We start from the raw sequence: 144,179 nt of genomic DNA on the forward strand, positions 1-144,179 counted from the left end.
ACATGCGAAATTTTCTTAATATAGGACAAATGTACAGAATATAAAATTTAGAAATCTGGAATGAAATAGTTCTCTTGCTAACAGTTTATTTTGTTATTCAACTATACGAGATTCTACCTAACAATGCTTAATTGCCTGACCTACTGCATTGGGCGCATACATGTTTTACAATCAACTATTGAAATAGATAAGATATTTATAAGCTATATATATTATGTACTTATAAATTTCTTCACCATTTCAAATTGGTTATTTTAACTGTCAGTTACAGTTTGACTTAGTTCTGGTGTATGTATATCTATTAATTAAAGACATTCTAACGGTGTACCTGAGACGCACACATGAGTGAACTCATAAGTATCATTTTTGTTTGTATACTGGTCAGAGACCACCAATTCAAAAATTTACAGGGAACTTATTGGGAATGAGGTAAGTGTATACCTGGGAATAGGGTAACGTCTGTGCGAGGGGGTCATCTCATTCACACGAAAATTACTTAAATAAAGTATCACTATTCGTATGTTTTTCGTCCGATATTTTGGTAGAACTAAGATAGTTCTTGAAAAACTTGTAATTAGATATACATGTTTCGATGTATGGAAGGCCGTACACGCCATAATGTTACAATGTAGGTCTATGGGAAAACAAATGGTGGTCTCGAACCTACTATTTACATTTACATCACAGTCAAATCAGACAGCAGTACAAATTAAACAACGGCAATATCTTTCTTATTTCTAAACGAAACATATAGAAATAAGAACACGTTTTTGTTTTTATTTATTTAAATAATTTTATGTCCATGTTTGAGAGTATTTGGTTCATTGTTTTTTTTACTAAAAAAAATGTTGTGTTCTAATTTTTTGATGCAGAGAACAACATCATTAAAACAAGAAATCTCGGTGTGGAAACAGGTTTATTTGGAATAATAAGGATTACATCATTTTTATCTGGATTTTTTTTTCATTTGCAAACACATTCTGTAAGCGTGCACAATTATCACAAAGCCCTTTCAAGGCATTATTCTATGTGTGCTTTTTCGGCAAAGTTTACATATTGATTAACACCAGAAAAAGTTTATTCCTATAGAAGTTATTAATGAAATAAGACTATTAGCTATTAAATTTTCGTATCTTGCAATTGATATGTTAGCAGTATTTACAACAACTGATATTCATACTTCCCTTTTCTTTTGATCAGTTTGGAGAGAAAAGTGTGTAATATTTGCTATCTAAGTAATTTCATTTTCCTACTTATCGTACTTAATTCTGACACAGTAACGTTGCAATTTCGTCCAATTATTACTAAGTCTACATAAAGAAACGTGTATAAGAAGTTTACTTCTAGTATGATCCTTATTGTAATGAAATAGAAAAAATGGAAACTCCACAGGTCGTTCAACACGACAAAAACGAAAACTGTCTGGTTTCAGAACTCTGCACATCGTCTCATCACCACATACCCACATGCCAAGTTTGAAGTCGATACCTTAAATGGTAAATACATTTTTTTTCCGGACATGAAATTAAACTTACAAAGTTCATCTTTGAGCTCAATTTGTGATCTTGACCTATGATCTTCAGAGCCGGTTTAAGTGCTCTGTACATTGTCGCCACCTAAGAACATGCCAAGTTTGAAGTCAAAACCTTGCATGGTTATTTAGCTATGCTCCGAACACGAAATGTAATGGTCAGTTTTGACCTTTTAGCGCTGTTTTTGACCTACAGAGCCGTTACAAGTACTGTGCACATCATCTCATCGCCATCTTCCTATATGCCAAGTCTAAAGTCAATACCTTTAATGTTTATAAAGTTATGCTCCGGAAATTAATTATGACGGACGGACGAAAAAACGGACGGACGGACGGACGCAACATCACATAATACCTCCGTTTTTTTTTTTCGAAACTGGCGTATTAATAAAATGCGCCGCAATTGGCCGCAAAATAGCAATTTACCCAGAATTCTTTCGGACAATTATTTTAAGGAGATAGAATAAATATTTATGTTATTATTACCAAATTTTTAATAAATATTTTGTAATATGCAATAAATATTTTTGTTTTATTGAACAAATATTTTTTTTTTCGCAATAGATTACATATTTTGTCGCATTACAGATGTTTTTCAATTTTACAATAAATATTTCAAAAGACAGAAAAAATATATGAAAACATTGAAAAAATATTTCAGTTTTGCAATAAATATTCTATGACATTGAGTAAGTATATAAAGATAGGTAATAATTATAGAAGATACAATATTGCAACACATTACACGCATTATCCTTCGCAAGCACCGAAAACAAGGCAAACAGTGAAAATTGCAGACTCGGTTTGATTGAGTCTGATCATGAGCAGAAACGGAAAATGCAACACTGCCCACGCCCCGTAGCACCGGCTTAAGCAGTATTCAATCTTCAAATCTAAACGAGTTATAATCAAATCCCGAAGGACTTGAAAAAAAAAGCACTGAGATGAAATCGGGGTGACTTTTTACAGCCTCTACACAGCACTTAACAGCAGCTGTTGTGAAGTAAATAAAATCTGAAAAGGAAATCCCCCGAAAGCACCGAGAACAAGGCAAACAGTGGAAATTAAAGACTCAGTTTAAGCAACCAAAAACAAAATAAAATAAAATATCTATTGCAAAATAAAACCATACTTAGTTGCGCAAGGTCTGTTATTAAAACGTAATGCAAATTACAACGCCTTTTACACTTAAAGATATAAAACCTGAGACAAATATTTCATATCGTTTATGTTTAACATTAAATAAACAAGTTTATATGTGTATTAACAGTGCTATATATTAGGTCTGTAAATATGTACAGATGAATTCAGTTAAAATGTGTATTACCACTAAAAAACTTGACTTGCTATTTTTATAACAATCAACTGTTGCTGATTGACATTTGATCAATATGAATGAAACTCTAGATGCAAACTTAAATTATATATAAAGTTAAGTTACATTTGATGAGGATTTTATATATGTGTCAATGAGATGAAATATTTAAGTAAAGATGTCCTTTAAGGTAGTTCGATACATTTTGTGCGCATGCGCGAATGCTCTCGGTTTACGTAAAGTCGAAAAATTTAAGTGTGTTGAATTTTACTTATTTCTTGCTTGCTTTCCAAGAGAATCTTCAATAATCGGCGTCTTAACGGAAAAGGTAGAAGGAAACTATTCGTTGAGGCTTTAAATCTAAGTTTATCGCGGGATTTTTAACGACATTCACCGGTTTCGTAAAGCGGTCGTTTGTTTTGGCGCAATGCGGAAGTGACGTCTTGATGCAGTTTTTTGGCTAAAAAGTTGACGAATCTTCGTCTCACTACGTCTGCCATTTGTTTTACGTTTGCCATCAGTTTTAGGCAGTAACTGTTAGCTGTCGAGAGTACCGGAACAGACTGTGAAGTATTTCTATAGATCTAAATATGGTTCGTAAAAAATGACACTTTGTCTGGCATTCGGAATTCCTACACTAGCGATCCATGAGGACTTTATCCAGTTTCCAGAATGGCAGGAAGGAAGGACTTATTGAATTGGACCACTTGTCAAGGCAGCTTACAAAAGTCAGAAATTTAAAAGCAGCCACTCGGCGACAGTAAGCTTGTTTACATTTTCCATAAAATTTCCAAAATAAATACTGGGAAAAAAAACATGGAAATACATACGACATCAACACAAAATAGCACAGCACCAGAATGAATGCGGAAGTTGTCACGAGTGGTGTGGCATTGTTCCTGTTCATTTATGGTTTACAGATTCCAAAAGTCTGGTGAGGCATGTAAAATATATTGTATTGTCATTTGATTGTAGATCATACTGTACTGTAATTGTTTATTAATTATCTTAGTTCATTCTAAAGCCCTCAACAGACGGTAGGTTTTTGTTGTACAACACCAATTAAATTTAAGATGTACAGCCAAATGTTATCGTGTGTTCGATGCTATTCCTTGATTTCGTAAATCTTTCTTGACCTACAGATTAGGACATGTTCTATTTTGTAAGATTTGAGCCGCGTCATGAGAAAACCAACATATTGCCTTTCCGACCAGCATCAGCACAGTCTTGTCCATACTGTTTGCTATGAAATGGTTTCTCTAATTGCAATAGACTTTGAAAGCAAACATCATTGATCCTGATCAGACTGCGTGGATGCACAGGCTGGTCTTGATCCATGCTGGTCGCAAAGTCACTATGTGAAAAGTTAAATGATTTGAGCCGCGTCATCAGACAACCAACATATCGCTTTTCCGACTAGCATCTGCGCAGTCTTGTCCATGCTGTTCACTAACGGTTTCTCTAATTGCAATAGACTTTGAAAGAAAACATCATTGATCCTGATCAGACTGCGTGGATGCACAGGCTAGTCTTGATCCATGCTGGTCGCAAAGCCACTATGTTGGTTTTCTTATGGCGTGACTCATTTGTGTCATGCATTTATAATCATATTCATTGGATATTATTTTTTATTAAGAATGGTTACATTCTTTTCAGTACCTAATGCACTATGTTTACTAGGTAAAGCTCTGTTATTTAAATGGAAGTGGAATACTGTCTAAATTTTAAAATTGTACATCTTTGAGATAATTAGTGTTGTACAACTAGAACTTAACGTCTGTTGAGGCCTTAAGGTTCTTTTATCTTTTCTGGAGTAATGGACCATTGTGCTTAAATATGTTTTATCATGATGATTTATGAATTAATTAATAAAGACCTAGTATACATAATTTTAAAATATTTAATTATAAGTAATCAAGTTAGTATTCTGTAACAATGCGAATTGTATTGATTGTCAATTTTCAGAACCAGATATGATTATGTCTATTTTCAGAACCAGATATGAATAGAGTACAGTTTGAGAAATGTCTTGGTAGAACAGATACTAAGGAAATAATAAAGAGCAGAACAGACCACATTTCTCCTTCTTATAACTGGTAAAGTTCCAAGTAAGGGCGAGTACAATAATGCAGCCCCAGTGAGAGTTCGTGATGAGGTGTCAACTGTAAATGTGTGGTCGTTAAATGATGTGCAGTCAGACTGACAAGTATTTGAAGTAACATAAATTATAAATTATCAGTTCTGAGAGAAATTTTTGATGAGCTTTGTGCAGGATACTCACTAATTTTATATTATAAGTACAATGTCAGATGTACTCCGACTTCACACATATGTTGATGTTTATACATATGTGATGATTAATTTGTCAAGTGAAGAAATTTTATGAATAATGTTAGTGGGTGACAGAACAGAAGTACAAAGTCAATTACAGAGGTCGACAACACTGAGTTTAGGATACAGAAAAAATCCGGTGATTCTGACGAAACAATATACATAGAAAGATTATACTAGTAAAATGAAAACTTTTAGTGTATGGAAAAGTTTGGAAACAGGTTTATCGTTGACAGAAGAGACAGTATTTACAGACTGGTCTACACTTATTTTGATTTGACTTTTACACGGTGATTCCTCCAGTAAACAGCTAGTGATCTGAGAGAATTATGTTCATTATATCATACAGGTTTAGAGTGGATGTAAAATTAATGTGTATTTAAATCAATCAAAATTTGATTTTGAAACTTTACAACTGTTCAGTATTTCAGTAATCAGTTAGGAATTTTGAGTGATTTCAATAAAGTACAAATGAAAAAAAAATCACTATCAGCCAAGATGATGTGCTATTGTAAAAGATAGAAAGAAAATTCACAAGTCACATTAACTTGGTAAAAGGGATTTTAACAGAATTAAACTATAATTGCTGAAGGATTCTGCATGTTGTATCAAATAGCTATAATGTATTTTATAGTTCTTTGGATGTATCTTCTATCTATCTCTTTTCAAACTAACATTTATCTCTTAAATCTATTGAAATCTATTGAAATTGCCATCAAAATAAAAATTTATTTTAAAAACAATATATTTAACAATTAAAAGGTATATTCACCAAGCAAATTCGATGAACTGGTATCCCCCGCCGAAAGGGTTTGTTGTGAGGAATGGCAAAAAGATATATCCGGCAAATAAGAAGCAAATAATTTCATTAGTCAAAATCAATTTAACAGAAAACAAATGTTTAATTAAAGAGTACATAATAAATGTATGATACTTTGATCCTGACTAAAGAATTTATTTTGAATGGGATATGCTTACTGTAATAAGCTTAGCTTTTAAAATTAAATGCAGTTAATTGAAATGTGAGCTTGAAGTTTAACTGGAATGAAATATTGTCTTTGAGTGGTTTGGCACCAGGTGTTGCTGTTTTACAAGTCCATGTACATTTGGACTTAAAAGATCAGATGTCCTTAAGAGAACACAGGTAAGATATCTTGAACATGGCTGAGGGGAAAATTTGTGCAGTCACAACTTAACATGTTGGAGGTTTGAACATTTAAAAAAAAAAAAGGAATGGAAATATATATATCTATATATAGATATATGTATATACTTATTTTTTTAGGGGGTGGGGGTGCAGGGGAACGGGAGAGGAAACAAAATTTCACATGTTGATTATAAATATTGATTGAAAATTAAAAATGAAAAAAAAAAAAAAGGTAAAAGGGTGAAGTTGGGGTGGGGGGGGGGGGGGCAGAGGATGCATGATCAGTGGTGGGCATGACTGGGTGGAGAAGTGAGGTGGGGGAATGGTACAGCTTGGAAGGTTTGAAAAAAATTTAAAATAAGAAATGAAAAAAAAAATTTTTTTTGGGAGGCGGGGGGAGGGAGGGGGAGGGGGTGTGACCAAGGCAAGTGGGTGACCAGGTGTGGGTGCGCAACTTCACATGTTTATAATAAATGTTCACAGAAAAGAATGAAAGACATTTAATGAAATTCTGCCAAATGGTAAGTTTGTTATGTACAAATATGTGGATTTTTAGACAATTAAAGGGCAATAACTCTGAAGTTACAAAAAGAAATCCATACAAAATTGTCTGTGCACAACCACATTATAGTGCTCTAAATTCTGTTAAGGTTTCATAGTTCTAGGTCAAATATATCAAAAGTTATGATGCAGAAATTGGCATATCTATAGATCTATAGTACCCTATTTGTTAACACTAGAAACTTCTAAGGGCCATAACTCTGGTGCTACTTGGGCAATCTGTCTGAAACTTGATGGGCCCCATAACCTCATTATGGTGAACATGTATATGAAGTTTGTTTGAAAAAATCTAAAATAAGGAATGAATCTTTTTTTTTTTTTTTTTTTTTTTTTGGGGGGGGGGGGGGTGGGGGGGGAGGGGGGGGAGGTGTGTGATCAAGGTAAGGGGGTGACCAGGTGTGGGTACACAACTTCACATGTTTACAATAAATGTTCATGGAAAAGAATGAAAGAAATTTAATGAAATTCTACCAAATGGTAAGTTTGCTATGTACAAATATGTGGATTTTTATACAATTAAAGGGCAATAACTCTTAATTTACAAATAAATCCAAATGAAATTGTGTGTACACAACCACATTATGGTGATCTAAATTCTGTTTAAGTTTCATAGTTCTAGGTCAAATATATCAAAAGTTATGATGCAGAAATTGCCATATTTATAGTACCCTATATAGTTAACACTAGAAATTTCTAAGGGCCATAACTCTGGTGTTACTTGGGCAATCTGACTGAAACTTGACGGGCCGCAAGAACTCATTGTGGTGAACATGTATATGAAGTTTTAAATAAATATTCCCAACCATTTCCTAGATATGGCTCCGGACGGACGGACGGACGGAAAGACGGAAGGACGGACGGAAGGACGGACGGACGGACGGACAACGCCAAAACTATATCCCTCCGACTTTCGTCGGGGGATAACAAGCCAGTACTTTGTTACTAATCTTAGTCAGTGGAATTTATTTTTAGACTTGTCCTATTTATTATTCAGTTTCTGGATCCCCATTTATTAGTTACAGTACACATTTTGGGATTCCAGCAATTTTCCACATACTCATTACAAGGTAGTATTGATTTTTCATTGGTCCAGTGGTTAACTAATTTTAGCATAAATTAAAACTGTTCTATTAATAAATTTTCAGAAAATCTGTTTGAGTATTTATACCCAGTATACAAATTCATGTACTTTTATTTGATTTGAACATTACTGTTTAATATTATCCTGAACAAATTACAGGTTTTCTTTGCTTTATATTAGAGAATTTTGGTAAATTTCATTGATGAAAGGTCCAAGGTACTTTTCTCAAATAGTCAATTAATAGAAATTTTCAAATATAATATCTTGTGCAGTGAATTAAAAAGAAATTTATTTATTTCAGTTCTAGTCAGTTCTGAACTTGAAAGATACTTTGATAGGTTTTTGGTCTACTACACACTTTATATATTTCTATGGCCTGATTAGAAGTAGCTTGTTGGTTTAATTCAGTAACTTACTACAGGAAGAATTATTTAAGGTAGCTCAACACAACTTCTGGACATTAAGGTGATTTATTATCATATATGATATAAGATAATTTTCATTGAGAGTCCTACATACCAGAACATTTTTGAGTGACAATTAGAAATATTTTAGATTACTTGGGGTGGTTCACTACCTGTTAGAAATATTTAAGGTGGTTAACCATCTGTTAGAAAATGATAATACGGTACAGTACTGGGACTTGTTTTTGTAGGCAATTATCACAACATGATATTTTATAGGTGCTGAATTGAAGGTATTGTTGTGGTGTTTATAACTCCCCCGCCACAAGTGGTGCGGGTTATAGGAATGGTCTCTGTCCATCCTTCCCTACTTCCGTCCTTCCATCTTCCGTCCTTCCGTAACATTTTATGTCCACTCTGTATCTCCTAATCCCCTTGAACATGTTGAAGGATTAATATGAAACTTGGTTCAAATGATCACCTCATCAAGACAATGTGCAGAACCCATGAGTCATCCATGTCGGTTCAAAGTCAATGTCACAACTCAAAGCCTTCAATTTTGTGTCTGCTCTGTATCGCCTAAACCCCTTCAAGTGTGCTGTTAACAGACAGCTTTTGTGATATACCAGGAGCACATAATTCCGGACAAGCTGGTCTGATCATACCCAAAATCGAGTTATTCCAAGAGCTTGTGCTCGTATACATTGCCATTAAATCTGATCAAAATTGTTTTGAAAATGTTCAAACTAGAGCGTTAAAATTGTCAAATATTGCAACTTTTTATATAACAGGGAAAGATAACTCTGGACTTGCTAGTCTGAAAATGCCTGAAATCTAGGTCTTGCAAGACCCTACGGCCGTACTAATTATCTATTTTAGACAATCTTCTAAGTTTATTAGAGATTTCTTTAAATAAAAATGATACAGTTGTAAAAAATGGGTACATATTGCTATTTTTTACTATATCAGGGGCACATTACTCTTGATATACTGGTCGGATCATCCCCATAATGCAACACATTCCAGATTATGTAGCCATGAATATTATTTTTTTACTTTGGTGAAGATTGTTATAGTAATATTCATGCTGGAGTGTTAACAATGCTATATAATTCATACTTAACTTTAAAAAAGTGGGTGGGGTAATATTACATCTGTTTTTTTTATGCTGAAATGTCGATGTAAATGGTTTGGAACTATTTTGTTATTTAAAATTATGTTTTGCACACATGTTCATATTGTTTAGGCGTTGTTTTTTTTCATGAAAGTATTTGTTGTTACAGCTTATTTGCCAGCAGACCCCAATATTCTAAAATTTTGGTTCTTTCATGATAAAATACAGAATATCTCTCTTATATGTTCGGTGACCCACAATTTTTTTACCCTTATTTTGAAGCAATTTTGAGACACAATATATACAAAAAGTATTTCAAAAATCTTAATTGTAGAAATAATGTTATGCTATCTTTAGACTGATACAAGTACTGGTCCCATTGGAAAAAAGTGGGTGGGGTAATTATATTGTCATGTGAAAATGAGTAACAGTATTATGTGAAAATCATTAAAATTTCATACTGACTTCATAGCATATTCAAACTGAATTGTTAGAAATACAATTATTTTACAATTGATAAAGATTGTTTGTGTTTTGAAATATACCCCCAATTTTTCCAGGTTTTTCAAATTTCACTTTTGTCTTGACAGTGTGTGTAGAAAATGGCCGATATAATGAAAAGGAGTTCGGTGACCTACCGTTTTTTTGCTTTTATATGAAATAGATACTAAAGATCTTCAAACATGCAAAGTATGAAAAAATTCTTAATTGTAGAACAAATTGGCCTGAAACGTATCCAACATCCTTAAATGGATCTTTACGATCCCAACGACGATAAAATATACAGTCAAACCTGTGAACAAAGACCACTCCTCGGAACAAGCAAAAGTGGTCTTTGTTCACAGGTGGTCTTTATTCGGGGGGAAGGGTCACTTCTGAGTTAGCCATTATCATGCTGATAAAAAGTATTTTTACAGCTTCTTGCTTTCTTTATGTTCTATGTATTAATTCGGCCGGTGCAAACTTGCAAATTTTCAATCAAGCAGTAATTATTATGTTTGCTATAATGTGAAAGTCGTGAAAATTCGGCGGATTTCAAATATTTTCATGCCGGAACGGTCCAGCTTGGATGTTATTGGGCGCAAATATGACCCTTGTGAATGAATTGGGCCGGTCGCTGGTCGCGGTCGCCAGGTGGTCGCTATTCACAGCCTTTTTATGAGCATTTTTCTACGGGGGGACCAGAGACCGGTCGTTGTTGACAGATGGTCGCTATTCACAGGTGGTCGCTAGCACAAGTTTGACTGTACCAACACCGAATACAAGTACCTTTAGACGTTTTTATGGCCACCGCACGTCAGTCAGTTGAAGAAGGTCAAAAATAAGTTAATAGTGGTTCGTCAGAATTGATTATTTATTTTGAAGAGTAATTTGATCTGCTATATATCCCCTTATCACCTATTATTGTATATGCTTCCAAACAAATTCAAGCTGATATGCTTTCTTTTGAAACATTCCGTATAATATTCAACCCTGTAGACCAACCTTTGACAACTTTTATTGAATATTAAAACAGCAGACTTTAGGTGGCATAAGGCGGTTGTGAAAGGTATACCCGTACTAGAAATCTGTATTATTATGTTTTCTGGTCCTTTTGGATTAAGGGGACCACTAAACTCTTGCCATAGAATTCTGCTAATTAAAAGCCGGTGCTAGGGGATGTACGGGGTTTTTCGTATTTCATTGACATTTTATTTTCATTTTATTTGGTTGTATTAAATTTTCTATTTTTATGCATCAAAACTAAACATGTTTCTTAAAACGTCAACAACCATAGATATTCGCCTCTTGAAAACAAAATCATACCTACTCCAACAAAACTGCTGTCAAATAGGGTGTTTTTTTTTCGCTGCCGCATACATATTCTATCAAACATCTTTACTCATTGGAATATCTTTTAAAAATCTTTCATCGTTTATCTGAAAAAAGTACTAGAGGGATGTCAAGCGTTTTTAATGTTTTTATTGTTAAGCAATATTTTTAAAAATCCATCTTTTCTTCGCTGGCAGGTAATCAATTGGGTATCGTAGTCTAGTATATATGTAAAAACTGAATTACATAGGTTATTAAAGAATTTTTGTACAAAGAAACCATTTTGATAGCAAAATTTATTTTCTTTTGAAGACAATATCTGACTGTGTGTTTAGTTTCAATGACAAGAGTACATAAGAGCGACTTTGACCTTTGACTAAACAGTCTCGATATCGAGAGGCGCCCATGGAGAAATTTTAGCCTTAGACCCAATGAAAGTCAGTATAGATCATTCACTGCAAATAAGCAATGTGCATGCATTTAGGTCGTTCTGAAAATATTCAGCTGAAAAAGGTTTTTGGGTTTCACTTGGCGGGGATAACTTTTATTTACACTGTCCTGTGACTTTGGAACATGGTTGGGGTAAGAGTGAGGTTAGTTGCACCATAAACCGGTTTAAGCTCGCCAGTGGTGGTTTTGCCACTGACCGTTCCAAGGCGGTGACCCACTGTGTTCCTTGATTTGTTTTGTTATTGTGTGTTTACGTTGAATGTGTGTGTATGTGTGTTGGTCGTGTGCGCATCTGCCTGCTGGGTTTGCGTTAGGGGAGGCTGCGTTTTCAGGACGTGGCTTTCCCTGTTGGATATTCATCCTTGCTTTTGGATATTCATCCTTGTATTCAGTACTAACAGTGACCCTGACCTTTAACACAATGATCTGAAAATCACATGAATTCATTTTTTTCCCACTCGCAAAATTACTGCAAAGCCTTTTGAGGATCGCAAGTAAATTTGCTCTAACAATATTGAGAGAAAACGGATTTTGTCCAATACTCTGTTACCATGACCACGACCTTTTATCCCATGGTTTGCCATCATAATCAAAAGGCCCGAAAAATGGTGCTATTCAATATAAATGAAAAATCTGCCGAGCAAGGACGAGGATCACAGGTAAGTATTTTGTAATTACAGGCACTGTGACCTTAACAGACTGACCCTCAAATCAATATGGATCATTCATTAAACATATGCAATGTACCGAAATAAGTGTGTTTTTGCCACTGACCGTTCCAAGGCGGTGCCCCACTGTGTTCCTTTGGTTGTTCGTTTTGTCCTAATGTGTTGGCTTTGTGTGTGCCCGTGTATGTGTGTGTGTGTGTGTTTGTGGTGTATTGGCTTTGTGTGTGCGCGTGCCCTCAAATCAATATGGATCATTCATTAAACATATGCAATGTACCGAAATAAGTGTTTTTGCCACCGACCGTTCCAAGGCGGTGCCCCACTGTGTTCCTTTGGTTGTTCGCTTTGTCCTAATGTGTTGGCTTTGTGTGTGCCCGTGTATGTGTGTGTGTGTGTTTGTGGTGTATTGGCTTTGTGTGTGCGCGTGTATGTGTGTGTGTGCGGGTGGTGTGCACGTCTGCGTGTTGTAGATTTCGTTTTGGGGAGGCTGCGTTTTTGGTGCGTGGCATTCCCTGTTTGAAATTTGCCTTTGTTTTTAGGATTATACATTAAGGCATTCTGAAAATATTATACAGAAACGGTTTTTGAAGTAACAGTTGCTATGACCTTGATCTCTGACCAAGATAAACAAAACGTCTATAAATACATATACATCACTTAACTGTTACTTTTACACGCCTGTTTTAGCATTATTTACCGTCCTAAATCCCATAAGCAATGAAGCAGTCGTTATACCACTTCATGTGTTCTAGTTCTTCACGTTATTTAACGTCCACTACAAAGTAGTGTCGATTCTTGTTTCTACACGGGACCGTCACCTTACTTATTTAAAAAGCTAGGCTATTAGAGTTTTGCGCAACGGTTGTACATTGACTTTTCCCTGGCACGCTTTTTTGTCAGCTGAATAGACTGTTTTCTCCAACGAACTCGTATAGAAATACATGTATATATGTATACTGAGATTTATAGTAAAGAAACTTGTATATAGTATCATTCAAGTTTAATTTCCATACGCTCTAACGCCAACGGCTTATACAATGTATATTCAAAAACAGTAAATACACGAAGTGGCTTTTTCTTGCATACCGATTGGGGGCGGAAAACCCCAGATGACTGTCTTGCTGTAAATAAATTGTGACGAACTACATCATCTATGCAGTAGAGTGATTAATATTTCATAACATAAAATCGGATAAATACCTTTTTACTTTCTTCTTGTTCCTTGTAATATTTTTCTCGATTCAAAAATGTGACTTTCCGAAAAAAAAAAACCTTTACGTTTCACTGTAGATGAAAAAAAATCTGATTTATTATGATCTTTTTATCATTGTAACATGATTATTTTATCTTTGTAACATCAAGACGTATTTCTTGTTTACTGACGTCACTTTCTGAGCATTGTTTAATGCGCTTTTGTAAGAAAAAAGTGATACAGGTCATTAGTTGATTTTTTTCCACCTTTTCTTGAATAAGGCATGCGCGAAGAGGATTTTGTAACTGGTTGTAAGTGCAGACGGGAATATCCAGCTATCAGGTAATTTTTTACGCCGTTCCTCTTCAAAACTTCGTTTCCGAATAAACAGCTATCATCTAGCGGGATAGAACATTAAAGGTCGGTCAAATTTCGCTTTTTGTTTAAAACTCAGGCTAGTAAGCAGTAAATATTATCTAAAACTCAAGTAAAACACTAACGTTACTCTAGTGTTCATTTTCTTTGAGGCTTTGTTAAAATGGTTTGACTGCTTTGACATTAGACGCTTACATTAGAAATAACAATCTTTAGATCATAGCTGTACAGTCTTTGAATTAATTTCCGTAAACATAACTATGGATGTGTTTCCCTACTTACATGTATCGGAAATGTGTAAACAATTTTAAGTAAGTGATACATATACCGTTAGGTAAGCGGAAGAAGAATTTACAATGTCTTAACGGCTTAAATAAGCACCTACTTTGATGCAGAATACTATCAAAATTCAGTATGTCAAACATATCAAATATTAAAACCACAAAACATTTCGAAACGACTACGAGTTTATTATTAATTTCACGATGTTTGTATTATTCTAAACTAGAAAAGGTTCTATAAGTTCAAAGCCCTTTAAATTTGAGAGTCGAATCTGTCATTGTAAGAACAGCAGGTCCCTCCCAACGTGTTTATAAGTATTCGTCACTCTCCATTCTGCTGATTATGTAAATACAGCTTTCATGCTTCTAATGAATATACAAATGTATATTGGGATTTTCCTCTTACGTGGTTTCCCAAAGTTTATTTTACGTACACGTAATATCTACGTTTACATTAAATATGAAAGCTTCATACATGTGTTTATGTTTGATAAGGCGCTTAAAAATTTAATCAGGTACTATATAATTCACGGCTATCGTTTCAATCGGTATTGCACAGAAAAATTGCACGTCTGTTTTAAAGACCAGCCAAACTAGGAATTTTAAGGATTGCTATTTTTAACTAGAGGTATAATATATATATTTTATTTTAATGTTACTGTTTTCTCATTTGATATATCATGAATATGATTTAAAGTAGAAACAAAGGATCATTTACGCTGTAAATGGTCCTAGTGAATTGTGTCAGAAAAGCGTGCTTTCATAGACCTTAATTGGTTCTGCTAGACTGGGCTAAAATATTCAAAACCCACCTTTAAATGATATCTTCTCTTGATCTTGCGAATAGACTTTGAATTTAATTTGATTTAGAATTAGGGCCATAGCCATCTGCTTTTTGTTACAGACTACCATGTATGAAAATGAAAAATACAAAATTGAAATAATAAAACAAATTGGTCATGGGTTGACTTGATTTTGTAATCTGTCAAATAATCACCATTTTATCCTCGCGTAAGAATTCCTTTGTTAGAAGTATGGTTAAAATAGATTTTCAAACGTATTTTGGTTGTTATGGGTAATCATTTACTCGACTGAGTATAATTCAGTACATAGCTCTTCCAAATGTGACATGAACTTAGACCAAGCTTTGTGAACACAGATTCGATTTCTGTCCTCAAAGTTGTTATCAAGTGCATACAAATGTGAAGGCGGTCGGGCATTGACTCACAAATTAAAAACATTCCCGCACGCAGTTATACAAGATCAAGGTTTGAATCAGCAGTAAGAACACAAACAAGATTTTCCTAATTCCCTAACAAAACGAGTCTTGTTAACTCTACTTTATGTTTATGTACTTTTTTTATGTATAGTCTGACTTTGACGCATGCAAGTTAGGGAAATCAGCATGATTTACTTTGCATTTTTATTATGTAAGAACCACTATCGTACTGAATAGCAATACCTGAATAACGGACCTTTCGATTATTTAAAGTACCATTTTATCGGTGACCTCAATATCAAACTATATGCTACTGTTTGATTATGTAAACAAACGATTAAGAAGACGGAACACTTTATCTTTTAATAAATAAGGGATTAAGAGATGTCGATAGACTGCTGAGTATTTGCTAGAAAACTAAAACGTCCGCACCTTGATTGATTGACTGAAACTTTGACGGAGCGAAAATTCGATCGTGTTATGGCTACAAGTTAACGAAAGAAGTGTTTCTTGATTCGGTACTAACAAGTTTTTCTCCTCAAGTAACTGATATAAGGTGGAACATTTTTAATCATTTTTGTACGAATTTTTGTATGAATCAAACGCTACGGAGGACACTAACTTTCTGTCTACAGTCCTCTTGTGTCCATAACGTCTGCTAAGGTCTCTGAATTATATTCTGGTACTTACAACATGTGTAAATGTTGAGTTCTGCTCAGTCCGGGGCGTGGACGGTTGCTTGCATTTCCACTGCCGTCCATTAACAGACCCAGTCAAATTTATGCCGTGTTGGGCAGCCTGTGGGTTTCACTTTTTTCTATTTTGTAAAATATCTCTATTTTGTTATGTCACGGGGTCTTACTGCATCCTATTAATATTGGCCCGTAACTTCTAAAATAGTTGTATACCATAAATCCAGCTATTTTTTTTGTTTCAGAAAAATATGGTTTGTTACCAATATAGAGACAACGTCGGCAACGGGGTTGCAGGTAGCTTTAAAGAATTGAACCTGGTCATTATAAATTTTGTCAAAGGTCTACTGTTGAATTTGGCATTTTCAAACAAGAAAATGTTACAAAAAAAGTTTATAGAAAACATGGACCAGGGGAGCTATACGCCTAGATTTACAGAACTTTCTTATGACATCAAACCAATATCAAACGCTGATACCAGTGACAAGGACTACGCAGTTATAGACAAAATTGTAAATGGAAGAGAAAATAACAAACATGTTACCAGTGCACTTCCGCTTGAAACAATTCTGTCATTGAGGAAAAAAAATCCATACTTATTATTTCCTGAAAAAATTCATTTTGATTTAGGCACAGACATATCGCCTAATGGGAAACACGGAATTATTTCAAACCGGCGTCTTATATTTTGTCCCAAACCTGTCCTTAAAGATTTTATTGATTATTTGTTAACCACTAGTGAAGATTCTAAGACTGCAATTTTACAAGACAATGATAGGAAATGCAAAGTTCTAGTTCTTATGCCAGAGTATACCAGTAAGAATGAAGATCACTTACGTCAGTTAGTGTCATTTCTTATTCATTCAAAAAATCAAACATTTCCTATCGACATAGGCTCCGGTCTAGAAATAAAACCTGGTAAATACGGTGGTCTAACTACCGTAATAAAACAGAAAAATAATGTTACAAAGAAGTTTACTTTACGCTTGAATGTTGTTACTTCAGAAATGTTTGAAGAGGCAATGAGGAACGCTCAACTATTTTCATTGGAACTTGCATACTCGAACATATTTCCGAGTGACTGTCGTATGTTTATATGCCTACCTGTATACAAAGATGGTTATATTAATAGAAAAGATAAAAAAGACAGGGGACAAAACATATAATTGGAATGCTTAAGGTGGCATCCAAGCTTGCTTAAAACTTCTTTTTATGAATAAATTGATTCCAATCACTAGCAAAAATATGTTGTTGCATTTAGAAAAAAAACGATAAATATTACACGTCTGTCGTTATGAATTAACTGCAATATTTGACAAATATGGTCTATGTATGGATAACAAAAAGTAATTGGAAATGTTATTTACTCGTATATGTCCTTTTTTACATTGACTTTGTACTTTTTGAAAAAATCTATATGATATTGATATTGCATGTACAAAGATTGTAAACATTACACGCATTACAGTGAGGGATAATTGTTACATATTGTGAACCTTGTTTGAATTCCTTTAGCTGATTGTAAGAATGTATTTATACTTGCATAATATTATACAAATGGACTGTCCAACATATGACTAGAGTGTGTAGACGTTAACATACATTTCCCCTACAGTCGATGGACAGGCGCAGTCAAATAGATCCTGCAATATTTATGTTTTGTCGTGTAGGGTGACACGTTGGTCTCTTTTTATCTGTTTGTATAAACTGGGCGACCCATGGATCTCCTCTTTTCTGTTTGTACAAAGTATTTCACATGTCTTCTTGTTGAGGTTCTGTTTATATAATAAGCTGTCTCACATTTACGCATAGCTGGTTTCTTCAGTTTTGTTTCGGACGGTTAATGGTCCAATCATAAGTTGATGACAATATCTACATAGTATACATGGTTCGTATTTCAAATGCACCCGACAAAAGTGTAGACAAACTAATGTAACATAAAGTTTTATTTCTCAAAGTAAATTCCACGACGTTATGCAAGCGTGGGATAATTCCAGTGCCCATGTTATTTCGCAATCCATAGTGACCTATCATTTTATATACTTGTATCTCGGAAAGCCCGCTGTCTTGACCGAAACATCTCTGTAGCTACTCGTCAAATTACATAAATGTAGTGCGTATCATCTTGCTATGGAACTCTTTATAATTCGTAGAGCTGAAAATAGAAAAACAAATTAAAACACTAGATGAATTTTCACTTGGGTGTATGGATCTTTCTCATGATTGTTTGAATGATTTAGTTTGACCACTTGGAAGGCTCGCAAAGATAAAATAGAAGAAAATCTTAAAATAAGTTCTAGTAGATTTGTTGATAGAACTTGAAAACTAGCATCTGTCTATGACCCCTTGAAAGACAGTCATTAAAAATAATCCAAAGGCAAAGGGTTCCATGCTGTCTTATGATTCTTGTGCTGCGCTGTAAATAGATGTTCTTCTCAATTTGTTTGAAATTTTATATGTGATATGACATTGATATAACATTGTTCGGATCTCTTTCAGAAATGAAAAATGAAAATGTTTGAAGAACAAAAGAAGGAAGTATGAATGATCTCGTATGTGAAATTGCATTATTTATCAATGTTGGTCATTCCTAAAATAAATAGCCTATCTAGGATACGTACAGAAAATCTTACATAGAATCAGTTTGTTATAAATAGTTTTGCATAATCACTGAATAATCTGCCGTGGCGTGGGTCTAGTGTGATTTTATAAATGGGCAGGGTGATATTTTTCTGAACAAACAGTTGTACAATTATACTATTTATGCGTTTTAAATACAGGCAATCAGTTAAACATTATATTTACTCTTTGATAATGTTGTGATGTTTAGTAAAGTAAACAAAGGTTCGATTAAATATTTCTCTGCTTGTAACGAAATCTTTTATAATTCCCCTCTTGTATTACCATAATGTACACTTTTAAGTATAATGTGTATATGATTTTTTTTTTATAGTTTTAAGCTTTCAAAATAAAAATATACACCGGATAACTTTTTTTTTATACAAAATGGCATTATCACAAAGAACGATAAGAATAAATATAATATTATACCGAAACGCATAAACACGTAAGAATCTAAATTTAACTTATAAAACTATTGACATACTAGTAAACAAAATGATAATCGATACTTCATGTCGATACCCGAACAGATCCGAGACATCCGACTACATGTTAGTAAATATTAATATTCGTAAATATTTACGTACGATTATGTGTTTTCGGATTAAACATGTAAGTTTAGTGTTTGTAAATAACTTACATGTACGATTTGTGGAAGAACATGTTTTGATTTATTTTTGCGTTACTTTCTATTTTAGACGAAATGACTAAGAATAACGTGAGGCATTATGTTAAGAATAGGAAAAAACGTCAAGGCAATGAAATTGCTATAAATCATATATCTAGTATGTTGTTATAGGCTTACGTTACACATTAATATCCTTTTAATTAAAAGTTAATGAACATTAATTTGTAGTAAATCGGCTTCGGGCCACGTCATGCGATCGAAATCGACAGTAATGCTGTTGAATAAACGCCACACCCAAAATGTTTGTCACCAGTTCGTTTACTTGTCTGTGTTTCTTAAGATAAAAGGCAAGTTAAATATTACTATACTACCTATACGTATGGTGCCAGTTCATGTAATGACACTGTAGTTTGTTATTCAACAATACACACTTTAGTTTTCGTTCATACTGTGTTAAAGCAAGTTTGTAATATATGTATACTTGATTTAGGGTATAAGTTAACAATGTTTTTAAGTGTATTTTTTATTACCACTAAGTTTGGGCTTATATTCATGAATATTACAATTTTGATAAGGATAATGTAACAATAAATTTAGTACCATGTCTAATCTGGAATCAATGTAGCTGTCTTACCCAAGCATCTTCATTTATATTGTTTGTCTTAAGTTTTAAATACACTTGAAATGCAATGCTTCGTTATTTTGTTTTTCTGTACACTTTTTATATATGATAGAGGTATTAAAGTATAATATCTACCAACTCATATCTATTTCATTTATCATTAATAAAAATTCGGTCAAAGCAACAGTTTATTTCCACGTTCAAAGTGCGTAATAAAAGAAGTTCAGACATGGACGGATTCTTCATTTATTTAGTTATTTTGTTGGGTTTAACGTCGCACCGACACATTTATAGGTCATATGGCGACTTTCCAGCTTTGATGGAGGAGGAAGACCCCAGATGTCCCTCCGTGCATTATGTCATCACGAGCGGGCACCTGGGTAGAACCACCGACCTTCCATTAGCCAGCTGGATGGCTTCCTCACGTGAAGAATTCAATGCTCCGAGTGAGGCTTGAACCCACATCGATGGGTAAGTGATTTGAAGACAGCGACCTTAACCACTCGGCCACGGAGACCCGCGGATTCTCCATTACCATAGTAGTCTCAAGAACAGGCACACTGAAATAGAGTATACTAGTAGTTTTTTTTTTTTTTTGTTTTGTTCTTTAGTATGCTTACAAATGACCATAATTATTAGTGTTGATATCCGCTTATAATTCAGGATTTGTCATGCTCAAATTGCAAAATGTTATGGGGAGGACCCCCACTCCCCTTTATAGAGAAATACCGGTATTACAGCACTCTCTCAAAATGAGATATCCATTTTATTGAAAACGGGACCAAAATTCATAAAAGAATACAAACTTTTCTTCAGGTAAATAAAGTAAAACATTATGAAACTTCAGTTAATGACAGAGATGACTTTCTGTTAAACCCCAGCAGAAAGCAGGATTTAGTGTTTGAAATGCTAAAATATTGCTGGAAGGGGTCCCCATCCAATAATTTCTCCCATTATCTTACACTCTGGTATACATACACACATATATCATATATCATACTATGTATACACGATCTGATTCAGAGTGCACCCATAATTGTTCATAAAACCTGCAAGCATACATTTTGTAAGCCTAGAAATTAGACCTCAGAACATTTTAAAACAAATTGTCTGCTTGCTACGCTCGCAAATCTAGTATCAGTAGTATTAAGAAATAGATCCTACCGATTTTCGTCGCAAAGCGAGAAAAACCGGGATCGATAGGTAACATGCGATATACCGAATGAGATATATACTATCGAATAAAAAATTTGTACTTTCGGCACGTGCACAGAGCGTCTGACTTCGGATTTTTTTTGGAAGAATACGCTTTTCCTTGTACCTGATAGCCTCCACATAACTTGTCCGAACCGCAATGTCTTGCACATCAGTACAAATACGGATATATTGTTTATATACACGTAGTGTATGGTTGTAAATAAAATCATACTAGTGAGCACAGTTCATATAAATAAATATACCTCTCCGGGGGGTGCGGAAATTCAAGAGGCGGAAATTACATGTAATACAATACAATATGGACAGTGTGTTTTTATTCCAAAATCAACCTTTAAATTGACAGGGAATCGCGATAATCGGCACCGATCCCTCTACGGTAACGTGTGATATACCGAATGAGATATTTACTATTTAATTAAAAATGTGTCCTTCCGTTCTGTCATTAGAGTTTTTTTTTCAAATTGAAGTCGGATCGATTCCCGACTGAGGCAGTGCCTTATTTCATATTATATTAAGCTGAAGTCTATGAGAAAGCAGAAAACAGACCTATTGTCTTCTAGGTATACACGATAGTTTGTTTTTTCTCCCTTTCTGCTTATACCTGGTATTAAGACTAGACAGATATCACATTTGTTTTATCTAAAAGCAATTGTTATCAAAACATAAGGCTGAAATGGATCAGATATTTTTGCTTAAATTTATATCAGATAAGCCACACAGGTGCAGAGTCCAGGGTATGCTCAATAAATTATGTTTATAATGATTTTGAAAAGTCCAAAAGTGGGGAGACTTTATCTCCAAATGTACATAAAAATGCACCAGAGCTTGTCTGCAATTCATTTATTTCGTAGGAGTATGTTCCCGAACCCCCTAATGTGGTTCGGTGAACATCCAATGTTGGCTGGTTTTGAGATATTTATCATATAATTTATATATATATGAATATTAAAAGCATTTTTGTTTTACAATGTTTGCTTAGAGAAGTAGATTTCTCTGCTCATAAGTAGGAACTGAAATTTGGATCAAACTGCTTCTTATATAAAGAATTAATCAAAGAAACTTTTAGCATTTAGCTATTTCATCTGCAAAATACTCAATACAGAATGTATGGCTTTACCGCGTAAGTTAGTTTTGAATAACATAAGTATGACAAAAAATATTTTGGGAAGAAAAAGAAGAAATTATCTTTGGTTGACTTAGAACAAAAATATTCTGGCTTTCAAGTTCTGAGAAAAAAATATTCTGACTTTCATAGAAGGCAAAACAAATCACCCCACCCATCCACACCAGAAACCGGCCAGACCCTAGGAATTAATCACGTGGGGTGGAAATTTGAACTAATACCATTAGATGTAGAAATGATTAGCAAAAATTCAAAGTTCAATTGATCTTGTAATTAAATATTTAAAACATATCATACATTTCATCCCTCGCAAAATTTTGATATATTTACATGTATACGTTTTACACTGCCACGGATATATATGCTATTGACTAACGCTAGAAAGTATGGACGCAGTATGAAAATAGTTTACATGTTTTGAACTTATGTAAGTTAACTCCAGAATAGCATTTGTTTTGCTTTTTCAGTAAGCATAACATTTTTATTGTACAAAACAACAGGACTAATTCTTTTTCATACAGTGATAATTAATGAGGTCGAATACCGCCAGCATAGAAATAAGACTTTGTTTGTTTTATAGTGTTGATACAATAGACACTCAAATACATATGCTAACAAAGTTCATACAAATAATACATTTAGATCTTTAAAAAGTTAAAATATAGAACAAATAAACAAGAACATCGAAAAATAAAGTGCCTTAAACAAAAACCTGTAATACATGGAGTTTCAAAATACCAGTAATTAAAGAACCGTAACGATAGTTCCACAATGTTTTATGTAGAAGAAACAGAGGTGTCAAACAAAATATCATACAGACATCGGAAAACATTCGAACTGAATCTGAAGGTGGAGTCATAACCAAAACACATTAGGAGACATATAAAAGTGAGAAAATAAAGAAACATCACACAAAGCTTAACATTTATCTTGTAAGGTGTTTAGTTCGTAGTTAGTTTAATATGCCGAATTCTCCACCTAATTTTATCAATTCTATCTTTCTATTTTTATCTACAAATTTGGTAAACCAGTTATAAGTTATAAATATTCATGTACTATTTATATCCGCATTTTGGTTAACCAGCTATTTATCATATTCATACTATATTAAGTAACAAGACCATGACAGTTATTGTAAATTTATATTTACACTTTAAATAGAACATTGTGTGCGCTTAATATTAAAGGTAGTTATTCAGACTTTGGTAATGGAATAGATTCGCTGGAATGGAAGCACTAATGATTTATCAGTTACACTTAATTATGTTCACTAAGTTCTTAATACGTGTTTATTTGATTTGCCGGTCCTGTTTGCCTCCACCAAAATAAAGTTATTTTAACTTAAATATGAATATGCCTAAGGAATGATATAAATATAAAAAAAAACTATTGTATTTTATTCACATTATGGGCCTTGACAATGGTATAATATTATTTAGTCGAAATGTATTAAAAATGAAAGTTTGTTGCGCAACCAGGATAGATGTGAAACACATTTATTAAGCTACATGCAATTTCAAATAATGTCTTGTCTTTTGATTATGGAATCCACTTTTTAAATATTGAAGGCGATTAGTTAATTATTGTGAACCGTAAGAAAACATATATATTTGATAGGGATCTAACTCTTTGTCAAAGGTCTGCTTTCCGTAAATATACTCTGCGAGTATATTCGAAAAGCGGAATACGTCATAAGATATTTTACTAAAATGAGACTGAAATCTTCTACTTTATTTCCATTATCTTTTATTACTGTGAAACTTCAGAAAGTGTACGCTCATTTTGAAATAAAAAAAATAACATGTCAAAATGAAGGGAATATCTTTGAATTTTGAAAGAGTCACAAATATGAATTTGATAGAATGCATTTATTTGAGTAACTCGCTCAAAATTTAATGCCTAAAACATTTTTATTTAGTGACATGCAGACTGCATATTCTTAACAAGTATTTATTACGGCTGATTTTAAAATGTTAGACATTGACATAGACATCATGGGCATCCGATGCGGAATGGTTAATGTAGCTGACTTAGCATCACTTGCGGGTTCGAAACCTCGTTTAGGGTGTAGAACACTTAATATGATATTACAATCCAGCTTATTTTTTAGAAGATAGAAGGTCTACCAGGGATCCGCTTATGTCTAAAACAATGCCCTAAGGGGCATCTCAGCTCTGTGTTCTACCAACAAAAGCTCGAAAGTCGCCATATGACAAATATTTGAGCCGGGATGACGTTAAACCCAACAAAACAGTAAAAAAAGAAAAGAAAAAGGCGCAAATGTGTAGATGTTTTCTTTTCTAAAAAGTCTAATAATATATAATAAAATGTTTTTCTAGCGTTGACAAAAGTATGGTATTATTGTGAGTTTAATCATTTGTGAATGTGTTAAAATCCAAATCAGTTGTTTGAGAAATCAATACCTGCATGTGTTTTTGCAAATAAGGTATACTCGTAAAATGTGAAAAAAACTATAAGATTACTTAGATTTATTTAACTGAAATTTCTGGCTGGCATTAATAAAAAATATGTGCCAAATTTTAAATTTTATAAAATAATGTACTTAATGTTCCTTTTAAATATTGGCAAATAACTCAGATTAGATGAGTTTAAAATGTAGCTTACCACATTATGGAAAACAGACCAAATTCTGACTTAAGGTACATGGAACATGTTGTCAGGAACAACTGTGGGTACACTCCCTTAAAACATTCTCCGCCGCCAGCGTGACAATTTAAGCACTGAATGACCTGCCCGAAATAAAATATACCATTTAAAAATGAGCAAAGCCGATCCATTTTATGCAGTTGTACTACTACTCTCTGTACTCGGTGCATTTCCTACAAGTAATCAATTACAATATATAGATCTATATCTCACGGTGTATACCCATATCGGATCCTTCTCTGTGAAAAATGAGAAAACGGATCACTCTCTGTTCGCGCACAGGACACTCTCTGTGCTAAACAATGTACTTCAACGTCAGTCAGCTCGGAAAAACAAATCTTTCGGTACAGACTTGTGTGCCCGGGCGGACGGGGTTTTGTTATGATAAGTACAGATGTGTCGCTGAACCTTTTCAGCCTAGCTATCATGCATGAATGGCCCCTCTTTGTATCAAATCAAATTAATATACAAATTCGCGTTTAAAAGTTATTTGTGTATCACTAAGATATCTTCGGAAGAGCATTAGTGCCAGGTGCGTTTTTTTTTTATTAACTCGAAATTTCGAGTTAGTAACTCGAAATTTCGAATTTCGAGTTACTATATTGCCCTTTTATCAGCAAAATTTGAACGTCCGTCCGTCAGTCGAAGGCCAAAAATGTAATGGACGACTTTTGACTCTTCAAAGTGGAATCATCTATATACACATCCATATATTGTACCGAACATGTAGGGACTTGAACATATACTACAATACATCAATGTATGACCTACTATAGCATCTAAAGCTACTCTAGATTTCAAACTGTATCCAGGATATATACCCTCATTTACATGCATAATATTGTTAGGCATGTCAGGGAATGTACTTTGGGTGTTTATATAACGGAATTAACGTCACTTTCTAGTTGAAGATATATTTATTTTTATAACAAAACGACTCAACGGAATTGACGGACAGTATGGATGAACTACAGTACACATCCAAAGATTACTATATAGGGTTATAATAAAATGTTCTTGAGAGTTCTTTGGGTATTTATATAACGGAATTAACGATACTTTCTAGTCGAAGATATATTTTCATAGCAAAACGACTCAACGAAATTGACGGACAGTATATATGAACTACAGTACACATTCAAACTTAACTATATAGGGTTGTACGTATTTACTGAAAATCCGTTAGAAGTTATAATAAAATGTTCTTGAGTGTAAACTACTTTGAGTAATGTTTATGTGTCTTAGATTTCTTACGGTTTTAGCGGATTTCTGGGTCCAGTGTCTTAGATTTTATTTTTGTTTGTGTTCCGTGTTTAACGGCTTGGAAGCTCGGGCCTGAATTTGTAGTTTCCCGCGTAGAAATCTTTGAAAGAAGGTGTGTTGCCGCTAGCCAATGATTCTGCAGTTCCTCTCCCGTTAGCCAATCGCTGGACGCCGTCAAATCAGTTACTCAGCAATTCATACGCCGTACAAGACAAAGACCCGTAAAATGCAAATATAGTTCCGTACAACGTCTCTGCGGATCCGTTGACTCCACAAAACGTCTTATTCTGCTTTAGTTAGGATAGCGAAAGTCTTAAGAAACCATAAAGCAAACATCACAGTTCTTCTCTTTATTTTCCGACCAGTTCAGGTGATTGAAACGGTTTTTATGATAGAAATAAGCATTTATCATATCTGATCGGAAGTTGTTTGTTCAATGTAAATCAGTTAGTAATATCTTGATTTTAGACGAAATGAAGTTACTTGTGATGCAAGTCATGGGTGTAATGCACGGAGATGTGTTGTTACAATACAGCAGTTTCATATTTTAGTAATAACAGTGCTGATAAAGGCATAAGAATTATGAATGTCATCTGTTTTCACGACCAGGAAGGAAAATAATGGTTAGAATTTTCCTTTATGTACTGCTTCTACCGTCTGTTTGTACGCGTTATGATAGTTACTATAATCATAAATTCAAGCCCATTGAATGTTTATGTCAATAAATAAAATAAGAATCTAGTGTGATTGTCATAGACACATAAATAAAGCAGGGTGGGGTATCTCATACTGCAATATATTCACGTGTTAGGGGCTCGAACTAGGTCGAAAACCTTCCAGACATGGTCAAAATAGTAAAATAGTCTAAGTTTGAAAACTTCCCGGTCACCTTCTATGCCCTCTCTTCGAAATCAAGGTCTGTAAAGGTACCCAATCTTGGTTAAACTCATAATAACACTTTCATTTATGTATGTCTATATTTCATTGACATATGGGCTCAAACTAGGTCGGAAACCTTCCAGACTTCAGGAAGGTTTAGGCACCTGAGGTCTTCCTCCAACATAAAAGCTGAGATGTCGCCTGTGTCGGTGCGAAGTTACACCCAACAAAATCAATAAATATAGAAACATTGTTTAAATAGAGATATTTTCTTTGAGCAAACGCTGCCATATGACCCTGTAGGGCTACCCAATGACTACACCAGGTACCTAATATTGGCCAGGAACTTTACATCAACGTCAACAATTGTGGTTATAGTAACTCGAAATTTCAAGACAGGTTACTCGAAATTTCGAGATAGTTACTCAAAATTTCGCCTTAGTTACTCGAAATCTCAACATATAATAACTCGATATTTCGACATACTAAGTCGAAATTTCGAGATAAGTACCTAGAAATTTCGACTAAGTAACTCGAAATTTTAACTTAAAAACTCGAAATTTCGAGTTGGTAACTAGAAATTTCGAGTTAATAAATGACATACACCTGGCACTAATGCTCTTCCGTAGGAATCAGTAAATTTGATAATAAAATTTAAATATGAATGTTATGTGAAATTGCTGATTTATTTTCAATTTAAAATTTTTCAATTTAAAAGCATATTAAGGGAAGTAAAAACACCATGATCTATACCCTTAGAAACAGATGTTGTTTTCAATAAGAATACCATCTCAAAATTCTGAAGTTGAGGGTGTCGGTACCGATAGAAAATTTTGTCGAAGAGGGTTCCCGTGCCGGGTGCAGAGAGTCAAGAGGGATCCTGTGAGGCAAAATTGCACCGACTGAGAGGGATCCCGTTATGAAAAACCTTAATCTTTATTTAATTAGCTAGCAAGGGTGATCTTTATGTCTCGAAATATCATAAAATAATAATCATTTGGTACTAAGTTTTGTTGATATGAAACTTATATTCTATAGCTGATTGATGTCACACCGCATTCCTAGTTGAATCCTTCACCAAGAGGCCGCCATGTGGGAAAAGTTGCGTAAATATATTCAATGGCGAAGACAAGAGTGAGCCTTGACAGTCATTTTAAATCTTCAGGTATTTATAGACTTTTCATTCCTGTCCTTGTTTTCTTAAAAGAAAATGTAGACGTAGTTTCCATCAACCATGCCTCTATACTGTAATTGGACTTTAAACCTCGTTTTTGTGGTGTGTGGTTCTCATAAGATTATATATACAATATTTGAGATCAAAGCCTCGGCATGGAATATAGCGCACTTCCTGCACGCAAAGAACCAATAATCGTAAAAAAGAAAAAAAAATCGCTTTAACTATCGGATGTTAGATATATTCACATTTTCATAAACATTCATATGGTCAGGTGGACTATTTGTATGTCTTATTTATTTTTTGTTCGTTTTATCTTTCTTGTCTAGACAAAAAACTGTAGTGTTCCTTTAGAGCTATAACTGTTTCAACCTGTAGATTGATTAGGGCGAGATTGCGATAAAATGATGCAAAGACGCAAAGATACGATTTATTTGCACGACAGTACGATGCGAAAACGCGAAAATTACTCTACGAATACGTGATATCACTGCAATATTTCGCATCATACTTTCGCATTTTGCCACCATTTCATCGCAGTTTCGTCCCTGTACCTAAAGATAAAGTTTTAATGCGTAGGTTCAATGTCAACGTCGCACTATTGTACTTTTGTAATACGCCCTATGGGCGAAGGGAAGATACTGCGACAATAGGATCTGAAAATGCAAATCTGACGCGAAGTGTGATAGTAACATCACAAGCATATAACCAGTAAAAATATGATTATTGCGTTTTAAAAAATAACCCTACCTTTTCAGATAAATGTTCTTTAGAATATTTGGAAGGAACCGTTTGTAGCACAGCAATCTGGTAGATAGTACTCCCTTTAAATAGATGTGTGACCTTAAACAGTTAAACCATCCACTGAAGAACACACGTATATTTATGATCAGCTGACTTATAGATTATAATTTGGTTAAATAAACATAAAAAAAGAAACAACAAAAACACTGAATTGTAGTGAAATTGGTGGCCTGAACGTACACAAAACGCTTTGGCAATAACATTTAAGTTTGAAATTTATTCAAAACAAACAATTCTTTCTACGACTTGTTTAAAAGTGTTTGCAGGCGTTTGACAATATCTTCCTCATGTTTTCAGGAATGCTAATAAGCATAAACTAACCGGTAACAGACTTTAACATGGTTTGCCATGGTTCGCCATCTTTTAAAAGTACATGTATTCATCTAAGATTGTCATTTCAATCCGGTAACACGTTGGCAACTAGACGTTTTGTAAGTATACTATTTAATATTTTTGAATAGTTCAATCATATCTTATGAGAACGTACATCATAAATGGGTGCTTATCGCATTTAAATTTTAATTCTAATCCAATTACCGGACTATAAAAAATGTCCCTTTTTACTTTTTTTGCCTTCGGCATAGTAGTTTCTTTTATTCAAGATTTCCAAAGGTTTGATTTGACGTTAACCGTTCCGTTTAACAGTACTATGTCAATTCAATTGAGAAAATTGCAACAAAGCAGTAGCCAACACTTAATGCCCATAACAGCAATACATCAGACGACGTTTAATTGATTGATGGCAATTGCGGTAATAATTTCAATGGTTTCAGTAATGAAGATAGATCAGGTGTTATTTTTATGATAACATTTAATAAAATTGACCAGTAACTATCTAAGGTGTGTTTTAAGTTCGGTGTGTATAAGTACGTTTTGGCTAAAGATATATATTTCTTATGTGCATTTTTCGACCATGGTTATTATAAAAAATTGACATTTTGTCAGAATATATAGAATAGCAAAAAGAAAATTGAGACAGACAAAAATAACACAAAGACAACAGAATCAGGTTTTAACAGAAATATAATATAAATTACTTTCTAAAAGGGAAAATTATGAAAAATCATCTATTTCCCTGAGTTTTGTTTATAGAGAATTCAATTCTACAGTAGTAGTTTTTTTTTCACGGAAATTCAACTGCTTGGTATGTTGATAATAATTAAGAATGTTATTTAAACTTTACTTTTCTAGTTCACGCACAAAGTATATTAAAAGTTATACCTGGAAGCTTTCGTCTGTGTACTTCAGACTTCATCAGCTCACTAATTTTATAATGTTTACTTACACCGCCCAGATAGGTTTCCCAAAGAGGAAAACAAGAAATAGAAGGTATGTGGCCCCATTTCCCATATCAATGTGATGGACATGAGAAACATCAGTGTAAGAAGGATTACATTGGGAAAACTGCAAGAATATTGAAAGCTCGTTTTAGCGAACATAGAAGACCTAGTTCAAGCAATAGTGAAGAATCACGTCATTATCCACCATGGTAACCCGTGACATTCAGTGACAGTTGACAACATCTAACAATCCTTGACCGGAACCCCTCCTGGGGTCACATTAACATCGCTCACCCTCTGGGTTGTGTTAGTCAACAATTGAAGATTAGTTGGCTGATGAAGTATGTAGTACACAGACGAAGGTACAATAACTTTCTGTTCTAAATTGTATAATAATATTTAAAACTGTTAAAATATACCAAATTAAGTATCTGCTTCATAATTCTTTCAGGTCGTCTTGATAATCGGAAAATGATTTTTCGTGACAATTTTAACAAGTATAGCCTCGAGTTCATGCGGATGAAAATCTGGTTTGACAAGGCTCGTTACAGAACGATGATACAGAAACAACTAGAAAAACAGCAGTATCATAGTAATATATATATTTGATGTGAAAGACCCGCACAAGTTACCAACAGTTAAAGTCGTAATATCATGAGTTGAATCAAGAAAACCAACTTAATCAATATACCTTGACGGTATGTCACAATCAACTATTAAAAAGTCTTCAGAACTATTATAATAATCGTATTTAAAAAGCTGCACTTACTGTTACTCAAACGTTCGTAAAATATTGATATTTCATCAGTCTGAGAATGTTTTAGTAAAGGTGATGCAGAACTAGAATAGCACGAAAAATTCAAGCTTGTATCAAGTATAAAGAAAACGAAATGTATCAATCTAAAACAAGTCAAAATCGACAAATCATCAGTTTAGATTTAGATAAAAGACGGAAGAATAAAAATGCAGCTTTCAGATATAGCAAGAAGTTAAAACTTTCTGATACATACTCCGAATTTTGCCATAGGTGTGAAGGTCACAATAGTGCAACAAAATCTGTTTATAACGTAGTATCGGAAAAAATCGAATCGAGCTCGGTGGTTAAATATAAAAATGCATGTTTGCGATATAGCAAATCACATCGGAAACATAGTCTAGATGTCAAAACTAGAACAACTCTCCGTAGTTCCGGACCACAGAGTGCATCAAAGATTGGAGTGCATAACGTATGTATGAGGAATAAAAATGAAGTTTTAAAATATAGTTGTAAAATGGTGAAGTCAAACCCGAAGCAGGATATCCTTTGTCCAATAAATGAACAATGTTCGACAGAATCCGCCAGTAAAAGATTCAATGGTTCATTAGGTCCAACATTAAATACAGCGATTCAGAAGAAAAGCAGTCAAATTGTTTCCAAAAACATTGAAAATGAAAATATTTGTTCACTGTATGCAAAACACAAACATCATAAAGATCACGATATGACCGGCCAGAAAAAATGAAATCCATTTAAAAGAACACTTTGGCCGCATCGATACTGAGATACAGCATGACTGCAGTCATAGCACGAATATTCAAACTGATTACAGGTGTGGCAGACAAAGCATTATTCCAGAAACAAATGCCGGACAATTACGAAATGATAGGCGTTTGAATGTCAATAATGGTAAAAAGAATAAAAACGAATGGTCACTGCTAGGTAATGAAAACGGTTTCAAGTCTTGGTCTGGCAATAAACAAGAGAACACCGACACACAGACGAATACAGTATTTCAAGAAGGTGGCTGCATTAGTTGGAACGCAAACAAGAAACAACCTGTGCCAATGCACAAACCATTTCCGAAAGACTGTATCTCAGGAATCCGTACGGGATGTGGATGGAGGACTGTTAGCTTAGGAAGCGGTATAGTAAAGGAGAAAACTGATAATATGTATACCGACGTTCCTTCAAATACTGACAGAAACGACCTGTGCCAGAAGAAGCAAAAAGAAACTGAAGTTTTCTACGAAAATATGCTTGTAAAAGAGAATAAATGCACGCCTGAACAAGATGCAAAACGTAAAGATGGTACATCTAATTGTAATAGTTTAAACAAAATCAAAGATGCTGTAAAAGATAATCCTACAGTGAAACGTCAAATGGTCTGTACCGAATATTTGTTGGTTGCTGTTACACGTTTCACTGTTGAAAAGCTGAGACAATCTCTCAGAGAAGTATATTCCAATCTATCCAATGAAAAAGAACTTTTCTGTGAAGATGATCGAAAAGGTTTGAAATTACGTATGTTGCATAAAAATCCACTGTATCCAGTATGATTGTTTGTAAATACTTGTTTTATTTATATTTTACTACACCATACCCTTATCTCTTCCAGAAGACTTTCTCTACACGTTGCTTTATATATTATTCTATTGAAACATCATGTACATAAATCACACACACACACATATATATATGCTATTTGTTGATACTGACACTGTGTTGTGATGCCACATGAATATTTTAAAGGTGGTCAATTGAATGATAGTTTGAAATTTTAAAATATACTGTACCTATTTTTAATTCTATGTTCTTAGGAGATAGAAACTGGAAGTACTTTTTATAATCTGTTTTATTTTCTAACACGGTTGCTTAAAGAGGTTATACACATATAAGTAGATATAGTTTGAAATATATAAAATGTTTATCATGTTTATAGGAGTTGTAATACATTTCTAGTAGAAGTTGCATTTACATCAGGTCAAAAGAAATACAATTCATGTAAATCTTGATTATCGTCCTTTTATCAATTTTGGTTGCCTATGTATAGAGATACAATACAACTATTCTTGAAGCTTTGATCTATTTATATCAATATACACAAATGCAGAAATAATTACTGTCAATTACAAAATTAAACCATTTACACTGCTGATTTCATTAAAACTGCACAGCTATTGTGACATATTCTTATAGTGTGTGCATTAATAAAAACGAACTCCTTGTTTCTAGGCACATGGCTTCGTCGAATGTTTTCTTTAAAGTTTGGTTCATGAATTGACAAAACCATGAAATCAATGATTGTTTGTATTTTTCCCCCCTTATACTTTCATCAACACCATGTTATCAATGTCTACAAGACATAAAACTTTGATAGAATTTCAGATCCCCGTTTTAGGCAATTCGTAGAATGAGTAGAAACTATAACAATTTGGTATCCTACAACGTAATTGACCATCTTAACTCAATGATTGTGAGCTGACAGACATTTTGTCAGACTTTTGTTAACGTATTTTGCATTGTTTGGTTTTAAGTAATAATTTACTGAAGTTTATATCGCAATTACAAAATAGTCGCATTGAAAAACACATGTGTAGCTGCTGAAAAAATGTTCAAATACAATATTTGTTTTTGCTCTTGTACGGGGAAACAATTTAGGGAATGCTGACCCGGTTGAAAACTGTTGACATTTATGGGGTCAGATTTTTTTGGTCGGAGAATGAACATATACACCAAATACTAAAAAGATAACAGATACTCTGCTTCAAAAGATAGGACTTTCAAGGGATTGCTGAAGAGGTAGATGTCTTTGTGTCTCAAATGAAAAGACATTTAGAGGTTTTGTTGAACAGATACATGTGCCTCAAATGACAGGACATTCAGAGGTGATATGGAAGAAGAAAACTATTCTGTGCCTCAAATTATAGGACATTTAGAGGTAATGTCAAATAGATAAATGTTATTTAATTATTATTATTTCTTAATAATAGATAATTGTGAAGTGTTTTGAAGAGACAAATATTGGTGTGACTCAAATGCTGACATTCAGATGAATTGTTAAGGACAAACGACAATTATGCCCCAACTGATCAGTCACCCTCAAGTGATTTTGAGTACATTTAGGAAAATAATTCCATGATAGGAAAGTACTCAGTTTTGTTGAAGAGAATGTTGCTTTGTGACTCGAATGATAGGACATTCAGAAGAGTTGTTGAAGAAAAAAATGAAAATTATTCAAGTGATCAAAAATTGTGATTTTGAATATATCAAGGAAAATAATTTAATAATAGGACAGTTGCAGAGGTGATGTTAAATGTTTGAAGAAAGTGTGTTGCTACTGATATTTAGATGAAAAAATACATAGTACTGCATAGTAGCCGTCGTTTATATGACAGAAAAATTGTTGAAAAAGACGTTAAACCCGAACACACACACACACACGCACGCACGCACGCACGCACGCACACACACACACAAACACTGCATAGTAGACTAAAGCGTTTCAGTTAAGATATAAAGCAATCTGTCTTTCACCGTAGGAAAGCTGTAATGAATATACTGTCTTCAAAAGAACATCTAGACCCAATACTTAAAAGATAATAGATATTGTTCTTCGAACGATAGAAATTTTTAGGGCGTTGTTAAGAGATAAATGTATTTGTGTCTCAAATGAAAGGATATTTAGAGGTAATGTCAAATAGATAAATGTTATTTAATTATTATTATTTCTTAATAATACATAATTGTGAAGTGTTTTGAAGCGACAAATATTGGTGTGACTCAAATGCTATGACATTCAGATGAATTGTTAAGGACAAACGACAATTATGCCCCAACTGATCAGTCACCCTCAAGTGATTTTGAGTACATTTAGGAAAATAATTCCATGATAGGAAAGTACTCAGTTTTGTTGAAGAGAATGTTGCTTTGTGACTCGAATGATAGGACATTCAGGAGAGTTGTTGAAGAAAAAAATGAAAATTATTCAAGTGATCAAAAAATGTGATTTTGAATATATCAAGGAAATAATTTAATAATAGGACAGTTGCAGAGGTGATGTTAAATGTTCGAAGAAAGTGTGTTGCTACTGATATTTAGATGAAGAAATACATAGTACTGCATAGTAGCCGTCGTTTATATGACAGAAAAATTGTTGAAAAAACGTTAAACCCGAACACACACACACACACACACACACACACACACACACACTGCATAGTAGACTAAAGCGTTTCAGTTAAGATATAAAGCAATCTGTCTTTCACCGTAGGAAAGCTGTAATGAATATGCTGTCTTCAAAAGAACATCTAGACCCAATACTTAAAAGATAACAGATATTGTTCTTCGAACGATAGAAATTTTTAGGGCGTTATTGAAGAGATAAATGTATTTGTGTCTCAAATGAAAGGATATTTAGAGGTTTAGTTGAACAGATACATATGTCTCAAATTATAGGACAATCAGAGGTGATATGGAAGAAGTCAATTATTTTGTGCCTCAAATTGTAGGACATTTGAAAGTAATGTAGAATAGATAAAGGTTATTTTGCCTCGAATGATATGTCATTTTGAAGAGACAAATATTGGTATGATTCGAATGCTATGGCATTCAGATATGTTGTTAAGGACAAACGATAATTATGCCTCAAATGATCAGTCACCCTCAAGTGATTTTGAGTACATTTAGGAAATTATTTCCATAATAGGAAATTACTCAGTTTTGTTGAAGAGAATGTTGCTTTGTGACTCGAATGATAGGACATTCAGAAGAGTTGTTGAAGAAAAAAATGACAATTATTCCTCAAGTGATCAGACAAGCTTATATGATTTGAAACCTATTAAGGAAAGTAGTTTCATAATAGATCAGCAGAGGTGATGCCTAACGTTCGAAGAAAGTGCGTTGTTATTGATATTTAGATGAAGAAATACACAGTACCACATAATACATGTAGACTTTGTGTTTCAGTTAAGATATAAGGCAGTCTGCCTTTAACGGTACGAAAGATGTAATGAATATACTGTCTTCAAAAGAATTCAGCGGAAGAGCTGATGCTTATGATAAAGAAACATGTGTCGATAATAAACGTTTTATACACAAGAAGCAATGGAAATGTACCTCAACTGACAAAATTAGACAAACAGAATGATTCGTCACAAAATGATGAATTAAACTTACTTCTACACAGATATTATGATGTGTGATCAATATTTTATGGGTATTGCTACTTTTATAGAACTCTAAAACTTTGCAGAAAAAAAAACAATTTAATCAAACTGTCACGGGAAATGTCTTGTCAAAGAAGTAAACTTTGCATTTCGTTGCAGCTCGTATTGTTACGTTCTCCGTATTTGGCTTTAATAATATCCCTTTTGGGCAGACCGGATGGAATTAACGACCAGGAGTCATTTTCTCTAGTGGTAGTGCAGCATGCTAGTAACCAAACTGTAGACCGAAACTTATCATTTTATGGACTTTTGTATCATGATATTTAAAAAAAAAATCTTAATTGTATAATTCATTGTAAAGATATGTAACCTTACTATGCTACACACTAACCGACTGATTGCATTTTAATAATATCATTGTATTTCTTTTACTTTTTGGTAAGTTTAAATGTTCTTATTATATTTTAAAATGTTCGTTTATGTAGCTTTTAGGTTTTTATACGCCCGTTTGAAAAACGGGACGTATTATGGGAACGCCCCTGGAGGGCGGGCGGGCGGCGTCCACAGACTTTATCCGGAGAATATCTTCTTCATGCATGGAGGGATTATGATAAAACTTTGCACAGTTGTTCACCACCACAAGGCGGAGTGTCATGTGCAAGAACCAGGTCCTTAGGTCTAAGGTCAAGGTCAAAATTAGAGGTCAAAGGTCAAATTCAATAATGACTTTGTTCGGAGCATATCTACTTTATGCATGGAGGGATTTTGATGTAACTTAGCAAAATTGGTTACCATTATGAGACAAAATGTCATGCGCCAGAACCAGGTCCCTTGGTCTAAGGTCAAGGTAACACTTAGAGGTCAAAGGATACAAGAATGAAAACTTTGTTCAGGCATTTCTTCTTCATGCATTCAGGTATTTTAATATAACTTAGCACAAATGTTCACCACCACAAGACGGAGCGTCATATCTTCTTCATGCATGGAGGGATTATGATAAAACTTTGCACAATTGTTCACCACCACAAGGCGGAGTGTCCTGTGCAAGAACCAGGTCCCTAGGTCTAAGGTCAAGGTCACACTTAGAGGTCAAGTTCAAATTCAAGAATGACTTTGTCCGGAGCATATCTTCTTCTTGCATGGGGGGATTTTGATGTAACTTGGCACAATTGTTCACCATAATAAGACGGAGTGTCATGCGCAAGAACCACGTCCCTAGGTCTAAGGTCAAGGTCACACTTAGAGGCCAAATGTCAGATACAAGAATGACTTTGTCCGGAGCATTTCTTCTTCATGCATGGAGGGACTTTAATGATACCTGGCACAGTTGAACACCATCATGAGACGGAGTGTCATGCGCAGGTCCCTTCTTTAGAATTACCTCCTTTTGTTGTTACTATAGATAGCTTATATTACTAGTCGTAGGGAAAAATCGAGACCACTTTTCTTTAGTACAACATGCATGTTACATCCAATTTTGAGGTGTATTTTGACCTATCTCTAACCGTTAAGGATTTTTGTGTGGACTTAACATTTTTTTTTAGTGGGGGGGGGGGGGGGGGGTGTTAACGATTAGCTTCCCTTAGCGCAGGTCCCTGCTTTAAAATTTCTTTCCTTTCTTGTTACTTTTAATAGCTTATATTGTAACTTTTTCATTACTAGTCGTAGGGAAAAATCGAGACCACTTTTCTGTAGTACAACATGCATGTTACATTCAATTTTGAGGTGTATTTTGACCTATCTCTACCTGGTAAAGATTTTTGTGTGGATTTACAATTTTTAGGGGGATTTTTTTAAGATTAACTTCCCTTAGTTGATACTATAAATAACTTATATTGTAACTTTTTTATAATTGACCGTAGGGAAAAACCAAGACCACTTTTCTGTTGTACAACATAGTTGATACTTTCAAATTATAGGTGTTTAAGGTATCTCTACCTGGTAAGGAGTTTTTTGTGGACTAAGTCTTAGAAAAGCACAATTATTACAATAAACCAAAAAATCAAAATTCCATTTGCAAATACATGTGGTAGTGTAAAGACATTTTCTGTGATGGGCGTATATTGTGACATTCTAGCACTCTTGATTTATCTGTCTGTCTATCATACATCATAAATACGAATGACTTTATATTAAGTTTTGATGATACCATGTATATAAAGAAATCGAACTTTATATTAAAACGTAAATAGGGGTACTTTTTTGTAGAAATCGAGATACGTATAACAATTAATAATTTGAATAATCAATTATATTACTTTCAACCAAATTTTGTCTCGAGTAGTATAATGAGAATTCTGTGTTTAAAGAAATACAATATTCGTAGAATATATATATTTTGTTGTTCAATCTTTATTGCACAGTACCTAAATATTTCATGACAATAGCACAACATAAATTAAATCATTTACATAAACGCAAAGCTAGTATCAGGTACGCACGATATATTTCATAGCATCCGTGTTTGGGAACCCGCGACTGCTCTTTGGTTTTGGATTGAACTGATATATCCGCATCTCGTCAGTGGTCACGATACGATCCAGAAAATTAGTGCCCTTGCGACAATTACTATTATTGTTACTATTAATATTGTTATTATTAATTATTATACCAGATTATAGCGCCCTTTTCATGATAAACACGTTCAAAGGCGCTTTGAGTTAAGCAAACCCAGCTTCACGGAGCGATCTGACAAGATAAAGAGCCTGTCAGAAATTTCCAATGCCTGGACCGGTAATCGAATCTCGGACCTTTTTATTTAACGTCAAGCGTGTCACACTAGACCACCGGCGAACCCTATATAGTGATGTAGAAATTTTCTAGATGCAGTGACCCGAATCGGCCTGTGATCGTCATTGAGTATTTGAGGTGTCCATCTGGCACTAATCTTCTCCATGTTCATTTCTTAACTTGATAACACGCTGAACTGTGCCGTAGCTGTACCCTATCACATCGCAGATGTCACGTAATTTTAACCGCCTGTCACTATCAACTATGTCTTTGACAGACGTCACTAACGTTGTATCCACGGTAGATTTATGAACCCTGCCCTAATCATAATTAAGGAAGACTCTTCCTTCACGGAACCTCCGATGCCATTCTGTATATTTTGTTCACTGTATAGTCTGTTTGAGTATTTCACACGTTTTTGTTTGTGAGTAACCAAGCTAACAAACAAAAACAAAACAAACAAAAAATAATAATAAAAAAAAAAAAATAATAATCGCATGCGTTTCTTGCTGATCCGATGACGCCAGAAAGATAAACCACTCAGATATCTTTTGGCGCTTGCAATTTAGTAACGGAGTTGTGAATAGCCTTCACATATTGTTGGGTGACGTAAGCGACATTACATTGCTGGCATGTTGTTTAGCGCCAGGATAACTTCAGCGTTATTTGCGCTATTCACCTACAAACATACAGTTTGTTGAAAATAAATGCGGTGGCCTTGCTTGCAAGTCGAACGGTTTCCACAGTAACCTACTTAGAAGCCTAATGAGGTGGGGAAAAAAGGTTAAAGTATAACATTGATTAAGCAAATAATGAAGTTACTCGAATTTAAACATGATGAAAATATATTGAATATTAAGAAAATTATAGGCATAATCCGGGTAATACTGGAACACCCCACGTACAATAGAATAGCGCAACTATTCCAATGAATGGCAAAATGAGTAATTTTGTATTCGAGTTAATTGTTACACCGAATTCCATAGTACCATATTTAAGCTATTATGGACTTGGGTTGGCCGTTTCGACTTATGAAGTCTGGTGAGATCAAGACATTAATTTTTAAGGTACAAAAGGCGTAATTAAGGGAAATTTCAAAACCAAGTTGCATTCTTGATAACATGTTTAAATAATAGCAAAGTTTTAAACCTGATCTTCACTCGATACACAATTATTTAAAAGGTCAAATGCACACTTTTTACACAAATAGCGTCGAAAAATCACGTTTTCGCCTAGCCCTAAATAGTTGTGACGTTTTCTTTTCTACGGCGATAAATTTAGTTTCGTGGCGTTCATTCTATTACAAAAGTAATTATTGTTCGTGTAATATAACATGCCCGTTGAAACTTATACGATGATGTAATTTCCAATATGTACTCCGACTATTCACCGAAGGAATGCTTACTTTATGCAAACATTCTGCCAAAATCTTTCTACGAACATTTTTTTTTTCGAGCAGACTGACCTAAGTAGTGTGTAAAAACTATCCCATAGATTAAAATACTAAAATTAAAATATTAATTTATGTTACTTTAAAATGAGCAAAAACAATACGGGGGTCTCAAACTTCGTTTTCGCTGTATTGTTTTAATTTTTCTCCTACCCCACTTTTCACGTGCATATTTTGAACATCAAATTTGCAGGAAGAACTGTTTGTATGTAGGGGAAAATAAGTTAATCACAAAAAAAAACTTTACAACAACATAGATTTCATTTTAAGCGTATTCTAATTTTGTAAGCAATTTTCTGATTTCTTTCCGATATTTATAGTCACACTTGCATAATTATCTGAATGCATGTTACACACACACACAAACGTAATAAAAAATTGATACTTCTTATTAAACATCTTACTGCTCGTTCTTTACTCCATAGAATTTTCTTTAATTTTCCGTTCCTGAAATGTTTTTGCATAAAACGCGATTACAAAAAAAAAAAAAAAAAACACAAAAAACATTGACTACCGGGTTCATTTAACGCTACGATGCTGTCTAAGTTGGGAAGTTTAAGCACAGTTAAAACGTATCGTCTTTTTTCCCGCGTTTTTCAAACAAGTCTATATCGTCTGCATGGCCAGCTTGTGATGAGAAATATCGAGTTTTCTCTCTCTTGATTATCAATTGTTTTTAAGCAGTTCCCGCCCCCCCCCCCCCCCCCCCCCCCACCCCTGATTGGATTGTCTCCCTTACTTTAGCTAAAGTCGTTTTTTTATATAGTTACCTATATAAATTCTGTAAAAAAAATTGGTTTTTATTTCACAATAAATATGAACAGGAACAAAAAAATCCGTATTGTGCCTTTTCACTTGCATATTTTTCCTTCCGTATTGTATGCTGCCGGACTACTTGCATTAATATGCATGACCTGACACAGTTCTATAAGTAGCGCACATAAAAACTTCACTTAGTTCAATTTTAACATCGATAAAGATTGAAGATTTAGTTCAAAAAGAAGACAACTAACAAAAAATGTATATAATAAAAGGTCATTTTAACAATACCTAGATCTGGGATTTTGTATTCGGCTCTCGTGGATTTTGCAAGGTTGGATAACACTCGGTGTTTGCCCCCTCGTGAGATCCGATCTGGCAAAAATCCACTCGAGCCAAATACAGCATCCCAGATCGAGCTACTGTTATAATAACCCTATTGTATTAATAAATCACTTTCATATATTTTGCATTGATCGTGGTATTGCTATGGGCAAAACATTGAAATAAAGCTATAACTTCTGTTACTTTATGGATTCATATATAAAGATTATCTCTGTAAAAAATAAATCATTTAGTAAAAACATAAAAAAAACATTATGTTAGCTTACGATGTTACGGAATTCGTGTTTTTATATAACAGAAAATAAATACATATACTATTAGATAAATTTATATCCTTTTGTTTTAAAACTTCAAAGTCCGCCATAAGAAAATGGCCACGTATTTCGAAAAAACAAGAACAACAAAGAAAAAAACAACATGTAAAGTAAGTTTCCTCCTTGATAAAAAACGAGACTAAAGCAAAGACACATGTTTTTGTTTGCATGCACTTGTCTTTATAATGGTATTTTAATGTAACTTCACATGCCTAGAGGTTTTCTCTTTAAAACATGAAAAAGGTCATAAACTAAGCAGTAAGGTATCTGACATAAATATAAATTTCAAGCTGTATAAAAAACTTGATTTAACAGGCATGTTAATAAAATACGCACAAATATTTGACTGATTTCCAAATTTAACTGGACTTGATCCTTTCTGTTGCCAGATAGCCCTTTCTGTTACCAGACAGCTGTAAACTGCAAGGTTTTACATGTCATTGAGAAAAAAAAAAGAGATAAAAAGGAAACTTTTCAATTAATGAATATATTGGTATATGATAATCATAAACCTTTAGAAAACGTCACTAAGTTACAAAATAGTTCTGCTTCATCTGTCTACTTTTTAATAGTGTGAAAAATTGACAAAAAGCAAATCTAAAGCGCCATTCCTGTTAACGCTTAGTTTACAGTTCAGTCATTAAATTATGACTATTATGGTGCCTGTGTTGCATTCTTTTCACAGACAAAACCGAGAAAAATGACAATCGCATTAAGGTCTAGATAATCCCACTGGAAAGTATGCTTTTATTTATTTCATTTTCAATCTTGGTTTTTCCTAGCTAAAAGGGGCATGGTATTGCTTATTGATATTTTCCCCCTAATTTGTACATCTTTTGAATTCACGTTGCATCTTTCATTTAAATAAATGTACCAATTCCTCTCCCCACTCATAAGTTGAAAATATGTCATTATAATGTTCATAAAGTTAGGAACACCTACATGTGTGCTAATAAGTTGCCATATTTGGAAAACGTATGATTTATTTGCCTCTAAAGTGAATGAAATTGTAAATGTTAGTGATTTTCACTATATGCTCAACGTAAGTGATAGTGATACTTTTAAAACAAAATTGGTAGCAAGAAGATATTCAGTTGGAATAAATATTTTCAAGATAATACAACCAACAAAGCACATATAATACACCGTCATGCCTCGTTTCATTCTTATCGGATTTTTTTTTGCAGTAACATCGGCATCGTAGGTTCGCTTGATAGATGATATTTTTTTAAAAAATGTGAAAAATATTGTTATGTATATCTTTGATGTTAGACAAAATTGCGTCATTTAAAAATCTAATTCTATTAGTCTTTTTTTTTGAAACAGTCAGAATGCTTGAATTTCACATTGGCCCTGCTTTTTCGTATTGGCCCTGCTTTTCTCATATTTGGCTCAGTTATTCGAATATTCGATCTAATACAGTGTGGAATACTGTAAAGTTGAATAATAAAAAGATATACAAACAATAAATAGGGACATGGCGCAAATAATTCTGAGTTTCCTATTTTCCCGACCCTTGGGGTATTCGTGGACGAGTGATTAAGGTCACTGATTTTGAATTACTAGTCCTTACCGATGCGGGTTCGAGCCGCACAGTTAGCTTACGGAAAGTTGATGGTTCTACTCAGGTGCCTAGGTAATAAAATAATGCACGAAGTTGAAAATTGACTTAGGACCTAAAATTGTGTCGGTGCAATGTTAAGCCAAACAAAGAAACAAACTTTTCCTTACATTATTTGTATTTTTGCTAAAACGTCTTTGCTAATTGATTTATGTTTGAAATAAAGGTAGCATTTTCATTAAATAATAGCATTAAAGAATTTGACAAGGACATACATCACTACTACAATTTCGGGTCTTATTTTAGCTGATTTCACAGTGTGTCCGTTTGATTGAATAATATACTTTTCTTACACCCAAATAGTGATCAAATATGACTCCGACTTTTCTTATGATTTTTATTCAGCAGTCACAACATTCTTCAAGAGAATGTAAGTTACAGATGTTTAATAAGGATCATGATGTGTGCTGCCGTCACTTGACGTTTCTAAATTTTATAAAGATTAAAGAAGACAAGCTGTTAAGTCTGATTATGCCTAAAGAGGATGTTAATATGGTAATTATTTTAAAAAGTGAAACACTCGACATTCGATTTATTACTGTTGCTGAACTGAACGTTCATATTGTGCATTTTGATGAAGATTGAATTTCAGTGATCATTAAAATTAAAGGGGTGATAAAATTACCTCCCTTGAGATATAAAGCCCTATCAGTGATTAACAAAGTACTCCCAATCGTTCAATTTACATATAACCAGGGATACCTAATATAATGAATGCTTTTATATTCGATAAATTGCAATTTAAAAATTCCAAATAGGCATTACACGATATTGCTGTCACTGTTTCATTGTGTGCCCCTTTCTCTTTCTCACATCTTCAAATCCTAAGCGTAGCGTAATAGGAAATGTACTTTAGCCAAATTGGCACATCTATAAAATGTAGTGAAACGTTGTGATAACTGTATATGTTTTTTTTTTCAAGAAAGATGTCTTATCTTGCGAAATTCGGTATACCCTTTAACTATTAACTACTTTTCAGGCAAAAAATGCCATGTTTGGTGGCGTAATTTGGAGATATTTTGATAGGCATATAAATGTTCTAAATGGATAAATGCTTCATTTGCGGCCAGATAAGATTAAAATTCAATCTGATGTATATTTTTCTTTCCTTGTTTACTTTTCGACTTCACATTTTCACCCAAAGTAAAATGTTTCTCTTTCACTAGCTATTTATCTCAGTGAAGAGTAACGGATGTTTTCTGTCAAGTTGAACACAAAATTTTATTACCTTGATTTAATTGTATTCAAACTAGCTGTATTAAACTAAAACGGGAACATGTGTGTGATATGAGGTGTGAAATGTGAAATATTATCTATTATAATACCCGAATGCTAACAAGTAAAGACTCCTAAATTCTGTCTTCATTTTGGTTAATAATTACTTTTTAATGTTAAATAAATCATTTAAATCGTTATGTTAAATTTCTAGTAAATGTTTTGACGATTATATCTTTTCGTTATAATAAAATAAATATTGCATTCCTGAGAGGGTGATATGAAAAATGTTCACCCCTTGAAATATGTATAGACCTCGGCTGGCGCCTTGGTCGATATTCATATATCTCGCGGTGAACATTTTTCATATCACCCTCTCAAGAATTCAATATTGATATAATATCATGGTTACATATTAAGAATATATACGTGTTATGTATTCAAGTTATTTCCGCTTTAAGTGAAATTTGGATAAAATTGCTACTTACATAAGGAAGATATCGCAACATCAAATCATACAACAAATTGTCTTAAGACAAATGTGTTGAAAACATAGTAAAATAAAAGAATGAATAGAGGATCAAAATTGTATTTCTTTTCAGTACCGCACTATGTTTAGTTAAATTAGTATTTAAGAGCGCTAGCCTTTATATTCAACACCTATATAAATACTCGTCAAGTATTGTATGCAAATACTTGATTTCTTATCAAGAATTCTAATTCTGTGTTCCCACGTCCACAAGTTCTTAAGATTTTGAAATTACTTTGAACTAAAATATATTAGTAATACGTTATACTAATTATAAAAGATAGTGTGTAATGTGTCATTTTAAGATGTTTGACAGGAGTAAATATTGCTGCCTTCTCATGCGCAGAAACATGTGAGGAACTAAATCTTCCCAGTGCACACAATACTCCTATCTTATTTACTTCCCCTTCATAATTTATTATGCTATCGCACTGAAACGATAAACTTACTGACTATCCTATACAATACACACATAGAAATTTAAGGATCAATAATTGTGTACTGCTGAAATAAACGTCTCTTGAATGTGGATATTTATGACTAAGTCAGGTATGTTTAGTAGCTCTATATATACATCGTGTTAGTATTAGCTTTTCTATAGTTCATTGTAACATGAATGCGTGTTTGAATGTGATCAATGTTACATCGTGAATGTATGCTTGATTTTGACATATGTAGAACATTGCAGTTATTATGCAAATACAACATTTAGGCGGATCTTCCTTATTTGTTGAACAGAATATATAAACGAGGTGAGTGATAAAAGTCAGGATCTGTTAAAATATTTGCACGAACGGCAACATTGTTCATCCTCACATCCTTGACTCGTGCTCATTGTCTTATTTAACAAGTGGACCGTTTTATTAGTTGTTTATAAAATAAATATCTAAAATGTTTCTCTTATTCAACGCAAACTTCAAAATACATTTGATTCAACAGTTGTGCGTGTGTCCATCAGTGAACACTCTCTGATAAAAATTATTCTGCAGAAATTATTCGTCAAGGTATATGAACAATGTTTGTCATGTTTGTATTGTTGTTGTTGTATTCTGAAATATATACAACACAGTTAAATATTGTTTTTCTACTACATTTACTATCAATGATACAATATTTTTTAATCGGTCGTTTTATATACTTGAATTCTTTTGAACTAGGATAAATAGTTTATTAAGTATTGCTAAATCTAGTAGTTTCAATGTTAATCTCATGATATAGAGATATCCCTTTTTTCAGCTCACCACAGCACAAAGTGCTCAAGGTGAGCTATTGTGACCAGTCATTGTCCGGCGTCCGTCGTCAGTCGTCCGTCAACATTTGCCTTGTGAACACGCTAGAGACCACAGTTTTGACCCAATCTTTATGAAACTTGGTTAGAATGTTTGTCTTGATTATCTCTAGGTCAAGTTCGAAACTGGATTATGTGGGGGGTCAAAAACTAGGTCAGTAGGTCAGATCAAAGGAAAAGCTTGTGAACACTCTAGAGACCACATTTTTGACCCAATCTTAATGATATTTGGTCAGAATGTTTGTCTTGATAATCTCTAGGGCAATTTTGAAACTGGGTCATGTGGGGTCAAAAACTAGGTCAGTAGGTCAGATCAGTGGAAAAGCTTGTGAACACTCTAGAGGCCACAGCTGTGACCTAATATTTACGAAACTTAGTCAGAAAGTGTGGCTTGATGATTTCTATGTCAAAGTTTCAATCTGGGTCATGTAGGATCAGAAAACTAGGTCACCTGGTCAAATCAAAGGAAAAGCTTGTGAACACTTTCGAGGCCACATTTGTGACTCAATTTTTATGAAACTGGGTCAGAATGTTTGTCTTAATCATTTCTAGGTCAAATTTGAATCTGGGTCATGTGGGGTCAAAAACTAGGTCACTAGGCCAGCCAGACCAAAGAAAATCTTTTCAACACTTTAGAGACCACAATTTAAGTTTGAAACTCATGGGAATTAGTCAGAATGTTTGTTTTGATAATCTATAGGTCAAGTTCAAATTTGGGTCATGTGGGGTCAAAAACTAGGTCAACGGTCAAATCAAAGAAAAAGCTTTTGAACACTCTAGAGGCCACAGTTGTAACCAAATCTTTATGACATTTAGTCAGAATGTTAGTCTTGATGATCTTTAGGTCAAGTTCAACTCTTGGTCATGTGGGGTCAAAAACTAGGTCAGTAGGCCGGATCAAAGGCAAATGTCCATATATTTCTCAAAAATAGATATATTGACAATATATTAACCAGAAGAGTAAAGTTATGAGCATTTAATATTTTCATGTAAAAGAAAATTTTGTGATCAAGGAAATATAACTCTTCTTGGACATGGAGAGCAGAAACATCAAAGGGACACAATGTAGTGAATATTTTCTAATTGGGTGCATTTGATTTAACATTCAGCTGTGACCTTGATTGCTAAATAATCATCCATGACACTGTGGGCTAAAATATAGAACAGCTGAAACATTAGAGCTCCAACCGGAATTCGAACCCAGGACCTCTCACACCTAAGGCAGACACTCTACCACTTCCCTATAAGAGAAGTAGCTGTTGCTAGGCAGTTTGTTTGTTTGTTCTGGGTTTAATGCCGTTTTTCAGTCATGTAACGGCGGGCAGTTAACCTAACCAGTGTTCCTGGATTCTGTACCAGTACAAACCTGTTCTCCGCAAGTAACTGCCAACTTCCCCACATGAATCAGAGGTGGAGGACTAATGATTTCAGACACAATGTCGTTTATCAAATAGTCACGGAGAACATACGCCCAGCCCGAGGATCGAACTCACGACCCCGAGATCCGTAGACCAACGCTCTACCTACTGAGTAACCGGGCGGACTTTAAGTGTACCTAATACATTACGTGAATGGGAACAATTTTGTGACAGTAACATCATAATCGGTGTAATCCGGATTATCGGCGTATTCGCTTCGTTACCTAACTGTAATTTTCGTGTAAAGAAAAAAATATCTTGTAATCTTATGTTGCCAACGTTTCAATCGGTCAAAAGTGCCTGAATTTCTCTGACTTGTTTTAAAGAGTATGATCTTAATAACTGGTAGTACCAGTGAAATATAACTTACACTGAATATTTTATCCCTTTAGCAGCGGGCGAACGGCAAAGACAGTGAGCTTTGTCCGAATATAAGCAATCATTTTACCAGTTTTCAGAGGATTTTAATTGATTGGAAAGTACAGTTATACAAACTAAATACCTTTCTGCAACACATGAAGTCATTAGCATTCACTGTCAGTCAGTATTTTGACTAAGATCGACTGTCATTCATTCATTCCAATAATTTATTGACAGAGTCCGTTGTTTTTAATCGTAACCGGTGCACTTGTAAAAACCACTTAGTCTATATTTTGAAAAATCAAAGTATGTGAAGAGCTGTGGTACGGACTCTACATGATATTTTACTTAACCGTGCGTGTCTCTGATAACCCGGAGTATAATGTATTCAACGAAATATTTACATGTACACTTTTCTGCGTCTGAATACCTTTCAATGTCGTATTGATTATTCTGTTTGTTTTAATATCACAGTAAGTATTTAATCATTTTTTAACTAATTTTCTTTTGTTGCTTGAATAATTCGTACCACTGCATTTCAGAATGGCTGCAGATAAATATTACAATATAGAAACGAAGCTGTCAAAACTAAAGGAGCTTTGTCAAGAAATCATTGAACGTTATGGAACTGTGTCTGATATTGTTAAGATACTAATTAATGAGTATCTATTCCAGCCAGAAATCAAACAGCATATAAAAGAGGCCTCACAGATATTTTCAACTATTGATTCGGAGAAGCAGAAGTGTGACCGTCTTATGAGTTTGGTAATTAAGACTATAGAAACGTTTGAAATAAAAAAGTCAGATATAACACATATAAATAGTACAGTGAAACTGGAAGCTGTTCCTACATATATAAATCACGTACCTAAAGAAGAAGAAACCAGCGTTTCAACACAGACCATTGATGAATTTAGAAAAAATAATTCATCTGTATTATTTGCATTATGTGGCCGTGGAAACGATTTTGATTCGACCTTATCTTATTTCGATTCTTTAGGCGATAAGCAGAATATAAGTAAAAGTAATATTGACATGTGTGAAGTCATCAAGAGCCTTACTTACACTAAGGATTGTAAAGTTCAGGAAAAAATGCCGATAGAAAGCTCATCTATTCTTCTTCCAAGGTTTACAAATTTGAAAATAGGAAACCTCTCAGAACTCGATAAGATTAAAAGACTAAAAGACATTTGTGACTCTATACACAAAATAAAAGATGATAAATTAAATTCTTCTCATCGTCATCGCATGGAAACTGAAAACCCAGTGCGTGTCAATTTTCGTCTCAGAGATGACGCAACTCATAGAGAATCAAAAATGTATAGAACTTTCAACGCGATATTGCGAAATAATATTCGTGATTATAGTGGTCATGGAAATTGTAGACCAACTGGAAATGTCTTACACAGTCAAATATATACAGAGGTGAACGAAGAAATAGATCTATATTCATATGATTCGGGTGATATGATAGTAATGCCTAATGATATTGAAGGTAATCAAGAACAGCTGAGTGAACTTATACAGTTCATGAAGCTGTCGAATAAAAATACATTCGATGTGCAGATACAACAAAGTTTAGGTTTGCAATCAATGGGAGATAACGAATCGTATGAATTAGTTGTTGATATTACTATCAACCAATCTTCAAGAAAGCCTCTGAAAAAACGGTTCAGTTTCCGGATGCATGTTGTGAAGTCTGAAATGTTTGAGAATGCATTGAGAGACTGTCAGATTTATTCACTTGAGTTGACATATACCAATATATTCCCAAGTGATTGTAGGATGTTTATTGCATTGCCGATATATGGAGATGGTTATCTAGACAGGAAAGACAGGCTTGACACACACTGATGTACAAGCAACATTATTATATTTTCTCTTTAAAATCAGATGAATTGTATTTTACCTACTAAACCAGTAATTATACTTTAGTTTAGAAAGAATCATAAAATCTACAATAGATATTGATTAGAGGAAACACTTATCAACAGGTTTTGCAACGTTTCATCAATAAAAGATGAGATGTGTAACACATGGGTCAGTGCTTAATGGACAAAGAAATCTGTTACACATTGTGTTTTTACTCTCAATGCGTCAGTAATAAGATATCGCCAACACATATGCTAAAAACTTCAGCACATTTTCAACACATAAATTGTAAAATGGACTAGGTATTACACGTATCGAAAAGGTATGCAACAGTAAATCAATGCAATTTTAGTCGGACACAATGCATGTGATAAAGAACTGCGATTTTCACCTTAAACTAGTAGAAATTACATCTTCTAGAGAGAAAGGAAGTACATGATATCATGTTGATATAATGTAATAAAAGACACCATACAAGGCATATGTTCTCCGTGTCTACTCTTCATCTACATAATCATGAAGATTGATAAAGGGTTGTGAGTTGTAATTTCATGTTTGTTTAATACATCTTGAACTTTGAAACAGCACAGTGATTGAACTACAAACGATACTATATATGTCTTTGCAGGAACTTATATAAAGCCTAACTATTCTGTTCGTAAACTATCTTACCTGACTAATGTGTTTTGAAGTTATTTTCAAGCATATTTGATACAATTTTCTAGTTGTTTTTTTTTTTTTTTAAAGAAAAAGGAAAATGCAACATTTGGCAACGTTTTTGATAGAAACAAATAAGAAATTTGGCGAAAAAAAAAATGACAGTCATACTACAAAAGCATGTAGCCATTTCAAAACTAGTCATGCAATGATACGACAGCTAATATCGACACAACCGCATAATCGTTCTTACCTTTTATTATATACCTATATAAATTCTGTAAAAAATCGGCTTGTATTTCACAATTGAATATAAACAGACAGACAAAAATTCCGTGTTGTACCTTTTAAATTCCGTATTGTACCTTCCGTATTGTATGCTGCCGGACTATTTTCATTAATATGCATGACCCGACACATTTCTATAATAGCGCACATAAAAACTTCACTAAGTTCCATTTAATATCGATAAACATTAAAAATTTCGTTCAAAAACAAAACAAGAATCAAAATGGTAAAGGTATATAATAAAAGGGTCATTACAACAGAAGCTAGATCTGGGACTTTGTATTTGGCTTTGGCAAAATCCACTCGAGCCGAATACTGCATCCCAGATCAAGCTACTGTTATGATAACCCTATTATATAGGCAATGTTAAATTTGTCATTTTCTAACTGTATTTTATAGTGGTATTGACTAAAAACATTGTATGGTTTATGCCTAATAAAATTCGTATTCGTATATCAATGTAATGCAACTCATTTAATTATATTTTGATGGTAATACTATTATGTAAATCTTAGTTTGTATGTATTTGAATATGAAGCCGTATTTAGGAAACTTATGTCATGAATTTCATATTTGATCATATAGGTATAAGGGAAGAACGATTCTGTCACCGTTATTGACACTAAGAAAATTGTATTGAAAACGTTTTAAATTGCGTGCATATTTATCAAATAATTAAAATTGGTATACTGGGCAGAAATTGTTCACGGTGTATTTGATGCTTAGCATCAACTGTTTTTATATGTTTATTTACTAAATGACAGCATCAGCTTTTCGTGCAGATAATATGACTTCATTTTACTCTTATGTATTCTATAAAGGTGGCATTTAGCAAGCGACACTTATTATCATCTACGAAGGCAGAGGGATACAGTTTCCGCAATGTCAGTCCGTCCGCCTGTATGCCATTCCGTCAATCCAGTCCAGCCTTCCGTCAGTTCAAAGCCATACCTATAGCAATGTTTAGACAGTTAATATAAAACATGGTACAAATATAGAAATTCAATCAATGTTAACTGCTGTAAGAGAAAGCTACCCTGCAAATTTTCAGTCAGATAGTTAGAGACAGAATTTGTAACCCTTTATAAATGTATAGATATTAAATATATGAATTTTTGATTCCATATTTTCTTTCCATATTTTGTCAGTCATATCTCAGACATGGTTTGAAGGGTTTCAGTTGAATCCGATTGAAATGTTATATACTATAGGGCAATGTTTCAATGTCAGATTGGTTAAGGAAGACATTCTATAACCCGCTATAGTAATACATATAGTACATAATGTTTTCATTCGAATGTTTGTGTTCTCCTAAAGACATATCTCTGAATTGCGTTGTAGGATTTCAGTGAAAGAAAGATGATAATGTTAACTGCTATGGAGAAATGCCTCGCAAGTTTCAGTCAGATTGCTTGAGAAAAACATGATTTATATCCCTTTTGTTCTAATATATATTTTTAGTAAATCTTGCATTTTCTGTCCGCCCTGGATCGAATCATAGATATGATTTGTAGGCTTTCAACAGTGAAAAATTAATGTTAACTGCTGTAGGGAAATGCGGCCTTGCAAGTTTCAAACAAATTTCTTGAAGATACAAGATTTTTAGCCCTTGTCTTTATATTTTGCTACATGAATAGTGTTTTAATTCAATTTTCTGTACGTCCAGAGTTTTATCCCAGCCGCGGTTTAAACTTGGTAAATATTTTAATTGTTATTTGGGAGTGTTGCACTGAATTGCACTGAAATGCTTGGATATACGCTGTCGAGAAAATCCATATCAGGCGAAGCAATGTAACGATTTTATCTTGCTGACTACCTTTTACTTTCATGCTACAATTGAACATTTTGTAAATAAATAAATATACTTACAGCAGGCAGACTGGAATTCTACAATCATTTGCTTGCTCATCATGTTTTATAGTTGATTATTACCAGCCATAAAATGCACAGTGATCTGTATTTTAAATGAATCACAAAACACAAAATCTCATTTATATAGGTTATTAACTGGTTTGGATCAGAAGCACAAAAAAGCTTTCTGTTCCATCCTTTCGAAAATCATCCGATTTCAGAATGTTAGAAGTCCTGTTAAGTCCTTCTTCATGCACGTAGATTTATTGATCCTTCAACAAATGGTGTTTAACAAATATGTTAATTCCTTTGTTTTATGATGATTTTACTTAAAAACAAGATTTCTACGGCCATACAGAGTTCTTGTTCTTATGGCTAACATTTGTCCAACTTCATGAGCCTAAATTAAGTAGGAGAATGAAAACGGCAAGAAAACACCAAATTTACTCTTAGAAACGATATCTATAGCTGGAGCAAATTAATAATCTGACTTAATAATCTTGCAGGATATGGATTATATCATGTCTACACGTGACGTCTATTGACCAATAGAAATGCAAGAAATATGCGGTCGAGTCACATGGGTCAAAATTAAACTCGCTGTTAGATTTATTTTCCGCTGAAAAACTTCAGTAATGAATACTGTTTTGCAATCAAACTTGCAATAAAGGAAGCTTGCATTGAGGACATGGGTTTAGTTGTGTTTTAGTTTGCTTGGGTTAAGGTCATTTTTCAGTAGCTTCAGTAAGGAATGAAGTAAGCAGAACAAACCAGGTAAAATGTAGCTTTCACAGAGACCAATGAGTTTGGTTTTATTTGGATAGCGTAGGTCAAGGTCATTATCACTGTATATAGATCAGTTATTTAGTTAGGAATGGTAAGCTGCCATAAATTGAACTTAAAGGTATATTGTAAGCATAAAAAGTTTTCTTAGTGGCATCTTTAAGCTGTAATCTGTTTAAACACCAATTAGTCTTAATTTGTATCTTTTTAATAGCAGGTATTCCTTTATCTAAATGTCTAAAACAAATGTAAGTGGTTGCTTTTATCACCCAAAATGTTTAAGACTTCTGTTTGCTTTTTTTGTACCGCAACACATACATTATACACAGTAAAAGAACATTACTATAACTACATGAAATTCAGTCTTGAATGCAGCTCTACATACACCTCCGTTTCTGTATTTGGCCATCCATCATAAACATATTTAATAGGGATTTTCATTATTTGAAGTAAACGGTTTTTAAATATAATATTTTAGTGAAACGTTACCTGTAATGTATGTCTGTGATCGGTAGATGATAATCATTCTTGTTGTTTTTAGGGTCAGTAGGACAAAGGTCAATGCCACAGTGACGTCAAAACTAAAACAGTTTCCGTTCAATAACAAAAGAACGCTTTTGACAACTTCATAATATTAATGGCTATGTTTAGTTGATGATCCGTTCTAGGATTCAAGAGGTCAATGATCAAGGTCACAGTGTCTTCGAGACTGAAACCGATATCTGCTCAATAACTAAAGAACGTTTTAACCTACAGTCAGTCTATAAACTTTATAGGGTAATTGTATGTAGTCAGTAGATGACCACTAGTGTCCGTGGTCAGTAGATCAATGATCTCAAGAATGAAAACGGGTCAGGACATTGGAGGAATACGTGTTTTACAAACCGTTTCTTTTACCGTTTAGTTCATGTTTTAACGTATCAAATATTCAAATATGATATTTAGGCCATAGGCTCTTGAGTCATATCGATAATATTGATAGCATGCTTCTCGGCGTTTTTTTCTAACCATGTTTCTATTTTTTGTTGAAATTACAAACAAGACAAGTACAGTTTTTTTTTGTCTCAACCGTCTATCGCAACCTTGTGTATAAGATTACAAAAGTTTCTTTGCGACCTCTGAGCAGTTTCATTTAGATCTATGTCACGACAGACATTTCTTTCTCGGTTTTCCTAACTGATATGATAGTAGTATATTACGCATGGTTCGACTAACTCAATAAAAGATTTCTTCTAAACCTGAATAAGGATCGTCGATAGACTGTACATTTTTAATGATCAAAAAGTTGCCGACAAGGTGCGCATCATAGATATCTGTTTTATTGGCTCGGAGCCTATTTTTTTTTTTCGGTTATTTTTGCCTCCCCAAGTGTTGTCGTGTCTACTACAAGAAGCCGGGAATCGGACTATATTCAAGCGGCAGGATGTAAGGAGTCTATCAATTGGCCACACCTACATGTTTCGGTCCAACGGGTGTTTCGTTTAATCACAGTTTATTATTAATTTGTGGGTGTTTCACGAACAATAATATGATAACAAAATGTTAATCAATTACATAAATCAAAATATTAAAAACTTGAAGATCGCTTTATTTCTGACTTTACATATTGCAGCTATTTTTGTTACTATTGTAAAGAATTTACTGACATTTATACATGTTATAGTAAGCACATCCCTGAAATAATGTGGTCTGCCAAACAGGTATTTTAGGGGAAAATTTGCCGCCAGTTTCTGCTCTTGTGTTGTGGTCGAATCCATTCGTGTTTAAATGGGTATCTGGTTTTGTCTTTATTTAAGCTATATTCAAAGCACAAATCTTTCATCTCTGATTCGGATGTAGAAATTACATGCTGATAACATGTTAGTACTGGTACAGTACAACACTATTTTGGTAAAAGCTGACTGGCCGAAATTGTACTTTACCCAACACAAACGAACACATTTTATTATATATCTACAAAAATTCTGTAAAACATCGGCTTGTGTTTCACAATTAAATATGAACAGGCAGAAAAAAGTTCCGTACTGTACCTTTTAAATTCCATATTGTACCTTCCGTATTGTATGCTGCCGGACTACTTTTTTTGATATATATGTCAACCTGACAGAATTTTATAAACAGTGCATATAAAAATTCACTTAGTTCAATATTAATTAATATCGATAAACGCTGAACATGTCGTTCAATAACAAAACAAGAAACAAAAAGGTAGAGGTTTATAATAGAATGGTCATCATTATAACTGTAGCTAGATCTGGGATTTTGTATTCGGCTCTCTTGGATTTTGCAAAATTCACTTAGTTCAATATTAATTAATATCGATAAACGCTGAACATGTCTTTCAATAACAAAACAAGAAACAAAAAGGTAGAGGTTTATAATAGAATGGTCATCATTATAACTGTAGCTAGATCTGGGATTTTGTATTCGGCTCTCTTGGATTTTGCAAGGTGGGATCTCACTCGGCGCTTTCACGCCCCGTGAGATCAGACCTGACAAAAATCCACTCCAGCTGAATACAGCATCCCAGATCAAGATATTGTTATAATAACACTATTTTATAGTATGCATAACCATGACAATCCTTTTCAACTTAGCTTCCCGGAAATACTTATTTTATCGGATATTTACGAGTTGAAGTAACTCAATTTATTGCCATACGTTAGTGCCAAATAATCATTGCTTCCAGATGTGTGAATGATTAATAAGATGTCATTATAGAATTACATCGGTTTTGTTTTAAATATCATTGAGTATTTGTTGAAATGACAATTTATCTTAAGATTCCTTAATTATAAAATGTTATAAAGTCTCTAAGTACGAAATGTATGCTAGTCGTATCCCAAGTACGATCAATGTAAACAAAAACTAATGTAAAAAGAAAATATCAAGTATGAAAAGACAGCTTTATAATTAGGCGATCATAAAAGGAGTCTCCGTTGAAAACTGGTACTGGTGGCTGACTTGGAATTACTAACTCTTCATCGCTGTGGGCACTACATCTCACTTGGAATGTAGAAATATTAGGACGCCGTCCAGTTGGCTGACGGAAGGTTGTTGGTTCTACCCAGGTACCCGTCCTGGGTCATCTTGAGCCATCGAAAGCTTGGATGCCGCCATGTGACCTATACATGTGCCATTGTAACTTTTTACTCCAGTTATATTCTACTGCTAATCCAAATATTAACGTCACACTCCTTGAAATTTTTCCACCAAGAAAACACAAGTATCCTTTAAATTCCTCCGAATATAAGCAACATGTTATTTCTTCATTGGTAGAAAACATGACATGTCAAAATCAAAATTAAGACTCGAGCCAAAATACAAGAAATGAAATGACTAGCCGAAAAAGAACGATTTACAACCTAATTTCCCGTTGGGATTCAGATTGAAAAAAAGTTCGTCTACCCCTTCCTTTATTTTCATTTTGTATGAAATTCCTTATCAAATGGCATGCTTTTCCTTCTTCTAAATTAATATTATGATATGGGGAAAAGGCAATGATTGGAAGTTATGTAGCAATGTTTTTTTTTTTGTTTTTGATAAGGAGTTATCAAATGAAATGTAATTTATTTTCTTGTGCGGATTGCTTTGCTTATATGAGAACACGTAAAACGAACAGGTCATAAACCTGTAATAAAAGATATAAAAGCCGGAAGGAAATGCAAGAATGATTAGAGCAATTGGAAACGATATTAACGCGATTATAGAAGTTGATATAATTCATTTCCGCATCAAACCGCATACTGTCATGAATTTTAATTAATTTCCGGTTGGAATAACCGACTAGTACTTAATCGTAGTTTCATTGTTAAGACTTAAAATACGCCGTATGCGTTAGAAGACACACATTCTTTTATTCATTATGTAATTACAATCATTTGCTATACTAAATTAAAAGTTAAAATGTGATTTGAACACTATTGAACGCTGCTTATAATTTTAGCTTACATGTAGTTTCTTCTGTAAAATTATTTTAATCGTTCATACGAAAAAACATTGTTCAACCAACTCTTACAAGATTAGTTTAAAATCGTGGTTACTGAAGATATTGTGTTGGAAGATTTTATTCTGTAGGACGGAAACATGGTTAAGTAAGTAGATTAAATTATATGCATTTATTGACTGACTTTTGTCTGTCAGTAATCAGAACTACAGTATACGTATTTAATTTGGATACTACATTTGGCGGTATTCAAAATATGATTTATTGCCGCTCTCCAAAGCAAATTCGCCAAAATAAACTTTTTAACACCTCGTATTGTCATGGAATGATAAATGTCGAAGCAAACTGAAATGATCAAGTCATCATTTACATTAGCTGGCATTAAACCCGAATTCTCATAATATACTATTATCTAACATTGAGTATATTTACTTGCAGAAGTTGAATATTTAGTGAAAAGTAGTTTATTTCAGAAATTCTAGTATGCTAGGAAACTTATATTGTAGAAGTAGTATCATGTAAATAAACAATATCAGTTAACTCATTAGAAATTTGTATAGCTCATATATTTACCTGCGCAATGATAGACAGAATATTAAAACCATCAGTTGTATAACTCAGTTATTTTTAAAAACAGACACCATCCGAGGAGACTAAACACAATGGTTATTTTAAAATTTTTAATCAAAATTTGAGTACATAATATTGTGACTTGATTTAACTTGGTGCTCTCGAACATACCTGTCTATACAATTAGAATGCAACTACCGCAAAATTTATACGTATACAGGAGTACTGCCTATTAATCGGTATAATGTAGTTTGCAAAACATTATTATTCAACCAATTGCTCTACGATAAATATACCAAATCAACTTCACCTTTTCTACAATGAGCGTCTCAGAATAAAATATGATTAAACTAAACTAAACGTCTCAGACCGACCCTACCTAACCATGCATGATATGTATATGAAAGTAGTTACCGAATTTCTGTCATTTAGACTTGTGTTTTTGATAAGGACATCAAGCACCAAGATTGATTTTGAAAGGCCGTATTTACATGAATGTTTTCGAAGAATTAATCATTATACGATACCGTTTCTGTGTCTACGTACATAACAGAATACTAGTATACATGTATAGAAATATTTGATGATGCGTTGCATTATAATTATTTTCATTTCAGTTTTACTTTTAATATGTCATACTACATTACAGCAGATGCAATCCTCCCAATAATGCAGAACAAGCAAGGAATATCATAAATTCGACCGGTTTCAACAGTTGCAAAGGAGTGGATGAGGAGTCCTTGATAGAAGCCGAGTTGGTATATCTGGCTCTCTTGAAGAAGACAACCATTCTTTTGTTGGTTTATGCGTATCCATTGAATGCAAATGATGATGACAACAGAAACTGTATATTAAATGAAGAAAGAGGAAGACTTATAGAGGAGGTTGGGTCTTTCCAAGAGAATAATTCTTCCGCTAAATCGAACGTTTTGTACAAAGGTATTTTTGTCCAGCGTGGCGGCACAGGTACGTCAGCGTATGATAAAGTAGAGATATCCAGGTACTGCAATGGCGGTTCTGACTCAGATGTTGTCACATTATCATTTGACTATTCCAGCCAACCAAAGGAAGGAAAACCTGATATATTTCCAGACAGCCTCAAGCACACCGGAACCTGTATAGAGAGTGAAGAAAGAGGAAAGGTTATCAAGATTTTGCCATCAAAAGAGAACAACTCTTCCACCAAATCTTACGAAGTGTACAAGAGGATATTTGTCCAAGGTGGCAGTGTGAGTAGCTCAGCACCTCTTGAAATTGACAAATCCAGATTCTGCAATGGCGGCCGTGAATCGAGTATTTCAACTCTTTCCTGGCAACTAAACGGCAGTAGACCAGAGATATTTCAAAATAATTCAGAACACAACAGCGGAAAAATCGAATTGCTCATCAATTTGAATGATACTGGATTCGAGAAATCAGGATTTGATTCCTTTTTTATCTTTGCGTTGCTCAGTAAGAGGTTTGCCATAATAATAGAAGAATACAACGACGGTAAAATGAACAAAAATTCGTCTAAAACTACGAATCTTTACTAACAAATTGCTGTCCAAACAGAATGGAGACGTCAAGGTCACAGAACATTATGTATCGTATTTATATACAAATATTACAAGCTGTAACTTGTACCCAATGATGCTAACTGTATAATTAAATAACGTTTATCATTCATTAAAATGATTTGTCCATCCATATAAGGACACTTCCATTCGCCGCTTGGCAGACAATATTCCCAGTTGTCAAAAGTAAGCATTATATAGCTTGTTCCGCGTGTTAAATATTAACATCTGTTTACCAAGATACGCTGTTATTGAATATGTATTGTTCTATAATGCTTTAAGTCCATGTTAAAATCAGATAAGGCAGCAGTCCAAGTAGTGAATAGACATGATCTAAAAACACTACAATTTTGTGCCAAATTTAAGCATTGTTCGCATAAAAACCCGCCACAATAACTGTATTCTAATGTGTTCCCGGGGTGGTTATCCTGCTTAATTCGCATAGAAAATTAGCTTTATATAAGAACGTGTTTCTATATTGTTTTTACAAACTACACCGTGTAAAACAAATCCAGACTCTGTTAGTTTCAGTCTGTTCCTGAGAGGTAATAAAATGTGCTACACCATAACCCATAAAGTGACGACTTTAAATTAAAGTTGATCTGACTCCAGAATGCAAAAGGATCAGGGATATCGTTCGGTGTGGTCGCCATAAATATTTGAACGTTACGTTTTGTGTACATATTCTTGAACATTTATGAGTTATTTATGAAACTTGGGCTGAATGTTACGCTTCTACAAGCTAGTTATAACCGTAACCCCTCCAAAAGGCCCACAGAAAGATCTCCTTCTTTCATGAACTAAGTTTTAGAAAATTAACATTTTTATGCCCCCGAAGGGAGGCATATAATTTTTGAACCGTCTGTCCGTCCGTCGGTCTGTCCGCAATTTTCGTGTCCGGTCCATATCTTTGTCATCGATGGATGGATTTATTTTCAAATAACTTGGCATGAATGTGTACCACAATAAGACGACGTGTCGCGCGCAAGAACCAGGTCCGGAGCTCAAAGGTCAAGGTCACACTTAGACATTAAAGGATAGTGCATTGATGGGCGTCTCCGGTCCATATCTTTGTCATCGATGGATGGATTTTCAAATAACTTGGCATAAATGTGTACCACAGTAAGACGACGTGTCGCGCGCAAGACCCAGGTCCGTAGCTCAAAGGTAAAGGTCACACTTAGACGTTAAAGGATAGTGCATTGATGGGCGTTTCCGGCCCATATCTTTGTCATCGATGGATGGATTTTCAAATAACTTGGCATGAATGTGTACCACAGTATGACGACGTGTCACACGCAAGACCCAGGTCCGTAGCTCAAAGGTCAAGGTCACACTTAGACGTTAAAGGTCATTTTTCATGATAGTGCATTGATGGGCATGTCCGGTCCATATCTTTGTCATTCATGCATGGATTTTAAAATAACTATGCATGAATGTGTGACACAGTAAGACGACGTGTCGCGCAAGACCCAGCTCCGTAGGCCAAAGGTCCTAAACTCTAACATCGGCCATAACTAATCATTCAAAGTGCCATCGGGGGCATGTGTCATCCTATGGAGACAGCTCTTGTTAATTTGGACAATCCTTAGAAGAATGATTTGAACTGCTAAAATTTGGTAAAAATTGTATGATATATCTGCAACTACAACTACGTAGTCTGAGATTGGTTTCTGGTATAAGCTGCTATACCCGAACACATGTGCGCCAAATCAGAACCGTCATTTCCATGCCATAAATCATACAATGTATGGAATTTATCTTCCCAAACACGGTTGATATTAATTCCAAGAATTTGCTCTTTCTTTTTAATACATAGACGCATTTTGTATTTTACTGAAACGCATTAGAATTGACATAATGTACAAATATTGAATATATCAATCTGAAACATAACAAATTTCCGGCATAGCCGGAAAATAAATGTCTGTAACAGGGAAGTGGGAATTTAAGTAGCGTGAATTGTCAAACAATTGATTTAAGCATATCGTTTAACAAGAATTTGTCCATTTAACCACAAATTTTCATAATTTTCATATGATTTATATTCCTTCTATTTTACCACAAAATAAAAGTGTTAGTACTCTTTACAGCATTAAGAGTGGTAGCAATTATATCTGTATTTGTGATTGCTTTTTGTGAGTGCAATGCGTTTCGTAAATGACGATTTTTTTTCCTTTTGATTTTGCAAACTTTCAAGTTTTGTTTTTAATGTCTGACCCGGCCAATAATAAGGCATCAGATTTAACAACACAAACAAGAAAAATAAGTTTCACTATAAGAAAAGCAGGAAAGAAATAAAAGAGCAGAGAAGAAAGCACTTTTTTCGGACATCTAGTGGAAAATTCCTTTCATTTTTTAGTTTGATAAATGCGCCAGAAATAAATTGTTTTTATTAGACTAAGCGTGTTTTTCCATAAACTCTAATACATGCATTTCTCAAGCACATATTACGGAATCCTGTTCGTGCCACATTAATGCGAAAATTAAGACAATAATTATCGACTCAAAACCTCGCGAGGATTAATAAATCTCGCATATATATTTGTTTTCGGACAAGGCGCATTGTCGCGTGTTGGTGACAGAGGAGAGAATTAAAATGGCACGAACAGGATTCCGTAGCATGTAGACGCCTTACCAATTTCATTGTAAATGTAAATGCATATAATATTTGTTTGTACACATGTATGCTATTTACGCAGTTATGTGCAACGAAGAATTTTAGCTTGGATATACATTACTATTGAAACTGTAAGCATATAATTTTAGCAGTTACCTTAAATTACAGTTGTAAAAATATAACTTTTTAATGCTTTTTTATATTTTAACCTTTGAAAACTGAACATATTAACTTTCGCAAACACAAAAAAAATATCTAATCCTTATATGTATTCTAAGTATTTTTTCATAAAGTCTTGTTAACTTCACCAAGGACGTTATTTACGTTCTTAATTTTCCTTTTGTAAGATATTACAGTTGAATGTTAAATGATGCCACTTGGTAATCTAAACAGCGTAATTGTTTTTTTTTTCCTTTTTCCTCATCATTTAACTTGATAGTATCATATATCGCCATATCCCCCCTTTTAATTCCTTCCTTTATGAAATAGTTGTGAAGGAAAAATTACTTTAAAAGGTTTTCAAAAGTTGAAAAAGGAGGAACGTTCTACCCTTTTTAATAGTCGAATATACACTGTATTGAGAAAACGCATGTATTTCTCAAAGAGAAATATATACGAAATATTTAGACGTACTTTTTCTGCAAAAGGGAGGAACGTTCCACCCTTTTCGTCAGTCTAATACGCCTTATTTGTACAAACATGTATTGTTAAAACGGAGGAATTTTCCTCCCTAACGAAAAGTTTTGAAATAAAAGCTATAAAGATTAGAAAAAAATTGTTCTGTAATTCCCTTTGCCATGTGGTGTTAAGTCCTTGATACATAACCCTGAATATAGAACTTGGAAAGTATTGAATTATATTGGACACTGTTCTTTAATTGTGATTTCAATCAATGTAACACAGTAACATTTATCTCCTTCAATAGCTTACTGGTAGAGCGTCCGCTTCGAGTGTAGGAGGCCGTTGGTTTGATCCTTGGCCTCATACCATGGACGTGAAAAATGGTATTAGTATTTCCCTTTCTTGGCGCATTAAAGGGAAACTGACCTCTTCTCTCATACCCTCGTGGCGGTGGATTCCGCCAGGAATGAAGTGTCGAGAATGATATAAATAAATTGTAGAACTTGTTTCGCAATCAACCTAAAATAATTTAGTATCAATTAATATCTCCTTCTACTTCCTTATAAATAAAATAATAAAATGAATACACTTGACGTTTTGTTTGAGGTTAAAGATACTACCAATGAGTCAGTCTACGCCATATTCCAAGGCTTACGCCAACAACACCTAGCTCAATGTGACCGAGATTTTGCATCCCGGCCCTTTCGGTGAAACAATGACAACAATGCCAATATCAAACATTATACGTATCCGCAGTTAATATAAGGAATGCACAACAGAATCCATTTGCTTGCTGTATATATTTAAAGTTGAAAAATGCAAACGCAATATTTTAAGATGTTTAATGATTAGAAATAATGTATAGAAATCACACGTTTTAACTTTATTAAAACATGGAGAGAAGATGTACGTCTTCGGAATAATTTCACGATGGCGTAGCCCGAGTTGGTTATTCTGGCGATGTATAACCGATTTTGAGAGTATTAAGATAGGTAAAACACGATTTTGCTATATATCCTTTTTCGATTCTAATATGTCCTTTATGTAAAACTGTAGATAAAATATAGTAGCGCTCTTTCTTGGTCGCAACAAAAACATTGACGCCATCGCACGTTGACGTGACGTCATTTTGGTGTTAGCGTGTTTTTACAGAAACAAGCATATTGAAATTGGCATTAGTGTGAAATCCTTAATATTCGCGGGGAACTAATTTTCGTGGATTTCATGGTTGAGTCAATCCACGAAATTTAATCCAAACGAACAAGTAAAATTTCCATTCGTTTTATGTTCAAAAGTTGAAATCCACGAATTCATATCCCCACGAAATTGCCGTTTTGACCAAACAACGAAATTTAATATCCTCAACATTTAATGATTTTACAGTATTAAAGGTCACTGTATATAACCTTAGGTTTCTGAAGCTGTAGATGCCTACATTTGACAAACTTCAGTGAAAAACGGTTCCTTCCTTTATAAATAATGTAAACCACGACATCTTACTATGTGGTAAGTGGATAGACAATGCAAATGATTTGAAGTCGTAATAATCACAATCATGAAATCCGTCACACTTCTTTTAAACTTGGTGGACCCTTGGATACGAATGACGACATCGCAAATACTGACCATTAAGAAATAACCTTTTTCACATCAAGATATACAACCGCATATGAGGTAAAAAGCAATTCCATCGAAGAAATGATATGCTGGAGAGATTCTATAAAATTTAATATATTATGCTTCTACCTCTGTTTAAAATATTTAAATTACTTGCGACATATTGATATAAAACATGAAGATAGTCCAAATATTATTTTGAACATGTAAGTTGTCTTACTGGTATGTAACTGTTTCCATTCTGGCCAATGCTTCGAGCGAATTCTAGCAAAATAGAAAAATAATGCTTGTTTGCTTCTTACCTTCGAAATCTTTGTTAAAATCGCTGCGTGTATTAATCTTGTTTTGATATGCAAATCTAATCTTTCATGTCTTCTCCCTGCTTTGTTCTGTGACCAGCTAATCGTGATACTCGTAAGGTGGTTGTATATATCGCCTTGTTTCTTTATTTCCGATGCAGTATAGCTAGTTTGACTTATTCCAGTGTCAAACATTTTGCAAATTGTCCTCTTTATTTTTGCAACGGGGCATTTGTGTTTTAAAACACATCTTGTTTGTACTAAAAATTAAGAAAAGAGACATTTTGTCATTATGTCAACTTCAGAAAATTAATACTATGAAAGCGGTGAAATAGTCAAGCGTGCTGTTGTACAAACAACTCTTGTTTTACTAACATTTTTATTACAAAGATGTACCGGAATAATTCCTCTCAGACTGATATAAAAACAATCAGCAACCAGGCTGAGAAGCTTTTCAGCAGGTACCTTAAGCAGGAAAGCAAAGATATAGATGAAATCACATCTTTCTTCCTCTGCAATGCTATGTCATTTGACGACACTCCAGTTTATGTAGGTCATGTTATAAACACTACTGAAAGTGGAGAATTTCCATTTGAAACTATATCACAGACTGATGAAATCAAACTTGAGACCTTCGTTCTGTTTACCGAGAATGATCTTGTAATTTTTCAGAAATTCAAGAGACAGTTATAAGAGAGAAGCAAAATGTCAAACATTACGGAACTTCCTGCTTGCACAACTTTAACTAAAAGAGTTGTAATTGACAAAATAAAAAGCAGTAGCTTTGCAGAATGTAGTAATTGATTTTATGGTTATTCCGAAACAAGTTGTTCTTCAATTTCTCAAAAGTCGTATGATTCATTAGCAAAAAGAACCTATGAAAAATTCAAAAATTTAAATAAATCCAGAAATAATAAATGTAGTGAAGCAAAACTTGTTGCTTTTTTAACAGTACTTTAATTTTGCCAAAGCAAAAACAAACCCAACCAATAAAATTCAGTTCGGAAATGTAATTGCTTTACAGGACTAAGTGCATTGTATGAAAGAAGTAGCACCGCAAGTGGTCTCTGAGCTTAAGACTTGTAATGATGAAAAGGAAAAAATGTTCACTGAATTAACTGAATAAGACAGACCTTAGCTAAGTTGTCTACAATAGGAAACATAAATATATTAAAAAAGGATATGAGGAAATATCAGTTAATAGAAAAGTAACAAGCAGTTAAAATCTATAAATTCTTTAAATAAGATAATAATAAGAGAAGAAAAGGAAAAAATACAGAACTGAAACGTCTTAGATTAAAATTTACATACATTCTTGTCCTAATAAAAAAAATATCGGCCAGAACAAGCAGAACATGCAATTGTAGAAGAAGATCAACTTGAAAGAAAGCAGCATGAATTAAATAATGAAACTATAACACCTGAAGGTATTGAAAGATGGGTGAGGGAACATGAAGCTGAAAATGACTATCTAAGTGGTATGGTAAATGACAATGTGAATACTTACGACAGTGATAAGAAGGTACTCACAAACGAGTTGCAGCAATGTATGTATAAGCTACTGAATAGTAATGTTTCATTTCAGCAGGTTTCTCCAGTTATAGAAAGTGTCATGAACATGGTAAAATTAAAATCAAATAGACTGCCTTCAAAGTCAGCTGTCAATAATATGAGTATACAGAGATTATTCCCAAGTCAAAAACATATAGGGGAAAAATTAACACCAAAACCTAATATTGAAAAAAAAAATTTAAAGTCAATACTAAGGGATTTATGCCACTGATGGAGATGGTAATTACTGGGCTCTTGGTGTCAAAGAAATTTCAAAAAAAGGCCGGTAAGGATGTTCTCCAGACTCACAATCCTATGAGACATTGATTCAGTCTCTGAGACAGCTGACAACCCAGCATCCAGGGAAATACTGAAACTTATTTCATCTACAATGTCCGACCGAGCTAGCACACATTAAATTTAACCCACTTCTAGAAGAATTAAAGAAAGAAGTATTAAAGGAAGATCTTCTTTTCTGTTCTTTACATGCACTTGTCCACATGGCAGAAACATGTTCAAAATCCCTTGTAGAATATGAAAAGAATATTGATGCCCCTATTCTAGATATATCGCTCAAGAAGGAAACCTAGTTTGGTACAGTTAAACTTATACGTACAGCCTGGCTATGAAAAGAATGGACTTCCTCAACTTTTATACATACGCTAAAGACTTTCTGAAAAAGGAATGGTTTTGGAGGTGTGCAAATGTAGAAATTCAGAGGCAATAGATTCAACATAATGTTTTGGAATGCAGCACATGTGTACTTCCAGAAGAATCAGCTACAGGGGTGTCTTATGATAGAAAGCTCGAATAGATTGCTTGCAGCAGTTAAACATGACATTAGTAAACTAAAATATTTAGGTGGGTGCAAAGCTCTTGGATTGATTAGTGAACTTATAACAGTTCCTTTGTGGTGTATGCTTGAGTGATAAAAATGTACATATAATTGAAGCAAGGGCACACCATGAAGAGTTATTCCAGTACTTGGAAAACTTTCCACAACATGTCCAAGAATTTATGGAACGCAGTGACTTTCTATCATTTGTCAACAGGGAGAAAATCTTTACATCAAAGATTGTCATGGCCTTGTGCAATGAGTGGAATCATGATCACACTGGCCATTGCTTTCGCAGAAGCGGTGGTTCCAACTCCGCGGCGGTGGAGGATTCGTCGCAGAAGCGGCGGAGAAATATGGCCGACTGACTACATTGATGCTGTCATCGGTAAGTTTTCTAATGAGTTTTTCACGTTTGACTGAAAACAACCAGTGAGACAGGAGTCCACATATGTACTCTTCCAACCACAAACACTTGCTCAGTGCAATTCTTTGCCATTGATGTAAACACTTCTGTACAGTTTGACGATGGACTGTCGTTTTTGTAAAATTCCCATTAAAAATGGTAAAAACGACCCCTGAGCACGTTTGCAGCAAATCGTAAGTAAGGCACTGTCAAGCAAAAACTTTTTCTTTGTAACAGGTTTCCCTTATTATATACAAAATATCAACTGACAATATCGATTGTTTGATTAAATGCTTACCACGACTTTTACATCATAGAACAGGTCAACTTATCAAATATACAAACTGACAGGGTTTCTGCTGTCCCTTATTTTTGTTTTGGCCACATAATATCGAAGTCAGATACGCATTGGGATGGGGGCGGGGAGTATTCTCCAACACACTGCACATCCTGCAACCATTTGTTATTTTCATAGGTTTTTAATCATGTTTAGCATATTTAAGTATGTTCCCAGCTGTTATTTCTCTTCAGTTGTTGGCACTAGAAGAAGGAGTTAAAGGTCTCTTGATATATTTGATTGGCGCTGTGACAATTTTCAGAGGAGAATGAAGTTTTTGTCTTTCATTTATTGTAACAGTTCTTTCTGTTTGTCTGTTGTTAGTTATTTGTACTCTGTTTCACCGTTTATCTTTCAATGTTAAACTTAGCCTTAGAATCATCAAGATAAATTACTGAAGATAAGGTCATTAATTTGGCGGATGGTGTTAACAATCCTTTCCTTTGAGTTTTTGTCTTTCATTTATTGTAACAGTTCTTTCTGTTTGTCTGTTGTTAGTTATTTGTACTCTGTTTCACCGTTTATCTTTCAATGTTAAACTTAGCCTTAGAATCATCAAGATAAATTACTGAAGATAAGGCCATTAATTTGGCGGATGGTGTTAACAATCCTTTCCTTTGATTTGACCTGGTGACCTAGTTTTTGACTCCTCATGACAAAGTTTCGAACTTGACCTAGAGATTATTAAGATAAAAATTCCATGCGCAGCGTGCCTAATCATGTGATCGCGCTACGTCATTTTGAGCGCGAAAGTGAAAGTAGAAAGGTAATATAATCTGAAAAGAAGATCCCACTGAGAACAATGCAAACATTGAAAATTGCAGGCTCGATTTGATTGAGTCTGTTCATGAGCAGTAATGGAAAATGCAATACTGCCCACACCCCCTAACACCAACCGGCTTAAGCAGTATTCAATCTTCAAATGTGAATGAGTTGAAATCAATGACCCCGAAGGACCAGAAAATATAACAACACTGAGATGAAGTCGGGAGGGGGGGGGGGTTACATTTTGCGGCCGCCACACATCACTACACACGCTGTTGTGAAGTGAATATAATCTGAAAAGAAGATCCCTCGGAAGCACTGCAAACAATGCAAACATTAAATATTGCAGGCTCGGTTTGATTGAATCTGTTCATGAGCAGTAAACAAAACAAAAATTGAAAGTCAGGGCGTAAGTTTTCAAATCTACATATTGTGTTTATATCATGCATGCATATGATTAGAAACCTATTTGAAAGTGCTCTCACCGGTACTACGATTTCCCCACCAAAAGCTGTTCGTTTTAATGTTATTCCTCTTCAATTGACTTGCACATTGAGCGCATACTGTCGAAAGTGGTTGAACATGAATAGCGTTAAAACGAGAAGGTTTTGGCGGCAAAAAAATAGTACCGGTGGTAGCACTTTCAAATAGGTTTCGAATGATGTACATGTAGGCATAGGAAATAGAGATCAGTATAATTGCACCTTTACTAATCCTACCAGGTGTTCTGTATTACAAAAGTGCTTCTATTGTGACATTTTGATACAAGCAAAACTGTATTATCTGCACTATCAATTACTTACTGGTACTTCATTTTATTATTGGCTTGTTAAAAGTTATTTTTAACCATATTTTGAGGGGTAAATCAAACACAAATGAATAAATCCTAAATGTTTTTATTGTGCAAAAAGTATGATATTGTGCCTAAAAAAATTTCATTTTACACTCAATTGTGTAATTGCAAGGGAAGTAAACTAACAGATATCTCTGCTTATAAGTACTAGCCCAAGGCAAGAGTTGTCAATCTTTGTGGATCACAACTTTTAAATTAAAAAATAAAAGTTCTGTTATAGATTTTAACAAAACTGTCATAAACTTCACATTTGTGAAATCATTTTTGGTTATTTCAAGGTCTTAGAAATCAATTTCTAGACTTTATTTAATGTATTACTATCACTGAAAATTTTAGGATCTATCTATAGTACATGATATTAACACAATATATTGAATAAAAAATACGCCCTGATTTATAATTTTTGTTTACGTTTCAACTTCACTTTCGAGCTAAAAATGACGCAGCGCGATCACATGATTGGGCACACTGATGCAAGTTTGTATCAAATCCAAGCATAAATGAAACCTCATATGGCTGAGAAGGCCAGAATGGAAAAGTTGCCCCTTGGGTTGTATCTGTTGAACATATGATGGAATCTAGCTGGTTTTCAATAGGAACCAATATCTTTTTGTGACTTTATTTGTGTGTAAGTGTGGTTAAAGTCGAAAGTAAATGTTACTGCTATCATGTTCATAAGGTGAACATTTTGGCTCCTTCAGGTATTAAAATCTGTTGAAAAATGAGGTCTCTATCGTGTTCACAAGAAATTATGGACGGACGACGGACGGACGGACGACTGACGGACGACGGACAAAGGGCAATCAAATAATCTCATCTTGTCACTACGAAAAAAATCTTAACTTTTTCCTTGACACTATGAGATTCTGTGGTAAACGTCTGAAAATTAAAGGATATTGTTGCAGAAGAGGTAAATTAGCCTGCTTGTAAAAAGTATTAACTCCTGTAACACAGGTGCTCAATGACATTTTGATATGGTATGCTACGTATTAGGAATTGTATTGTACTTTAGTCAAGTTGGTTTATCATACGATGCAGAAGTCGCATGTGGTCAGCATTTAATCAGAAAATCAATATTGTCACTTGATATTTTGTATTCACGGATGTGCAAATCATTATCAAATCATTATCGTATTTATTCTAAATTTTCAGTTTCTGTTGCAGTCTGATGTAAAAGTGATTTCATGGCCCTTCCCAAAAAAAATCTTGTAAAAATGATGTTTACTCCAATTTGAAGTCCATAGCAAACATTAAAGAAACAAGATCCACCGTAATGCGTTGCAATTGTCCCCACCTCACACTGCGTTGAAATCATTTTTGGTCGATCATTTTGTATGCTTGCAATGAAAAATCATCGATTGTGGAGACAAAGTTTTTGCTTGACAGTGTCAGCTTTACATTTCGTTGCAAACGTGCCCAGGGGTCGTTTTGAACAAGATTTTACCATTTCTGATAGAAATTCTGCAAAAAACGAGAGTCCCACATCAAACTGTACAGAAGTGTTTACATTAATGACAAAGAATTGCACTGAACAAGTGTTTGTGGGCTCCTGTCTCACTGGTTGTTTTCAGTCAAACGTGAAACATTCGTTAGAGAAAATACCGATGAGAGTGTAATTGTAGTCAGTCATAGCGATATTTCTCCACCGCTTCTGCGACGAATCCTCCACCCCTTCTGCGAAAGTTATGGCCAGTGTAATGATGGGATAGTGCAGACAATACTGATAGTGGTAATGCCTGCCATTTGTGAACTTTATAAAGGCTCTCTAAAGATTTCATTCCTGGAAGAACTTTGTGTGATGTAACAGAATCTGTACAAGAAAGAACTCTTGGTGTGCAAAAACACAACGAAGTCGCAGAGACAATATTTGGTCATATGGGCAAATTACTGAGAGAAAACCCCAACATATCACAATTGGCCTCAGAAGCAAATATAATGTTTATCCACAATAAAACCAGTGAGTGGCTGAAGCTTGAAAGAAGTGTAGAGAAGGAAGCAATTATTATTGCAGCTAGGAGAGATGTACAGAGCTTACGGCAGAAGTATAAGAAAAGGCGACATCAAGTAAAGATCGAGCGAAAACGCTTGCTTGCAGAAAAGAGAGAACAAGCTGAACGTTCTGAAGCAAATAGACTACGAAAAAAGGAAAACAAAACAGATAAAGTTCAATTCTGGGGCCTGTTGCAAACAGAGGAAGAGGTGCGTTCAGACTTGGCTTTGCTAAAAAACAGAAGTTGACAAAATGACAGCTCTGAATGCTCAACTGCATTTTAGGTAAACTGTTCTTGATAAGAAATGTCCAAACAAAACTGCTTTCAAAATGTCAAAAGCTGTTGATGGTAAAAACGTGTCCTTGACAGTGGATGAATTAAGTCAGAATGCTAAAAAGCTTGTGCGGAAAGCATATGAGATAGACATTAATGAAAATCCAGAGAACCAAGCGCATATTGAAAAAAAAAGCTAAACACGCTTTTGTCGTGTTGAGCGACCTGTAAAGTTTCCACCTTTTTCTATTTTATTATCACAGCAGCGTTGTTTGTGCCGTGTGGCGGCCGTAAAAAGTCTCCCTGTACATTCAATCAGGGCTGTTATATTTCGATCTTCTCAGATCGTTCAGCACGACTTTTATGTGGTGTTATTGGTACTGTTTAGTTTCTCAACATGACAATTTCGGCCTGAGTGGTTCCAGTACTCCCGCTTTCATAGCCTTGGGTATTGTATAATCACCCCTTGGATATGGTGCCTGCTTTTTAATGTTGTCTTTTGACAGTTAGTGTATTTGCCTTCCATTACAATGATATTTTAAATGAACTAATTAAAGGATAAATAAGGATAAATAAGCAAGTTATGCTTTGTACTTTAAGTAATAATTAATTACCAGTTTGTTGAAAGAATCCTTCTACAAGTTTTTTTTTTGAAAGAGAAGCCTCGGAAATTCATTTACATGGGTTTAACCTTTAACTATTTGTTATTTGAGCTGGCCCATGAGAGAACTAACTGCATTTGCGACCGGTACGAGGTTATCCGCCCGCTTAGCTCAATAGGCAGAGCGTTGGTCTACGGATCGCGGGGTCACTTGTTCCATCCGTGGGCGGGGCGTATGTTCTCCATGACGATTTGATAAAAGACATTGTGTCTGAGATCATTCGTCCTCCACCTCTGATAATTCATGTGGGGAAGGTGGCAGTTACTTGCAGAAAACAGGTTTGTACTGGTACAGAATCCGGGAACACTGGTTAGGTACTGCCCGCCGTTACATGACTGAAATACTGTTGAAAAACGGCGTTAAACCTAAAACCAATAAACAAACGGGTCGAGGTCAGACTGTGCTTTTATACAGTTAGGTCAGTGTGAATTTTGTTTAGTAATGTTTTCTCCTATAATAGTTTATTGATTATAATATAATATTGCAACATACATGTAGATTAACATAGCAGTTTTATAGAACAACAGTCAGACTTGACATTTAGCATAGTAGTTGATGTAAAAAGAAAAGAAAGAGCTTGGTATTGAATAATTAGAAGACAATCTGCCAAAGGTTATATCTCGGATATTTGAACTTGATTTGTATACTAAGTCTTGCTCATTTTTTCCTTTACATATCCCTTTTTTAACAGTTGTACTTTCTCACACACAGCACAGTAAACTTCAGTACTGATGAACTTTAAAGCTTGCAGAGCTAGTGAGAGAAAACGTAATACGATAAACCGCAAATTTTAAAACAAACAATTGTAAAAAATTAGTCAGCAAGTGTCAGCACTAAGCTATGCAAACAGGCCTAAAACCTGCACGGAATAGTGGACAAATAAGACAATGGAAAGCAAATGAAGAAATAAAACAAGAGCTCAGCATAGCGGGACAATATACGCCCGCAGTTCTAGGGTTACGGTTTGTTTCTTTGGGGGTTTGTATGTATTAGGGGGATGGGGTGGGGGTGGGGGTGTAATGTGTCAGTTGGTAGAGGAGTTTTTTTTTCAAAAGCGATGGAATACTAAGAAATAAGAAATGAAAGTTTGGAAGAGATTCCAAGAGGATAGGCGAGGGGATCGATGGATTAAGCTGTTGGATAGGGGGATTAAATGTAAAATCCTAAAATCACCTCATTATATAAGGCCTGTATTCCAGATTTAAAGTAAATACGGGGGTTAGTTTTGTGTTGTGCTCCAGACACACAAAAAAACAAAGGAGAGATCTGGACACTATTTTAAAATTGACTAACAGACTAAGTTCATGCGCTGTGCATATCACCTCATTACCACAAATCTATATTCCAATTTGGAAGTCAGTACCTTAAATGGTTATCAAATTATGCTCTGGACACAAATTACGGCAGATCTGACTGCTGTAACCTCGACGTTTGACATGCAGACCTGGTTCATGCGCTTTGCACGTTGTCTTATTGCCACCTTCTTATATGCCAAGATTGAAGTCAATACCTTGAATAATTATGAAGTTATTCTCCGGACACGAAAAACGAAGGACAAATTTGACATTTGTCTGCCAGTTGGTAATTACTTGCGGAGAACAGCTTTGTACTGGTACAAAAACCAGGAACACTGATTAGTTTAACAGCCCGCCTTTACATACTGAAATACTATTGAAAAACGGCATCGAACTAAAAACAAATAAACAAAATAAACGCCTCTGAATAGGTTAAACTTTTCATTTTGTCATTCGTTATTATGTTGTCCGCTACAATGTTAATATACACGTAATATTACACTTTACGCTACATAGTTTTCCCTTTCTGAATAAGCTTACAATCCGGCACTTGATGTTCGCTTTCTTAAAGTTTTATATCCGTCAAAAGAAAATTTTGGATATGATTAAATACGATAACATATAAGTCTAATCATTCTCAAGTAAAAATGTATTAACAAATATGTCTTTTTCCATATTATTATGTAACACCTGTTAAAATGTTTCATAACAATCTATACCGTAACGTGCGTAAGTGTTTAAAATTCTATTTCTTTACTTGTACCGTGTAGAAGATCCTTTTTTGCTACCACTGAAATAACTGAGCCAGCGACATTATTTTTGACCAGTGAATGTCTAGTTTTCTGTTTGTTATTCATTCAATGCAGCAGTCAAGTTTACAGTTATTTGCTTTGCTTTTATGGAACTTAAATTGTGAATTGTGCAGGAGTAATTCTCAGTAGATAAATCTTACATACAGCTCGGTTCTTCCGAGGGATCTACTTTTCAGATTACATTTACTTCACAACAGCGGGTGTTAAGTGCTGTGTGGCAGCCGTAAAAAATCACAGCGATTTCATCTCAGTGTTGTTATATTTTCGGGTCCTCCGGGATCATTCATTTCAACTCATTTCATGGGGCAGGACGTGAAGTGGTTGCACACTTGGTTCAAACGAACGAAATGGTTGCAAACTTACAAAATGTTGAAATCATCGCGTGTCCACTTGCTTTCAATCAGGTAAGTGGGTTTCTATTGTATTTTGAACTCTATGGATATGTGCATGCATCAGTTCTGTTTCTACGTCACACTCGGTTGGTTTTGCGTTTCAGCGTTTGTTTCATATTCAGAGTTCAAAATACCATAGTAACCCACTTACCTGATAAAAAAGCAAGCGAACACGTGATGATTTCAGAAAATATCCGCCATTTTGTAAGTTTGCAACCATTTCTCTCGCTTATACCAAGTGTGCAACCACTTCACGTCCTGCCCCTTGCATTTAGATTTGAATATTGAATACTGCTTAAGCAGGTGCTAGGAGGCGTGGGCAGTGTTGCATTTTCCATTACTATTCATGAACAGACTCAATCAAACCGAGTCTGCAATTTTCACTGTTTGCCTTGATCTCGGTGCTTCCGATGGATCTACTTTTCAGATTGTATTTATAGAGACAGCTGAATTTACGACTTTAAATCTAAATGTGAATATGTAATGTATGATAAGACAATTTTATTCATGTTTTAGTTTGAATTATTTACAAATAAACAAATATACATACATTTGTACAATAAACTAACATCACGTAATGTATTTTGCACACATTTCGGCAACGTTACTTTGACGTGGTGATTGAAAGATATGAGCATGAATTTCATTGTACTGCATTTTATGTTAGAAATGATACAATATCTTTGTCCTTGTAGATGTTTAAAATTCCTCTATTTCTATCCCTATTATCAAAGTGGATATAGACAGGCTTAAGAAGAGCTCTTTAATCATCAGAGTTAATATGCACGAATATCTGTTGCGTTGTCTTGAAACAGTTTGATAGGCATACACATGAGGCAAAGATTATCATTCGTTGCGCACAAACCTAACAACATCAGTTATTGATAAAAAAAGTCATAAAATTGTTAAACATACTTTTATTTGTACCTTGATAGACTTTTAGAAATCAGATTTAAGGCATCTTTAGGACTTTATTTGAGCCGCGCCATGAGAAACCATAGTGGGTTCATTAACAGTTTCTCTAATTCAAATAGTTTTTGAAAGCAAACAGCATGGATCCTGGCCAGACTGCGCGATGGGCAGGCTGGTCTGGATCCATGCTGGTCGCAAAGCCATTATGTTGGTTTTCTCATGGCGCGGCTCATTTCTTTACACAGCATTTAACGTTCATAAAGCCTCTAAACTGTTTCACTTTCGACCTGAGATAGTAAGACAAGCAGTTATATGAGCCGCGCCAAGTGAAAAACAACATAGTGCGTTTGTGTCCAACTTAGATCCACACCGCGCAGTCTGGTCAGGGTCAATGCTGAACTGGTATTACACTTCCATCCATTTCCTGAAACCATATACACTTGTCCTCGAAAAAAAAACCAAATCGTTGGAGTTTGAAAAGGAAATAGAAACACACAATACTGAAACTTATGTTCATCTGAATAGTTGCTTCATCAACAAACGTAAAGTATTCGCCAAATTATTTCATTGTTTACATACTCTGGATTCAAATCATACCTTCACATTTATGGACATGTGGAAATTTTCATACTGAAGATAATCATTTCTTACGGAACAGATATGTACCATACAAAAACGACAGGGTTTTTACATGCTATTTAGATGTCTTACTCATATGAAGTATAGAGATAACCCCAAGAAAATAGAGGAGAGGGCAAGTGATTTGAAATTTCTGGCCTTAACTTCTCTGTGTCCGGAAGGCCTTCATTTCTTAATACGTGTAAAGGAAAAAGAAAGGAAGAAAAACATTCCAAAGGTATTCAAATGTATATATTTATTAACAGGACTTTGAATCAATGCAACAATATAGCAATGACTGTTTAATGTGCCCGATAATTGCATACCTACACAAAGTGTCACATAACATTCTGTCTGAGCTTTTACTTCGGTTTAATTCGGTATTAAACCGCTAGTCACCTGCTTAAAATATGAAACAAACATAAAATAAAGCAATGAAATCGCAACCATTGCCAAAAAAAAATAAAAAAAATATATAAATAAAAAAAGTAATAAAATAAATAAATAAAATAAGATAATTAACGTTTCAAATGTATTCAAACATATATATTTATTAATATGACGTTGAATCAATGCAACAATATAGCAATGACTATTTTAATGTGCCCAATGATTGCATACCAACACACATTGTCACATAACCTTATGCCTGAGCTTTTACTTCGGTTTAATTCGGTATCAAACCACTAATCACCTGCTTAAAATATGAAACAAACATGAAATAAAGCAACAAAATCACAACCATTGCCCAAAAGGCAAAAAAAAAAAAAAAAAAAAAAAAAAAAATAGATAATTAATAATAATAAAAAATAAAAATAAAATAAAAAAATAACATAAATAAGAAAGGGGAAAAAAATCAAAACATTCCACAGGTATTCAAATATATATATTTATTAACATGACTTGGAATCAATGCAACAATATAACAATGACTATTTAATGTGCCCTATGATTGCATACCAACACACATTGTCACATAACCTTATGTCTGAGCTTTTACATCGGTTTAATTCGGTATCAAACCGCTAATCACCTGCTTAATATATGAAACAAACATGAAATAAAGCAACGAAATCACAACCATTGCCCAAAAAGCAAAAAAAAAAAAAAAAAAAAAAAAAAAAAAAATAAATAAATAAATAATAGTAAAAAATAAAAATAAAAGATAAATAAGAAAGGGAAAAATTCAAAACATTCCACAGGTATTCAAATATATATATTTATTAACATGACTTGGAATCAATGCAACAATATAGCAATAACTATTTTAATGAGCCCAATGATTGCATACCAACACACATTGTCACATAACCTTATGTCTGAGCTTTTACATCGGTTTAATTCGGTATAAAACCGCTAATCACCTGCTTAATATATGAAACAAACATGAAATAAAGCAACGAAATCACAACCATTGCCCAAAAAAGCAAAAAAAAAAAGCAAAAAAAAAAAAAAAAAAAAAAACAAACAAACAAGAAATGACAACAAAAATACAAGGAAGAAAAGCGTGCGAGCTGAAAGAATAAAAATGTATCCCGAAACATCCAGGGATTACGTTTACATCCAGTCTTAAATGTGACAGTGTCTAGATTCCCGTTCGAAAATCAATAATTGAATTGACGAAGTGCATATCATTATTGTCAAACCGTTGTAACATTTGTTTCAGTATCAGAGGCCAGGTTTGCTGCTATGATTTTGCAAAACAGTTTTAGAAAAGTCTCTCTGAATTTAGTTCCATATATACAGAACAGAACAAAATTCACTGAATTCTGAAAGTCAGTAACAACAAGGCCAATACTTGTGAACAGAAGGTACCTAGCATATGATTGCGGGTCTTCTAGTAATAGAACCGTTTCGTCCGGAACCACGTACCCTACGACATTAACTATCACATAAGGAATATGCAGAATTAAAAATATGACGGAAACACTCAAGAATAGAAAGGTCTTTTCCCTACTTTCTTTCCAATGCTTAATAATTGTTTCGTTATTACTAGCCTTGATTATTCGTGCATTTGGCATCCTCCTTCGCCTACAAATAACCGTAACACTGCAAATACATACTACTATCATGGGGATATAGATATGGTAAACTGATTCAATATGGATCCAGATGCTGGACATGAATTTTGAAGTAATGCAAAATCCAGCCAGGCCGCTTTTATCATATGTTGCGTCACTTTCTGTGATATATGGTACCGTTATACAAAAGCAAAAGAATAAAAGGAATCCTACTATTTTCTTTGTGTTTCTTATTGAACGCCATGATGCTAATTCAATGGGAAATTTCACTGCTATAAACCGTTCAACAGACCATGATACCAAGACCAGATTTGAATATACCTTGGCTACTGCTAAGAAATACATGATAGCTTTGCAGCCCGCAAAAGACATTGTGTCACTAAATCTTTCTATCATTTTCAAGGTGAATCTAGTAGAAACAGTGACTAAGTCCGCGTATCCTAATGCCAGGACGAAAATCTCAGAGGTTTGCACTCGGTCTATGTTGATAGCTGTAATGATTATAAATACATTTGAAATCAGACCAGGAATGTCTGTAATGTATGGTGCAACAAGCGCCAAATTTTCGAAGTGCTTATACTCAGGAAAAGTTTTGTAAGTATCATTCCTTAATTGGCATGTTTTTGTTGTATTACCAGAAGCATTCATTTCAGTAAGTGAGCTAACACGTGTTGTTGCATTGTCCGTTGAAGTACAGTTAGATGAATCTTGCACATCGTCGTTTCTTTCCTGAAGACTTCGTAGTTGTTGCTCTTGACGTTCATTACGTTTCGAAACATCCCTCTCAGTAACACTGTCCTTTGGCACTTGTTCGGGTTTCGTAAGAAATGGAATAATAGCGTCGGTTGCTGTACTTTCCACGTTTCTTACCGTTGATGGATTCGCCATTGTCACTGTGTTTGACATGTCAGATGCAAAAATCACCAAGAACAGGCTTGCTAAATAAATCAATTTACACTCCATTTTTTCCTGCAATCAATGCATATTTGTTAGTATTTTGGACATGGCGTTTGTCTTTGAATGTAAATGAGCCGGCCCATGAGAAAACCAACATAGCGCGTTTGCGACCAGCGTGGATCCAGACCAACCTGCGCATCCGCACAGTCTGGTCAGGATCCATGCTGTTCGCTAACAGTTTCTCCAATTACAATAGGTTTTGAAAGCGAACAGCATGGATCCTGACCAGACTTTGCGGATGCACAGGTTGGTCTGGATCCATGCTGGTCGCAAAGCCACTATGTTGGTTTTCTCATGACGCAGCTCAAATAAGTATTTCAATGCTGTTATCTTATAACGTTATAACTTAAAAAAAAAAGAAAACAAACTTGTTAAATATTGCCATCATGCATTAGTCAACTACCATAAATGAGCATATTAAAATGCCACTTTTTGAGTACTTTTTCAATGTTCGTTTTGTCTCGGCTAACACATTTGATATAATAAAGCTTTGATTTTAACCTATTTTGTTATCCCATACTTCCTAAATAAAATGTAATGACTCGCAGATATATAACTGAAACTTACCTATATTTTATTTCACTATATCGCAAACTTTATATTTTTTTTTCGTTTGTAAAATGTTATCAAAATCTACATAGAAGAAAAATTTCTGTTTGCAAAACATGTTATAAAATTGCTAGCTTCCATTATGAAATCATGTTTATAAGAAAAATATGATAATAAAAAACTCGGCTTACAAAGCTGTTCGGGCAATATAAAAAGCAGCATTTAATCATCACTATTAATATAAATCAACATTTTTTTTTCAATAGAAATCTATATATTCACTAGAACTGATATTTGCTTTTGCGATATGCAACCTATTAGTTATTGTGTTGATATACCGTGAACTTGTCTCTTAAGTATTTTCGATAATTTGAAGGTATGCAAAGCATAAACTACAAACTGTAGTGGTATTGCTTTTTATGTGCGATATATAAACCACAAACTTAAGTGGTATTGCCTTTTATGTGCGATATCTAAAACTAAATAAAAACCTTCTTTTTATACTAGACATGTAGATTGTGTTTACAATACAATATATGAAGTCTTAAAATGTGTACTTCTTTAACTAACTAGAAAAAAAAGATCGATAAATGGGCAGTTCAGCGTTGTTTTCAAGAGATAAAACACACATTGCAATTTAAAAACTGACAACACAAACACTAGTCCTTCGTTTCGTTGTAAGTGCTCATACTTATATGTTTCGTTTAGAAATAAGAAAGCTGTCGCCATTTTTTTCGAATGTTATTACTGTCGAATTCAGCATTGATACAATGTTAAAATATGCGCATAAATATAGGGGTCTGCGAAATGTAAACGTCTTGACTAAATCTAGCAAAAATAAAACGTTTTATTACACAGCAAAATCGCCTCAATGTCTGAGTGCTAACAAGTGGAGACTCCTTAATCATTCTGTCACCATTTTTTGGTTAGTAATTACTTTTTAATGTTAAATAAATCATTTAAAGCAGTATGTTTGATATTCTAGTAAATGTTTCAACCTTTATATAGTTTCGGGATAATAAAATAAATATTAAATTCCTACATGAGAGGGTGATATGAAAAATGTTCACCCCTCAAAATATGAATATACTGTCTCGCGGTGAACATTTTTCATATCACCCTCTTAGAAATGCAATATCTAAATATATATAAAATTTAGGAAAAAAAATCAAGGAACCTAGAAAAGTGATTATGTCTTACTTTTTCTATTCTAATGATAAACAATAAGAAAAAAATGAAAAAGGTTACTCGCAACGAAAATCTAACAGAGATCGTGAAAGTGACATTTCTTGGTTCTAACCGCTCGGCCGCGACAGATCCACTAGTTTAAGTTGGGAAAATTAAATAATACCTGCAGTGGGGAACAACTCCTGGAATATAACTGGCAAGCAAGTGCAATTTTGTTTACTTACTTCCATGAAGAAAATCGTTTTCCTACATACTAAACATTGTCCATTTGAAAAAAAAGAAATCTGCTTAGCCTTTGTATTGCGCTTTATGACATACTATAACAGTATCGTCATATGAATAGGGTTTCGGAATCTCATCAAGGCTAACGTATTGTCTATAACAATAAAATGACCGCAGAGGTCAGTACCTGTCGTAGCTACCGCCTGTACTAAATAGCTACTTGCCTTAAACGGCCAGTCAGCTTGACGTCTTACTTTTTGTTCTATTTCAGCTTTTAATAAGCAACCACCTGCCTTAGGCAGCAGGACTACGTCGCTCTCTGACTGACTGCTTAAAACGTTTCACTTAATAAGGCCATCCTTAAAAAATTGTTTGTTTGCGGTAACGCGACCGACTCACGAAAATCGCCGCGACTCAAACAATTTTTTAACCTAAAACTCGGATTTTTTTTTTCGGTGCCATGTTTTTATTCTTTCCTGTTTCGTTATTTCTTTTGGGTAACTATTTGTATTTGTATAAGTTTTCCTAGACAGTGTTCGTTGAGGTTCAACTACATGAATGATCGATATGACCGATAAGAAACAAAATGTGTGAATGTTACGCTTTCTGTATACCGCTAATTAACAAGTGACACAAATACGATAATAGGCTGCTCTTCTATGCATTGTTTATCAATTAACTTTAACACATTGATCAATAAGTACCTTTGGCAATGACGGACATTATTGTATCAAATACAAACCGCGAGAAGCCCACGTGTCAGTCTGCGCGTGGCATGATTGACATCTGCCAGAAGCTGTTTAATATACCATGCTCCGCCTACTGCCATACTTCCGCTTATGGCGGCGAACAATATTCGAATTCACCGGGATTTTGATTGACAAGGGGCAGTTCTTTCGAACTCGAGACGCATAAAAGAAAATTTCCTCGGGTCAAGCCGACGCACGGGAAATTTTTTTGTGCGGGTCAAATACGAGTTTTTCTCGATAAGTGCGAGTGAAAACCCAGAAGCTCGGGTCTACCGAACGCCCTGTCGATTTCCTGATATACTACAAAATTATGCAAAAAGTTGTTTAGAAAATTACACATGGACAAATCGTGGTACATAGTGCAATACTGCAGACGTATTTAACCGAGTTTTAGATTTGTAAAATAATGATTTTTCTCGTACGTAAAACATCTGGGAAAGATAAATTCTTGGATATCATTCTGTCATAATTTCTCAAACAATTTTGCAAACAAATAATAATTTTAGCTTCGATCTTTTGTCGTTGCATAATCTTTTTAATCTGCCCCGAGGATAAAACTGCAGTGACACTGCACAAGTCACTTGGAAAGAGCACAATAAACGTGAAAAATATTAGACAAACAAAATTGTCTTACCTGAAAATTTATTTATAAAGTTAAGCATCCTTTCAATGCAATGACTAAAACCAGCGAAAGAAATCCATCATGTTCACATTTCTAGATTTTCCTATTTGCGTGAAATTAAATTTCCATGGGTCCACTTTTTCCTATTTTTCAAAACACAGACTTTAGAAACAGTTATTATTACTGAAACTTTCTGTGACTTAAATAATGTAACTGAAATTCATGCAAATTTTTGACACCTGCCATCAGAAACTGGGTTTAATCTGTTTGACAACTGTTTCTTTTTATGTGTGCCGACAGTAGCAGATCAAAGAAGACACTTGCAGATCAAAGAAGACGTGCATTATGTGTGATGTCATAGTGATGTCACTGCTATTGACATGTATTTAATTCAAGAAGTGACTGTGAAATGCTTTTATGGGTTTTTGTGTTTTGACTTTGAGTGCATTAGCACTGGAAGCTTGATTTATTTTTGCTGATATGGAATTAACCTAGCTTTTTTTAATTGTATTCATATTCAGATTAGGCTTTTCTTGGTTAAGGCAATCATTGCAAGAGTGAAAAAAACTTTAATTTGCAGTTTAATCACATTAGATTCGCTAGGATAAGAAATTAGGTTTACATTGCTAAGTATATTTAGTTCCATTTTAAACTTGCCTGTCATGGCGCTATTAAAAATCTTTCTGCGTTTCCTTAAAATCACTCCACTTCTCCATAATCTTAGCTGAGGAAGAAATGACTTCTCCCTAAAATATTAACATAGCTTAAGCCCTGAGTAAACAATGTAAAACAATTAAGTATTGTCTTAAAATTACATGATACATAGGCTTTGAAGGATTGCGGTGCTAGTAATCAGACTCGGGTCTACAGGGTATTAAAATATCAAAGATTTTGCTATGTACTTCAATGCTGAATCCTAAGGAATGTAATGTTTTTTTTATTACCCTAGCCAGTGCAAGGACATTCAAAAGGTCTGGCCAATTATTTTTGTTTAATATATTGATAATCTTAAATTTTTAAGTTCATATGGAGATAATAAGCTCTGTTTCTGACTGGTGTCAGGCTTATAATCTGTTGTTTTTATTGTTATTAAAAAGGTGATATTACTAGTAATATTAGTATTCATACTATGTGAAAACTACCACCCTTGCAGATATGTTACAATCAAGTTAGCATTCTACAGAGAAGTGTTAGTACCCAGAAGGTGTATAAACCAGAGGGTTAAAAAGGAAATGCAGGTGTTGTACAATTAGCATACAAAAAAAAAAAATAAAAAAAAAAATCCCTACCTACCTACTCACACTAAAAATTCTGGGTCGCGTTACTGCAAACAAACAATTTTTTAAGGATGGCCTAACACTGTAAAGTATGAACAAAGCAACTGTATTAAACAAAATATAGATGTTACCGTCTACTGCACTTCCTATAGCAACCACACTGATATTTGTCTTAGCGTTTTTGACATGCACAGAACGACCGCACCGGATCTGTAATAAGAAACATAGATATTTTATGATAAACATAGTCTTGAATACATGTGATGACATCTAAAAGTAAATAATCAATTTATTGTATTAACAGGATCTCTATTATTTCCGGAAGATTTAGTATGTTATTGTTTTGCTTAAATACTCCGAAAAAATAAAAGAATTCATGATGTTAAAATAAACGTAATTCTTACTTACTAATAATAAGCCATAATCAAACAAACATCTGAGCAAACAGCAGACCTGTATACAGGAACATAATGCATTCTTAAGCCTATATATGATCCATTAGTTCTTTACCATAAACATGAAAAAAGTTTTATTTTTTTGAATTATGCTCAACTTAATGATACTTTAAATGTTCAAAAAAAGGTATTTACTTTTCTGATTTCATTATCTGTACGTAAATGAATGACACAATTTGATATAGCTAAAATGAAAACTGGAGAACGAACCATATATGGCCCAATTGAATTATGATATGTCTAATCATTTATTTCAAAACTTTAATGTGTCTAATAGACGATGATCCGCCAGACACAAGACAAAAAAAGAAAGTAAAATATTGTGTCCCGTTTTGTCTGACAATTATGGTCAATTTAAGTGACATGACAAATGAATTTAAAGATGGTTTACACTAAAATTGCTTTGACGCATATTATCTGACCAACGTAAAAATCATAAACTGGCGTCCATGGGTTTTTCAGGAAGACATTCAATCGTTTCAGACGATGTTGCAAGATATGTTGTGATTGGTCAATCAGCATCAGGGATATGTAATCAATCGGATGAGTCTTCATTGTGGACCGTATTTCAGGACTTCATAGAAAATACGCCTCCATTTTTCGAAGATACCCATTGCGGTGATGGTGACTTTTAGTTTCTGTAAACATTTTCTTTTAATTTTTTTTTTGGTCAATATGTGTGTACATATTCGTAGACAGGTTCGCAGGAGCATTGTAATCTTACAAAATTATAAATCACCAATTTAAAATTTCTAACGAGGGAAATTCAGACATTGACTGTTCAGTTCTCACCACTGCCCCTTCCACTGGCGTTCAGCTGTAAAAGCAAACAAGGATGGTTCAGGGTCGAAACACGCATTTTTACATACATAGCATCTCTATAACATATGCAGGGTGTTCTTGAACATCTGTTAATTGATAGAAAATATTTTATATAATACATGTACTATGAAATCATTTAAATTCGCTGGCATGAAATTTCGCGCAAACGTGAAAAGGGACTGTTTCGCGCGGACTTTTATTCGCGGGTTTTCAATTTATAAATGAAAAAATGAATTAAAAATAATAAATAGCTCGGTCTTAAATTAGCGCATCGGTTCTAGCGCGAAATACGCGAAAATTCGTCCTACGCGAATAAAAATGATTTCACAGTACCTGAAGATATTTGTAATTGAACAAAGCCGATAAAGAAACATTTTGCATACGCATGTGATGTCGAATCATTGCACTATTAAATAAATGAGATTATATAGGCTCTTTGTCTTTTCATGCTTACGATAATAATATGGACTGTATGCTATATTGGTGGCTTTCAAACGTCATTCGTTATTAACGATGATTTCATCATTTATGAGATGCAAATGACGAAGTTGAAAATGGTTTACAGTTGTTAAGGTGTAAAATGTTTCTACAGACGTGGTGTAAAATGTTTCTACAAACGTTTTAGAGGAAGGCGGATGGTGAAGAATTAATATCAAAATGGTGTTTGGGCATCCCATGATACCATTTAAAATGGCCTACAATTATGTACATTATTTACCTGCAACATGTAATATGACAAGATTTATCATGCACGTTTTAAAGTGTATACATTTATTTTCCAATATTATATAAAGATTATTATCATAACGTACCCTCAAACTCGGTGAATGAGTTTCAAAGCCGCCATCCATATCCAGTTAAGTATTTACGTATCCAAAATATATTTTTGTTTGTTTGGGGTTTGCAGCTATGTAACGACAGACAGTTAACCTAACCACTGTTCTTGGATTCTGTACCAGTACAAACTTGTTCTCCGCAAGTAACTGTCAACTTCCCTACATGAATAAGAGGTGGAGGACGAACGAATACACAATAACTTTTATCAAATCGTCACGGAAAACATCGCACTTACGACCCCGCGATCCGTAGATCTGCGCTCTCCCTATTGAGTTAACCGGGCGGCATGTTTGCTCATCAGGACCGGTAATAATGTTATATCTTTGTACAATAAGCATAAATGTTACTGTATGGATGGAGCACTCTAACAAGTGACCGACTTGCTTTAACCGACAGTATGTACTCTGTAGCTTCTAGAGGTTTTTGTTTCGTTTTGGGTTTAACGCCGTTTTTCAACAGTATTTCAGTTCTGTAACGGTGGATGCAGTTAACCTAACCAGCAGTGTTCCTGGATTCTGTACAAGTACAGGACAAATTATTTCAGACACAGTGTATTTCACCAAATCGCCACGAAGAATATACGCCTCGCCCAGGGCTCGAACCCAAAGCCCCGTGATCCGTAGATCCGCGCTCTTCCCACTAAGCTATTGGCAGGTAAGCTTCATGTATGAATATCATGTACTCTGTAACAAGATCATAAACTGAGTATAGCATGATGTATAACTATTATAATGAAGGTCTAGACATAGTATAATGATTTAATGTGTTCCCACACAGTCTCAGCTTTGCTTTAAATTATATGTCTTTGGTTTATATTACAAACTGTTAGGTCTTCCGGCTCAAATGTCAAGCACGTTGCCAGTCAAGTTATAATCCCAAGCGTGGAACGTATGTCTAATTGAGAGGATGTTACAGCATTACTACTTTCTTACCGCAGTAGATTACAAATCTTTAAATGAGCCGTGCCATGAGAAAACCAACATAGTGGCTTTGCGACCAGCATGGATCCAGACCAGCCTGCGCATCCGCGCAGTCTGGTCAGGATCCATGCTATTCGCTTTTAAAGCCTATTGGAATTGGAGAGACTGTCAGCGAACAGCATGGATCCTGACCAGACTGCGCGGATGCGCAGGCTGGTCTGGATCCATGCTGGTCGCAAAGCCACTATGTTGGTTTTCTCATGGCACGGCTCAAATATTTCTTAATGCTACACCAACGTAGATATGTGTATCGTAACTGTGTTGAGTCAAGCGTTTGGGATTTGAAAGTCTCTGAACAGCAAAATGTATCTGAAACATTCATTTTTAAAATAATAATGCTCTTTATTTTCGTAATGTGCAATATTTTATATGTAGCGAGATTGTCAATGTTTCCAAAAATACAGCATGTATCAAATAGCAATGCATATTTAGTACAATTACGATAGCATTTATCTTGGCAGTAAAAACACAAGAGTTTTAATGTTTCTTTTTTTCAAAACGTTGACTTTACTTATTTTGAACATTTTTGTTTGAAAACGTTTCAAATGTTTTCAATAATACAGGTATGTGAGTATTTAAAAGGAAACGTTGCAACAGAATCATTAACCCTATTGACACATACATGCAGTAGTAACAAAATAATTTTCTTTACATACACAAATAATTTGCTTGTATACTTAAATCGTAACAGTGGTTTTATTATGCTCTTCTAAAGTGTGAAAGTCACAGCTACAAAAATATCATTGTAAAGAACTTCTTGTTGAAAATTTTAGTTTCTTTTTATAATTCGGTAACCTATCTTTCTAACAGACAAATTGCTCTTGTCCGAAGCAGCTAGTAGAAATCACTAAATGAACTGTGCCATGAGAAAACCAACATAGTGGGTTTGCGACCAGCATGGATCCAGACCAGACTGCGCGGATGGGCAGGCTGGTCTGGATCCATGCTGGTCGCAAACCCACTATGTTGGTTTTCTCATGGCACGGCTCAAATGTGATCATTACACGACCTGCATCAGCGACATATTAGGTTGCCAAAGACAAAAGGTAAGGGTAGATTTCTTGGAAGCATTACTCTCCAAATACAGCAATACAGCCATGTATTGCAAAGTAGGCCCAAAACATATAAAGTAAAACATATAAACTGGGTTACTCTAAGGTATAATTGCACCAATGTACTCAACGACTTGTCTGAAATCAGAGCACCAAGAGCTGCACTTTTAAGGGCACGACTGATCAAGCTGCAAGACAAACTTGCCCTCCCTCCGGGTTTGTGAGAAAAACATCATTGAGTTTTTATCACTTATCGAACCATCAGATAGGAAAGCTTAGTGACTAACTATAGAGGTATGTACTTTGCTTAACGACTTTCGCATTGTATCCCCTTTAGATAAATCGTTTTACACATTTTACAAATATTTGATAGTAACGTGTTTATTTTTTCGAATTTAATAAACTACATCATCCCTATATTATATCGGGTGAGTAAGACCAAGTTTTAAAAGGGTTTTAAGGTTTGTGTTATATTTCGTTAAAAGATCCGGCAATCAGTAGTAAAATCTAGTGATTCAGAAAGCTGTTGTAATACTTTTTTAATGATATGAAGATTTCTATCATTAAACTCCTATAACTTTGAGCAAGCTCTGGCAAAACGAGTAAGTTGGGAAATATAGACACCACATATATTAATAAAACTATTGCTAACATGATTTCAAAAGTCAATTCAGCTAAATAGTGACGCTTAAATCCGTAAGTTTGGAGCTTTTTTTCAGAAGTGTTAATCGCGCTTTTTCTTAAACTTGCTTGCTTTGGTTGGTGTCTCATCAAGAGCAAAGACAGAGATTCGACTTAACCGACGAACTATAAAATGCTGTATAAAACGTTTTAAAACATTATCTAGACAAAGTTTCTTTTCAGATTGAATCAAAAGATAATAGGTAAGGGTAGATTTCTCGGAAGCACAGAACACCAAAACACAGCCCCAGAGCCACGCATTTACATAGTAGGCCCACAACAAAATGAAGCTGTAATGGAAAAATATTTCAGACGGGTTGCTTCAAACATCCAACAAGTACATATTAATTTAAGCTAAATATTGATAAAGGGGAAAGAAATGGTAAGGGGCGAAATGGGGTCGTAGGTGGGGGGGGGGAGGAATCCGAAGGGGAAAGTTGAACAAGGACGAATACACAAGGGAATGCCATGTTCTTTTAAAACAGTCGCACTACGACGTAAACCACAATAACGTATGAACTTTTTATTATTTTTTGTTTCTTAATTAATCACAAATAACATTTAACTCCGATACCACCGCATGCAAAATTGGATAAAATTATAGAATGAAAATACGTAGAAAACATACATGCTTTAAAATAAACTTTAACGTATCGCAGTATATATTATGAAAGAAATAAAACCGCCCAATATTCGATTGTTTGTATTCCTAACAACGTTATCTACAGGGGTGCGACCATTTGGTGTGTGTAGAGGGGTAGGGAGCGGGGGAGGGGTCTTCAGATTTGCTTGAAAAATGTATTTTTTTAACATATTGAAGAAAGAAGTCTGGTTCTCAAATCCTTGAAAAAAAATCTGGCTTCAGGTTAGCTTTTTTAATAATATATTTTCATTACTCCCAACTTCTTTGTTTTTGAATTGCTCCTATATTTTTGTTTTATTTACATACTACATACTGTTATTCTGATAATTTCAAAATATAAACAAACCTATAGTGTGAACATACGTGCAAGACCAGGAAGGTAGGAAAGACTTTGACTATATGCTTATTTCCTTTTAACTGATACAACCATACTGATAATTTCATCCTAAAACTCGCAAGAAGTCAAAATATGGCTTTTGAAATATTCAAATGATCTATTTAACCACTTCCTAATAGGATCTCCTACCCTAATTTGACATTATATAACATCTTCAACCTATAGTAACCGAAAACTATATTCCTCTAGCAATTCAGTATTTAGCATGTACAAACTTTTAATTTTCCAGGGGAGGTGTCCCTTACCCACATCATTCAGAAATGCTTTAACATTTTATAAACATAAGATGAACATATTATTGAAAACAGATCTCAAAAACACCCCAAATGCAAATTACAGTATTTAACTTCTTAACTCATTATAATAAACAGACAGAACAGAACAGATATTTATTCAAGTCGTATGCATATACAGCATATTGACAAACCAGTTCTAATACAAATATTTCTTCAGGCAAAAAATAGGAAGAAAATAAAAACACTTTTGAAACTTCAGTTCAATGACAGAAATTATTAATAATGATAACCTCGACTGCAAATTTTGAAAATCAAAACTGTTACATATGTACATATTTGATAATACCGTGTATACACTATCTGATTCAGGGGTGCTACCAACGCACCACTCTAAAAAGGCAAGCATACATTTGTTAAGGCCTAGAACTGAGACCTCAGAGCATTAAAAAAAACATTTTCCTCTCCTGCTGGTCCTTCAACTGGTAAATTTATCTTAATCTGCTTGCTATATCAGAGGACCAGTGGCTTTTGTTTGGGAATCGCAATGAAATGATAGTGATGCGTTTGAACATGATTCAAGTGAAGGTGATGTGTTCTTTCATGCATAACGTAATTCTTAATCATTGCAATTAATCTTGATGTCTCGGCTAATGCTAATATATTATTCTTATTTTATCATATTTGTCGGTGTAAAAGTCGAATATTTCTAGTTTGACTTCATCTATACGCAAGGATCTTAATTTGTTACTGAAAATATGTTGAAAAAGACGCAAACCCATAACACACGCACGCACGCACGCACGCACGCATTTACAAACACCCATTTTAATAGATTTTAAGGAGTGAAGCTCACCAAATTTGACACTTTAGAACAAAAAACAAATATTGTACAAAACATCACAGTATAACAATAAGAATACTAGAGCAATAAAGAGCAATCTACCCATTTCCTCTTTGGTTTTTGTATGTGATATTCAAGAAAGGACAGTTCCGAAATTATTCAACAATAAAAATATCATTTAATATTCTACGTTTTTTTAAATTTATATACAGTTGCGATAACACTGATCCAAGTCTTTGTTATAGATGAAACTGTACGACAAAATGCTAAAATATAGATAAACAACAATTAAATTGAAATATATTTACTAACAAACAAACATACTGCTGAATAAATCAGTGTCCATTGCCACAAGACAGATGTGCATCTACATATACCATCGATGTGATGTGTGAAATGAACTAAAAGTTCAAAGTTTTTGTAGTGAATCTGGCAGTGCTTATTGGTTAGTCTATACACAAAAGTTTTATATTGATTTCAGTTAGCGTTTTTTTTTTCAGGCTGATTTCATGCATGGAATTTTCATTGTGTGTACACTGACTGACATCTTGTAATTCAAAAGCGGTCTTAGGTATTTGGCAATCGCATGGTATTTAAAGTGATTAAATTTTGTAGACTTTGCGTTAGTTGCTGTACGACGAGTGTCTGACACCTTGACTTCGTCACGCTCACTATTTAGTGGCTTGTAGTTACAAATGGACGTTGCAGGTTGATCGCGCGCTGTTTCTGCAGTATATGTAGACAGATGGTTAAATTTAGACACGGCTGCAATCGGTGTTGTGTCTGTTGATGCTTCGTTTTGTTTTGTAGTAGGGAAAGCAAATGTCATGTTCGTCGCATAAGATGCAAATATCAACACTACAAGGCTAAACATAGGTATAAATGTACATCCCATTTTGCCTGTAATAACAAAAAGTGGTATATACCTCATTCTCATTTGTTTCTATATATGGCATATTTCTAGGTAGCTATCACGATAGTGTTAACTTTCCGAGCATTTGTGCATTTTTCGTACACCATTTCAGCAATATATAATATTTTCTAGATGTGTTACTTGTTTCATGAAAATAGTTTAGCGTAGAATTTTGCTCAAGGGCTTGAAACTGCCACGGGATACTTGGTAGCTATCACTATAATATTCTGATTTAATCATATTTTATTGCTTCTGAACACATAATACATAGCACATGTACATAATACATAATAAGTAAAAAAAGCAAATGGGTTGGGCTACACGTTATTACAACATTAGAAGTCAGCCCTTCCCAAGTGCGTAACATTAATAGCAAATGAAAAATGACCACGTGTATTAGTTAAATTTAGCATTCCTTAAAGATATATGATATAGTAATGATAGTGATAATAATTACAAAGATAAAAAAGATGAAGGAAGAGAAGAAGAAGGGACATATTATGATGATGATATCAATGTAGTAACAAAATGATAACAATAATAGTATTTTTGATAATAATTACACGATGATAATTAATAAGTTTTAGTATTAGTCAAGTTATGATTGTAATCATTATAGATGAGTTAAAGAAGGAAAGAAACAAATATGCTGCGCCATATCCCCGAGTGTCTACCCAGTAATCACAAACATCCTGTCCCAAAGTAACGTAAAAATGACAAGAGGACTCAAGAAATACATTATGTACTGTCGAAACGTCTTGTGTATTTGATATAGTTTTGAACTTCTATATTTCTTGATTTATCCTCATTGAATGGTGAAATTTAATTAAAAAACAAGTTATGTTCGCGTTTTTGGATTATCTTGACGCACCGTTGATTTCCGTTGTATCCTAGCGTGAAACACAGTGTATCGCCTGTCACCGATTAAGTAAAAAGGTGGCTTGAAAATTTCTTTAAGTTTACTTTTGAAAGCCGAAAGAGTTGTTAGTTGACGAGTTTCAATGTTCAGATAATTCCATAACTTTATTGCAGAGGGAATAGTAGACTGGGAGTAAATTTCAATACGCCTGGCTAAAATTTCAAAATCGGCGTTGTTTCTTAAATTGTACTGGTTTGAGTCATTCACGGTCGATGGAAATAAATCTAGTAAATATGTTGGAAGATCATCATTTTTTCCTTTGTATATTAAAATTAATTTTTGTATTTTTCTACGGTCAGAAAGAAAAACCCAACCAATTTCGTTAAGAAGTCTTTCTATTGATACTGAACGCGTTAGCCCAGTAACAATACGCGCTGCTTCAAGTTGGATCTTTTCTAATTGATCTTTTTCATAATTCGCACAGTTATCCCAAACAGAGGCATATTCTAGAACTGGTCTCAAGTAAGCTATATTGATTTTGTTTAAGGTGTGTCTTCTAAGTTTAAATTTCAGCGCTCTCATAGATCTTAGAATTTTTACTGCCGACTTTACAATATTAGATATATGTTCATGCCAAGATCCATCTTTAGAGGGCGTTATGCCAAGATTTTTGTCATGTTCGACAAAATTTAACTTTTCAAACAATAGATTAGGACATTGTCTACGCGCGAGGGAAAAGAACATAGCTTCTGTTTTTGTAGGATTAAATGTAACCAGCCATTGTTTTGACAATTCTGATATTTTTATAAGGTCAGAATTTAGAGAAAGTTCAATTTCGTGTATATCGGAAGACGAAGCGGCTAGAGAACTATCATCTGCAAATAAGCGTGTTGTACTTATAAGTGAATCTGCGATGTCGTTAACGTATATTAGAAAGAGAAGAGGATCTAACACTGAGCCTTGGAGAACGCCAGCTTTAAGCTCTTTAGAGTCTAAGAAAGAGGAATTAACGAAAACTTTTTGGCTGCGATTTGGAAGATAGTGAGTAATCCAGTCAATCAGTTTGCCTGAAAAGCCATGTTGTCTAAGTTTAAAAATAGGACCCTTATGCCAAACTCTATCAAATGCTTTTGATATATCACAAAAGACTATGCATGTTGCTTTCTTTTTCGTCAAAAGATTTGAAAATTTGATTATCAATATCTATGAGTTGAATAACTGTGGAATGTCCTGGTAGAAACCCTGATTGACTTTTGTATATTAAATTGTTTGACATTAAAAAATTGTGCATGTATTTAAAAATAACACGCTCCATGACTTTACCTACACAACTGAATAAAGAGATTGGTCTATAGTTAGATGGGGTGTTACTTTCTCCTTGTTTGAATAGTGGCATAACATTGGCTTGTTTCCAACAATTTGGGTAAATGCCTTCTTGTACGGACCTGTTAAATAAAATATTAAGAGGTTTTTTAACTGCGGATGATGTTCCTTTCAACATACGATGGCTTATTTCGTCGGGTCCAGATGCTTTGTTTAATTGCAGGTTAGAAATAACATCTGATATATCTTGTTCCGAAATTGTTACATCATTTAGCAAAGAGTCTGTTTTGGCATTAAAAGATGAAAGAGAAACATTCGAATCATCTAAATTTGAAATAGACACAAAATAATTATTCAGAGTATTTGCCTTTTCAATATCAGACACAGAAAAAGTTTGGTCATTATTTACAAGGGTTGGGATAATGTTATTTCCTTTTGAGTTTTCTTTGACTAACATTTTAACAATTTTCCAATATTGACGCTGATCTGTGTTAGTGAGGTCATTCAAGGTCAATTCTATATTACTATAAAATAACTCTTTTGCATGTTTTATCATATTATTTACTTTTTGCGTGTACATTTATATTTGTGCCAATCAGAATCTTTTCCGGAACTAATTGCGATGGTTTTCAGTCGATCACGTTGTCGCGAGGTTTTATGTATTTCTGAATTGTACCAAGGCTTGTCATTAGGACGGACAGTAACAAAAGATGACGGTATACAAGTTTTTGCTAATTCTAGAAATTTGCTAACAAAAGAGTCGCATGCATTGTTAAGAGTATCGTCGTATAAAAAGGACCAATCAGTTACTTGTATCAGATTATTAAACATTTCAAAATCGGCGCGTTTGTAATTCCATACTTTTCTTTTAAAAGGTATATTATGTTCGAGGTTAATTTCAATATGTACATATGTACCGTAATGGTCGCTTATATAATTTTCTGTTTTCAAAATACCAGCCTTAAACACCGAAATGCCATTTGAAACAGCTTTAGGGTCGATTAATGTACTAGAGTTATTAGAGACGCGAGTTGCTTCTGTAATAAAATTAGTCAAGTTGTATATCATGAGCAAGTCGTTAAATTTTGTATTGGTGTCACTAAGTTGATTTTCATTTACATCTCAACAAGAATATTATTGTATTTAGATATATTTCAGTAGCATAATCATGATCATAAATATGTTAGTATTCGATCTTAATTTCCATCCAAAGAGATTCTGGTAATATATTTTCTAATTCTAATATTCTTTTTGGTCTCAAAAAGGATGAAAGGTAGACTAGACATCCACCAGAATGAGAGGTGTTGTCTTTACGAAACATTGTGTCAAAACCCTCTCATTGTAAACTGTCGTTATTTATTTCGGCACACAAATGAGTTTTAGTGAAACATAAAATATTGAAATCTAAGAGATTATCTGAAATATATTCTAATTTATGTCGTATGCTACATATATTTTGATGGAGAATCGATAAACAGTGATTCGAGTTCTCATCCGGACTGGGGTTCAATTCAACATCTCATGATAATAGTAACAATTTAATAAGGGTAAGTATATAATAGATATTGGAATAAAATAATTCACCGTTAAAGTAAGGTGTGTAATTTTTGTCTGTGTGTGAAAGAACTAGAAAAATGTCAAAACATACTATATATGTATTATAAAGAAATTGATATATGGCCTGAATTGCAGTGCGGTAACGATTATTAATCTCAGATAATGTAAGCTTCTTGTTACAAAACCATTCACAGATTTAAATGGGTAAAATATAAAATTGAGTTTCGCAATTCTTAGTCCTCTACAGTTGAATAGCTCCACAGCCGCTCTCCAAGAAGTTAAGTCATTACCTATTGGGGAATAAAATCACGCCAATGATCAAGAAGAGAGACCACAGGGCTATTTCATGCGTGTGTAATCTGGGTAAGGTGAATGAAAGAAAGTCAGAGCAGACACTCAACATAAGGGAGCAGCAAAGATAAACAAACAATGGTAGCATCATAATGTTCTAATCTTTCCAGAAAAGTTAAGCATTTTTCCAAAAACATTATCGCTATAAATTATTGTTTTCAATAAATGTTTTTAATTTCCAGGAAACTTTAGGCTTTTAAGATTAAAAAAATATAAAAGGTCGAAATATCAAGATAATTACTGCAAGTATCGAGATTCTTATCTTCCTAATAAATGGTAATTATGGACATTTACGTCACAAATATCGAGATACTTGTGAAAATTATTGCAATAATATGTCCAGGAAACTTTGAGACTATTAAGATGATTTTTTCTGAACTTCGCTTCATCAAGATAACATTTTTAAGTTCAAAGCTATTTCGTGGCAGAAACACTTTAATTCGGTAATTGTAGTTTGGAGAGGTAAGATAACCGGCATTAACACTGAAAACAAGCCTAAATATATTTTCAGATAATTTGTCAAGCATGAAGCAAGAAGCTGTTATTTTATATGAAAAGGTATTACATCTGCCTATCATTCTTCAGTAATTCTTTGTCAGTAGAAGTCATAGAAGTTTACATGTACCTAGTGTAAAGTTAGAAACACGACAAAAATGATACCCATGAAGTTTGTTTCAATGGCAGATTTGTTATCCCCAGTGCTTTATTATCCATTGGTTTTGTTTTCGCAGTAATCTGTCAACATTCTTGATATGAATAAAGCAAAGCGTATTAATATGAGTTTTATCGGGTAATAATACTAAAGATATACGTTAGCTATAACAAGGAGAACAACTGATTAATGATATTAGCTCCCTAAAATTATCAGAGTCTTGTAATATTTACAAATACATAATACTGGAAAAAAAAGCAAGGGTCAATATCCAACAGGGAAAAGCACGTTCAAGAAAACAGCCTCCCCAAAAGCAAAACCAGCACGCAGACGCGCACACGAACAATACACACGCACGTGCGCGCACACCAAACACACAAAGCAAAAAACCAAAGCAAACACACAAGGACAAAACCAACAAATAAAAGAACAAAGTGGGGCACCGCCTTGGAACGGTCTGTGGCGCATTTACCAACATTTGAAGTTTGGAACATAGATTTGGACTTGGACCACAACATACCCAATTTGCAAAAATATTCCTTAAATTGCGAAAGAGGCAAAATCATTTTGGAGAAACAGGCAGGATTTAAGCATTTCCAAAACCTTCAATCGTATTTGAAACAGACTGAAGTCTGCTTCTTTGAAAAAAATGTTTTGTGATATATGGCGAGGTGTGGCCGGGAGTAGATTGAACTCATGACCTAGAAATCGATACATACGTTTAGTGTATATCAGTGACAACAACGCCAAAATACAAAATGATATACATTAAAAACTGAACTAAATCTGGTCGAATGTCAAAAAAACCTTAATGTTTTGTTACGTCCCTGTTACTTTGAGTATGGACATTTAGCAACAACATTTATAAGGGAAATCTGTCGTTCCTCAACATTGTACACTACATTTAGCCCTTGTTAATCAGCATATCCACTAGAATCATGAAAAAGAAACATTAATATGTAGAACGTAAACGACAAGGGCAAGGAGCAAAATGAAAAGCTATGCTAAACCAAAAACGTGTAGCAGTGTATATTATATGTACAATGTATCAGGAATGTGTACATTTTTCATAAAATAAAAACACATTATTCAGACAATAAGGACAACAACGATAAACAAAATATAAAGAAGGTACACAATGAATCACCGGCTTGAAATTGTTTTAATTACCTACCGGATCCTTGTTTGGGAGAGGTTTATGAATAACTTAAAGACCGCTTAAGAGGTTATAACGCTTCCGGGTTTGTCTGAAAATAGATGAACCCAGAGCTGAAACATGTTTTAAAAACAGCAAGTTTAGAAGTTGCCTAGATTGGTGGGAGATTTGAGAAAGTACATTCCTTTCTCAATTTAATAGTCCCTACTAAACTTCAGGATATAAACGGAATGGGGGCCCATCCAGCTCGATTTTTCAAAGAAAAGCGAAAAAGTTTCTCTGAGTATCAATCAACAAGCACGGAACCGTTCCGTGATTTGAATTTCCCGCGCCAAGGTGACTCATCCATTAGTATAAAGCTAGCAGCAGTTAGTTTTACAACTTGCATCAGAATTTTACATGTATCGGCTGTTTAACTTTTCTAAAGAATTAACAATCATTATCTCTCACCTTAATTTACAGACATCCAAAATCACGAAGTTCTAATCATAACAGATTATTGACGGCGGCCAAAATTTGAACTGTATCCTGCTACCTTAAGATTTTTCAGTTAATGAACAAAAGAGGGTTTTACTAGTTCTGAACTTCCATATATCTTTCGCAAATTAAAAGAAATCAAAATGTTTATAATAGCATGATAAGAAGTCTGAATGTGAGCGTCTAATCTTGCCCACCCCTAACGCACAAATTTAGCCAAAATTTACAAATTGTCGCTACGAGACAAAGAACGTACAACACATCCGTTTTTATCACTTTCTGGCACGATTTAACGTATTTTGTCATTAGGAATGATATAAGGGCAATTTTGCATCATTTTGCGAAAATAAGATGTCCCCACCCCCTATGTTCCTATTTCATGGGATCCCCACCGTCCGAACATCCCATTGATTGACGAAATGCATAGCTGCTGGGCCAAATATGCGCTATGTGGGTTAATAATGATGAAAATGATGTTTTTACTGTACCAGAACCCTGCTAATGGTGCTAGAATCTAAAAAATCGTATGCGTGTATACTGACTTTTATGCTTTTATGTGCCCTCACCGTAACATTTTTAGCTGCTTGCCGTCAGGTAGCGTTTTAAGTCCCTAGAAAGTTTAGAATATCAAAGAAGAGTTTCTAAACTATATGAAACCGCACAATTTTAAGAGTTCTTTTCGAAATTTAATTTTGGCAGATTTCCCTTAAAATAAAGCGGGTGAGGTAATTATGTCAACATGTAAAAATAAATTGAGATTTGTTAGTGACATTAAATTTTATGCTTATATAATACTGATATCACCTTTTATTCATAATAACCTGTAAAACTTGTATCCCTGTAACATTAAGTGAGTTTTACATGTTTTATAAAGTACCACATTCTTTCAATTTACCAAATTTCAGAAATGCTTAAACGGTGGGTGAAGATAACGCACTATAAAGTTGAAACGAATTGGGTGACCTGTGTGTTTTCTTCTTTTGTTTGTTTTAGAAAGTACTGCTCTTCAAGCTCACAGAGTATAAACAAAATCTTAACGTCAGAAAAAACAACGATCCTACATCCTTAAAGATGAATTTCCATACGTCAAAATGTAAGTATTAAGAAAAAGATTCGGGCAGTATCGAATAAAGTGAAACACCTTATATAAGTGACAGATATATGAAAAGCAGTTTACTGTGTAAGTTTGCTTTGTCACGTATCTATAGACGTTCCGTTCTTTCTCTTTTTTGGATTGTTGTTTCCGGTTTCAAAGCAGTTCTATGATACTTTGATCTTGATAGACTTAATTAAAATTGGGAGATATGTCCAGGAATTCAGTAACTGTTTTCATAGGAAAAGGTATTTTCAGTGGTTCTTTTAATAATTGAGGCCAGTGTTAAAAGTGACTGTTACACAATAATAATTATAACGTAGCATTAAACTGTATTTTCTAATATTTTACTCCAATCGGGTTAATACAATGCGAAAGAACAACAGAAAAAATATTTTCAGTATCTCTAGTCTAAGAGTAGAAAAGCGCTTACATTTAAATTGGTTTAGTTAATATTTTCGATGCATCTTAGCTGATATATCGTCAGTACCACTACTCATATTTTATCCTGTATCCCGATGAGTGTATACGCAATATACACGGATTGTTTCATGCAATGCAATTGCTGACATAAATATTTACATGTGCGTAGTAAGTTGGGCTTTTTGTTTATTTTAATAGACACGATGGTTTTCAGCGGGTATTGTCCCCTTCCTTTATTGATTTTATTTTAATTTATTACACATAACCAACCCAAAACCAAGCTGTTTAAAACAATGGAGTATGTAAGTATGTCGAATGATTCGGAATATGTCTGCACGGTATCTATATACTTGAGAGGAGATTTGAAAACCTCGCTCGGTATGCTAGCTCGCTTCACAAATCCCTCACATGTCCATAAACACGATGCAGAAATGTTCCTCGAATAATAACTGATACATATACCACGACTGAGCTTAAACTGAAACCTTGCGCTCCAAACTTTACAATTAATCCACGTAAATTTCCAACGTTAAAGGAAATAAAAGTTACTCCTCGAGGTTAATCCCTAACACACCGTGTGATAAGAAAACATGCGACATGTTAACACAATAATATTCATGTAATGCATAATTATCTAACTAATACGCATGTACACAATACCCTAATGCCAGACGACACGGGAAAGAAAGTATTACCGAGTCCAACACTGTTTCCTCCAGAAACAATGGAAAGAGAAAAGCGGTAATTTTGCATTATATTTTGATTTGTTTGATATAATAAGTAGATACAGATGTTATTTCACTATAGTAACTAACTAGCGTTCGAAAGTACTTTTTAACTCTCCTAAATCGTGATGCAAATATAATGAATATTTCATTAGTAAGTTAACACATAAATATGTTTACTTAGTAACAACACATGGTGTACACTATGTAATAGATATGATTAAGTTAAATAACATTATGCTCTTCCAATTTGCTAATTTTTCTTAAAGCAGCTAATGAAATCAAGCATTTGAATGCTGATGATACAGTCTTGTTAAACAAATATTCACATTCAATTTCACAAGATATATATTCCCGAACAAAAACCAATGCTACTCAGAAATATTTGAATTAAACAACACTGCTAGTTATTATATCAGTTAGAAGATGAAACAGTCATAAACAATTTAAGCACATTTTCAGCAAAAATATAAAAAAGAATATTTAGTTATATAAGTACATACATATTTGTGTTTAATAAAACTAATTAAAACTAAATATGAACTAAATAAAAAAGTACATTAAATAAAAAGAAAAATACCTTTCTTTACTTAAGTGCATGTAAGACCGACTACATAATTAAGATAAGAAAATACATCTTCAGTTTGCACGAGTTTTACCTGTTTAAATAGTCCGTCCTTTTCTCTTTCCTGTCACACCTGAAAGTGAATGTAAAATTGATAAATGGAACCCTTAATATAGAGATTTTCTTTGACATTTAATTATTGACCTAAGCTTTTTTTGCATTTTGTTATTGTTAGAAATACAAAGCTTCATGTCATTAATTTGAAGAGAAAATTGGAGAAGAAGGCGAGAAACGCAAAAGAAATTGCACTGTCGAAGCAGAGGCATGTATTAGTTTTCATCTGCATATGTGATTGGCTCTTACTATTAGTTTCACGTTTTCCATTTAAGCGGTGTTTCCATAAATAGTCATAAGTATTACATAATACGAGGGTTTTCATTAAAACTTATAAACTTCAAACTTATATTGATAAGTTTGAACTTATCGTTGAAAACTGTTTTGATACGGTATTTTTCACGTTTGTTAACGACGACAAAAGGTTTTGAAATTTCAACTGTGAATTTATTTGATAATGATTGCTATAAAATGTTAATCCATGAATAAAATAAATTTGAATATTATACATTATTTTAATAGTTCATAGAAGAGAATAATAAATGAGAACAAAATCATTTTCTGTAGAAAATGAAGAAATCTGTTTTAAGTTAAAAAAAAACCCATCTAGTGTTGCAATAAAGAACGTTTAGAATAAAACCTATGATGATACAAACATGCACATGAGAGCACCGCCTTCATACCACCACATATTACTGAGTTGCTGTTAGCGATAAGCAACACTTAATCATCCATCATATTCCTATTTCACAAGTAAGCGTTAATAAAATACCCCCATAGCGGAATGTAGGTAATTAGAAAGGCAAATGAGTTTGCCGTTTATGTAATTTTATTTTGCATAGCATCTGTATAGGTTAAGTATGCACGCTCCATATCAAAGGATATACAATCTGAGCCGGAAGTCTTTGAGACTTTCCTTAAACGAAACAAGACAACAAGTTGGATGTTAAAGCCACAGGGGAACATATATATTATCTTGACTGTCTGGTTTCTACTTTCGCATGCATTTTCCTGTAATTGCTGGAATAAACACACTTATACAACTATCTACCCATTAAGTGGTATTATTTAGCCAAGGAATATGACGGTTGACATTTATTATGAAATTGTAAAATAAGACCATTTCAGGTAAGGTTATTAAATTGAGGATTGAGGAAACAGTCATTTATAAGACTGTATTATTTACAGCCATTGGCAATCTGAAGGCAGGTATTTGTTGCATAAAAAAAAGTAACAGAGACAGTTCCACATTAACATAACGCCACCAACTTTTATCATTTTCATATATATATACAATTTGAGTTATGTCACAGTTTTGCCAAATTGGAGAAATTTTGGAGCCGTATGCGAAAAATATCAATACAAACAGACACTGGTAACATGTATTACATCCTTTTAACATCTATATAACACTACTGATATCGTTTATTTGTTACCTAATTAGTAAATGTATACAACTGACCGGTAACTTATTTAATACGTGTATAAATACGCAGTATCAGCAAAAGAAAAAAATTGACTAGCTCAGCAAATGTTGTTCTATTGACCGGGTCATAGCACAAAATATAGGCCGGGATTTATAAAAGGAAACATTTATACAGGATATCAACCTCAGGATGACAATTGTAGGCGAGGATGAGTACGGTCGTTGGCTATTTCCAAGAAAATAAATGTAAATCAGTGACAAATGTTTGCCATAATAGAAGTATCTTTCCTGAAAATTGATTTAGTCCCTGATATTTAATAACAAGGAAAAGATTAAATATTCAGTTCTTAGATAGTTTTTATTTAATTTCACATAGACAGGAAATTTAGAAAGATGTTAACCAACGTTTTTTAGAGAGGAATAATTAAATATCAAATTGATTAAATAGTATTATTGCAATTCATGTAGCCCAGAAAGATATAATAGGACTTTTTATATTATATAATAAATCTACATTATTCTTGTTGAAATCAAATATTTAGCAAATAACAAGAATACTATTTAGATATGATTATTATACTCATATACGTATGTTTACTGAAAATCATTTCAAAGGAAACGCATCGTAATTAATGTACTCCATGTAGGCACATTTTTTTTTCAGCCGGATTACCAATGTACCATTGTAAAAACAATGTAAATAGTTTTTGATTTATTGCATTATTATACGGTTTAAACTCCCCAGTTGTAAAACTGTTGACCCAAAGCCGTGTCCAGCTCATTCATTTATCTATATTTTCTTTCTCTTTTGTAGTCTAAATATTTTACTTCGTTTAGGTCTCTGTGTGTATATTTAAGAGAAAGAATGACCTATTTGATTGGAACAGATTTTAAATCAGTGCAGTCCGTTAAAATGTACAATAAGCTTTGATCACACACATCTCAATCATCATTTGAAAAAGTAATTCTGGTCCTTCGCGTGCTTTTTTGTTTCTTCATCAAATTAGGGAAAGAAAACATAACACAAATCATGCAGTTTCATAACATTAAAGACACTGACCTCCAGATTTGGCGAATATCAATCTTTCTCTCAAATTGAAGTTTGGTCTTATTATGAACAATAGCTTATGAGTTTTTGTTTCTAAAATGTTTTACAAATTCCTACCTCAATGCTGACTGTTAGGATTTAATTTCAAGAAAGGTTTAGTCTAGCCTAACCTACTTGTCAGCAGTCTTTAATTTTAATTAAAAAAAAAAGGCTTTTAACTTCAACAAAGACATGGACGCAAAAGGGGTAGACATTTTAAGGAGAACTGACCCTCTCTCCCAAAATGGAAGACAAAACGAAGAAAGCCTACAACTGGGTGTACTGATGCATACATAGTTGATATGTACGAAATATACACACACATGGTTAAACAAAAAGATAATAAAACAAAGAAAAGAGATAATATGCTTCAGCCTTAGAACGACAAATGGTAAAAGCAATGTTTAAGACAGGGTGTCGTCATTTGCAATACCGCTTGTTTTAGGATAAAGCCCAAGGATAGAGTAAAACATATCCATTTATACATAAGTAATAGGACCATCATTACTAAAGAATATCATTTTATATTCTGTGCATCAAATTTTGAACGTAAAAAGAGTAATGCTAACTTTATTTTGCACTGCAATTAATTGTGCGTGCTGAGAAATATTTTATATTACCGTGGAAAGAAGTCAAATACTATTCGAAACGATCAGTCACCATGTATTAAAAACTGCAAAGAAGAAGGTCATCATCCACGGATAATACGTCACATTTGCTACAACCGTTCGGGTTTTCAAAAGTAAATATTGCATTCGGCTCGGGATATTTACAGATAATTAATGTAATTGTTCAACCATAATTGTGTTTTGTAAGAATTAATAGTGAATTACTGTTTTTAGATAGGGACTCGTCAGAGTCACTTGTTTTAGTTAGGCTAAATCCGAAGACACTCGGTGAGAGCCTTTATATTTGACATGCCAAATGCGCATGAAGAAAGTAGTCTTTGGTTAACAAAAAGAATACAGCGGTTAAAATATTATAATCATTACAGAATCACAAAAAAAATCCTACGTGAAAGCGACTTTCATCGTGAACTGTATATATTCGTTGAGAAGCAGTATATCGATTTGACAAATGGAATAAAGAACCGAAACCAGGTATAAAATTAGTAAAAGATAACAATCTTTGATTGGATGAGTGTATATATCGATGAAAACGTAACACGGAGCTTCTTTTTAGTTTAGGTCATTTTTGTCGGCTGCTTGCTACAATTCCCCTAGTGAAAGAAGAAATACCAAAAAATAATAAAATACCAGCTACTGCTTTGAAAAAGATTATACAATTCCCCAATATCAATACAATATATTTGATAAATACACCAATATAGGCCATTTGTTTTTCGGTGCAAGTTTTTGATTTGTAAGCAAAAATCCTTTCGAGAACAATTTTCCGGGAAATCCTCTTCAGAAGTGTCTGCGCCATTTTGCCACGCTACTGAAAACAAGTTTTTGAATGATTGAATAGTCATCAACTCATTGTTATTATTGTACAGACAAAGTAAGGTTTGATGTTGTTTTATGCTAATCTGATTCTTCTGTATGTTTGTAATCAAGAGTGATCATGCCTTAGTCATGGTCTTGCCATCTCGTCAGCGGTAATAATTGTCCACATTCAACAGTTAGTCATGAATATTGTGGACTAAAGTGAGATATTGTTATCTCCTGAACTCCGTTCAGCCCTGCGGAGCCCATCCAATGACGTACACTTGACCATTGACCTGTTTTATCTGAGAAAGTTGTCACGTGTCGTGACTCAGTCTATTGGAATTCTGTTGAAATCTGGCATGAAACCAATAAAACGAAGAGGGTTTCGAATGTGCCTGACTTTATTGGTAGTACTAAACAGGTTGGTATTACTGACATTCCTGATCTGCAATTAGTCCCTTGCTGCCAGCACTTTCAGTGCTTTGATTTTAAAAGTGATTAGTGTCGGATTTACAACTGGAAGCTGGATGAGGTATGGCGAACAACCATTACGTCGATTTTGATAGTGTAAGTGAGCTGCATAAAATGAAGGATTTAAACGTATTTCTTGTAAGTCTTGCTCAGCTTAATTTACGATGAATGTTGCTTGGTTTGTAGGTCATGATTTCAGTCAATAAATCCATTTAGCGTCTAGTGAAGACATGCTATATTGAAATTTACTAAATAACGATTTACATGTCCTTTAATGTTGAATAATAATGCTTTGGTATCAGCTAATTGTATCTCTTTCTAGACAAGACATGCAAGCCTCACTATAAATTTCAAAGATGTCCAATAAGGAAGCATTATAACATTTCACAATATCCCCAAAGCAGTCTAGATAGGTTCGGAAAGCAAAAGCGATTACAAATACTAGTATATAGTCAGTAACTACGGAAAATTGACAAGAGTCTGTTGAGATATATAGTTGGAGAACGTATTCCAACAGCAGCGTTGAAGTCGTAACGTTTTGGGGAAAGCCAAATATTTCGTTTTATAAAAAGATAATAGGTTATAAACTGTAACATCTAGCATTTACTTGAAGAAATGTTAAAGATACCCACTTACTATTATATGCCTGATGGACAACCGCCAATACTAATCAAAGTGATGATCGGTGGCAGACTAGTTTGGATCCAAGGCTTTATTGATAGCTGGCGATGTGATTATGTTCTTTACTTGACAGAAGAGAATGGAGTAGCAATATATACAATTATCTCCTACTGGGATTGGCGGAGACATGGGCAACAGTGAACAATCAAAGTTTTATCTCCTTGTAAGTATAAATTATTTTTTTCTTGTATATATATATTTTATTACAATTGCCTGCGAGAATAAAATCATATCTAACATATTAACAGCCATGTTCTGTTTGCATATGAGGAAGTTGCCTTTCATCTGAAGCCACAATCTATGGCGTATAACATATTCGTTATTGATGTTTAGATATTATCTTCGACACAAAAAATATATTTCCTTCTTTTATTTTTTAAATTTTTAACTAGAATTGACGGTCCGTTTGTTTTGTGCTTAAAATGATATAAATGGTTCATCTTGTACCATTTTCATGAACATTGTAAAGTTGTTGTTGTTCACATTGTGAGTGTGTATACGTTTGATAAAGGTATGAGGTATTTGTCTTTTGTTTGTTTGTTTTGGGTTTAACGCCGTTTTTCAAAAGTATTTCAGTCCTGTAACGGCGGGCAGTTAACCTAATTGGTGTTCCTGGATTCTGTACCAGTACAAACCTGTTCTCCTGCAAGTAACTGCCAACTTCCCCACATGAATCAGTCAATGAATGAGTCTTAATAGACATATAACCCGCCCGCTTAGCTCAGTAGGTTGAGCGTCGGTTTACGGATCGCGGGGTTGTGAGTTTGATCCTCGGGCTGGACGTATGTTCTCCGTGACTATTTGATAAACGACATTATGTCTGAAATTATTAGTCTTCCACCTCTGATTCATGTGGGGAAGTTGGCAGGTACTTGCAGAAAACAGGTTTGTACTGGTACAGAATCCAGGAACACAGGTTAGATTAACTGCCCGCCGTTACATAACGGAAATACTGTGAAAAAAACGGCGTTAAACCCAAAACAAGCAAACAAACAATTAAAGACATACCCCATACCCTTATCAAACACTCACAGCGTGAAAAACAACAACTTTACAATTTCTTAGTTTCATGTACATAGTGTTTTATATAATTACATCGTAAGACTGTGTATGAACTGTGTAAACAACTCGTTCAAACACACTTAAGTACGCAAACACATATATCTTATTTCCTGAAATGCTGCCTATGTTTGAAAGTTAGTGCGTATGATACATGTATGACTACTGAATTAACTAGAAACATAGAAGTGTAAATACTCAGTTCCAAAACAAAGTGTGCACTTTTTTAAGTTTAAATATCACTACTGGATGCACATACCATTAAACATGGTTTAAAACCCTGTAAAATATTCATTAAAATAGGAAAACCGTCAATTAACCCCATTAATTCTTGCATCACTTTATTTAACAGGTTTCACAATATTAATGGATTACATGTTAAAATACCATTAAAACACCCATTTTAACCATGAATCATGCCATTAAAAATTTAGTTTGGTAGCTAGGTAATGGCTTTGAAAAAATAGTGAAATTCTGTATTTTTTTTTAATTTAACAGGATTATTCATGGCCCTTAAATTTGATTTAATACCCATTAAATGTTCAGGTTGTGTACGATTTCATTTAAGAGTAAACTTAATGGCCCTTAACAGCAATGTAATGCCCATTAAATCCTAAATTCTGTAAAATGTGATTTGTATATATTTTCTTTTTGGTTTTTGGCTTGCTCTCCTACAGAATGCTTATTATTCCAGTCTCATATTGTTCTAAAATGGACTTTAATACAATAAATACATACTACGCACACATCGTCTGTAATATATCATAATGTTTTATTTAGCTGCATTGAAGTTATTTCGTCTTGATGCAGTTACGCCATTTCTTTCAAATGTTTGGCAAATTGTGTTCCTACAAAAATCGGATTTATTTCAATGAAAGTCGGATGGAAACGTATTAATTTATTTGGTAACATCAATCTACAATATTTTGGTAAGGGTAAATACGTATTGATGCATGCCACTTTTTCTGTTCTTTGTTTTTCTTGTCCAAGTAATCAGCATTTGTATAACAAAATGGGTGGGTTAAGGAATTTACATTATAAAATGTGTTCAGACTAGTTTAGATTTTCAAATTCTTGAGTAGAAACTAAGGTTTATAGAGAAATGAACAGTATACAATAATCATAATTGTGAAGATTTACAGTCTGATTTAAATTCATTTGGGGCATGGGCAGATCAATCGCTTCTTTGTTTCAATGAATCAAAGAGTGTGGTACGCTTATTTGGAGATGGGAGAAGCTACTTGTGATGCAATCCCTCAAACATTTGCTCTTAGCTGTACATTGCATGCATGTGAGCACAAAGTCTAAAGTAGAGCTAAATTGTGATTGCCCATTGTGCGCTGACATTGTCATGAACAGTTGCTTTTTTAATACACCTGATGCCTAATGTCTGTACCAATAAAAATTTGGTCAGAATGTTTGTCAATAATATAATGTTGAATAGTTAAAACTACCCACATGGTCACTTAATCTATTAAACCGGTACCTGTAATCCCTTCTCAATACAACTCAATACAATACAATATCCATTTATTTTCTCATTTCATATGAACATATGACAGAATAAGGATACAATATAACAAATGTTTGTTACATCATTTACATGTGTTTACATTACAAAATAATAAGAGAAAAAAGAAGAAACAAATATTCTTCTAGCATTTTACAAAACAGTACATATGTATAGATACTATTACATGTGTAGTAATACGTAGTTTAAATCAATACGGCAAATATTAATATGAAGTTGATTATCTTTAAATGTCTAATTCTGAAGGTAAATTTTCATGGCCCTTAATTTGATATACAATTAAAATATTATAAACCCAATAAAATTGAATCTGACATATTTAATGCGAACATTAATCAATTTTTAATAATTAACGGCCATTTACAGAGTATTAAAAATTAATGGCCCCATTAGTTCTTACTAATTAATGTGGAATTAAGGGGTATTTTTTAATGGCACATTAATTTCATGCCAATTAAACTTTTTCATGGAGTTTTAAGGAGCCTGTTAACTTATTTTAATGGTTTATTTTAAGCAGCTTTTCATGGCCATCAAAGTCATTTTTAATGTATGGCATTAAAACTATGTTCATGAAAATTCCATTAAATAGTAAGAAGTAATGGGTGAATTTTAATGGTGACCTGTAAAAACTCAGTTAAAAAGCTTTGAAAAAATTAAGGCCAATTTCATGACCCGTTTGATGGCATGTGCATCCAGTAGTGTATTTCAAAAAATTCCCCGACGTTTTTGTTTCATTTTTTTCATACACTTACTCTTAGGTATAACTCAAAATCTAAAATGCACACCAATTTGTTTACGAACTGATTTAAATTTTGGTACTAAACATTATACGTTTTCATGAATATAACCGAGAAAAAATAACAGAAAACTAAGTGCACACTTTCTTTTGGAACTGAGTGTAGTGCTCTCTTAATATTATAGTTCATGAAAGATTAGACTTGATACACTTATTGCATAATTACAGGTAAATACCGAATGCACAGATACATACCGGAATACAAATAATAAAAAAAACAGAAACAAAAAAACACAACGGACCGAGTTTTAATCGGATTGAATACCCATGGTCCTTCGCCTGATACCAGTATTATCGTAGCAACAGAGACGAAGTTTGAAAAGTATCCGCAACAGTATACAGTTACCTTTTGAATAACAGAGCTATGCCAATGCGTTTAAAGACTTTTAACGGAACGCAATATTTGAGTGAATATGTAAATCAAATATATTCTGTTTATGACTGAAAAATAATTTAATAAATCATTTTTTTTTTTTAAATTAAGTTTAATTCAATCTGGACCAAATGTACCAATGAAATGTAAAGCAAAAACTTCTTCATTTTAAAAACTAGTAAATCAAATGTAGTTCGAAGTCGGATCATGCAGTTTATTTTGCAAATCGTTATAGATTTCTGTAAAGCTCTGAAAGCATAAAACAAACAATCATCTAACAACTAGTTACTTGCTGAATTTTCGCTGACTTATCGTGAACGTTGTCTCAAGGCAACAAATTACTCGACACAAGTTTTTATTTATCAATATTATCATAAAGCGTAACGTTAGATTTCAAAATATCATTTTTTTTTTGTTTTTCAATGCTGTTTAAAAGCAAATCAGATAGGTAGAACAAATAAAAGAGTGAATGTTATGTCTTACAAAAACACCTTTCCTTATGCGTCCAAACTAAAGCGTCACCTGTTAAGACATAACTTACATGAATAAAAACAGGCTCGATCTATTTTCCCGACTTTCGTAACTTCGGAGGATCTTCTTACAGATTTAATTATTTATATTGCAAAATATAAACAACAGACCAATCAGATGATAATTCATTGATTTCTGATCATTTGAGAAATTGTTGTAACACTGTATTGTAAAATGTTTTGTATTGGCCAGATGATAATGTTTATTTAAGTAACGTATGTTTACACGTTTTATGTTTTAAAAGTTCTGTATTTACAATCAAAACTCGATCTTTCGAATTCTACAGAGTCAGATGTTTGATTGAAATTTATACATATTTGTATCGTTTTATTCTTATGAAACTGCTACATAGATACATCAACAACTTGGCTGGAAAACATTCGAGACTGGAAAAAATGTAAACAACCGACCCGTAAGATGATAATTCATTGTTGTCTATCATTTGAGAAATTGTTGTAACATTGTATTGTAAAATGTTTTGTATTGACCGAATAAAAATGTTTATTTAAGTAACGTACGTTTTACACGTTTTATGTTTTAAAAGTTCTGCAGTACAATCAAAACATGATCTTTCGACTTCCATGGAAGCAGATGTTTGACTTATATGTATGTGTATCGTTTCACCCTTATGAAACTGCGACATAGATACATCATCAACTTGGCTGGAAAACATTTGAGACTGGAGGCTATGATGTATGGACTGTTTTATTACGTTAATAAACTGACCATTGACCAACCATCCATTTACATTTAACACCCATCAAGACTGATTCGCCATTTGCATCCTCCCTGTTATTAATATGTCAACACCGAGTTTGTTCATTGCATTCTGTTATAAAATAATAAAGAAATGTATTTATCACCACTGCTGTTGAACTTGACAGCGCTGTTGGATGGGTCATCTAAATGTATATAAACTAGAATAGAAATATGTTTTGAATTGACGTGCAATTAACAATTTAGCATTAGATATCCTACTTTAAAGACAAACAATATGCTTCTCCATATATAGAGCGTTTATTGACGTTGATGTGCTTTAAGTATGGACAAAGTCAAGATGACATATCTCCTCTTTATGGAGCGTAGCTCGAGAGTTGTGGACTTTAATTCATAATTATGATTTTCTTAATCTCACCATATTTATACTCCAGCGCTGTTTTGTTTTAACTACCTCTAATTATATCTTAAAGACGTACACTAGAATTCCCTGTATAGGAGATGGACGAAATTTTTCTCAATAATAGAATTTCTTTCAACTTTGGATATTAAAAGGACAATCATATAAGAAACAAAAATATGCAATAAAAATCATAGGTCGCCCTTGAAAACTTTTTTTTGGGGAAAATTACGTTTTCAAGGACAGATATTTTTTTTTTCAATACCCGTAAACTATGATTTTTATTGCATTGTCTTTCAATATCCAGTTGGGATAAAGTTCGCCTCGAATTCTAGCGAAATTTGTACTTATTTAATATCTCGGTTAAAACAAAATGAACCAAAACTAAATTTGAACTTGATTTTTGAACAGATTAAGAAAAGTTTGATATGATCATTTGGAACTTAATGAGCTCGAACTATTCTAGAGCAGTTTCTTGAAAAGACACTTTTTTTGATACTGGTAACCTTTATGCTGCAGTTCATATATTTTGATATGACTACTGGAAACACAATTACAGTATATACATTTGAACTGCATTTGCAGTTTTTCTGCAATGTAAGAGTTGTATATATGACAACGTTAATAGCCAGACTATTCAGCTAGCATTTTAGCAATCTTGTTTACGTGACCTACTTTGCAATGTGTAGCTCTAGGTGTGTTTGCTATGCTCATGCTTTCAAAATAGTTTACTTCTACCTTTCAATATTACCATGTTACACAACTAAATCAATTGTCAATACACGGACATGTGTCCTGGTGACATACCCCCGAGTACAGATTTAGTAATGCAGTTATAGCAGTATCTTTCCAGCATATTTGAAACATATCGCAAATATTCAGCAGAGTGTAGGTAAGTACATGCTAGAAAACAGTTTGCAATATGTAACTTGTTTGCATTATAGATTGAATTTGCAGCTGCTTGTTTACAATATTTGCAGTATAATTTTAAAACAAGAGTTACTGTATATGCTGCATAATATAAATATTTCGAACATGCTGCATTCCTGCTTTTTCTACTAGGAAACATGATGACAGTATTACTACAATATATTGAAGATATACTACAAAGCATTTGAAAATGTGCTTAAATTTTGCAGAGTAAGAAATGTGCATTATTATTTTCAGGTAACCCAATGTTTCACGTCATTAATTCCAAGACGAATATTTTATATAGAATAAAATAGGAATGGCATGATGTAAAACAAATTGCATGCCGAACTAGAGGCTTGTGATTGTTTTCATCTGCATGTATAATGTGATTAACCTTTTTAAGGGTTATTTTATATCTTTTTAAACAGACGATTACAAATTGCTTGGTAAACCATGAAAGACCTCAAGGGTTCTTCATAGAGCCTGTTAAATCTGAATGTATTTTGAAAGTTTTGCAGTTTATTGTCAAGAATAATTTAAACAGGACATTTTTATGAATGCAAATGAAAACTTGAAATTTAGATTTATAAGTAATTGGTTGTTCTGAAACTGATATGATATCTTAGTTAGCATAAAACGACATTGAACTGTAAAACTAAAACGATAATTTAACACAGACTCAGCCATAAGATTACCATGATTGAAGATAGCTTTTAGAATATTCTTAAAAGTCATCTATTAAAAGATTATTGAAATTATAGTAAAATCCCGCAGGTAACAAACAGGCACAGACAAACATGACAAAGGAAGAGAGCAAAGCGCCAGCTGTAAATGGTAAGTGGCAAAAACATCACTTGGGAATTAAAAAGCGCCAGCCTTGATTCTGAAACACCCACCATGTGTTCTATATCACAAGAAGGTATAAATGGATAACTGCCATTAGGTAAATCCCAAAATAATAGAAGTTTACCATGTCGATAATAAGAAAGGCAAATGAGTTTGCTCTTAAGGGATTGTTATTTTGTTTGGCTGACTGCATTGACTTTTGGTTAAAAATACATGCATAATATCAAGAGATTGCAATTCGAGTGACTACGAATTTAAAATTTGAGCCGGAAGTCTGGGAATCTTTCCTAAATTAAACAAAAGAAACGATTGGTTGATTAAATCACAGGAGATGCACGTATATAATTAATACCCTGCCTTCGTCTGATTTCTGCAGACATTCAATTATGACATGCACGCCCACTTTATTACTGGAAGTTTATAATTACTAATTACATGGAAACAAACAAGTTTTTGACTGAAACATTTTTGTGTGTTTCGTTTAACGTCGCATCGAAATAGTTATAGGTCATATTGCGACATTCCAGCTTTGATGGTGGAAGAAGACCCAAGGTGCCCCTTCGCACATTATTTCATCACGAGCGGGCACCTGGGTTGAACCACCGACCTTCCATAAGCCAGCTGGATAGCTTCCTCAAATGAAGAATTCAATGCCCAGAGCGAGGTTCGAACCCACATCGATGAGGTGATTTATAGGCAGTGACCTTAACCACTCGGCCACGGACCCCCCCCCCCCCCCCCGAAACAAGACAGTGTTTATGTCATCAATAATAAATCATATTTGGAATTTAAAGGTTTTGTACATATACATTTCTTGTACAACAAAAATATGCGAACATTGAACTTCTATAAAACTAAATGAAAACTAATTAAATATGTGATACTTTGAAAGCATAGAATGCATTCAGGCAACATAGTAGCAGACTCATGATGTTGATGAGAGGTAATGACATATGCAACAGCTCTCACGCACCTAGCACCGATTTTAGCAGAATTGTATTATATAATATTTTCTGTGTCCCCAAAAGACCAGAAAATATAACAATACACAGTACAAGTAAAACCTATTTAGTTGTTTCATAAAAAAATCCTACTTTAGGAACGTGTAGTTCTAACGCAAAGACAACAACCGGCTTAAAAATCGATCACCGCCATAATGGACGCCATCAAGAAAAAAGAAAAAAAAAACGATTTCGCAATTCTATAAAGTATAATTAGCATTTTCTCAAAATGTATGTGTTTAAAACAGTCAATATATTTTGTATTACCTGCAGGGCAATAAAGTTCACTTTTTATAGCCCAGGGTCCTGAGTAAAAAGCATACTGAAAGCTAAAATATTTTTCAGTTTTGCAGAGTACGACATTATTATTATTTTCAGGTAATCCAATGTTTCAAGTCATTAATTCCGAGGCGAATACTCGATAAAGAATTAAATAGAAATGGACTGACGCAAAACAAATTACATGCCGAACCAGAGACTTGTGTTTGTTTAAATCTGCATTAACTTGATAAACCTTTTCATGTTGCATGAATTTCAGGATTTAATACAAAGTTAAATGTAATTTTAATTACATGTAATTTTTGAGTGCAATTGCATTAAAGGGACTGGCCTCCAAATTGTTCGACAGCAAAAAATTATTTAGATGCCTGGAAAAAATGCTTTATGTCTTAAGAAGACTTTAAAACTTAATTACTGACAAACTGTATGTTACGAAAATGTGACATTCACATGAAAATTTGTTATTTTACTACTTTTTATGATGAAAAACAAAAAGCGGGGGGCCTCCGTGGCCGAGTGGTTAAGGTCGCTGACTTCAAATCACTTGCCCCTCATCGATGTGGGTTCGAGCCTCACTCGGGGCGTTGAATTCCTCATGTGAGGAAGCCATCCAGCTGGCTTACGGAAGGTCGGTGGTTCTATATATGTAACTGCATCACGTTGCACAGTAATCGGAAATCTTTAGTAACTTTAACCTTTTTATTATATATTTGTATTCACTTTTTTCCTTGTTTATTCAATTCATAATTATAAATGTTAATTTACATTTTATTATCAGTTATTTATTAGTCATATTTCTTAGTTAGTTCCCACAAGAACGCTTACATTATTTTAGATCTATACAAAGAGCTCTGAATTTGGCTACCCCAATCGGGCCTCAGTCAGAGCTCTATTACCTTCCATACAAAAATATGTTTCAGCTAATATAATTATGTCCTATATACGCATTTTGCCTAAAATCTGTTTACTTCGCTAACTGATTGACAGTTTGGCTTGGATGAACGCTTTTAGTTAAGGTTTTCCGTATTAATAGCGCATGTAAATCCGTGCGGGACGCCATTTTGAATTTTACCACAAGCGACTCGAGATGCGATTGTACTGAAAATTGCTGTGTTCTGAATAAACAATAGACAAAAATTATTTTAAAAATAAAAATGAACTTTTATATGTTAACTGAACCACTGTTAATCTTTCAAAGTTGTATTCCCTCCAAACTTTATAATTGACAAACATATTTCATTTTATTATATAATAACTGTTTGTCTCCTCGACGACATCATACGTCCAGACTGACTTCGTCGATCATCTCGATGAAATCCAGGCACCGATCGCACCATGCTCTTGAAACGATGATTCATTGAATTCAACATCATTTCCAAAAGAATGGTTCAAGGATAACCTGTAGTGTGTTCCTAATTGAATTATTTCCAGTTCCTTTAGCAATCATTTTTCCAGCAGTTTTAATAAATAAAAATAATCTGGTTATTCTCTATGTTCGCGTCCTTGTGACGTATGAGACAAATGACGTAAGAAGGCGGAGAGCTTTGTGCAAATCACATGAGGCGCATTCGGGTATCTTTAATTAATCGAAGTTAAACGTGAATACTTAACTTATTCAATTGCCAGGGCTCTTTCTTCGGACAGTTTATTTGTAACATAGAAATGATACATTGTTCTCTGGAAATATATTGCAACGAAGGTTTTATAATTCATTTCTTAATAGAGGAGGTGAGTTCCGTTTTGAAGAAGTAGTAATAGTTCACGTTCCATCTTTTCAATAAAGAAATCGTATTTCATAGTTATCATGCCTTAATTTTCGACTCTAACATTACTGCACATAACGCGCATTTGTGTTGTTCGTTCATTCTACAGATAGAGGAGCGACTTGGACAGTAAAAATGTGCCCACATCTGATGTTCCCAAATAAAATCAGATTTGTTTTTATTTAGTTGTTTCATGCCTTTGGAATACACAAATTAAATAGTTTAGTTATCTGTCCACAATTTTTCGTTATTTCATTGATTTTGAAAAGATATATGTAAAATAGCGACAGATACGTTACACTGCGAATTTTCATTCCAAAATAATTTAATTTAACACATAACAATCAATATTTATGTCCGTTATTTACCTGTTCAGACTGAATACACTGTATAGTTTAAGAAATGAACTTATTTATATACTATGATTGATAAAATAATTCAAATTGTATGGACAATATTACGTTATTTAAACAAATATCAGTTGCCATAAACGCATTTCATATTGGATTGTGAAATAAGATCTATATCATCATGTAGATTAACGTACTTGGATTGATGAGGGAAGTATACTATATGAACAATATAACTGTTGGTTCTTAGATATATCCGAAATACATAGTCTTTTTGGTGAAAATAATCTACCCATTTCGTATAAACGTATCTGTCGCATTTTGATTAATTGATTAATTGGCGTTATATTTGGTTTAAATTTCATACATTTTGATATGATTCTATTTGAAAATAAATAAAATATAACAAAGTTTTGTATAGAAAACTTTAATATGAACATCTAACATAAAAATAGAAATTGTAATGTTTCTGTTTTATTCAATATTTATGATGTTTTATTAACTTCAGATATCAATAATTAAACTGTAGGGGGCCTTCGTGGCCGAGTGGTTAAGGTCGCTGATTTTCAAATCACATGCTCCTAATCGATGTGGGCTCGAGCCTCACTCGGGGCGTTGAATTCTTCAATTACGGAAGGTCGGTGGTTCTACCCAGGTGCCCGTTCGTGATGAAATAATGCACGGAGGGGCACCTGGGGTCTTCCTCCACCACTAAAAGCTGGAAAGTCGCCATATGACCTATCATGTGTCGGTGCGACGTTAAATCCAAAACAAAAAGAAAGAAAAAATCCGTGATCAACCATTTTTTCTAAAACATTAAGTTAAAGTGGTGATTATTCAAGCAATTCAAACATTTTTACACTTTTATAGCATAGTCGTATAACGTATCTGTTGTTTGTAACGTACCTGTTTTTAATATGTTTTCTCAAGTGAAAAATATGATATCTGGACTAAAAGTAAATACTTTAACTCTGATACAAAGTTAAACACGTGTTCTGCTACACCGTCCGAAACATTTCTAGATAAATGCAATATAAATGTATGCTGAATGAAATACTTCGTAATGTATTTGTTAAAAACAAATTGAAACACGGTGGCATTGAACATCATCTTATTTTATTCTACAATATGTTTATTTCGTTAATAAATAAATATCATTTTGATAATCATATCATTAAACATTCAAACTGTCAATAGTCGTTCCGGAACATGCATTACACACCTGAGTATTTGAAGTGAATAGATGTTGTAACTTATCTGTTGTCCAAATTTCAGACACAAAAGGTACGCGGTAATATACAAATGATTGACACATATTGAAAAAGGCGATGATTTGTTCAAGATGTATATCATTAGCTAACCATTTGAGCAGAACAGTTTAGTACTTGTCCCGATATTTAAATTTCAGTACTATGCAATTTAATTTAACCCTAGATCGCCGATATAGATTTTTGATCCCATGTGCATGTGTTAACGTCTGATTTCGAAAATTTGTTATCTCCAGTGGACATTTCAGTACGATTTTAGACAGTATAATACATGCCTCCTTCATTTTGAAAGCAAAATAATAATAATACCAAAAAGTATAAAAAATTGAACTGTGCCGACATGTTTAAATTGGAGTTGCTCCTCTATCTGTAGAATGGACGTGTTAGAAGCGTGTTTAAAGGTTAAAATAATGAAAATAATATTATGAATTTTTTTAGACAAGCAAACAGCGATGTATAATTTCTTGTAGATAAAGACCTAAATTGTAAAAGGTACGGACATTGAATAAACGCCTTGGTTATAAAGAATCAAACAATAAAGAAATAAAAATCTAACTTCAATTCATATATTGAACAGAAGTCACTGAAATATCCAGTGATACTATCGACCCCACCGCCACTCCCGAATGCCTACTTCCCCGCAACTGCGCCTTCGATGCAAGGAACCATGCACTATTTCGACACGCAGTACACATTTTTTCTTCAACATGGTCTTGCTTATAGAATGAGGAGAGGCATGTAATTTTAAGCACCATTTTAGTTGGTTACTTCAAAATTTCGGCGGCAAATCTGCACATGTCTTCCATGCGACGCCTTCGCCGCCTGCTTTAATTTTGAATTTATATGAATTATTCGTCCTAGTTTGAAAAAGTTAACACATTAACATTACCATATTATATTACTGACTTTAAGAGAACGAAAATCTCCATAGTGCATGTTTAATCATATATATATCATTTGGAATTGAGGGATTGTTTATGTCCGAGTCCGTGAGACATCACACTGCAGATGTTAACACACGGAAACATGTGTTTTAATTTTAGGCTTATTCTGGTAATATAAATTGAATAGAGTATTTGAAAAATCATAATGGAAAAAAAAACTCGATGTCAACACCTCCGTAATGGGAGCGCTGGTCTAGTGGTTAAGGTGTCGGTCGCTTAACATGGAGTTTATAGGTTTAAGCCCCACTGAGGTGACGACCACATCATCTCATATATGACACTAGTAGACTTGCTTTTTATGGAAGCGGAGTCGAGAGAGGATCAAATAAAATTGAATCTTTTATCACAATCGAGCTAAAATAATTTAGTCTTAACTAACACTTTAGAATATTATGAAAAATCCATTACATGCTTCCTTCAGTTGTTTATAAATACGATAAAAGTCTTAAACAATAACCCCGTTTAGTGCCTCATTTTCTTTACGCGCATATGACCTTGGCATTTTGATTTATGGTCAATCAAGAGTTAAGAGCAGCCACTTTGCCATAACTAGATAGTAACACAACAGGTTGAAAAAACATTCTTCACTATTTCCTGATTATCTTTAGAAATAAAGTTAAGGTTTTATGTTCTGCAACACAGGCATTTTCCGCCACATTTTTAAGAAAACCGTGGGAAACCGCACGTTTGACCTCAGTGATTTGCATATTTATGACGTCATTATAATGTGGAGAAATTCGTAAAATGGCGGCCGCTGTTTGAAAACATGACAGAATCATAAGGGGTGAGGATTTCAAACGTTTCTCTTGCAAATTAGAATATACACTGATTCAAATGGTATTCAATATAAAAAAAAAGACAATTTATGTTTATCTATTTCTATACAAAATTTTCCGAAATCCTTGAATGGAGTTGCATAGCACATTCTCAACTCTCATTCTTATATTGACATTTTTGACAGGAGTTGCCTTTGACGTCAAACGGCAGTATGCCAGTACATGCGATCAGCTGTTAAGACGGAATAGAAGCTCTGACTAATATTATTTGTACACTCATTTACTCATTCATTTAGACTGATCTGTAATCTTGTATTCTGACATGTATTTATTCCTTCATTCTTTCATTGAATCTGTCTGATAGTCAGTCAGTCAGTCAGTCAGTCAGTCAATCAATCATCTATTATAATCACTCAGCCATTCAATCAGTCTGTCTTATCATACTTTATAAACTTCCGCCATTTTATCAATATTTTCATTGGAATATAAGAGCATAGCTTACAGTGATAGGTCAAACATAAAAACTGTTCCATTTTTTGTATTCAATTCATATTATTTTTTTTCAGCCGCTTTTTGGACTTCTGTGATTCGTATGACTTGTAGGAAAGCATTTTGAGGAGCGTCAACTCCTGCGTAGCAAATTAAAGGTACCCACCATGGGGATATTCTGGGTCCCTGATACATAATGTCAAAGTATGTAGGGGCGTCCGACCAGAGCTGATGATTCAAAATGCCCCACAAGGGTCACGTGCCCAGTTTGTGATTACCCCATGGTTGATCTCATTCAGTTTACGTTGAATGTAATTTGTATTATCTGGGTCAAAATTTGAAGACATCATAGTCATCACGCCTGACATGTCCGATATACATTTATCACTTTTAACAAATTTAATTTCAGGTAAATGTGAGATATAAAGTTTACTGGAATTTACGTTGAATGAAATTTACTAGTCTGGCTACCGACTAGATAACGTTTTTTTGTTTTTTTTAGAAAAAAAATCTTTTATATATTCTGGCTTCAAAAGTCTTGGCTCGTATGTTTTGAAGAAAATGGACATAATTATACAAAATTTGAATAGCTTCAGGAGTTATCTCCTGTGAACGAAACATAGGGTCTGAACACAGACTACAAATTTACCTGCATCTGAAATATATTTAAAACAAGTTTAATTAAAAAAAATTACTTGCAGTTAATTGGAATTATATTTTACACATGAAATCTAAGAAAAATTGACAAATATTGAATAAGATTTGGAATTAACGTATTTTCTCTCCTCTTGCAATTTTTTTGTAAAACAAAAATGAAGCGAACTTTGAACTTCTGTAGATCTAAAACTAAATGAAAACTAATTAAGTATAAGAAACATTCTTTGAAACATAGAATGCAACCAAGTAACATAGTAGCAGACTCATATGTTCATGAGAGGTAATGACATATGTAACACCTCTCACGCACCTAGTACCGGTATTAGCAGAATTGTATTATAACAAAATTGAATGTTGTCTGTGACCCTAATGACTAGGAAATATCACAACACTCTGTCCACGTAAATCCTATTCAGTTTTTGATAAATAAACATATTTTCATTTGTGAATACTCTTAGCTAAAGAGATATTTGGTAACTGGAAATTTATCATTTGCCACATCATTGAAATGCTCTAAAGAAGTGAAATTAGGGTCTGTTAAAGTAATCCTTTATATTAAATATTGAAAGACATGAATTGGTATCATGCCATTTACTTCAGCCGACCCTTCTGAACGAATTGTGTCAATCAACAAATTCGTAGGTTGTATGATCAAGAAATAAGGTGTTTGTAGATCTCTTGTGGTTGAATATTTCAGATTACTGATGTTCTACTAATCGAGTAGATTATTGTCTAGGTAAGATTCAAATAACAATTAAGGCCATAGATTTGTACGGAAAATATGAATTAAACAGTAATTTCAAGCATTGTGCTACAGTGTGTGTTAAAGTATAGAAAAAAATAGGATAACTATCCAACAGGAATGCCACGTTAAAAAACGTAGCCTCCCCAAAACGAAACTCTTTATTTCTGTAGCTACAGTTATCATATCTCTTTCTACGCTTAATCTTATCATTTTTTAATTATTCAAGGCTTTAGATTAAAGCTATCTTCAATTATTCAGCAATGAAATTGTTTTACATTCAAATCGTGGATTTTGTGTTTAAACCAACTGAAGAAAATAGATAACAAACCGGTGTTTGTGTATTGACGACATGTTGAACTGTGTGTGTCAACAAAACGGTATATTAGTGTAAAGACTAAATGGGGTACAATTATATAACTAAACGGATGCGTGTGTATAGTTGAAGCAAGGAACTCGCTATTAAATGGTGTATGCGGAAGCACCTATTACATAACATATAATAAAGTGAAGACAGTCGAGGTATTTAATTTGATTTGATGGGCTTAACGCCATTCTTAAACAGTATTTTAGTTATGTCATGCGGGCAGTTTACCCTACAACCGTTCCTGGAAAGATTCAGTACTAGTTCTCATCCTCCGTAAAACACTGTCATCTTTCTTACATAAAGAGACATTGTTGGTAGCAGGTAAAGAACTAATGCGTTTAATCAGAGAGCGATTGCAGTGATTTTAAGTCAGCGACTCTATCCACCCGGACAGTCAGTAGAGGAAATGCTGTATTCTGTTTGCAAGTACATGTAGTGCGTCAATCATTCAACATTCAATCAATGTTGTCTTTGTCAAATGTTTATATTAAAATAACCGTTTATGAAGACATCGAACAATCGAAGAACAAAACAGATACATTGATGCAGAGACATTATATAGCACAATACAGTATCTGTTTGTATCAAATTTATGTTTCAATCACTTTGCATTGCTTACAACAAATTATGAACTTCGATGTTAAGTAATATTTCATATTGTAGTTCAATCATGTGTTAACTATTTTTTCCATTAGGCATTCACAAATCTGTGCTAAGCAGACATGTTTTTTTTTTCATTTTGTCTAAATAAAAGAACTGTTTTAAAGACTAAATATTGTAGATCAACATGCTACCATTTGCAGTTGTATTCTACTCGTTTCAAAGACAGAAATAACAGTCAAAATATATTGTATCATAGTTTGATGTTGTTTCTTAACAAAATTGGTGCGAGTAATCCGTATACACCGTGGGCATTCAATTCCATTCCATGTTATGGATAAGGGAGGGTCATAGTTAAGTGAAGGGGACGAGCCATTTTTTCAACACAGTAGAGTGCGGTAACTAACAGTTCGGGTATCTGATACCTGCACGATCACTTACCGCACTGTTCAGTTTTGATCAAGTATCAACAAGCTGAAATGTAAATGTTCTTTTATTTCAAAAAGAATAAAACATCATTTTTGCTCTAGTAAAATTAATGTAGATGTAATTTATATGGATCTGTTTTAAAATGTTGAATCCAGTAAATTTTTGAGTTTGAGTCATAGAACTTCTGAAAAATGTGTATCTTTACGCTGAACATTAAAAGTTAAATGTGCAGCCATTAAAATTAATCGCACCCGAGCGTGATGTAATATCTTCAAATGACGTACTAATGCGTTTATTTTGGGTAATGTTCTATTCCTTGTTCAGTTTCGGTCATTTAGGCCCACTTACGTCATTTTCAGTGTTATTTGGATCAAGAACTCTAGATACCATTTTACGAATTCTATTAGAAGTCTGTTTGTACTTTCTAACTGCTGTGACGTGGATCTATGTCCAGTCCGACTCATAATTTCCTGTTCATCGATCCCGGTCACTAGTCGCACAAGTTCGCTTTCCGCTGTGATTTGAGTAGTTCCCTTTTAATGCATCCTTTTCGGCGATTTCCATCATGAATTTACCAAGTGTATTGACACTAACAGGCTGGTTCCCATAACGTATCATATTGCCTGGTAAAGGTCTTCTGTAGAAATCTCCGTCTCCAAGAGAATTCAAGTACTTCTTAAAATGGGTTACCATACATCTTGGGCGTGCGAAAATAAAAGTGAAACAATGTAGCTTCCGTCTTGAAAAACTACAGATCAAATGACATGGACACTAATATTACTAGATCTAATTATTTCGTTTAGTAATTCTTAGGTAGATTTATTATCTAAACTTTACAGCGAGGACTTAGATATAGTTACTAAAACCACAGCGCACAGACTCGCCATCTAGAATAAACAGACAAAGTTTGCAGAGATATTGCAGTTTACTATCCAACAAGGACTGATTTTTCAACATTTGAAAAATATATGTCTTATACAATATTTTTGATGGAACTAACTTCCATGTATACTGGCATTATATAGCGTAAGTGATCTTTATAAACAGGTACACTGTGAAACAGTTATTGGTCATATAATATTTTATAGCATTTTAATATTGCGACATTCCGCTACCTCTTCACTCCCAATAAATTCCAATAAAATGTGTTATTTGATTTTGTTTTTTGTTTGTTTTGGATTTAACGCCGTTTTTCAACAGTATTTCAGTCACGTAACGGTGGGCAGTTAACCATATATCTAGCATACAGTAACACGGGTGTAGCCTTAATAGAAGGGTTCTGGAAGGGTATACTCCCTCCTTCACATGGCAAATTTTAAACTTTGTAATCAAATTAACGCAATTTTGGTGCGTTTTTGGAAAAAGAAAACACGTTCCCAGAGTAGGATATGAACCTATGACTAGGACTGGGACGATAACTAGGTTAATCGGATCTAATTCGATTACTAGGTGAAACCGGTTTCAGTTTTGCAAAACCGCTAATCGCTCTCAAACAAAAAAACATCACGAATTGTATTTATCTATACACTGATTCTACGTTAACTCGTTAAATTCAGAGAAAAATAGTTGAAAAACGTCTGCAAATGTTTTTTTTTAGTGCTTTTACTTGATTGAACAATTTTTCAACAATCAACATCTGTAGTCAATTGACCCAAACAGGCCCTACATTTTGTACCAGAATATAAGAATGAACACTGCAGGTACAGCGTAAGATACGTTATATTGAATAATATACAATCCCCTATGGCCAAAATACACTGCAAAATTTTGTTTTTCGTGTTTTTCAAAAGAAAATTTTATAAGAAATGGCTTTATGAAATTTTGTAATAAAAGTAAAATATTTCATATTTGACAGATCTGATTGGTGGACTTTTTAAAGTTTACTTCTTTCAATTTCTAGAAGTTTTAATATTTTCAAGAAAAGATACATTCATCCAATGACTTCATATCAAAATCAATCAACACTGTGCATCCGTTTATTGCAACGCCTATTTTAAAATAAACACCTCTGAAAATCTTTCAAATCTGATATAACATGACCGTCTCAAGCATAACGTATCTTATGCTTCTTGACATATGTTTCTTAGATTATTGCTTAAAGATAATTATTAATGTCTAATACGAAAACAAAATCATATTAAAACCATTTATATAAAATCAAATATTACTGATTACAGTTTTTCTCTCACATGTTTAAAATATTTGACATATATCATCTTAAGTAACACACAAAAGCAACGAAAAACATCATTTCTACAGGTATGTAAAAACACATATTGACTGAAACATAAATCTATAATTGTTATATTATATGCCCTTCTCAATTGCATTCATTTGACTGACCCATATTTCATATATTTAAGAAAAAGTGATATTACAAGAGTCATTATGACTTTACTGGTCAATATCGCTTTTTTGCGGACCCGCGTGTGCACTCAAATCGACCAAAATGAGCGCATTTGAGAAGGGTATATAATATTACATATTAATGAATTAACTTTTAAAAGAATACACGTGTAATGTTCTTCTTTTCAACTTTTTAAGAATACACCATCATGATCATGATCTCAGTCATATATCGTAGCTTAAGAAAATCCAAATATGCAGGTTAAGACACTCAAAATTTCATTAACATTTTCAGGTTCTTATAAAGTTATAAATGATGGATCTTTTAAAGTATTGAACATAAGTTTTATCTATCATTTTATCTATCTTTCGGCCTCTTTCATATATCACATATATTCTATTCCTATCTCTCATGTGCGTGTTGTGTTTTTTTATATGTTTACTGGCCGCGGGACACGATTGGTTTTTGCCTTGAATTCTGCATGAATAATATTATTGTTTACCATTAAAGAATATGAAATTTAGATTTACTGATTCTATTGTAAACATATGAGTTTTACTTCCATTGCTTCGCTTTAGAATAAAAGAAGAGATTTTCATAAGATACGTTAGATACGTTATATAACTGGCCTTGTTCAGCATACTCAATAGAGGAAAACACGTCTTATTAGCTTATGTTTTGTCTAGATCTACACTTTACTAACCTACATTTTCTTAATTTAAAATCATAAATTACATGTATAGATAATTTGTTATTCTTACGTATATACGTTATAATGCATAAGATACGTTACATAACTGACGACTGTTTTCAGTTTCCTAAACGACCAAATAAACCGCCAAAGTTAATTCCACATCAAGTCTAAATGTTAACCTGTAATAATATTGCTAAATATCATGTCCAATACAATACATATTTAATAGCTACTCACTTTTTCTAGGCTAAACTTCATTCATTTTCATAACTATTGCACTAAGTAAGCATTAGGTGTGAACAAACATGTTCGTGATGTATTTTGCTTCCACCAGATGGTGTTAAAGTACCTATTTGCGCATACATCGATTTACGTAATTAGTCGTTGTGAATTAATTGATTATTTCATCAGCATAACGTATGTTATTCTAACGTTTCTTTCGGCGATATATGACCATTTTGTGTCGATTCGCCGTAAAACCCAACTCACTCACTCACTCTAACGTTTCTTACTTGCATTTTATGAAATCGAACCCCACATAAAAATGTTCATCTTTTTTACTACATTTCCTTCACATACATAAAGTAGGCATAGCTGGCTTAATAATAATACGGTTTGTGGCCACCCTTTCCAAAAGTTATTTTCATTTTCTTGCAAACTCTGTATAACGTATCTTATGTTTTTATTTATTGATAAGAATTCCTGTCGAGGTTGATCAACTTGCTTGCAATTGGGTCTAGAAAGTATGTACTATGAAATAACTTGCAAAATGTATACAGCTATGATGTGTGTTCCATCTAAAAGTAATATATGGTTAAAAACTTAAATCATTGCTTATTTGTCAGTTAAATTCGCATAACTTATCTTACTTGAAAATCGGGACAATGGACTATTGGAAAATGCAAAAAGATATCACTCAATACAGTAAAATTTTGTGTTTTAAAATCCACACTTACCCTAGTTCTTTTAGTTCAGGCTTTGTGTGCAATTGTACAGTACGCACTGACTTTGCAAAATTGCTTGAATTACACACACCCATGCTAGGGACAGGCAAAAATGGTCAGAATTTGGCTATATACGCAGCTACTGCTGATGAATTACTAAACATATTCGCGCAAGAAGTGGTGTCCCGGTGTCACCTCATTATTGTTCTACATTATGAATATATAAGCAATAACACCAATGACTTACATTTTAATATATAAGCTTGGGACAGCTAAAAAAATGTGACGAGTAAACGTAGAATCAATGTATATAAACTTCTTTGACTAGCACATAGACCCGCATATGGCGACATTCCAGCTTTGATGGTGGAGGAAGACCCAGGTGCCCATCCGTGCATTATTTCATCACAAGCGGGCACCTGGGTAGAACCACCGGCCTTCCGTAAGCCAGCTGGATGGCTTCCTCACAAAAAGAATTCAATGCCCCGAGTGAGGCTCGAACCCACATCGATGAGGGGCAAGTGAGGTATATTTCCGCTAAAACACGTTGAACATATTCTAGGATTTGCCCGTCGTATTATATGTGATATGTCGTGATAAAATATATCGAAATATGACTTATTATTTATCACATTGTTTGCAAAGGGTAAAGTTTGTAAGTTCCTTATGTAAGCAGCTGCTGGAAGAACCTTAATACCGTCGTCAGGAAAGAAAACAGCATTTTCAAGATGGCGGCCGATTAACTGGTTCGGTGCGAGTTCATACAAAAGATAAACCAGTTTCAAAATTTTGAAATCGTGATGGCAAATATTTCTTAAAGCTTAAGGTCAGACGGAAACAATAGAGATATTGAGGTAATTAATTTGAAAAAGATAGAACTGAGACAAACATCAACCTAATTCAGGAAGAATAACAGTAACAAAGCATTTGTTTTAATTTGCGCTTTTCTTTCAGATAATAGGCTAACGAAAATTGGATTTTCTTAAAAAAGGACTTTTGCGTATTTGCTAAAATTATGCTGCGTTTTCACTTAGCCACAATGTCCACGATTTAAGAGAAGCGTGGTGAGCGTGGGATCGAATCGTGGTGATCTTGAGGGAACTTGGTCAAATCATGATGATCGTAGGGACCGTGACCAAACTTTTGACAGTCAAACATTTTTCCACGATTATCCCGAGTTATCGTTAAATCTTCAGAGAGCGGAATAGAACGTGGAAATCGTAGTAGAACGTAGTACAGCTTATCAGACTTTAACATAGCCATCTGACCTTGATGCTGCAACGTAGGGGATCTTGATTTACTTGGTAAGGACCACCTTCATTCCAGGGGTGATAGGGGTAAAGGAAAATCTAATGATTACCCCCTGCCCCTGATTTCCTTCCTTCTGCAATTAGCTGTACATAATTACGGAAAGTCCATATTAAACTCAAAACGTTTAAAATGCAGGGGTACAAAATAATACTGTTTGTTGATACCTTTGTTATCGCGGGGTTGAAGACGAATTAAGTAAAACACTTTCAGTGTTGATGTCAAAGTTGAATGAATATAATCAACCAGTAGTTCTGAGTCATTAAGAAGACTATCATTAATTTTATACTTGCATTATTTTCTGAAAAAAAAATTGTTAAACTTCTACTGGCATAATCGTCTTGATTATGCTTACATATAACCAAAATGAAATTACAAACGATGCATGATATAAGCACATAATCTTAAAATGAGAGCAAAGACAATTAAAATTTCAAACTGCCATATTTTTTTCAACAGTGGTCAGATTTAAAACAAGAGGGCCAAGATGGCCCTAGGTCGCTCACCAGAGAAACACACCATAACAGTGTAAACGTGTTTGACCTAGTGATTTCATGGAAACAAAATTTCTTGCCAATTTTCATTCGGATTTTAGGATTGGACGAAAATGTGGTCTCTTGAGCTTAAACCAGTAATTTCTTTGATATGATCTAGTGACTTACTTTTTGACCCCAGATAACCCATATTCAAACTTGATCTAGATTTCATTAAGGCAATTAGTCTGACCGAATTTAATAAAGATCAACTGAAAAATACAGCCTTTATTGCACACACACTATTTTTGTTTGATTTAACCTAGTGTCCTACTTTTCAACGCCAGATAACCTATATTCAAACTCAACCTAGATTTCATCAAGGCAATCATTCTGACCAAATTTTATGACGATCAATTGAAAAATACAGCTTCTATCGCATACACAAAATATTTCTTTGATCTGCGTTAATGACCTACTTTATGATCCCAGATGACCCATTTTCGAACTTGACCTAGACTTTAACAAGGCAATCATTCTGACTAAACTTCAGGAATACCAATTAAAAAAACCAGCCTATATCGCATACAAAATGTTTTTCTTTGATTTGACTTAGTGAACTACTTTTTGACCTCAGATGACCCATCTTCAATCTCGACCTAGATTTTATCAAGGTAATCATTTTCTAACTGACCAAATTTCATGAAGATCCTGAAAATTACAGCCTCTATTGCATACACAAGGGTTTTCTTTGATTTGACTAGTGACCTACCTTTTAATCCCAGATGACCCATATTGAAACTCCAGTTAGATTTCATCATGGCAATCATTCTGACCAAATTTCAGGAAGATCAATTTATTAATTATCTATTTTTCTTTGATTTAACCTAGTGACCTACTTTTTAATGCCAGATAATCTATATTCAAACTCAACCTAGATTTCATCAAGGCAATCATTCCGACAACCAAATTTGATGAAGATCAATTGAAAAATACAGCTTCTTTCGCATACACAAACTTTATACTTGGTTTTACTAGTGACCTACATTTTGACCCCAGATGACCCATATTCAAACTTGGCCTAGATTTCATAAAGGCAATCATTCTGACCAAATTTCAGGAATATCAATTGAAAAACCAGCCTATATCGCATACAAACTGTTTTTCTTTGATTTGATTTGACTTAGCGAATTACTTTTTGACCTCAGATGACCCATATTCAATCTCAACCTATATTTTATTACGGCAATCATTTCCAAACTGACCAAATTTCATGAAGATCAATTGAAAAATACAGCCTCTATTGCATACACAAGGTTTTTCTTTGATTTGACCTAGTGACCTACTTTTCAAACCCAGATGACCAATATTTCAAACTCGACCTAGATTTCAGCAAGGCAATTATTCTGACCAAATTTCATGAAGATCAATAAAAAATACAACTTCTATCGCATACAAAAGGTTTTTCTTTGATTTGACCTAGTGACCTACCTCTGACCCAAGATGACTAAAATTCAAACTCGGCCTAGATTTTATCAAGGCAATCATTCTGACTCAATTGACTGAATCTCCAGGGCATTAACTTATTTCAGCTTTACACAGTTTTCTATTCAGATTGTTAATCCTCGTGGCAATTATGCATAATAATGCGTGCTTTTCCCTGCGTAGAGGTAAAAAGTGCATAGTTTGCATGGGGTACTAGGTCAAAGCCACCTAAGCCTACAATAAAGTCATAGCGGAGTTGTCTCCATTTTTTCCAAATATTTAACCAGGGATCATTTTTTTTCTCTTCAGCTCAAATAACTTTTTATCTAATATTTTTTTCAGTCTACATACTTTGATACAGTTATATTTCTAAAATAGTTCCTACTTGAAGTTTGTATTTTTAGTTATACTGCCTTATATTAATTTCCAAATACTTTTATAACGGTAATATGCACAATTTAGAAAATATCTGAATTCCACTGAGCATATTTTTTTCTACCTATTAAAAGGATTTATTTCTTTATAAAATGAATTTTCTGCATGTTCAGACATAATGGTAAGGTCAGTCAATTTTCTTGTAACTGTATTATATTCTGTAACAGTATTGGTCCCTATCAATATACTCTACGTTTCAGTTCCGTTTGGATTTTGAATTTGGTCCATAGCTGCATCGTCAAATTGCTTATGTCTTGATAGAATATATGTGCTGGCATCAATGTTCTCCAAGCAACATTCGAGTGTCAGTAGTAGAACTCATCCTGCTGCAATCCACATGCTTATTTGTGTTAACAAACAGATAAATCAATGAAATCTTACAAATGATTACTTGACGCAATTTCAGTTAGTTTAGTTTAGTTTACTGATTTATTTTAGCTTGATTTTGATGAAAGAATCATGCTTATTGGTATCTCTCTCCAGTCCGCTTCCTAGAAAAACAGTACTGGTGTCATATGAGAAGGTCATGGTCGTGACCTCAGTGGGGTTCGAACCATTTGAGGCATGATAGTAAAGGTTTGAAGCATTTAAAAGCCTGTTAAATTTCCAAACGTTTATTACTATTTTATGACAGAGTACACTCATTTCTAGTTTTTACACAAATCTAAATATTGAATGTTTGCTTTATGTTATTATTAAACAAATATAAAACTCATGTTTTCTACTGTAACACTGAAGCACTTTCGTCAAGATATGATCTAATTATGTTGCAATTACCCAATATTTGCACAAGATAAATACCATTTTATTATTTTACTCATGATCTGATTTGAATTGTTAATAGATCAAAGTTATTCAGTATTTGTATGCTGCAAACATCCTATGGATGTAAACTTTAAATGCACTGATTTCTAGATTTTGTCCAAAAATAATCTTTCTTTTAAATTGAATTTGGTCATACAATGTGTTATGAGCATTAGAATATGAGTTCTTATTTCTAAGCTATTTCAGAAATGCCACATCAAGCAAAAAAGATGACCGCGTCGGGAATTGTATTCGGACCGCCACGGCAATAAAAACAATTTCACTTTCCTTAACAATAGCGCTATAGACGATTAAGTGTTTAATGCACGTTAAATACAGATATCAATAATCGAGGCAGATTACCTCGAGTAAAGTGTAACAAACTCTTTCCGATTTTAATTATAAAATATCGTAAACACATCTTATTCTCATGTGGATCCGTATCATATAATCTGCCAGTAATTAAGTTTTTAAAGCATTTTTAAGAAAATAGCACTAATTTCCAAATATCTAAGAAAATATTTCTTTTTTGTTGTTGTTGTTGTTGTTGTCGAAAGATTTGAGGGGGTGGGGGGGGGGGGGGGTCATTGCTTTCAAGACAGAGAGTAAAAACAAATTAAGATGTTGCTTTTCGAATGATCGAGGCAAATATATCTTCTTATAAATTAATAATTAACATTCATATATCACGAACATTTTAATGATTTATTCACTGTCTGCAATTTCAAAGGGGATGTTTTTCTGATAGTTGGTTTGATTTACTATTAGTAAGTACCTTGTGACAGTTTTGAAGATTCCTTTATGTCTGGTCACAACAGCATTATGTTTCAGTATAAACTGATACGAGTGGCGTTCAATAAATAATGTTACTCCGTATGCAGTTCTGTGTTGTTGAATAGTAGAATCAAGGAATTGCATATTACAATCTCATTATTTTGTACATAAAATTGTCCAGTATACATGAGTACACCTCACTCAAATGATGATACTTTTACTTTGAATCTTTCAATTTTTATCATGGCATTTTGTTTGCAATAAATTGCTCAATAATGTGCCGAAAACTGCATTTAAAATAATCACAGGTTGTGGAACTACATACGGAGTAACATTATTCATTGAATGCCCCTCGTATATCAAAATAATGACCATTCTAACATATGTGGTAAAATTAACTTAAATCTGTATCTGGAGTTGCTGTATCATAAACTTCCAAACTCATACATGCATTTTATTACATCTGTTTATTTTACTTTATATGCTCTTAGAAAATCTAAAAAAAACTCATCGGATGTCTGTTAAAACATGGAAATACATCTGGTTGAAACGGTTTCCTCTGACCCTGAAAACCTTTCTTTGCTTTGTTTCAGTGGTAGCCTTCACAGAAACTATTTGAAATTAAAGCAAAATCCCTTCCCGTTATATCTATGATTCATATTTATTTATAAAACTACTTAAAGTAGCAACTATATCAATAAAAATATTGAACTCCGTTCAATGGATCTGTGTAAGTTATCATGATGCACGCCTTTTGACGTCAATGTTTTAATCAGTAATTATGTTGCAGCTGATCACTTACATTCTAAGAAGCTTTTAAACATAACAAAAGATGATATTAATTGTCCAAATGTGTGTCTTTCAATACAACTGTGGTATGGACTTGATTTTAATATCAGAATGTCTTGTGAATATATTGACCTACAGGTCAGAATATAATCTGAAAAGTAGAAGTCATTACGGTCGTTTTAACGCGGTCTTTAAGGAACGTTAACATCGTCACATAAGGTACTCATAATGTCACAACATTTAACCATGAAAATGTGACTAGCAACTGCGGTTAAGTCAGTCCGATATAGTAAACCATTCTAGAAATACCATAAATTAAAACGATTATATGATAAAAGAAACTCGTGTTTTTTTTACTCACAGCTGTCCTTACTGTGTTATCTTTTCATTACAGCTCCACTTAAGACAAAGAGTAGAGAACAACATGACTATGGAATGACAACGAACTTCTTCCAATAGCTCTACACTTGTATATTTCTGAAACTTTGCAGATTAATTATTTTGACAACGTTTAATGTTTAAAGAATACTTGATAACGCAAAAAATGTAAACGTCACACTTTTCTAAAGAGTGCCATTGTGTATCAAAAATGTTATACATTCGTTTGTTTGCAGTATAATATGTTAATTGTATTGCAACAGTGTACGAGTGTTCATTCTTCGGCGCTTTCGACAAGGTAGTTTTCTTTTTCTCAGTGTCATAATTTTGTAGCTGATCATTATGACTAAGGCTGCGTTTCGTGCATGCCGGATCATATATGGTAATGACGGTATATGCCGACAGTAACTTAGTTCTTTATCAGTTTCCATCCCTGGAATTTGACTGTTTCTTGATCTATCTTGTTTAGCCTCTGTTGCTGAAGTGTTCGTACAAGGAATTGCCTTCATATTCATCGTGAAGTATACGAACATGGTCATTGTCAGGCTTAATGCAGATAACCAAGTACATCCCATATTTATCTGTAATCATGCAATAAATAGATATTTGAAAACCTATCCTTCTCATGTTCGACGATAAAAATAAACAACTACAGAAGACAACATATCGTTATTGCGTATTATAAACATACTTTTTGCAATCTAAGCTAACTATTAATTAAATACAAAGTATGAATTTCAAAGTAAAGCTGCACTGCTGTACATTAATTTGTTGCAGAGAACCATGCAGTCTATATTGCATATGTTGTCTGCAATGCAGCATCTATGTATTGGAAGCTTAAACTTTTTAGGGGGACACGAACCTTGAACATCCTGTTTTGGATAAAATACATGTTTGTATTTGATATAAATTATTTAAAGACTGTATATTTCAAAAATTCCCATGTTTAAACAAATTGAATGGAAAAACTACAAAAACAAAAACAGGAATATAAAGGTCAAACGGTCATTATGTTATATCAAAATATATCTATCCAATTAGGTCATAGACGTACACTGAAAATGTCTATACGGGTAAATAATATAATAATGTCGGTTTGTATGAGTAATGAGTATTTCACTAATTGTTTTGACTTTATGAAAGGCATACATCTTTCTGAAATAAATATCCATCTGGTTTGTACCGCAAAGACAAACAGAATCATAATCTATGCTTTCTTATTTTTCAACACGACCCTAATCGATTGTTCTGTTCTGTTATACTTTTTCAAATGTCTTCTGTATAACACCAGTATTTCCAAAAGTTAAGGTATTTGGACAGTGTGTTCCAGTTAAACATTAAGTAGCAGATTTCTTTGTTTTTGAAACGTAATTGTGGGCGTAGTTTCGTGTGTGTGGCGGTTTTTCAACCAAAACATATTCATCTCAATGACATACTTTCAGAAAACATGAATTAATTTGAAGTTCTAATTTAAAAGCAAGCGCGCACAGCTACGATAACTAAAGCCAATATGGCACACAGAAAGTCTCTTTTTATGAGTTATATAGTTATTAAAGTTCATCAATTTTGACAGACTATTTGGCCCGAAAATACCGCCATTTCTTTACATGAAAGTTAGACAATGCCCTTATTTCGAGCAACAATCATCTCGCGACAAGAATTTCTTTTAATAAGTAATTTAATATTATGACGTTTAGCTTAATGATTTATTTTGGTATTCACGGATCACTGAATTGACCTTTGAAATAAAGACTGTGACTCAATGCAGACTTAGAGCGCCGGTATAAATTACAGAGTCCGGTATATACCGGATTCAAGCAATTTGAACTAAAAGTACTTTAATTGTATATATTTTGTAACCATGGTGATACTAACCCTAACCTTTAGTCAGTATATCATACATATTATACTCTAAATGCGTGCGAACACGAAATAAATTGCGTATTTTTGCCAAGCGCTCCAATTGATAGTATTTTCCAGGCATGCGCAGAAGACCGCTCCAACTCTGCAGTGAGCTACATCGTGAAATAAACGTGTGTTGTGTTGCTGTGTATTCCTTGAACATGTACCTCAAGATATGTTTAACCACTTTAAAGATATCATACCTACGTGATTTATTTAATTGTGACTTTAAAGTAAAATCACAATTTAGTACATTATAAAATTAAAGTCTAAAAAAGCAATCTATGTTATGATCAAACCTTTGAAAAGCAATTGAAACGTGTTCAATATTTACATTCAGTGATGTCCCTCAACTTTCAGAGTCATTCGTTTTGGTAATATATATTTCTTCTTAAGCAAACTAGATTTTTATCGGTAATACAACAAAACGAAATATCAACATTAAAACATAATTTATTTTGGCATAAGCTATAGCCTCCAAAATTAGGTACATTTGTGTATAGAGACTGATGGGTTATTGTCTTTATCTAATTGAATAAATCGGGAAAGTTCATGTAAACATTATATTGCGAAGCTCAGTCGAGACATATGAACTTTTTGATACAAGCCCGATCAATTCAAATCGCGGACAAACCTTAATTCTAATATTCTATGTATCTAGCAACCCGTGTAGCCTCTGGAAAGAAAGGCAGTTTTATATTTTATTTTCTGAAAGTTTGATTTCGATGAAAGTAATAAATTCACATTTCACTGATGTGTAACTCATCCGCGCCTTGTTCGATTCCGTTACAAATCATCTAATTTAGTTGTCGATAAAAGAAACTATATACTCTTTACACACCGTTTTGCATTTGCGGGAATTCGTAAGTTATAACCAGGCATACATGTACCAAAAACAACAGTAAAGATTTAAATAGAATATCAGTCGCAAAGACGCTTGAAATTCCCACTCTTTCTTCGTTAAATACTCCAATTACGGCACAACAAGATAAATTCAATTCATGAGACGTTTTTCCATCAGGAATGACTTAGGGCAAAAATACAATTAATCACTGCTTTAAAACCTTAAAAGGCAAAATTTACATTAGCAAAAGACGAAACGCCACAAATACACAAAATGGCGTTAAGGTGAATTCACACAGATTGCAAAGAAAGTCAACGTGCTTTATCGTACTGAGATCCGTTCGTAGCTACTGCAGTGTTCTCGTATCAGTTTTCATAGGTGCTACATTTTACAATTTTAGACGACTCTCAAATCAATTGAAACGTTGTCACAGTTAAGAACATTACTGAACATTTAACATATACACTTGCAACTCAATATCTCGAATCTCGCTTATCACAAAATTCTCGAATACATTTTCAAGTCCCTTCCCAAAAGCAGGTGCACAAAGTATCTTTTTAAGTAGTCTATGTTTATCTTGAATTCTAACACGATCCGATTCATTTTCCTATTAAACAAAGAAGGCTGGAAACAGTGAATTATTAAACAATTCACTGTTCTGACGTCACAATTTTTACGTCATAGCGTGAAACGGCGAAGCGGCGCGCTAGAAAAGAAACCGATTGAAAATGGGCAAGTATGTAATGAATCCCAACAAGGATGTTCTTTAAAGTCCTTGGTAACATGTTAGAATCGAAATAATATATCTCATTTAGTGAATTGCTCTTGAACAAATCACTGTTTGTCGTTCAGATGCGTAGTATTATATCCTTCGCATCTGAACTCCAAACAGTGATTTATTCAGCGACAAATCACTGATTATTTCGTAAGTAAAGCGTACGATCCCTTTGACTTCGAAGTCTGAGTTTCAACTTTTCTCCCATAAAGTCAATCAATGGAAGTATAAATACTCATTTTGAATTAAATAATCAATTCTGAATTACAACTGATCTAAAAGCTGCTCAAAAATTATAGATCTACATGTGCATTCGACGAGGACAAAATAGCCGCACGGACTTTTATTTTTGAAACACCTAATGTTAACTTACTTATTTTGAATAATATATAAAATACAACCATGAACCTTTATAGTTTCATAATGTTTTAAGTGAATCACTTTAAAATTATGAAATAAAACATTTGGGTACATGTATGCTTGGAATAAAATGTAAAAAACATAAGAACATAACTCACATACTTACGTTTTTAAAACAAGTCTCTTTGATTTATATTCTAAAGCAGTTTCCGGATCTTGTTTTCTGTTTTATTCTTAATATTATAAAAAGCTCTGTTTAAACGCAACTTATTTCACCACAGCGTGTCACGAATAAATGACGAGAAAACCCTGTGCTCTCACAAATAGATGCATAATAATTGTACAGTACGCTTATAACTATAGGTGATTTAAAATGGCCGCTATAAATATATAGACAGTTAATTATTATTCCAGGTAAAACAACCATAAAAGGATCCCGTCTGATGTAATCTTATGCTATATAGCTATATTTAGGAAATATATTAACAGTTTTAATAGAAATAAAATGCTGAAAAATATTCACTTTGAAGACACATTTTGTCTTATCACATTTTTATGCACGAGCACAAAGAAAGGTGTACAATACGCAATTAGATGCCGTGCATTTGATAACAAGCCAAAAACAAAACGTAACCAGATAGTGTACGACAACAACATTCTAAAAGACATGTTCATGATGTGCTGGCTGATTACAAGACCATTACCAGCTGTATAACATAGGGTGACTTAAACCTGGAATTATAAGTTAGCATAACCGACAATGACTATTTGTTGCTTTAAACACGAATACAGCAAATATACACTATTTTATAGTATGCAGTTAAAAGATCATTTAGAAGCAACCAAACGAACAAGTTGGTTTGACTTACTCTGTCGTAAGAGGTTATGAAAGTGCAATACCTCTCAAAGCTTCTAGCACAGTTACAGAGGAACTGTGTGCTATCCTACAGAGACAACTGTAACAGAACAATCTTAAAGACAGTCTCACTTCAGATACTTGTTACAGAACTCAGAACGCTTTTTTATACGCGATATCTCATTTACGCTGTATGTCTGTGCAAACAAAGGCACTTAATCGTAAAAAGATTTGTCTTGAATGTGTTCTAAGAATTCGCTTATACAACTGTATGTTATTTTGCATATCGATGTTTTACAGTAGGTATTGCGCATTTGTCTATTCTGTATTTAAAGGTGGTTATTCAGATTTTGATCAGGTAATGGCTTCGATCTAAAGCTTAATAAATGATCAGTTGTGTTCACACAATGTTAAATACATGTTCGATTTTTGGTAGTATTTCTAAAATTGGAATGGATGTGTAGATTTAAATTTTAATATACTTTGCATAAGGAATAATGTGAATATAAGAACTATTTAAAGTATTTATCAAAGAATAACATTAACAAAAATACATATTTAGCCAAAATTCATTGGAAATGCCAGTTTGTATTTTATTTATTAATATCACCTCTATTTACCCAACTTGGTTGCGCAACTAGGACAGTTTGGATGTCAAATAATTAGGAAGCTACACACTATTTTATAACTTATTTTTTGATTAAGATTTGTCAAAAGCAAATGTAGAACTAGAAAATTATATTTTCATCAAAGAAATAGCCCACTTTTCAAATACCTTAGGCCAGTATTTTTTTATTATTAGTTTTACCGATTTTTTTGGAAAAAAGATAGGGTCGGCGGCGGGAAAAAAATTAAAAATAAAATCCTCGATTGTAAAGTATTTTTGCAAAATCTCGACCTAAACTGAAACTACTAATAAGACAACACTCTTACCAATTTATTTGACGATTATTGAATCAAACTTGTGAAACAAGTTGGCGGATAAAAATTAAAGACAGTCGTTATAGTTTTATTTTTCTCACTTTTAATTTTCTTTGGTTTACAGTACGTCCAAAATGAAAAGTCCCAATGGACACCCAGCGTGTCTAGACACGGTGCTCGCCAACCACGCTGTTTCGCCGTGAAATCGCGGTGAATCGCAGTTTTCAAGATTGTTTTAAAATATGCTATTTTCCATTTTATTTTATCCAAAAATGAAAGGAAATATATATATGTATGATAACATTAAATAACATCGTAATTTTTCAGTTTCAATGTTCGTCTGCTAGTTGATTTTGGAGACTTTTCGTATTTTGCAGGTAGAGCACTTGACAAGAAGCGTATGCGATGAGACTGTGCATAATAAACAATAAAACCTGTGAATTCAGTTGTTTTATTTAGAGTTCACTTTTCAGTTTTGTATGTTCGTTGCAAACTTCTGTTGTTATACTAACAAAAATTTTAATACGATAACGTTATTTAACACCCTAACAATTAATCTTCGTTCACAGTTTGCATGGAATTTGATAATTATTTAAGAGGTAAGTTACCAGTTAAAATCAATAATTTTTAAATAACTTGTTAATTTGTTACCAATTTATTTGCTAATGTAACTATCAAAAAGAATTTTGAAATATAATTTTAGTACAATATAGAATATCAGAATTAAAAGTTTTTGCTCAGGAAACAGTGGTATTCACTTTTATATAAACAAAGCAATCATCCATTTAAACATTTCGATGCACGTCTACATGTCTGAAATAACATTAATCGAATTCTATCACATGACATGTCGAATTTCAAGAAACTATTAATGTGTAACATACATCTGTATTAAAAATATAAATTTTATCTGCTTTTTTTCAGGGCAAGAAGAAAGCTGTACACGAGCCTTGGAAGCAAGAACTTACAATTTAATGTTTGTTTTGTTAATAACATAATTTTATTAACATTAAATGTCATAATATATCTATAGCATCATATAATACAAAGACCTGTGTATTGGTAGTGCTAACAGATTATTTTGTGTTCATCATATAATTCATATATGACAAAAATTGTTTATTCTCCATTCTGTATTATTTTCGGCAAAATTAAGATATTTGCATATTTGTAAAAAACATGTCAAGGGTTCAACGCAACAAGGGCGTATCTACATATAATTATTATATGTAGATACGCCCTTATTGCGTTGAACCCTCGATATGTGATCTTTTTCATAAAGTTTGGTCTGTGTAATAGGCTAAGGGGAACAGCAGCAAAAAATAAATACAATACACCGTTTTGTTTTAACAACTGAAGGTATATTTGTCACATAATATCTGTAATTATCACATGACGGTTTATAGAATATGTATGCCTGTCTGTCTGTATTTTATATAAATAAACTTCAATTGTTGGTATCGTTTAAATCTATGTACATCTTATGAATAAGAAATAAAGAAATGAAATTAAATGGAAGCATTATAATTTTTATGAGAACGCAACATAACAAATGTTTTTTCTGTCTATTGCAAAGCATTCTTGGCTTTTTTTTGTTTAAATTGTTTGTGCTTCCTAATAAATGTTATATTCCGTTAAATTTTGTATAGAATAAAAGGGAAATAAAAAAGATATAGAAGGCCGATTTTTGTGTTTTCTGCTCCTTCCCTCCTCTGGTGTTGTGCTGTAATTTTCACTCTTGTTGAAAGTTTCTTCCCGTAAGCATAGATAACAACTATTTTACGCTTTCATTATTTATTATACACCATGTGGAAATACATATTTATAAGTGGCTTTAAAACATCCTTTAGTGAACGGTCCCGCACGACGGCCAAAAATCTAGTAGTATGTGATTATCACTGTTTGAAAATAAACTTCTTTTTATACAGTTATTTGAAATCAAAAGCATTATCAAAACTACTCATATAGTCCAAACACGACGGTCTAGCTGAACGTGCCTCACGTATGACTAGCTTTAGTACCGTGCGGGACCGTATTACTAGCCACTAACGCGTCATGCTCCGAAACTTTACTTCTTGTTTCTTTCTAATTTTATGTACTAGTAGTTTGTGACTGTACCTGAAAATGAATACAATAATTGCTTCGTTACATTTCATTTATCCCTTAATTCATTGTAAACATTACGATAATAATAATACGGTACCGTAATCGTAGCCACTGCCTTACGATAATAAATCAGTGCAAAATAAAAATAAACGGGGCTACAAGTAAAAATGAAATTGATTTAAATATCGAACAACTTTTACGAGTTGAAGTTAATATTAACTGTTTTGAAACTGCAAATAAGTTTTTACTCGAAAACAGTCAAAAATTTAATTACTCTTTATTGATAACAAACGTATGGGCCGTATTGAACGGACACCGACAAATTATTATCTAATTAGCACTTATTAACCAACATGAACTTATTAATTATAAGTAACTTACCAAATAGTTTTGCAACATGTGAAAATGGGCAAACATGCTAAACGAAAGAAAGAATTATGCAGTTTAATTGCAACGGAGGTGAGTAAAACATTTATTCCAACATGTAATGTTAGTAGTAATTGTTAGTGGACGTTTTAACAATTTTACATAGAATTATAAACATAAACAAAGGAAACTAAAAGGTTTATAATTACACATCTTATAAGCTTGGTATTTACCTGAAAACATAAAACAAAATATGGGAGCAAAAATTATCTTTCTACAATGAAAAACGGGGTTAATTTAATTAGACGTTATATACACAGAGAATCACCGCGATTGCACACCACGACACAACGTGTCCGCCGATCGCTGGGCGCGGATAAACGGACACGGTGTTCGTATCGATGTGCTTTTTGTTGCACGAAAAATTGACATCTCTTTTTGGACGTACTGTTGGTATAAAAGCCGCACGTTTAACGTTCAGTTACCGTTTTAATTATGGTCAGTTGGCGGATCACTCGTGTGTGCATCAGTTTTTGACACTTCGATTTTTTTCTGAATTTTTTTTTTTTTTTTTCATTTTCCCAAATTTTAGGGTCGGCGGGTCGGTAAAACTAAAGATAAAAAAATACTGGCCTTAACATTCATTTTAAAGGGGAGTACGTGTAATTACAAACAATCATTATAAATGATAAAACGTATATTTCTAAAAGGGATCTACCTCTGTGCAATGGATGGTTTGTTCATTAAATAGATCTCTAACTGAATACACTAAAATGAAAAAAAAAATGTTTGCATAACTATTCGTAAGAATTCTTGCCAATTGCACTGGCCTGATTACTCATATCAGGTTATTTTTTCACGTTGAAATTACCGCCAAAATTAGTAAATATAAGACCCGCTCATTAACAAGTCAGCCGGTGCTGTACAGTTTAACGCCGTCTTGTCTGAAATTCCATCCCATTCAGTAACTTTTCATTCAACAGATTGTATTTAGATACCATTTAATACTAAACGTCATTCCATCCATTTAAACATGAAACGATACGTTAAAAAACTTGTTGCGATGCACTGAAATGTGAAACCGTCCGACACGTTATAGTGCCATGCAGCCCAGTGTGAAGACGTTCCAACGCAGCATGAGTTCGTGTAGTGTAAAATGAAATGATTTATCATAATTTGACGCCGTGTAATGCATATTGAAAACGTTTTGTGTTTTACGAGGCGGTGTATAAAAACTTGATGGCATACAGCCGAACGTGAAGACGTTCGACACAACACGAGCTGTGTAAAATGAAATTATTCGTTAAAACTAGACGCAGTCTTATGCATATTGAAACCGCATTGCATACAATTAGGCGATGTATTAAATCTTGATACCATGCAGCACAATGTGAAACCGTCCAACATAACTTCAATACCTGCAGTGCAAGCGGGATGACTCGCATCTAATGCATACTGAAACCGTTTCGTGAAAAACGAAGCTGTGAATAAGTTATATTTATTGTTCGAGGAATAGGTGTGCGTGGTGTTTAGAGACCCATGGGGGGAATTGTGAACCAAGCGAGCGTAGCGAGCGAAGTTTTCAAATCACCCTACATGTCTACAAGTTATTCCGAGAATGATAACTGACTTACATACCTGCTTCTTTTTTAAATGACCCAGGTTGGTTTCATGTTAAAAACATTTTGTTTTAAGTACGTTTAATTGAAACAAATACATAAAAACAGGAAAAAGAAACATGTGTTTAAAATGGTCGGGTACTAAAAACTGCTTGACTTTCAACGCACCTATAAATATACGACATTTACATTGCTTGAAAACCGGTGCACATGTGAAAAACACTGCGATAATTATAGGTTAGCAATGTTTGTCCAAACACTTCCATTCATAATGCGGATTCTTCAGGATATGACACATGTACGATTTTAACATAGCTTTTAAACATCTTTCAAGTAACTATAAGTTTATTTATTTGCTACATTGTCGTAAATATGTACTTAATATATAGATTTATCATTACACTAAAAAAAGGATCACGTGGCGCATAAATCCATCAATGTCTTGTGTGTTCCAGCAAAATGATTTGATGATCCGGGTATATTTGTACAATACCTCGATTGGAATATATATCGGGATGGTATAAGAACAAAGGTTTGGAATTTTTTTACTA

General features: G+C 33.7%; 3 protein-coding genes across 8 annotated transcripts; all 3 read left to right on the forward strand.

Annotated features, from left to right (window-relative positions):
- Window positions 1-14,731: 14,731 nt before the first annotated feature.
- On the forward strand, window positions 14,732-38,710 carry LOC123552052 (uncharacterized). Of its 3 annotated transcripts, XR_008370664.1 has the most exons (5): window positions 14,732-14,890; window positions 16,419-19,407; window positions 28,234-28,360; window positions 29,471-29,604; window positions 30,905-38,710. XR_008370664.1 is itself a non-coding variant. In XM_045341444.2 (2 exons), the coding sequence occupies exon 2, from the start codon at window positions 16,425-16,427 to the stop codon at window positions 17,337-17,339; it is 915 nt and encodes a 304-aa protein (XP_045197379.1). In that variant the 5' UTR covers window positions 14,732-14,890; window positions 16,419-16,424; the 3' UTR covers window positions 17,340-20,279. The 3 variants fall into 3 exon arrangements, 1 of the variants encoding a protein (XP_045197379.1); XR_008370663.1 differs by lacking the exon at window positions 29,471-29,604; XM_045341444.2 differs by lacking the exons at window positions 28,234-28,360; window positions 29,471-29,604; window positions 30,905-38,710 and having other exon boundaries at window positions 16,419-20,279.
- A 7,073-nt stretch (window positions 38,711-45,783) lies between these two features.
- On the forward strand, window positions 45,784-51,015 carry LOC128556437 (uncharacterized). 2 transcript variants are annotated; one of them, XM_053541615.1, is made up of 2 exons: window positions 45,784-45,890; window positions 48,950-51,015. In XM_053541615.1, exon 2 carries the CDS (start codon window positions 48,951-48,953, stop codon window positions 50,259-50,261), a length of 1,311 nt encoding a protein of 436 aa, XP_053397590.1. In that variant the 5' UTR covers window positions 45,784-45,890; window position 48,950; the 3' UTR covers window positions 50,262-51,015. The 2 variants fall into 2 exon arrangements, with proteins under 2 accessions (XP_053397590.1, XP_053397589.1); XM_053541614.1 differs by lacking the exon at window positions 45,784-45,890 and adding an exon at window positions 45,911-46,093.
- Window positions 51,016-57,658: 6,643 nt separating this feature from the next.
- LOC128556438 (uncharacterized) lies at window positions 57,659-62,217 on the forward strand. Of its 3 annotated transcripts, XR_008370665.1 has the most exons (3): window positions 57,663-57,952; window positions 59,024-61,082; window positions 61,407-62,217. XR_008370665.1 is itself a non-coding variant. In XM_053541617.1 (2 exons), exons 1-2 carry the CDS (start codon window positions 57,945-57,947, stop codon window positions 59,907-59,909), a joined length of 891 nt encoding a protein of 296 aa, XP_053397592.1. In that variant the 5' UTR covers window positions 57,659-57,944; the 3' UTR covers window positions 59,910-62,217. The 3 variants fall into 3 exon arrangements, 2 of the variants coding, with proteins under 2 accessions (XP_053397592.1, XP_053397591.1); XM_053541617.1 differs by having other exon boundaries at window positions 57,659-57,952; window positions 59,027-62,217; XM_053541616.1 differs by having other exon boundaries at window positions 59,024-62,217.
- The last annotated feature ends 81,962 nt before the right edge of the window (window positions 62,218-144,179 follow it).

Source organism: Mercenaria mercenaria, chromosome 4 (assembly GCF_021730395.1).
Source record: "Mercenaria mercenaria strain notata chromosome 4, MADL_Memer_1, whole genome shotgun sequence".
Lineage (NCBI taxonomy): Eukaryota > Metazoa > Mollusca > Bivalvia > Venerida > Veneridae > Mercenaria > Mercenaria mercenaria.

Excerpts from the sequence above, each read along its gene's own strand:
- LOC128556437 (XM_053541615.1), top strand. The coding sequence starts at position 48,951 with ATGGCTGCAGATAAATATTACAATATAGAAACGAAGCTGTCAAAACTA.
- LOC123552052 (XM_045341444.2), top strand. The coding sequence starts at position 16,425 with ATGGTTTGTTACCAATATAGAGACAACGTCGGCAACGGGGTTGCAGGT.